At 44.0% G+C, this 137,347-nt stretch overlaps 3 protein-coding genes across 6 annotated transcripts in view; all 3 read left to right on the top strand.

The window, feature by feature from the left end:
• The window catches only part of LOC147035498 (uncharacterized), an 11,280-nt gene extending 7,798 nt beyond the window's left edge, over positions 1-3,482 (top strand). Inside the window, exons 2-4 of one of the 2 annotated variants that reach the window (XM_085899337.1) lie at positions 156-302; positions 994-1,082; positions 2,245-3,482. In XM_085899337.1, coding sequence (XP_085755463.1) covers positions 156-302; positions 994-1,082; positions 2,245-2,905 — 897 coding nt within the window. In that variant the 3' untranslated portion in view covers positions 2,906-3,482. Of the gene's footprint in view, positions 1-155; positions 303-987; positions 1,083-2,244 lie in introns of both variants that reach the window. The other variant, XM_085899326.1, reaches the window with a different exon arrangement.
• Positions 3,483-23,965: 20,483 nt separating this feature from the next.
• On the top strand, positions 23,966-107,878 carry GRIN1 (glutamate ionotropic receptor NMDA type subunit 1). 2 transcript variants are annotated; one of them, XM_085899305.1, is made up of 20 exons: positions 23,966-24,418; positions 31,548-31,682; positions 31,810-31,986; positions 45,181-45,246; positions 46,004-46,104; positions 52,803-52,924; positions 58,832-59,006; positions 59,093-59,237; positions 63,196-63,279; positions 65,919-66,054; positions 72,846-72,973; positions 80,550-80,714; positions 82,163-82,281; positions 84,136-84,248; positions 89,382-89,530; positions 103,265-103,422; positions 103,889-104,050; positions 104,512-104,621; positions 105,266-105,411; positions 106,799-107,878. In XM_085899305.1, exons 1-20 carry the CDS (start codon positions 24,158-24,160, stop codon positions 106,826-106,828), a joined length of 2,682 nt encoding a protein of 893 aa, XP_085755431.1. In that variant the 5' UTR covers positions 23,966-24,157; the 3' UTR covers positions 106,829-107,878. The 2 variants fall into 2 exon arrangements, with proteins under 2 accessions (XP_085755431.1, XP_085755440.1); XM_085899314.1 differs by lacking the exon at positions 45,181-45,246 and having other exon boundaries at positions 23,968-24,418.
• Positions 107,879-132,282: 24,404 nt separating this feature from the next.
• LOC147035496 (uncharacterized) overlaps positions 132,283-137,347 on the top strand; it is a 61,294-nt gene continuing 56,229 nt past the window's right edge. Inside the window, exons 1-2 of one of the 2 annotated variants that reach the window (XM_085899281.1) lie at positions 132,283-135,511; positions 135,590-137,057. In XM_085899281.1, the coding sequence (XP_085755407.1) occupies positions 133,284-135,511; positions 135,590-137,057 (3,696 nt within the window). In that variant the 5' untranslated portion in view covers positions 132,283-133,283. The remainder of the gene's footprint in view (positions 135,512-135,589; positions 137,058-137,347) is intronic. The other variant, XM_085899292.1, reaches the window with a different exon arrangement.

Raw genomic sequence — 137,347 nt, 5'->3', positions numbered from 1 at the left:
ATTCTCGCAAAGTGAAACATTGAACTGAACCATATTTGCTGCACAGTAATAATTGGATTTAAAAAAAGTTTGTTATGTGAGATTGCTTTATGAAAATGAGATTTGCTGACATCTTCCCGGTTTGATGTTCGAATTTTCTTTCCACCTCCCTGTAGGTTGGTGACGTGTACATCCCCCGGGACCGCTACACTCGAGAAAGTCGTGGCTTCGCCTTTGTGAGGTTCTTCGCACGCCGGGATGCAGAGGACGCCATGGAAGCAATGGACGGCCGACTTCTCGATGGCAGAGAACTTCGTGTGCAGGTGGGAGCTGCCGACCAGCTGGAGGTTCGAGGTTCGTGGTTCGTGATTGGTGGCACGAGGCTGGAGGGAGGAGACGGCAAAAATCAAAGAAGTGTTTCGAGGCTGGTGTTTTGGAGGCTCGAGAAAGGGAGGAGACTTCTGGCTCGAGGTCGGAGACAGCAGGGGGAGAAGGAGTGATTCGAGACTTGATGCTGAGGCCAGCTAACAAAGGGGTTTCTCAGCCAGAGGCTGGAGACGGCAGAGGGCAGAACGAGTGGTTTGTGATTCCACCCGAGAAGGGAGGGGGCGACTGGATGGATGTTGCGGACAGCGAGGACGCGTTTGTGGAGGACGTGGCGAAAATGCTGGGATGGCATAATTATTAATTCGCTCTTACGTTTAGACTTCCAAGTTTGCTTTGACCGTTGACTGACATTCCGTAGGGATGTAGTAACTTTGAGGGTTGCCTGGTGAAATTCCACAGTGGGGATAGTTTACTCGGCAAAACCCTCGTATCCTGCGCTGCTGAGTTTGGCGAGCCGTGTGTCCTTCATGTTAAATTTGGTAGCCAGCCACCAAATGGGACAGGCATGTAGAGACTGCTTTGTTGTTGTTTTTTCCCATTGAGCTATTCTGTAATTTTGTTTTTCTTCTCAATTTCGCAGACATCACTAACTTGCATTCCGGTACGATTTGTCAATCTGAGATGCAGGTAGCCCGTCATGCTCGCCCACCTGATAACTGGCGCCGCCTGCCTCCTGCCGCACAAGCCCCTCGGCGGTATGGCAGCTACAGAAGCAGGTAAATGTGATTTGTCACTACTTAACATTGCTACCCAGAAATAAAACGTAGAAAAGGCCCTCAGAAATAAATTGGAACTTGACTGATATTGTCAACCATTTTTCTTCTTTGCCACTAATGGTAGTTCTGCATTGAAGTCTTCAACACAGGGAATTGTCCAACTGTAGTCCAAACAAGCAGTTAATATTTTTGATCTCATAGAAAATGCATTAGGTATGTGATCTTTAGTTGTACTTGATTTAGGTTGGCACAACCTACCTGTCACTGTCCATCTGCATTCCAACGTGATACTGTCCAATGGCTTGTAAATAGTCAAAGGCAGCATCTGTTGCCTTGGGGACAGGTATCTACTCCAAAACTATCAAAAGGACCACGTCCAGAAGATTTGCCTTTTTGACTATTGGAAAGTTTCAGGTTGTAGTGCAGATGAACAGAATGGTTTTTGTTTGCCTCTTCCATGTACTTCCACGCACCCGTGGAATTTTACGTACGTAAGTATTTCTTTCAAAGGTATTCCCACGTTTTTGTACTGGGTTTGCCTGCACACTTCAGTGCACGGATTAGCATCCCAGTGTGCATCGTAGTGTGTTCGCTTGCAGGTGCGCAGGGCGTTCGGGTTGATGAGCGAGCATGTAGGTGTGTTCGCGTTGGCGTTCTTGCCGGAGTTTGCGTGTCTGTCTGCGTTGGCGTTCATGATGAAGTTTTCGGTTGGTCGTGCCAGTTTGCCTGGCTTTTTAATTCAAATTAGCGACATACCTACCCCGCTTCCCTTCCTCCCATTTAATATGCAAGTCAGAAGTCATTTTGTACACAAAAAGTGCATAAAATGCAATCAAATTGTCGGAAATCGTGTTATTAGCATTTTAAAGTTACTTGGTCAGTTTGAAATTGTTCTATGATTCAAAGCATTGTTCTTTTCTTAAAATTTTCTTCTTTTGACATTAAATTGATATTGTGTTAAAAACAATTTTCTTAAAGGGATGTTAAAGACAACAGTTTTCCATAGCGTAATATTTTGAGCAAGTTCTTATGTTTGGGGCCTGTCCTGTTTTGGTCAGTTGTACTCACTCTATTATTGGTTAACCTTTGTTACATGTTTGGCGAATTCTAACATTCTCCATTTTACTCATTTTGTTTTCAATCCCTGCCCTTCATATTACAGCAGTTCTCGGCGGAGGCGCCGCAGTTACACACGGAGCAGCAGTCGTTCACGCTCAAGGTCCCGCTCAGACCATCGCCGACGACACCACTCCAAATCTCGGTCTCGTTCGCACTCGCGTGGCGATTCTCAATCTAAATCGCGCTCAAAGTCACGCTCAAAGTCACGAGAGCCCTCCAAGTCTGATGCAAAGAGCCGTGATCACTCAAAATCCCACTCGAAATCTCGCTCTAAATCGTACGAGCCATCTAAGCCAATGGAAAAAGATAGATATGGCTCAAAATCGCGCTCGAGATCCCGTGAGCATTCCAAGTCTCCAAAGTACCACGGGAAAGGAAAGTCATCTGATCGTGATTCTAATCCCAAGACGGAGGGCCGGACCAGGTCGAGTTCTCGCTCTGGTTCAAGATCACGCTCAAAGTCCAATGAAGACTTTGACCTGCCATCCCAGAACCTCCGAGATTCGGCTTCGCCCAAGTCGCCCTCTTATCCCAACTCTTGTGACAAGATGGAAGACATGTATATTATATCGCAGTCAAAGTCGCCTTCCAAATCGAAATCTCGTTCCAAGTCTCATTCTAAATCTCACTCCAAGTCTCGTTCCAAGTCTCGTTCCAAGTCTCGTTCCAAGTCTCATTCTAAATCTCGTTCCAAATCACCTTAACGTTTCGATCATCTGCACATTTTTCAGTTTCCTTAACTGACGCGTCATCAGAATAACTAACGGGAATTTCTGTGCATCTCTAGTTCTTCACATCTGTGTGCGATCTTTCCATTTCTGTGTTGTCTTACCTGTGCTTACTCAAAAGCTTCCGCATCCTTTCCAGAAACATCTCGCGCTTTCTTCCCTAATTGTGGGATTGTTCCTCGGCCTCATACATTTTCTATCAATGTGGGTTTTAGTTTTCTTTTTCGTATTTCTTTTACATTCAACATCGTTGAGCATTTGTGAAAGTAGTTATGATTGTGTCTAATACTACCAAGAACGTTTTTCTTGCTTACACAAAAAAATTTGGAGTAGCAACTTGTTAAAAATACATTTGATTTGTGCTTTATTTTTGTCAACAAAACTACTTTTAATCTTTTGATTATTGTAATGGCTGATAAAATCTACATGTCGAGTTACAAGTTTATAGCCTCGTTTAGTCTTTTTTTTTTTGGAATCCGACATTTGAAGTTATTGGGTTGGAAAGTTCCACTGTAGATTTTTTTTTTGAAGGAAATAAAGCATCTTCATCTGATTTTTATTTTTCTGTTCTTTTTCGGTTGTTGTGTTTGTTTTTTTTTTTGTTTTTTCTTTATAGGACAGTCGCTTCATCTGTAGGTACACCAATAGACTTTCAGCAACACCAGCTGAAATGTTCAGGTAATGGGCTTGCGGGATAGCTTTGAGTTGTCTTGCCTCGGTTCGAATCTCGACCCAACTATAAATGACCACCCTGGTGTTTCATACGCCATGCAAGCTGTCCATCAGAAGAAAGTTCAGGCAGAAGATCCCGCTGCCAGCACTGGTCGGTGGATGTTTAAAAGAATCACTCTTAACAGGTGTAGGCCAATTATCACTGGCATCTTGAACAGATTTCATACTCCTGCCCAAATCACCTTCAAACTAATGGCAGGTTTTGCCAGCCAGTTCTAGAAATGGAAGCCATAGGCATACTGTCCCTCTCTCGCCTGCCCATTGGGGCCTCAAACAAAGAAAGGAATGTTCAATGTCCTTTGAAGCATCTTTAACCCCTCTGAGGTTTTCCTTTATTTTAAGGCTTTTTAGGGTTGAAGATTAATGTTGCTGTCGACAACCATACTTTTGCTCGCAATCATAAGATCACAGGGTAAGTGATTGCATTGCATTTATTTGGTTTCTCATATCCTGATTTTGTTTTGAAAAGTCAGCTGACCAATCATTTTGAAGCCTTTTTTTGGTGAAAGTTTCTGAACGTGTTCAATGTGAAATCTGCCTAACCGTTTTAAATTCTAATTTGCAGGTAAAATCGTAAAAGCAAGAAATGCACATCACCATCATCATGGAACCTTGGAATCCTCGTTCAAATTATTAAACACCATTATGGGTTGTAACAAGCAGGGACCTGCAGAATATTTGTGTAATGTAAAATATGACTTCCAAGTCAACGATCCATCATCCTCTCTCAACCCTCTCAGGCCATAATTCATCATCCCCTCCTCCTGAATTAGTCAAGATTCTCATCCCAACCGTAATGCTTGAATCTCCTACCACAACTCCAGAACCCCCTCCCAATTTTGTCCCAACCCCACCTCTATCCTTCCCTCCTCTCCCACTCATGTTCCCAAAAGTAAATCGGTGTTCCCACAGCGATAATTGAATATTTGAGGCCCCGTGAGGAGGTGTGATGTAAGCGACGTTTTTTAGTGATATTATGATAGGCTCGGATGATAGGGTAAGGGTTAAAATGGTGCTATATGGCGTTAACTCCAAAATGGCCGATGTGTCCCTTACATCACGCCTCACGGCGCCTCATTTCTTACCTTATCCTCGAATATTAAACTTTCTCCTTCCCTATCATGCTATCACCGCCTTCATAGAAAACTCGATTTAAACAGCATGTCTCCGACATATCATGGCCCATCGTGATCACCTCTCCAACTTGGAAACTCCAAGGAATTGCAACTCAAGTAACCATGAATGGCATCATTTTGGCAACAAAGGACCCTCAACCAGTTGTCTTCCTCATGCACATATATATAGTATATACACACACCGTTAAAGGTAAATGACTGATGTTCTCTTTCACAATCTCGTGAGATTCTTGGAACTCCTTGAACAAAGACCTCTGCAATGACTGGAGCCATTTTATGATCCCCAATGAAGCCATTTTTAAAGAGAAGGGAGTTGGAAATAATAGCATGTACCTGTGGAACATCTGTGGTTAAAGCCTTTCTTGAGAATGCCACAAAGTTATTTAGGCAGTGTATAGACAACAGACTACTCTCGATTTGTCCCATAACAAAAATACGGTTTGAAGCAAAAACATTACCGCTGCCTGTGTGCATCTTCATGTATACTAACAAGTGTGTGTGTGTGTGTGTGTGTGTGTGTGTGTGTGTGTGTGTGTGTGTGTGTGTGTGTGTGTGTGTGTGTGTGTGTGTGTGTGTGTGTGTGTGTGTGTGTGTGTGTGTGTGTGTGTGTGTGTGTGTGTGTGTGTGTGTCCCTCCAAAGCCATAAAACTTAGCAGCCTGAAATTTTGCATGCACATGAAGAAAACTCCAAGGAAGTGCATGAGTGAAAATTGTATTTGGGTTAATTGAAACACTCCTTTGAAGATAATTAACTGCCATATTTAATTATATCCATTATGAGGCGCATCCTCGGCCACCTTTGCTCTTGGGGTCTTCAGGCATTTCTTGGGTAACCTTGCTGGAGTCTGATGCCACCATCTTTTTTGGCCTGCTCAACAATGCCTTACCTTGGAACAGGCCGCAACAATTTCTTCACGATTTTTTTTCACTTTCCCGGCTCATTATCAAATGCCTGTTCATCATAGCTATGAATCGCTGGGTACATCGCTTTTGTAAGTGCTATAGTTTTTAAATTAGGAGCGTGGAGCGATTTTATGATACAATTTTCCACGATCTACTCTCATGGACTAATTAAAATACATCATCGAAATATTTCAGTTTTGAGGATCGGATATCGTCCGGATTAAATAAGTGTCGAAATCTGGAGTGAAATCTGATAATTTAAAGAAATAACGAGTCTTGTAACTCAGCCTGCATACTTATTTACTTTAAGCACGGCCATGGTCCCTCCTCCATATATACACACAAGAAAATGTGAAATTTCCAAAGCATTAAACTTGTCTTTTTCTACTGTACGGAGAATTATATTGAGTGAACGAAAAATTTCGGAATGTGCCAAAATTAACCAGCTTCATTGAGTTGTATGATTTAATGCATTCACTGCTTGATATCGCGAACTGTCCCCCAGAGGGACTGCTTATCTATAGCGTCTGCCAAATCTGTGTCTATTTTCGGTTTCGCGAGGTGCTCTACAAGGAATCAAAGTAAATCTGGTGAAAAACTGACGTTTTAAAATAAAGTTATGCTTGCGCGAACCGTGAACAGATGTACCACGTGACGCGTGCACAGATGAGCAGGCAACATGGCGGATTATCTGCAATGTTTATTTCACAGGCGATTAAACTTTGCGGTGTCTCCATGATTGTTCTCCATTAAACAGTAACTTATCAACCATTTAATTGGAGTGCTTGCTTGAGTGCTTAAGCCACTTTCCGAGCGCCTTATAGTGGATAGCGGTACCGTGCTATGTCATTCTGAGCGAATCACTCGCTGCAGACGCTTTTGTTGTGGCACATCATTCAGAGCGAGTGTTTCGTGCTCTTTATCCTGAGTGAGTGGTTCGTGCTCCGTCATCCTGAGCGAGTGGTTCATGCTCCGTCATTCTGAGTGAGTAGTTTGTGCTCCCTCATGCTGAGCGAGTGGTTCGTGCTCCATCATTCTGAGCGAGTCGTTCGTGCTCTGACATCCTGAGCGAGTGGTTCGCGCTCCATCATGCTGAGTTCTTATTCGTGCCTGTTGTTTGTGGCTTTTATGATGTCCTTAAAAACAGTCCCTTGAAATGATTTTTAATTTTGTTTGATTGCCAGCCAGGCAGAGTAAAAATATTATTTCACTCCTCTCTGTGCATGCGAGATTGGGACAAATTCCGAGCCAAAGTACTGCTAAACGAGAAAGTTGTCTTCCTATTCGTGTTCAAAATATAACATTGAATTGAAATAAGTTGTTCCTCGAGCACAAACTGTTGATTATAAACTGATTAGATGGATGGATGGACATGAACCAATTGCTTAAGCCCACTTACACTTCACATGTGTGGGGTAACTGGAGCAGCACTCAATAGAGCCCGTACCTCTGCCAGGTTGAACAGTTTATGTTTTGTATCCCATCGATCGGATCTGGATCTGGACCTGAACCAAAATCTAATTGACTTGTTCTTGTGACCTCCCCAACTCATCCACCAAGTTTTGTCACAACTTGTCCATAACTTTTTGAATTATCCTGCTATATATCGTTTTTGGCCCAATTGCTCAATGGTGAGGAATCACTCAAGAAATTCTGGAATCCAGATCTGGGTCTTCACCAAAATCTAAACAATTTGTCCTTGTCACACCCCTAAACTGTTCACCAAGTTTCGGCTGAATCCATCGACAACTTTCTGAGACATCTTTCTCACAAACAGACAGGTGTGAAGACATAACCTCTGTCCACCTTCGTTCCTGGGAGGTAATGATTGCAGACTTGGTGTAAACTACACGTTCTTCACCCACGTACATTGAGTCTCATTTCGTCTGTGCCTCAGAAGCGTTGAGAACAAGCGTGTATTTTTCCGTGCAAGAAGCCAGACAAGTGCCAAATAAATCTTACAATTGTAGTCACTGTGTACACCTGGTTGATCATGTACAGTGGCAGTTGGTGATGAAGAAAATGAAGTTTGGGGAAATATCAACTCACATGCAGAAAATAACAGGAGAGGAACGGGGAGGGAGGGATTGGGTGGGATGGAGTGAGAGTTGCCTTCTTTGCATTTAAATGTGATGAGACCTTGATGCTTAATTTCAGTAACATCCACAATACGTAACTTTTGAAATGACTTGAAATGACGTATGAATGTGAAACAAGGCTTTTCGCACATGCGGTGTGTGTGTGTGTGTGTTTGCACTGATTCGCTTCTGCTCGACGGGAACTTTTAACCTGCCATTACTTGTGTGAAATCTGTGATTCAAATTGTCTTTTAAACATAATTTTCAGCATTTTGACGAAAGAGGGGCAATTTCAGAATGGTTCACCATCACTGTCCTGTTCTCGAATGCAAATCAGACTCACGGAAATATAGGGATACGAGAAATACCGTGGATGAGAGGTGCCGGATTCGTACAATTTACTGTTGGTACAAGCGAGCAAAAGCAGTGGCTATAACGCACACACACACACCGCTTCTTCTTTTATGATAAATGGAAAAGTCGTTTCATTTCTCTTGTGGCCCTTGAATCAAACAATAAACATTGTTACGGCTCTGGAAACCATATGCATTCAAACATACAGACGTTCCTTTTCAACGTTGGATCTTCCCCTTGATAAGTCCACATATGGGGAGGGGCGACGGGCCTCCCGGTTTGGCCGAGGCCCCGCCCAGAAAGGGCGGATCCCATGAAGACCCTGTCCAATCGGGGCGGACGGTGACGTCTGTTTCACAAAGCCCCCGCCCCGTTCGGGGAGGTCCATAAAAATACGACGTGATCCTCAGAGTGGAAGTTTTTTGGAGGAGTTGAGTTGGTTGGTGTGCGTCGTGCGGTTTGAGCTGGAGTCTGGGGCGTTCGAGTGGAGTTCTGCATTTTGCTGGCGTTCGTTGGAGTTTTCCTGGGTCCCTTCCACGACCCTGATCTCCGCCCTGGGACTCCAACTGCTCCGCTCGGGTTCCTCCACGGGCACGAGCCCCACGCGTGTGACTGTGGGCCGAGCCACACGGCCATTAGCAGGTGCCGCACCGTAGAGCACCCCCTCCCTTAAACGTGCAAGTACCCAAGCGAACTGTGACCCCCAGCTGGTCTCTCTCTCTCTGACTGCAGGAGTCTTTTAATTGGGTGGTCGCTAGACTACCCTTATTCTCAGGTTTTCCTTCTGTCTGTTTGTATGTAATGGACAGCTCTGGAGGCCAGAGGAGTCCACCGATTTTGATGCAACCTGACTGGTAGGTTAATACCAGGATCGAGTTGTATGCTTTTGAGCACCGTTGCTATGGACGCCACCATTGCCTAGCAACGGGACTTTGAAATTTTTGAAAAAATCCGAAAAATATGTTTTTTTCGAAAATCAAAAATCAGCTTCCGCGCTTTTATGCGCACTATAATCAACCTCTGTCAAAAAATTTCAGCCCGATCCATCAAAAACTATGACTAGTATGCAATTATATTACCATATGCTTTCACCCCAACGTTCGCGTTGGGATTCCCTAACGAAGGGTTAGGGAATCGAACACAATTATGAATGGACAGTTGCTCGTCATGTTCCTCTATGGAACAACGAACTGCAAAAATGCCATCTGATGTGTTCTCTTATCTACATATTTCAAATTCGCCTTAGTCTCGCGACCACCCATGTCGCTTACCGGCTTGTAAATCCTTTGAGTGCGTCTTGTAAGTGGAAACTACGAGTATTTTTGAACATTGTAAATTCTTGCTTGTATATTCCACGATAAGTCTTGCTCTGGGTCTTCTTTATTGTAAAGAAATTACTGTAGAAATGTTCTCAGTTTGTTTCCGTCCTTTCTTTCATTGGTCCAGCATGGTTCGAATCTGAGTTTTAGCCGGGTTTTTGTTCCCGTTAATCTGTTCATCCGAGCCGGCACGGCTTTGGCAGTTCCGCTCAACTCCACCCAAACCAGAGTTGGTCGTCGGTAGTTGGAACTCTACTGCAGTCGGTAGAGTGACCCGGTTCGAGCACGACGTGCCGAGAGCATGGTTCCCCGGTAAACGACACCGCGTGGTTAATTAGGTAAATTGGTTCAAGACAAAAAAGACCCTACGCTGGGCGGTTGAGATATTGGCGTTCCACGGTCGGTTAAGCGACCCGCCGCCTCGTCGAATTATCCGAGAGGGACGGCCTACAATTCCGGAGAGTCTGGTGGAAGGCGACGTAACCTTCCCCACCTAGTGATCGTTCTCACCACCGGACCTCTGGCCCACAACAGTTTGGTATTTAGGAGTGAGATTCGAACCCCACGCCTCCACAAAGAAATTTACGGGGCACCAAACTGGCAACATTTCGGTGTCAGGAGATGGGATACTCATTAAAAAAAAAAAAAAAAAATTTTTACGGGATGCGGACCAGGGGTGTGCTTGACAACCCTCCCCCCCCCTTCCCTCCAAATTAAGAGCAAGGTTTAAATTTTATTTAATTCTCAACATGGACCATAGCGGACCAAGACGGACTGGTACAGGTGGGTTCTCATATAATCGTAAAGAAATCCGTGGCTCAGGACAACACCTGTGAGGAAGATCTTTCCCTGCAGCCAAACCCAGAGGTAGCATTGGGGGCAATGGCGACAATGCCGGAGTTCCCCCTGCATCAAATTTCCCCCATGGAAGACCGAACGATCCCTGTCGGATCCGCGCCCGATCTGGCGGATCGGCTTCGCCGGGGTCATTTGACATGAGACAGATGTTGGAGATACTAATGCAAAGAATGGATGTGAATGAGCAAAGAATGGATGCGAATACGCAAGCACTGAGAGATGAGATGCAAAGTCTGGAAATGAGTTTACAAAACCAACAGAGGAGTGACATGCAAACACTGAAGGCAGGTCAGGAAGAAATGAAGGCGGAGCTGGTAAAGGTGAAAGACGAAATGCAGAACATGAATTGGAAAATGGTGGATGGGATCAGAACTGCACGTGGGGAAATGACCGAGTCGAGGGGAAGTGTCGAGGCTGTTTGGACCGTGATGACGATGGGCAAGGTCGGGGTGACGAGTGACGCCACGATAATGAAGGGAGAAACCTGTAAGCTCGGACAGGTAGAGACAAAAAAACAGGAATTAGAAGTAAAGGTTGAATTGTACGAAATTAAAGAGGAGCAAACACACAGTGTTGTGGTTTCGGTGGCGAGCACGACTGCTCGGGGGAGCAGTAGAGTCGGCTCCACCGAACACCCAGAATTTAGGTCGTACCTTTCAGATAAATCCGAAAGGTCACGGGTCCCTTATCGGTCCGAAGATCGCCAATAGGTTGACCGTGTGTGGTAGGGTCAATTGCCAATTTAAATATACGTAATTACCCACGTCGTCAAACTACTGGGGAAATTCACCCTCGGCAGGATCTGCGTGATCCGGGCCGTTACCGAGTCATAACCCGAGCGGAGAGTACCAGAAACCTGCCGGCCAATTTCATGACTACGGCAACAATGAGGCCTCCTAATTCCGTTCGCAGCACGGTAAACCAATGATAGAAAGGACAAGGACGAGCTGGGACATTCAACAAGAGGGGATTTATTTACAATAATGGGCAAAAACCGGGAAGGCCCAGTAGGCACACACAACGTTGTTGCAACGTCGTTTGCCGGTTCTATCCTGACGTCAGAATTGGGTCAGTGGGAAGTTGTTTTTGCAACTCCCATGACGTCAGATTTCAACGATGTGACAACGTTGAAGCATGACGTTATTTTTCAACTTTATCACAACGTTCATAAAATGGAGTTTTTGTTTTTACCCTTTTCTTTGCACGCCAAAGAAACGAACATTGCAGTGCATGACACCCTTCAGCTTCCAGCTTGATGGAGCCCTCGACCCATAGGTCTGGGGCCAGCGGAGCACCGCTGTTCCACAGGTGCCATTATCAAAACATTGAAGTTTTGTATTGCAACATCATTACATTGCACAGTAACACATAATGAGCACAACTTGAAAACAACTGTAATTCATAACCATTTATTATCACGTATCACGCAGAGCATGATTGCGGCAAAATATACAAGCAGTATTAACAATAATAATATCTTTATTCGTACAAAAAAAGCACACTCAAATACAAACGTACAATAAATAAAAGTAGATACCATTACAATTGAGAAACATATACTAAAAATGGGGAATAAAAAGAAATACCACATGGGTAAAAGTCGTAAATACTGTTGTGGTTGAGGAAATTCGCAAACCACCATTCAGGTCCCATAGGTGAGATATCTCTGTAAGTATATGTGTAGTTAGCCCAAACCCGTTGTTTAGAGGGAATAAATGTCATTCATTCGGGCTGCGACCCTTCAAGATAGCCGTTTTTCTGTTCTATCTTTATTTTGAGCCAACCACGTCTCAACAGCCATCACACAACAACCACCAACCGCAACGCCGCTTCACAACAACAACAACAACGCCAACAGCCACGACCTTTACCGTCACATCTCGCTCTCGCAACCATCGCATCACCGCCATTCCCGCGCCGCTTGTGGGCACCGATCCTGGACTCGTACAGGGCGCGCACCGAGCAGCAGGTGCAAAAAGCGGCCTTTCCGAGAAATCGGATCAAGAATGATTCACGCCCACTTCTGTTCCGTCCTATCAGCGAGCGTGGGGCGATTTGGCCCCGCCTCCAGGCGCGTCGGAGTATAATCGATATATGCAGATTCGAGGATCAAGAATGATTCACGCCCACTTTTCCTCTGTCCAATGGGCGAGCGTGGCTCCGCCCCCGAGCCTATCCTGATCCAAAAATCTGCATATGGTTTCTCCTGTCGCACTATAAAGCGCTGAGCGCGGGGCGAATCGAGGGAAGAGTTGGAGAGTTGTGGCGGCGGCGAAATCAGTCGAGAGAGTGTCTGTCGGGGTCCGGAGAGTGGAGAAGCCAAGGAGCTTTGTGGAGGTCTGCGCTCGTGTCAGAGTCGGGGAGCTGCGGAGAGGGGAGGCCGGGAACGCGGTCGAGGTCGCAGTGGCGTCGCTCGTCGCGGGACCCAAGCCAGCCAGATATCCTCTTTCCCCCGAGCATCAACAACCCCCCCCTGTTTCCCCCCCGCGCTGAGATAGTGTGAGAAGGGGGCCCTGTTCCCACCCCACTCCAAGCAGTGCCAACGAAACCCGTGAAGGAGCGCGGAGTCGGGGCGCCGCCGCCATTTTGCGGCTCATCACCAGACGGGTAGGCTCGACGCGGTCTCGGCCCCAGGCCCGTCTGCCCCCTTATCGTTGAGGGTGGCCCCTTTTTCTTTTGCTTTGGAGTATATGTGTTGTCGGCGCCGTCTGTGAAGTAAAACTGTGTAAGTGTTGCCGTGTGCTCGCGTAGTCGGTAGTAGATCTGCATTGTGTCTCTTTTGTTGCATTTGCTTTTTGTGCAGAATTGTCGTGTTACTTTTACATTTGCTTTTGGTGCATAATTGTATATGTGTGCTTTCCGTTTGCCGCGGAATAAATGTGCTTTATGTTGAACTGTTTTTCCCGTTTCGCTTCGTCTTTTCTTTAATTGAATCTCCATCTTACTTCACGTAAAGGGTTGGTCGTGGGCTAAATACGCCCGATAAATAATCGGAACCGTCGAGGTTGACGATAACACCGCTCGGTTATCCCGATAGTACGGAACGGGTCGCTTAAAGTGGCCCGTGTCCGAAGTCGACCTGCGGCGAGGTGCGATCGCCCGGTCTACCCTCCGTGTGGGTACATAGGTAGGTCGAATTTGGCGAACAACCCTATCCCACGCGGGGGGCCGATTGGCACGATCGTGGTGAGGCCGAAAGGCCCACCCGTGACTAATTCCCGGCGTTAGTCCGAGAGGGTCACGACGGGATTGTCCGTCCAGTGGGCGACGTGCCGCGATTCGAGTTACGTGGCCGCTCGCACGCCGGCGGGCGTGAATCCGCAACAATACCTTTTTGACAAATTCACCTTTGTGCAAAGCAGTTAACAATTCAAATTCAGAAAGTTCTGCTCCAGAGAGGAACTGTGGAGCTTCTCTCTCAAATATAATTGACTGCACAAAGGCACCTTTAAGTACAATAACATCATCATCATGCAGTGTTAGTAAAACTGCTGATAATTCTATGCTTGCATACATTATGGGCATTCGGAGCATAAAAGGTATTGACCAATAACTTGCATTTATATAAAATGTAATTAAAAGTTTTAACGACTGATGACATACTACCCATTGTTGCAAGATTCATAATTAAGCAACCTCAGGTAAGAATTATGAGAAGACGAAGAACCACATATAAATTTTACTATACGACATAATAAATAGTTCACATTCAATAGGTAGAAATTCAGCAATGACTGGTAAAAGAGTACAATATGGGTCCTACTTGGGAAGTCAAACACCTTTCTGATAGAATTTCTCCATGATATATATATATATATATATAATTTAGAAATATTTTTACTTGTTATGTCCCACAGTGGGCATCAATAGAATGAGGTGCGAAAAGACTTAAACAGATGATACTTGACATGATATGAACAGTGAATAAAATTATATAAAACTGAATTACAATCAGGCAAATCAATGAAACCAAATATATATATATATATATATATATATATATATATATATATATATATATATATATATATATCGATGTGTGTGTATTCATACAAAGAAAATATATAAATCTAACATCATTAAGTATGAAAACACAATTTTGAATGCATCTCACATAAATAATTCCAAAGCACAAAAAATTAATTTGTTGGGTGTTTTCAATCTTAATTTCACAAGAAAAGAAAATAACTTCATTTTGCATAAAAGTACATGTAAATATTTTCACAATGTAAACTTGGGCTGGGTTTCCAACATACAACATTACAATTAACTATGCTGCAAATTCTTAATAATCAAGGACGTGGACGGCTGGCACAGCGTGTTGCTGTTACTCATTATTACATGAGGGCTTGTTCCTGCCTCACCTCCACGCTGATTAGGGGCATATTTCAAATGTTGTGATATGGCAGTGTCCACAGCCGCCTCCTTTGTTGTTGGCTCACTGGCCATGGTACTGCCTGAAAAATAATAAGAATTTCCACTTTGTATATATTGGGCTTTATGATCATCAAACAAGACTTGCAATGTGAATTATGCTCAAGTCATGCACATTATAAACTGTCATTTAGCAGAATTAATTACCTCTGTCAACTTTATAAAAATTCAGGTTCTGGAAAGGTCTCTTCTCATTCTTTCCACTCAAATTGTATGTGGACATCACAGCATTGGACATCACCCTTATTTTAGAAAATAAAAACAATTTAGTACACCAGTGTTGGAAGCAGCTTGTAACAAATTTTAAGTTCCACTGCCCTTAAAAAGCCTCAATTAATATTATTGTTAAGAATATAAAGTTATTTTCATGTCTTTTGATGACCATTTTACCAAAGGAAAACAATTGTGCACCGAAAAACTTGAACAATTCCCCGATAGTGACAAACTACCACAATGAAGGCTTCATTGTTGCAAGCGGCAGTTTGTCAGTTGCCAAAGGGTTAATATTTTTTATGACAAAACTTCACATTTTTCGGCTCACGATAACTGACAATTGTTTTCCTTTTGCCTTTGGTTAGGCCTAACTCGTTAAAAGAGGACATAAAAATAATGTATTATAAAAAATAATATTAATTGAGGCTTTTTAAGGGCAGTGGACCTTTAAATTTGTTACATTGCGGAACAATGCGGTAATTCGTCGGACCCGAACGGCCGAAGCATTATCCACACCAGTAATATGGAGTAATATGAATGATGATAATATGGAACATTGATTTGTGCAGATTATGCAGTCTTGATTAATGATGATAATATGGAGCATTGATTTGTGATGATTATGGAGCCTTGATTAATGATGATAATATGGAGCATTGATTTGTGATGATTATGGAGCCTTGATTAATGATGATAATATGGAGCATTGATTTGTGATGATTATGGAGCCTTCATTAATGATGATAATATGGAGCATTGATTTGTGATGATTATGGAGCCTTGATTAATGATGATAACATGGAGCATTGATTTGTGATGATTATGGAGCCTTGATTAATGATGATAATATGGAGCATTGATTTGTGATGATTATGGAGCCTTGATTAATGATGATAATATGGAGCATTGATTCATGTTGATTATGGAGCCTTGATCAATGATGATAATATGGAGCATTGATTTGTGATGATTATGGAGCCTTGATCAATGATGATAATATGGAGCATTGATTCGTGATGATTATGGACCCTTGATCAATGATGATAATATGGAGCATTTATTTGTGTTGATTATGGAGCCTTCATCAATGATGATAATATGGAGTATTGATTCGTGATGATTATGGAGCCTTGATTAATGATGATAATTTGGAGCATTGATTTGTGATGATTATGGAGCCTGGATTAATGATGATAACATGGAGCATTGATTTGTGATGATTATGGAGCCTTGATTAATGATGATAATATGGAGCATTGATTTGTGATGATTATGGAGCCTTGATTAATGATGATAATATGGAGCATTGATTCATGTTGATTATGGAGCCTTGATCAATGATGATAATATGGAGCATTGATTTGTGTTGATTATGGAGCCTTGATCAATGATGATAATATGGAGTATTGATTCGTGATGATTATGGAGCCTTGATTAATGATGATAATATGGAGCATTGATTCATGTTGATTATGGAGCCTTGATCAATGATGATAATATGGAGCATTGATTTGTGATGATTATGGAGCCTGGATTAATGATGATAATATGGAGCATTGATTTGTGATGATAATATGGAGCATTGATTTGTGATGATAACATGGAGCATTGATTTGTGATGGTTAGGGAGCCTTGATTAATGATGATAATATGGAGCATTGATTAATGTTGATTATGGAGCCTTGATTAATGATGATAATATGGAGCATTGATTTGTGATGATTATGGAGCCTTGATTAATGATGATAATATGGAGCATTGATTTGTGATGATTATGGAGCCTTGATTAATGATAATATGGAGCATTGATTTGTGATGATTATGGAGCCTTGATTAATGATGATAATATGGAGCATTGATTTGTGATGATTATGGATCCTTGATTAATGATGATAATATGGAGCATTGATTTGTGATGATTATGGAGCCTTGATTAATGATAATATGGAGCATTGATTTGTGATGATTATGGAGCCTGGATTAATGATGATAATATGGAGCATTGATTTGTGATGATAATATGGAGCATTGATTTGCGATGATCATATGGAGCATTGATTTGTGATGATTATGGAGCCTTGATTAATGATGATAATATGGAGCATTGATTCATGTTGATTATGGAGCATTGATTTGTGATGATTATGGAGCCTTGATTAATGATGATAATATGGAGCATTGATTTGTGATGATTATGGAGCCTGGATTAATGATGATAATATGGAGCATTGATTTGTGATGATAACATGGAGCATTGATTTGTGATGGTTAGGGAGCCTTGATTAATGATGATAATATGGAGCATTGATTCATGTTGATTATGGAGCCTTGATTAATGATGATAATATGGAGCATTGATTTGTGATGATTATGGAGCCTTGATTAATGATGATAACATGGAGCATTGATTTGTGATGATTATGGAGCCTTGATTAATGATGATAATATGGAGCATTGATTTATGATGATTATAGAGTCTTGATTAATGATGATAATATGGAGCATTGATTTGTGATGATTATGGAGCCTTGATTAATGATAATATGGAGCATTGATTTGTGATGATTATGGAGCCTTGATTAATGATGATAATATGGAGCATTGATTTGTGATGATTATGGATCCTTGATTAATGATGATAATATGGAGCATTGATTTGTGATGATTGTGGAGCCTTGATTAATGATAATATGGAGCATTGATTTGTGATGATTATGGAGCCTGGATTAATGATGATAATATGGAGCATTGATTTGTGATGATAATATGGAGCATTGATTTGCGATGATCATATGGAGCATTGATTTGTGATGATTATGGAGCCTTGATTAATGATGATAATATGGAGCATTGATTCATATTGATTATGGAGCATTGATTTGTGATGATTATGGAGCCTTGATTAATGATGATAATATGGAGCATTGATTTGTGATGATTATGGAGCCTTGATTAATGATAATATGGAGCATTGATTTGTGATGATTAGGGAGCCTTGATTAATGATGATAATATGGAGTATTGATTCATGTTGATTATGGAGCCTTGATTAATGATGATAATATGGAGTATTGATTCATGTTGATTATGGAGCCTTGATTAATGATGATAATATGGAGTATTGATTCATGTTGATTATGGAGCCTTGATTAATGATGATAATATGGAGCATTGATTTGTGATGATTATTGAGCCTTGATTAATGATGATAACATGGAGCATTGATTTGTGATGATTATGGAGCCTTGATTAATGATGATAATATGGAGCATTGATTTGTGATGATTATGGAGCCTTGATCAATGATGATAATATGGAGCATTGATTTGTGTTGATTATGGAGCCTTGATCAATGATGATAATATGGAGTATTGATTCGTGATGATTATGGAGCCTTGATTAATGATGATAATATGGAGCATTGATTCATGTTGATTATGGAGCCTTGATCAATGATGATAATATGGAGCATTGATTTGTGATGATTATGGAGCCTGGATTAATGATGATAATATGGAGCATTGATTTGTGATGATAATATGGAGCATTGATTTGTGATGATAACATGGAGCATTGATTTGTGATGGTTAGGGAGCCTTGATTAATGATGATAATATGGAGCATTGATTAATGTTGATTATGGAGCCTTGATTAATGATGATAATATGGAGCATTGATTTGTGATGATTATGGAGCCTTGATTTATGATGATAACATGGAGCATTGATTTGTGATGATTATGGAGCCTTGATTAATGATGATAATATGGAGCATTGATTTGTGATGATTATGGAGCCTTGATTAATGATGATAATATGGAGCATTGATTTGTGATGATTATGGAGCCTTGATTAATGATAATATGGAGCATTGATTTGTGATGATTCTGGAGCCTTGATTAATGATGATAATATGGAGCATTGATTTGTGATGATTATGGATCCTTGATTAATGATGATAATATGGAGCATTGATTTGTGATGATTATGGAGCCTTGATTAATGATAATATGGAGCATTGATTTGTGATGATTATGGAGCCTGGATTAATGATGATAATATGGAGCATTGATTTGTGATGATAATATGGAGCATTGATTTGCGATGATCAAATGGAGCATTGATTTGTGATGATTATGGAGCCTTGATTAATGATGATAATATGGAGCATTGATTCATGTTGATTATGGAGCATTGATTTGTGATGATTATGGAGCCTTGATTAATGATGATAATATGGAGCATTGATTTGTGATGATTATGGAGCCTGGATTAATGATGATAATATGGAGCATTGATTTGTGATGATAACATGGAGCATTGATTTGTGATGGTTAGGGAGCCTTGATTAATGATGATAATATGGAGCATTGATTCATGTTGATTATGGAGCCTTGATTAATGATGATAATATGGAGCATTGATTTGTGATGATTATGGAGCCTTGATTAATGATGATAACATGGAGCATTGATTTGTGATGATTATGGAGCCTTGATTAATGATGATAATATGGAGCATTGATTTATGATGATTATAGAGCCTTGATTAATGATGATAATATGGAGCATTGATTTGTGATGATTATGGAGCCTTGATTAATGATAATATGGAGCATTGATTTGTGATGATTATGGAGCCTTGATTAATGATGATAATATGGAGCATTGATTTGTGATGATTATGGATCCTTGATTAATGATGATAATATGGAGCATTGATTTGTGATGATTGTGGAGCCTTGATTAATGATAATATGGAGCATTGATTTGTGATGATTATGGAGCCTGGATTAATGATGATAATATGGAGCATTGATTTGTGATGATAATATGGAGCATTGATTTGCGATGATCATATGGAGCATTGATTTGTGATGATTATGGAGCCTTGATTAATGATGATAATATGGAGCATTGATTCATATTGATTATGGAGCATTGATTTGTGATGATTATGGAGCCTTGATTAATGATGATAATATGGAGCATTGATTTGTGATGATTATGGAGCCTTGATTAATGATAATATGGAGCATTGATTTGTGATGATTAGGGAGCCTTGATTAATGATGATAATATGGAGTATTGATTCATGTTGATTATGGAGCCTTGATTAATGATGATAATATGGAGTATTGATTCATGTTGATTATGGAGCCTTGATTAATGATGATAATATGGAGTATTGATTCATGTTGATTATGGAGCCTTGATTAATGATGATAATATGGAGCATTGATTTGTGATGATTATTGAGCCTTGATTAATGATGATAACATGGAGCATTGATTTGTGATGATTATGGAGCCTTGATTAATGATGATAATATGGAGCATTGATTTGTGATGATTATGGAGCCTTGATTAATGATGATAACATGGAGCATTGATTTGTGATGATTATGGAGCCTTGATTAATGATGATAATATGGAGCATTGATTTGTGATGATTATGGAGCCTTGATTAATGATGATAATATGGAGCATTGATTTGTGCAGATTATGCAGTCTTGATTAATGATGATAATATGGAGCATTGATTCATGTTGATTATGGAACCTTGATTAATGATGATAATATGGAGCATTGATTTGTGATGATTATGGAGCCTTGATTAATGATGATAATATGGAGCATTCATTCATGTTGATTATGGAGCCTTGATCAATGATGATAATATGGAGCATTGATTTGTGTTGATTATGGAGCCTTGATCAATGATGATAATATGGAGTATTGATTCGTGATGATTATGGAGCCTTGATTAATGATGATATTATGGAGCATTGATTTGTGTTGATTATGGAGCCTTGATTAATGATGATAATATGTAGCATTGATTTGTGTTGATTATGGAGCCTTGATTAATGATGATAATATGGAGCATTGATTCATGTTGATTATGGAGCCTTGATCAATGATGATAATATGGAGCATTGATTTGTGATGATTATGGAGCCTTGATTAATGATGATAATATGGAGCATTGATTCATGTTGATTATGGAGCCTTGATTAATGATGATAATATGGAGTATTGATTCGTGATGATTATGGAGCCTTGATTAATGATGATAATATGGAGCATTGATTCATGTTGATTATGGAGCCTTGATCAATGATGATAATATGGAGCATTGATTTGTGTTGATTATGGAGCCTTGATTAATGATAATATGGAGCATTGATTTGTGAAGATTATGGAGCCTTGATTAATGATGATAATATGGAGCATTGATTTGTGATGATTATGGAGCCTTGATTAATGATGATAATATGGAGCATTGATTTGCGTTGATTATGGAGCCTTGATCAATGATGATAATATGGAGCATTGATTTGTGATGATTATGGAGCCTTGATTAATGATGATAATATGGAGCATTGATTCATGTTGATTATGGAGCCTTGATTAATGATGATAATATGGAGTATTGATTCGTGATGATTATGGAGCCTTGATTAATGATGATAATATGGAGCATTGATTCATGTTGATTATGGAGCCTTGATCAATGATGATAATATGGAGCATTGATTTGTGTTGATTATGGAGCCTTGATTAATGATAATATGGAGCATTGATTTGTGAAGATTATGGAGCCTTGATTAATGATGATAATATGGAGCATTGATTTGTGATGATTATGGAGCCTTGATTAATGATGATAATATGGAGCATTGATTTGCGTTGATTATGGAGCCTTGATCAATGATGATAATATGGAGCATTGATTTGTGATGATTATGGAGCCTTGATTAATGATGATAATATGGAGCATTGATTCATGTTGATTATGGAGCCTTGATTAATGATGATAATATGGAGTATTGATTCGTGATGATTATGGAGCCTTGATTAATGATGATAATATGGAGCATTGATTCATGTTGATTATGGAGCCTTGATCAATGATGATAATATGGAGCATTGATTTGTGTTGATTATGGAGCCTTGATTAATGATAATATGGAGCATTGATTTGTGAAGATTATGGAGCCTTGATTAATGATGATAATATGGAGCATTGATTTGTGATGATTATGGAGCCTTGATTAATGATGATAATATGGAGCATTGATTTGCGTTGATTATGGAGCCTTGATCAATGATGATAATATGGAGCATTGATTTGTGTTGATTATGGAGCCTTGATTAATGATAATATGGAGCATTGATTTGTGATGATTATGGAGCCTTGATTAATGATGATAATATGGAGCACTGATTTGTGTTGATTATGGAGCCTGATTAATAATGATAATATGGAGTATTGATGTGTGATGATTATGGAGCCTTGATTAATTATGATAATATGGAGCATTGGTTTGTGTTGATTCTGGAGCCTTTATTAATTATGATAATATGGAGCATTGATTTGTGTTGATTATGGAGCCTTGATTAATGATGATAACATGGAGCATTGATTTGTGATGATTATGGAGCCTTGATTAATGATGATAATATGGAGCATTGATTCATGTTGATTATGGAGCCTTGATGAATGATGATAATATGGAGCATTGATTTGTGATGATTATGGAGCCTTGATTCATGATGATAATATGGAGCATTGATTTGTGATGATTATGGAGCCTTGATCAATGATAATATGGAGCATTGATTCATTTTGATTCTGGAGCCTTGATTAATGATGATAATATGGAGCATTGATTTGTGATGATTATGGAGCCTTGATTAATGATAATATGGAGCATTGATTTGTGATGATTATGGAGCCTGGATTAATGATGATAATATGGAGCATTGATTTGTGATAATATGGAGCATTGATTTGTGATGATAACATGGAGCATTGATTTGTGATGGTTATGGAGCCTTGATTAATGATGATAACATGGAGCATTGATTTGTGATGATTATGGAGCCTTGATTAATGATGATAATATGGAGCATTGGTTTGTGATGATTATGGAGCCTTGATTAATGATGATAATATGGAGCATTGATTTGTGATGATTATGGAGCCTTGATTAATGATAATATGGAGCATTGATTTGTGATGATTATGGAGCCTTGATTAATGATGATAATATGGAGCATTGATTTGTGATGATTATGGAACCTTGATTAATGATGATAATATGGAGCATTGATTTGTGATGATTATGGAGCCTTGATTAATGATGATAATATGGACCATTGATTTATGATCATTATGGAGCCTTGATTAATGATAATATGGAGCATTGATTTGTGATGATTATGGAGCCTGGATTAATGATGATAATATGGAGCATTGATTTGTGATGATAATATGGAGCATTGATTTGTGATGATCATATGGAGCATTGATTTGTGATGATTATGGAGCCTTGATTAATGATGATAATATGGAGCATTGATTCATGTTGATTATGGAGCATTGATTTGTGATGATAATATGGAGCATTGATTTGTGCAGATTATGGAGCCTTGATTAATGATGATAATATGGAGCATTGATTTGTGCAGATTATGGAGCCTTGATTAATGATGATAATATGGAGCATTGATTTGTGATGATTATGGAGCCTTGATTAATGATGATAATATGGAGCATTGATTTGTGCAGATTATGGAGCCTTGATTAATGATAATATGGAGCATTGATTTGTGCAGATTATGGAGCCTTGATTAATGATGTTAATATGGAGCATTGATTTGTGATGATTATGGAGCCTTGATTAATGATAATATGGAGCATTGATTTGTGCAGATTATGGAGCCTTGATTAATGATGTTAATATGGAGCATTGATTAGTGCTGATTATTAGTATTCGTGCTGATGATTGAGAGGGTTGTTCACGATGGAGCATTGATTGGTGGACATTGTGGTTCCGTTTCAAGGAATGCTGCCAATGGCGAAGAACCAATCCGTCAGCATGGATTCACATCGATCAGGAGCAAGGATCAAAATCTAATTAGAACGCTCCTCGGAAGCGATTATGCGCACGGAGTGGTATCGATAATAATGAGCATGGACCTGTGTTGGTTGTGGAACATACATCGGAATCGATAACGAGCACGGCTCGGTATCGATTATGAGGATGAGCGTGGGTATGCATCGTGCTTCCGAGCACGGATTCGATTCCACCCCCTGGTGGATCCATCCAGTCAGTACAGGAGCCCAAATCTTCAGCACCGGCTGCGCGTCCCGCCCGTTCTGCAGGCTCGCCGGACACCCGACGCCGCGGCACCATGAATTGGCGATCCACGGGTCTGCTGTCGGTGGCGATGCTCGTGGTGTCGGGTTCGCGGATGGTGAGCGCGCGAGAATCCACTCACGTGATCCGCATCGGTGCCGTGCTCAGCTCGTCTGAACACGCGACCCTGTTCGAGGACGCGGTCGCCGTCGCCAGCCCACTGCGCAAGCGACGGCTGAACGGCACCGCCGTCATCCAGACGGAGAACGCCATTCAAATGGCCTTGGCCGTGTGCGAGCGTCTCATCATCCAGCAGGTGCCGCATGTGGGAGTCTCCATGGCGTGGGGTCGCGAGCCTCGGAGATTCCACGGTCATCGTGGTGATCATGTCTTTATCTTGGTTATAAACATGGCGTGATCATGTTACATCGTTGGGGATGCGAGTCGCGTCTCACAGGAACAGGAAGAGAGAGAGAGTGTGTGTGTGTGTGTGTGTGTGTGTGTGTGTGTGTGTGTGTGTGTGTGTGTGTGTGTGTGTGTGTGTCGGTGTGTGTGTGTGTGTGTGTGTGTGTGTGTGTGTGTGTGTGGGTGTGTGTGTGTGTGTGTGTGTGTGTGTGTGTGTGTGTGTGTGTGTGTGTGTGTGTGTGTCGGTGTGTGTGTGTGTGTGTGTCGGTGTGTGTGTGTGTGTCGGTGTGTGTGTGTGTGTGTGTGTGTGTGTGTCGGTGTGTGTGTGTGTGTGTGTGTGTGTGTGTGTGTGTGTGTGTGTGTGTGTGTGTGTGTGTGTGTGTCCGTCCACATGCTGAATGTGACGTAATCTGCGCCACGCTATGCGATCTCAATGCACAAGTGGTCTTCAATGTTTTTTTCTGTATGCAATGTCGAGGCTCGTGTAAGGGCGAACACACATAACGTATAACAAGGGGAGCAGGAAACAAGAGTAGGGGTGGGAGAGGGAAACACAACAACAGCAGAGAACAGAGACATGAGGAGATCTGTGGAAGGGAGAGGGATGGGGCAGGGAATTTGAAGTAGGTGGGTTTGGGGTGGATTAACGGGGGAAGAAAAGATCATGGGTTTGGATGGGGGAGGATAAGAGGTGGTGGTGAACAGCTGTTTTGAAGGTCTGATGGAAACAGTGGGATTGAAGAGAGTGAGGGAGTTTATTCCAAAGGTGGAAAAAAAAGAGGAATGAAAGAGTGAAGGTGAGCAGTGATTCGTGATTTTGGTAGTTTTACCAGAAGGGGGTTGTTGGCGGACCTTGAGCGCCCTGTGGAAATATGGTGGGGACAAATCACAGAGAGAGCAGGGGGGGGGCGAGACCGGAGAGGAGACTGTAGAAGACAGAATGACCACCAACCTGCCTGCGGTGAGAGAGTGAGACCCAAATTATAATCAGCCTCATCACGGGAGATGCCAATGATCCAAATTGCCTTGGTTTCCACAACGTGAAGCCAAGAATGGTGGGAGGCAGGAGCACCAGCCCAGATGGGAGAGCAGTACTCCATCAGGCTGCATACAAAATATTTGTACGTGGTCAGGAGCTCGGGTGTGACAAGGAAGGATTTTGGACAATAGAGGATTCCCAGTCGACGACTGGCTTTGGAGGCTAGGCTGGAAATGTGGCTTTACCCAGGAAAGATCATGGCAGATAGTGAGACCCAGAAAGGACTTCTTCAAGAGGATTGTTGAGAAAGTAGATGGGGGAGGGGGGGGGGGGTCCAAATGGTCCTTTCAGAGAGACATAGTGAGAGTGTGAGATTCGTCAGGATTGAAATACATGTTCCACGTGTTGGACCAGTTTGTGATTTTACCCAGATCTGCAGTGAGTGAAGAAGCTGCTGCTTGCCGGTCTGAGGGATGACAGGTGGCACGACAGAGGGTGGAGTCATCAGCAAAGAGATATAGAGGATTTTCTAGAGAGTTTAAGAGATCATTGATGAAAACTAGAAAAGAACAGGGCCCAGAACACTACCTTGAGGAACTCCAGCCTGGACAGGAAGGGGGGATGAGAGAACTCCATTTAGGGCCACACATTGACCGCGACAGGAGAGGAAGTCTGCGAACCATGAGTGGATATGGCTTAGGATACCATAGGAAGAGAGTTTGGTGAGCAGGGCAGGGTGCCAAACCATGTCAAAAGCACGTGATATGTCGAGGGATATGGCTCTGATTTCATGTCCTGCATTGAGTACCTCCATCCATTGATGGGAGAGCAGAAGCAGCATATCCAGGGTAGAGTGACCTGGTCTGAAACCAAATCGATGATTGGAAATCAAGCCATTGGAGAAGAGGAAGGATTTAATGTCTGAAGTGATGATGGATTCCATAACCTTGTTGATGATTGGGAGAAGGCTGATTGGTCTGTAGTTGCAGGGATCTGTTTTTGCACCTTTTTGTGCAGGGCAGTGATGTTTGCTGATTTCCAAGCAGATGGCAGATGACCTTGAGCAAATGAGAGGGTGAATAGAACAGAGAGAGGGTGAGCAAGAGTGTGTTCTTCCAAATCAGGTCAATTTGTCATGATTTGACGTCATTACATTACGTTTATTATTCGGCAGAGTGAATGTTTGAAAGACTGTATTTAGAATGAGTGATATGTTAAATGAAAACTTGCATTTTGAACACTACAAACACCCGCTCCCATCAAGAGCATTGGCAAGTCGTTGTCCCCTCCAACTCTCATCACAGGGGAGGGGGGGGGTGATATTTTTATATCTCCACTAATCGATGTCTGTCTGTCTGTCTGTCTGTGTGTCTGTCTCCTCCATAGCTCCAAAACCACAAAACATAGCAGCCTGAAACTTTGCATGCAAAATAAGAAAACTCCAAGGAAGTGCAAGAGTGAAAATTGGGTGTTTGGGTTAATTAAAACACCCCTTTTGAAGATAATTAACGGCTTTATTTAATTATATCCTTCATCAGGCGATCCTCGGCCACCTCGCTGTCTGGGGTCTTAAAACGTTTCCGGGGTAACCTCGCTGGGGTCTGAAGCTGCCATGTGTTTTTTGGCCTGCTCAACCATGCCTCGACTTGGAATAGGCCGCAATGATTTCTCAACGATAAAGTTTTTTTTCTCTCACTTTCCTCACTCATATTATCGAATCGCGTTCATCATAGCTACGAATCGCTGGGTACATTGCAATTACTTATAAACACCCGGAGACGTCAGCGTTCATTGCTTCATTTCATTTCCGCACATGCGATCACCACGAGTATCTCTGAAATTAAGCATAATTACAAAGTTTAAGTTCCAGAATCGAACTAACAAGTTCCTGACTACGAAAGAAGTGTTCATTTGTCCAATTGGGACATATTTGACATTTCGGGCATCTCTGGGAGGTGTATGTTTAAGATGACGGTTCGGTGATTGTTAATCGTGTGCTAAAGCCCGGCGTCGCTTCGTTGGAGTGCTTGCTTTAGTGCAGTATTTGGTCACTGCATTACCATAATGGAAGTGTGTGTGTGTGTGTGTGTGTGTGTGTGTGTGTGTGTGTGTGTGTGTGTGTGTGTGTGTGTGTGTGTGTGTGTGTGTGTGTGTGTGTGTGTGTGTGTGTGTGTGTGTGTGTGTGTGTGTGTGTGTGTGTGTGTGTGTGTGTGATTGATTGGTATCTACATATGCAGGTTTCAGAATGTGGAATGGAGTCCTCCAAAGGTGGGTTCAAAGTATCCACCTTCTTGTCAGTTATGGGTCACGATTTACGGACCAGGCGGTGAAGTTTTGTGTTTTCAAAGTTTTGTGACGAGGGCTCTCTTCAGGATCGTCACTGAGCCCAGGATGGCTTCCAACTGTAGTTCGTTTGTCGTAATATTCCCAGGGATGGTTTTCAATATCTCTGTGAGTTTCTTCATCATCATTTCTGCATCTCCAACTACCACTAGTTCAACTTTGGCATTCTTCAGCTTCCAGGATCCTTTCACTTCATTTTTGAGGTCTTGGGATTTGGTCATTTTCTTGATTTCTGCATCGTTTAGTCCAAAATCTCTCATTTTTTTTGCACCTAAGTATGATAACTGGTCGCAATGCTTTGTTTTCGAAGGTCACGCCCGATAGGATCATAGCAGGATATAGAGCATGGCGTTGCGCTCATTGAAGTTTCACTTTCTGCACATTCCTTGATGTTTTCTTCACTCGATATAATCGTCTGAACAGGAGAAGAAAAAAAATTTGCTTTATGCTTTGCTTAAATAAATCCACTTAGTTATAAAAATCACTAATTTGTTAAAATTTTCAGATTTCACTCGAGATTTCGACATTTATTTAGTCCACAAGATCCGATTCTCAAATCAGATATAATATTTTGATTAGCGACTTTAATTATCCTGCGAAAGTAGATGGTGTTCCCAATAAAGTGTATCATTCATGTAAAATAAAAAACGTCTCCTGTATCATTCATGTGATGGTGTTTCCAAATCAAGGCATGTTTGAATTGGCCGAACAAAATGATGAACAAAGACACCAGCAAAGTGACGGCTGACCAAGGATGATGCCTTGATCAAGGATAATTAAATAAGGCTGTTAATTATCTTCAAAAGGGGAGTTCATATTAACCCAAACACAAAATTTTCATTCATGCACTTCCTTGGAGTTCCCTTGGTATGCGTGCAAAGTTTCAGTCTCCTTGGTTCATTGGTTTTGGATTGTAGAGGACACACACACTGACATATGATAGTACAGAAGAGGTGGTTTTAACATTGTGCAGGAATTTAGTGAGGCCACGTCTAGAACACTGGTCACCACACTCAGGAAGGATGTAGCTACCACGAGGTGGGTTCAGTACAGGGCTACTAGTAACTAGATTGATTCAGAGCCAAGCTTGACTCAGCTGTGAGAAGCAACTGAAGGAGACGGGGCTTTATACAAAAGAAAGGAGGTGGTTTCAAGAGGATATGATAGAGATGTTTAAGATAATGAAAGGTACAGACAAAATAAGTGTAGAAGAGTGTTTGGTGCTGTGTGGTTGATGATGTGTATTGTTCACCCTAAAAATGCTGTCACAGATCGACTCCCACCCTGCCACCAAATCATCTTCTTCTTCTTCTTCTTCTTCTTCTTCTTCTTCTTCTTCTTCTTCTTCTTCTTCTTCTTCTTCTTCTTCTTCTTCTTCTTCTTCTTCTTCTTCTTCTTCTTCTTCTTCTTCTTCTTCTTCTTCTTCTTCTTCTTCTTCTTCTTCTTCTTCTTCTTCTTCTTCTTCTTCTTCTTCTTCTTCTTCTTCTTCTTCTTCTTCTTCTTCTTCTTCTTCTTCTTCTTCTTCTTCTTCTTCTTCTTCTTCTTCTTCTTCTTCTTCTTCTTCTTCTTCTTCTTCTTCTTCTTCTTCTTCTTCTTCTTCTTCTTCTTCTTCTTCTTCTTCTTCTTCTTCTTCTTCTTCTTCTTCTTCTTCTTCTTCTTCTTCTTCTTCTTCTTCTTCTTCTTCTTCTTCTTCTTCTTCTTCTTCTTCTTCTTCTTCTTCTTCTTCTTCTTCTTCTTCTTCTTCTTCTTCTTCTTCTTCTTCTTCTTCTTCTTCTTCTTCTTCTTCTTCTTCTTCTTCTTCTTCTTCTTCTTCTTCTTCTTCTTCTTCTTCTTCTTCTTCTTCTTCTTCTTCTTCTTCTTCTTCTTCTTCTTCTTCTTCTTCTTCTTCTTCTTCTTCTTCTTCTTCTTCTTCTTCTTCTTCTTCTTCTTCTTCTTCTTCTTCTTCTTCTTCTTCTTCTTCTTCTTCTTCTTCTTCTTCTTCTTCTTCTTCTTCTTCTTCTTCTTCTTCTTCTTCTTCTTCTTCTTCTTCTTCTTCTTCTTCTTCTTCTTCTTCTTCTTCTTCTTCTTCTTCTTCTTCTTCTTCTTCTTCTTCTTCTTCTTCTTCTTCTTCTTCTTCTTCTTCTTCTTCTTCTTCTTCTTCTTCTTCTTCTTCTTCTTCTTCTTCTTCTTCTTCTTCTTCTTCTTCTTCTTCTTCTTCTTCTTCTTCTTCTTCTTCTTCTTCTTCTTCTTCTTCTTCTTCTTCTTCTTCTTCTTCTTCTTCTTCTTCTTCTTCTTCTTCTTCTTCTTCTTCTTCTTCTTCTTCTTCTTCTTCTTCTTCTTCTTCTTCTTCTTCTTCTTCTTCTTCTTCTTCTTCTTCTTCTTCTTCTTCTTCTTCTTCTTCTTCTTCTTCTTCTTCTTCTTCTTCTTCTTCTTCTTCTTCTTCTTCTTCTTCTTCTTCTTCTTCTTCTTCTTCTTCTTCTTCTTCTTCTTCTTCTTCTTCTTCTTCTTCTTCTTCTTCTTCTTCTTCTTCTTCTTCTTCTTCTTCTTCTTCTTCTTCTTCTTCTTCTTCTTCTTCTTCTTCTTCTTCTTCTTCTTCTTCTTCTTCTTCTTCTTCTTCTTCTTCTTCTTCTTCTTCTTCTTCTTCTTCTTCTTCTTCTTCTTCTTCTTCTTCTTCTTCTTCTTCTTCTTCCACAGCGGATCATCCGTATGATCCGCATAGTGATTTGGCACATGTTTTACGCCGGATGCCCTTCCTGACGCAACCCTGGTCGCCTTTTACGACACAGGGATATGGTACACCTATTTTAACCGGGGTATACACCGGCCCAGTATACTGGTACTCATTTCGCCGACCTCGGAAGGATGACAGGCTGAGTCAACCCCCTGGTGTATTAATTCAGTGGCCCAACGGGACTTGAACTCAGGACCTTTTGGATCCCAAGCCGTTGCCCTAACCACTGCGCCAACACCAGGCTCGAATATTTTTATCGAATATCCCACCCTGCCACCAAATATATATTTTTAATGTTTTAAAATAAAATAAATGTATATATATGTTTTTCCACTTTTATTTTATCACACTTGTGATACCCCTGAGCATGCCACACTGTTCTCATCCCCACTCTTCCCCTCATCCCCCGATGAAATTGTCGTTTTTACGGATTTATTTAATCTGGTGTTGGTGTGACACAGGCATGATGGGCTGAATGGCCTTCTCCTGCGCCTAATATTTCCTTGTTGTTTATTTTTCCATGTTATTTATCTGGAGTCATGTGAGAAACGTTGCCAGTGCTTAGTTTCAACAGTCTGGAGCAACTATACATACAGTTCGCTCGTCCATGCAGTGGTTCATTAATCACTTTCATGGCAGATTTCATAATTTCCCACCGATCTGGATTTCCTTGGCCTCCAGGATCTCCTGACCTCTCACGTTTGGATTTTTTTTCATCTTCTGTGGGGATTTGTTCAAGAAAAGTTATTTCCAGAGTCTCACGTGAACTCGTCTGTCGTCAGAAACTTTTCCATACGTGTCCGTAAATGTGCAGAATCTATAGTCAAACAAAACTTTATGAGTTCCTTTTTGTATCATACAATTTTTTTCTGGTCTTGCATTAAAAATAGCAGGTTTATTAATCAACTAAAATTGGAGACATTTTTCTGATCAACCCTGTATCATTCACATGATTGGTCAGATCTGCCCGGTGATTCTTGTTGTGTTCATACACACCGTTCTGTGCAGGTACACGCCATCTTGGTAAGCCACCCTCCACCACCCTTTGAGCATATGAACCCAACTCCTGTGTCCTATACAGCTGGCTTCTACCGCATTCCTGTCATCGGCCTCAGCAACCGCCTCTCTATCTACTCCGACAAGGTTCTTTGGTGCAGTCTGATGTCGTATGTTGCTATACTGAATTATGTCCTAATGTCGATCCTGGATTCCGTTAGTCCGTTAAAGGCCACGTATGACTGTGTCTACCTTACTGCATGTGTCTTTCCAGAGTATTCACCTGTCATACCTGCGCACAGTGCCTCCGTACTCGCACCAGGCGCTGGTCTGGTTCGACATTATCGAGCAGTGCAATTGGGGACACATCGTCATGATAATCAACGATGACCACGAGGGCCGTGCTGTGCAAAAACGGCTCGAGAAGCTTATTGAGGAAGAGGAAATTAAGGTGCGGAACTTTCTTTCATCAGTTTTGGTCTTAAGTTTGTTCAACATTCAGCCTGTTTAATTCCCTCGCTGCAACACGGGTCATGAACATATCTTGGTCTTCCTGAACTCTTTGAATTAAATTGTGATGGTGCGGATAGCAATAGCCTCCTGTTCGCAGATTTTATGCTTGTCAGATTGAATGCACTTGGCTCATAGCTTGAGCAGCTGTCACTCTGGTATGGTTGATAGGAATAGCATGAATGCAGAATCGATTTTTTTATTTTTTTCTTAACAGAAGTGAGGCAAGAGCAAGGCAGAGCTGATAGTGAGACAAAACATCAAGGGAATGAACAAATTGGGAAAGAAGAGAGGAAGGAGGGCAGGAAACTCTGAAACTAGCAAGAAAGATGGTTCGGTTAAAAAAAAGGTTAATGGGGTTAATAAAGACAATGGAACAGAATTGGGGATGACGAGAGATGGTGGTGTACTGATTGCTTGAAGTCCGAGAGGGAGGAGTGAGACAGAACAGCCTCTGGAAGGTGGTTCCTAGATGGGAGAATTGAGGAATAAAAGCTGATGTGTGTCGACAGCTTGGATTTTGAGAGTTTAACCAGGAAGGAGTTACTGGAAGAATGCGTGCATCCTCGAGTCGATAGGGAGGTTCAGAGGACTGAGAGAGTGGAGGGTGCAGTAGAAAACAGAGAGACCACCGACCTGCCTGTGATGTGAGAGCAACAGACCTTGTTCTTTGGTATCATCATGGGAGTTTCCAAGAATTCTGAGAGCTTTTGGTTCCAAAGAATCCAGAAGAGATGCTGGGGCACAAGCCCATAGTGGAGAACATACTCCATTGAACGACAGACAAAGGCCTTGTAGACTGTTAGTCGCTCTCATTTTCTGAGGAAAGACTTTGGATGATGGAGGATGCCCAGTCTTTGGCTGGCTTTGGAGGCCAGCTTTGCTGTGTGGCTGGCCCAGGAAAGGTCATGGCTGATGGTGAGGCCAAGAAGTTCAAAAGACTGAACCTCATGTAGTGGACGACCAAGGAAATATATACCGTAGGTGGGTTTGTTTGACGATACTTCCGGAGTGATAGTATAGGCGAGACTGAGAGATTTACCAGGATTGAAGGACATGTTCCATTTATCAGACCAGAGTCAAATCATTTCTACATCGCCAGATCGAGAGACACAGCTGCTGTGTCTGTCCAGCAGAAGGATGGGGGATACTGCACCACACAATGTAGAGGCTTCAGTAAAAAGGAAGGAATTGTTTTCCAAAGCATAGGAGAAGTCATTAGTATAGATGAGGAACAAGACTGGGCCCAAAACACTGCCTTGGGGGAAATGCAGCCACCACTGGGAAATAGGAGGAGAGGGTTCCATTGGTGGCCACGCGACTATGTGAGTGGAAGAATCAAGAAATTCAGGAATAGAGGCAGCCTTCTATGCCACAAGCAGAACGTTTGACAAGCAAAGTGGAAGTCTTGTGAAAATTTTTGATAAACTTGTCTCTGTACATACAGCCACCACTTGTCATTCAGTCACTTTGAAAGTCAAGCGCAGTATCTCTTACAATGTGGAGTAATAAATAGTCGGTTGTGTGCACCTGCACCTTGATCACATTGCAGGGGAATGGTTTTTTTTTTTGGAAAAGAAAGTCAAGGCTCATTGAAGAGCTAGAACAATGAATGGATCAGGATGCAACAGAACAAATGGAACAGTAGGGAGAGGAGGGAAACACCAACAGCAGGGTTGAAGGATTAAAAACGAGGGAGACTTGGACAAACAATGGGTGTGGGGCAGAATGAGGGGAAGAGGAGGATGTACAGGGTGGACACGATGGACTTTGGAGGAAAAGTTGAAATTTGAAAACTTGAAATTTGGAAGGAGGTGGGCTTGGCAGGTGAGGAGCTAGCGAGGGTCGAAAAAGTTATGGTTTTGGATGGGAAAGACTTTTATATTGTAAAGATCCATCACATTAGCATTCCACTCAGTTAGTGGATCCTCAAGAACATGATCTACTCTCCTTTGCAATCATCCATTTGAATCGGATCAGCACATACAAACATTATACCACAATATTCTGTACGTTTTACCAGGTTTGGTGGCGTAGTGGTTGGAGTTCTGCTGGGAGAGTCTGGGATGTTGGCGGTTCAAATCCTGACTGAGTCATACCAAAGACTTTAAAATTGGCACGTGCTGCTAAAAGTGGCACAGAAGGGAAAGTTATAGCAAAATAGCAGTGGGAGGGAATACGACCTGAGCAGGAAAGGTGTCTGGGGGGTGGGGGTCAAAGGGGCTTCGGCAGGATGCAAACATTTATAAGTTTGGCCCATTTTTGGAGTCCACTTTCCAGCAAGGGATTATAAACATCATTGGCAGAGTGCATAAGTGGACTGATAATGCCCCAGAAGAAAACGGTACTGTAATTTCTAAACTATGCACAATTGGATTTTTGTGCTGGCAAGGAATGGCAGGAGCACATAGGCAGCTGGGATGGGAGAGAGGGACAGAGGGAAGGGGAACAGGAGGTTGAGATGGGAATGGGAAAAGCAGTTGTGGAGGGTGAGGATTGAACAATCCTTATTACGAATCACATCCTAATTACCAAGAGAAGCACATAGTTAGAGAGACGTACACGAGGAATGAAAGAGGGAATGAATAAACTTATGGATGAGGGAGCGGACAGAAAGGTGGTAATGTTTTTTTTTTTTTACTTTTTATAAAAACAGCTGTGTATTTTAGAATTAATTTATTCGTTGGTGGTAGGGTAGAAATTGGAGGGAGGAAGTGAGCAGAGCATGGTGATGTAGATAGAGAAGAAGGATCCAGTTGTTTTGGAACACAAATTATTACCACAATAGTGTACATGAAGATATAAGGGAGAGGAAGACGACACAAAGGGAATCCATAAGGTTAATTTAAAGAACAATTTTGTGGTGATGAATGGAAGATGGAAGGCAGAGAAATGGGACAGAAGACAAAGACGTAGACTTGTCTCATCTGAGATCTGATGATTGGAGAACACGAACAAGTAAATGTAAACAAGGATGTACAGGAGACAAAAATACGTTTACAAGGTAAAAAAAAAGAAACGAAGACACGACGGGGGACTCCAGATAGACCGGACGACGGACTCATCTCTTACATGACATGAACCGGTATTAGAAGTGAGGACGGAAGTTTGGATAAACTTTATTGGATAGAATAGTTTGCTAATTGATGAACAGACGATGCGTAAAGTCTAACATGATGGAGACAGGAAGAATTATACCCAACAATACATTGTTAGATTGCAAAAATACATTGAGAAGGCATGATTTTGTTATCCATAATGATGAAAAGATTCATATATATATATATATATATATATATATATATATATATATATATATATATATATATATATATATATTGTTATGTTTGTGGGGTAGATGGAGGAATTTCAGAGAAAAGATAGGAGTGCATAGAGTATCTTGGTCCTTAGATGTGTAGGAGACATCTCAATGTAAATTAAGTATCGGGAAGCTGTGAGCTTAAGTGTTACATGTCACCACACGTGGGTGGTGCTGTGTTAAATTAGGTAGCGTTTAAGGATAATTTTTCCCAGTGTATGATTGCCCCTTGTGACCTTTTCCGATGTTTTTGCATTTCAACACCAGTGATAAAAAGGGATCACGTCCTTAAAACAACAACAATCGAGCTGCACATCCAAGCAGGCAAGAAACCCCGCCTTCCGGGGGGAAAGCAAGCAAACCATGCCCCTGGAGTGGATGATTAATGTGCGTGATGTCAGAAAGAGAGTGGAGGGGAGTTAGGTTCGGAGCGGGACACGAAGGAGGATGGGACAGAAGCGAGTGAGGAGATGGCGGGTGGAAGAGAAGGGCATTACGGGTGGCTTTTCCTCGATATGGTGAAGAAGGCTGCATGATTCTCATGTTCGTGCTGAGGCAAATTTGCTCGCGTGATGGAGCAAGACACTAGCCATTGACTGTTGGCTGGGTCGTATGAGACCAGCCTCGAAGCCTCGTGTTGTGCCATCGGGGAAAGAGACGACGCCATTTTGCAGAGCAGTGGCGTCGACAAGCGCGATCGACGAAAGAAGTTGCACGGCGGTTTTTGAACCTTGGTGTTGAGTATTGCTGCCCAAATTTCCTCCTGCATGTTTTCCCGCCCAAAGAGCAGCTGGGCGCCATTTTGGGCGCATTTTCCCGTGCAGTGATGAAGAGGTTTGGTGATGTTCAAGCTACCGAAACTCATCCCTAGGCACACAGCTAAGTGCAGATTTTATTTGTCCCCTTGTCTGGATTAAAGTCTGTTTGGAGGCGCCTCGGAATTTGATTTAGTTTTACATCACGTTCCGTTTCATTATTATCCTGTTTTGAATTATTACCATTGTATATATATATATGATTTATTTTCGTTAAACCCCAGTATTTATTTAAGTTGCTTGTGTTGTCTATTTGTTGTGGGTTCGAGAGTAAAACCCCTGTGCTGTGCTTCCGTCTGCTCCGTCCATGATGTGCATTTGCCGCCCTCCCATCCCGCGCGCGCCATAATCTCCGAGAATCTCGGCTGTAAGCCTCCAAGGGAAATCGTTTCACTCTCTGTTCAGTCTAGTGTTAACCAGTGTGGACACAAGTATATATATATATATATATATATATATATATATATGTATACAGTGCCTATAGAAAGTTGACACCCCCTTTCAAAACTTTCACCTTTTGTTGCCTTTTCGCCTGAAATTAAATTGCATTAAATCAGACTTTTCCCACCTTTAGTTACACATTGTAACCCACGACTTCCAAGTGAAAAACAAATTCTACAAATTTCAGAAAATAAATTAAAACGACAAGACTAGAATAACTTGTTTGGATAAGTATCCACCCCCCTGAGTTAATACTTGGTTTAATCACCTTTGAGGTCTCTACCAACTTTGCACACCTTGATTGGGAAATATTTGCCCATTGTTCTGGAGAAAACTGTTCAAACTCGGTCAAGTTGCGTGGTGAGCATTGAAGGACAGCAATCTTCAAGTCCTGCCATGGATTTTCATTGGAGTTAGGTTGGGGCTCTGTTTGGGACACTGAAGGACGTTTATCTTTTTGTTCCTTAGCCATTCCTATGTAGCTTTGGCTGCGTGCTTCAGGTCATTGTCATGCTGAAAGTTGAACTTCCATCCCAATTTCAGCTTTCTTGCAGAAGGCAGCAGCTTTTCCTCAAGGATTTTTCTGTGTTTTGCTCCAACCATTTTCACTTCTATCCTGACAAGTCCCTGCTGATGAGAAACATCGCCATAACATGATTCTTTCAACACCATGCTTCATGGTAGGGATGATGTTCTTTGGGTGATGTGCTGTGTTGGGTTTGTACTCAACATAACATTTTGCATTTCAGCCAAAAAAGTTCCATCCTGGTTTCATCAGGCCAGAAAACGTTTTGCCACATGACATCAGAATTTTCAGTATTTTTTTGTATACCTCAAACGGGACGAAATGTGGGTATTTTTGAGTAATGGCTTCCTTCTTGCCACCCTACCGTATAGGCCAGACTTGTGGAGAGCTTGGGATATTGTTGTCACATGAATTACCGTCACCAGTCTTTACCATAAAGACCTGTCGCTCTTTCAAAGTTGCCATTGGACTCTTGGTGGCCTCTTTGATCAGTCTCCACACGAGGAGGTGGTGTCATGTTGATTAGTTATGGTTTAAGAATAAGCTTCCCCAGTATGTAATTGCCCCTTTGAGATTTTTCCCTATGTTTTTATATTTCAAGATCGGCCATAAAGGTGGGAACACGTCCTTAAAGCCAGGCGTGCGGAGCGGGCGGAGGCCCTGCCTTCCCAGGTTTCGTGTGAGCAGGCCACGCCCCGGAGGCGGAGGATTGTTAAACAGGAGATGTGGGAGGAATAAGAAGAGAGCATGGGAGGCTTCTTACTGTATAGGATGAGAGATCGGTAGAACACACACATGAGGTCAGTGTGAGGAACGCACGAAGCAGAGTCGATTCGAAAGAGAATCAGAAGCGGGAGTTCAGGGCTTGCGCAGGTTTGGAGAGACGTGATCAGAGCGGAGGCATGAGGTGCATTGTTTGGAGAGGTGAGTGCGGAGGGTTAGCGCATGGCAAGGACGACACAACCATTAAATTCGTGTTGAGGCGATTTGGCTCGTGTGGTGAAGCAAGACGCTGGCGTTTGGCTCTTGGTTGAGTCGTGAGAAACGGACGCCGAGCCTCGTGTATGTCACAAGCAGCTGCACTGGGGCTCTGAGCCTTAGTGTTGAGTGCTGCTCGTGGATTGCCTGGTGTACGTTTGTCCTGCTCTGAGAGAAGCACAAATTTGCGTGCTGGTGCTGGTGGAAACACTTCGATTCCAAGTCCAAAAAAGACCAGCTCTAAGCCAAGCTAAGTACAAGAATAGTTGAAAGGAAGAGTTTTATCTTTATTTTGTTTCCCCTTTGTCTGTATTGAGTGTGTGTGAGAGGTGCCCCGACTGCAGGATTTATTTATTTCACATTATTATCATTACGTTTTGAGTTATTGTCCTTTGCAAAGATTTGTTTTATTTTCATTAAAATGTATTCCTTGTAAGAAACTGTATCTGTGTATTTTCAGTGGAGTTTGAGGATAAACCCCCTGTGCATCCATTTCATTCCCTGTGCTCCTCCGCCTGTTCGCCATTGCGCCCCATGCCCTTCGAGCACATGTTAAAATCTCAGAGGATCAACATGTCCACCTCCTGTTAATAAGAACCACTTGGCCGTCCTGGGGGCCGGCGGTGTTGACCGCCCGTCACCACAATTTGGGTCGGGGGGGAGGGGGGTTAACCTGGGCCGGCCACCCCCACGGCAATATATATATATATATATATATATATATATATATATATATATATATATATATATATATATATATATATATATGAAAATGAGGGTTTAATTTTTGGGTAGTTATATCCTAATGGGTGCCAGCGTAAGCATTTGTAAACCCCAATTTGCATCAACCAGAATGGTATGTATCATCAGATTCCCTGTCACTCCTTATCCTCATGTCTGTCTCTTTCTTCCATTCATGTTTAATCTTCAAATCACCCACATTGTAGTTTCATCCATTAATCACACTCCACAAATGAGTCGGCCACATGTTTACCATGGAGCCTTGAACGCGGGGTTGTACAACAATGGCAGGTCCACGTGTGCCAACTCGCTCAACTGGGATATCGACAGCACATGCATGGGGAGGGGTGAGAAGGCTGGCTATATAAGGCCGGACGATCGTGGCTCGTGCAGAGGGAGACACACAGCCGGGACACCCATCCAGTGACACAGAACTCTTGTTTTCACAGAGCCAGGACCATCATCCCTCTCCCTGAGAGCCGGGACCATCAAAGCTTTCCTCTTCTCTCAGATTCACAGTCCAGAACTCGCACAGCCCAAAGCGCCCGGCCATCAGTCACTCACCTCCCCCCATCCTCCCCCCCCCCCCTGCTCCAGAGAGCAAGCGCATAGCCGTCGGTGCACTAATGGACAGATAAGGGCGAGACCAGATCAGGAGAGGTGCCCTCTACTCAGTGCTTCAGGAAAAAATGCACACGCGCACGTGCACACACTGCCATTCTATCTCGTCTTGTGTTTCGTGAATATGTCTGGCTCGTGTTAAGTAGGTGTTAAGATAACAGAGATACTGTTACCATCCATTCAAGTGAACCGTCCGGTTATGTCTGTTGTTTTTGCTTTTTACTTCCCATGTCCTCATCCCAGTATTTATTCATTACCCCTATATGCTGTTAAATGAGTTCCTGTGTATTCTGAGCTGCGGTTCCATCCTCCTGCAAAAGTAAATTGTCCCCATGAAGCCAACTACTCATGGTGAAATTAATTTCACGAAGAAGAAGAAGAAGAAGCAGCGACAGAGTCTGGAAACCCTCTCAAGCTCTGAATTTCCAAGTCTGCGTGTCTCCGAACCTCTCAGTCTTTGTCGCCGTCTCTCTAAGATGCTCTCCACTGTGCCTTTTTGTAGAGCTTCTACCCCCTCTTCGCTAGAACCTTGCCTTGCCCCTTAACCCCAATCCCCCCCCCCCAAATGTGGCAAATGGCTTGTAGAAAAGTAAAATGACACGTATAGGATTTCCAACGACACAATCGCAACGCAGACCTATCAACAAGGATTTTAGACAGTTAAACGAAACAGTATGCAATGAAACCGAGCTTTAACTATGTGAGGATGTCTTTGGGACTCCTCAAAACGGTAACAATATACATATACATAGGTAGGAGGTTAATTATAAAAAATACTCACCACCTGGGGATAATTGATAAGGTAAGATCTGATTGTGTCCTCCAATTACGGGTGAGAGATGGTATTTGGTCTTGAGATATACTGAACTGTGTGTGTGTGTATATATATATATATATATATATATATATATATATATATATATATATATATATATATATATATATATATATATATATATATATATATATATATATATATATATATATTGTTACGGTTGTGGAAATTCGCATTACACCATAAAGAGTCCTCAGGTGAATATCTCGATAAGTCCATGTGTAGTTAGCCCACACCCATTGTATTGAGGGAATTTATGTGATCCATTCGGGCTGCGATCCTTCAGTTAGTCGTTTTTCTTTCTCTATTAATTTGAAAAAGAACAAAACAAACCAACAACGACACTTGTGGGTTTTTCCCACCATTTTCCCCGCGCTTGGTGTGAAGGAAGGGGGAGGGCAGCTCATCGCCGATTGGTGGATGAACAGCGTGAGGCGGTCGGGGTGAGGGAACGCCCCTTTTCGGGAACCTTCTCGAAGGAAGGTGGAGCCGAAAACGGGGCAGGGCGAAGGGCCAGCCCCTACAAAAGCGACGAACGAGTTGGTCTTCAGCTGGGTTGGCTCGGAGTTGGTTTGAGTTCGGAGTGAGCCTTCTGTTTCTTCGCGAGCTCGTTGTTCCTGCCCTTTTCTGCGATCCTCGCGTGAGCCCTGGGACCCCATGCGCGAGCACGGGAAGTAGCGCCGAACGAGCCCCGTCCATTCCCCCAAAAACCTCGTCCGAGCTGGCGGGCGGACGACGCGAGCTACGCGTGGGACGAGCTCGGTGCGCCACGCCAGGAGGAGACAAAGGAGGGACTCAAGGCTGCGGTCCCCCAAGGCTGGACGACGTGCCCAGGGAAGTCGCGACTTCCTTTTCTTTTGGGGTTTTGTGTAAATGTCTGTGGGTGGCGCCAGTCCATGAAGTAGAAACTGTGTAAGTGTTGCCGTGTGTAAATAATTCCCTTTTATTCGGTTTTAACTCTTTCCTTGCTTTTGTTGCATTTTGACTGTATGGCTGTATATACGTGCTTGCTTTGTGTCTGTGTGTGTGAATAAAGTGCTTCTTGTTGAACTGTTTTCCCACTTCGCTTCGTCTTTTCCTTTTTATTGAATCTCCATCTTGCATCACGTAAGGGATTGATGGTGGGTTTAAAACGCCCGGTAATTAATCGGAACCGTCAAGGCCGACGATAACTCTGCTCGGTTATCCCTGTAATACGGAACGAACCGCTGAAGTGGTTCGTCTCCGGAGTCTGCCTGTGGCGTGATACGATCGCCCGGTCGACCACTCGCGTGGGTAATTAGGTAGGTCGAATTTGGCGAGCAACCTTATCCTGCGCGGGTGGGCAATTGGCACGATCGTGGTGAGGTTAAACCCCCACCCGTGACTGGCTCCGGGCGGTAGTTCCCGGAGGGTCACGACTGAATTGTCCGTTCCGGTGGGCGAGGCGGCCGTCATTCGAGCCAAGCGGCCGATCGCACACCGGCGGGCGCAAATTCACAACTATATATATATATATATATATATATATATATATATATATATATATATATGTATATACATATATACATATATATACATATATATATATATATGTATATATATATATATATATATTATTGCGAATTCGCGCCCGCCGGCGTGCTAGCGGCCACGTAACTCGAATCGCGGCATGTCGCCCACCGGACGGACAATTCTGTCGTGACCCTCTCGGACTAACGCCGGGAACTAGTCATGGGTGGGCCTTTCAGCCTCACCACGATCGTGCCAATCGGTCCCCCGCGTGGGATAGGGTTGTTCGCCAAATTCGACCTACCTAAGTACCCACACGGAGGGTAGACCGGGCGATCGCACCTCGCCGCAGGTCGACTTCGGACACGGGCCACTTAAGCGACCCGTTCCGTACTATCGGGATAACTGAGCGGTGTTAACGTCGGCCTCGACGGTTCCGATTAATTATCGGGTGTATTAAGCCCACTACCAACCCTTAACGTGAAGCAAGATGGGGATTCAATTAAAGAAAAGACGAAGCGAAACGGGAAAAACAGTTCAACATGAGGCACATTTATTCCACGGCACAAGGAAAGCACACATATACAATTACAACAATTATGCACCAAAAGCAATTGCAACAAAAGAAACACAACAATGCAGATCTACTACCGACTACACGAGCACACGGCAACACTTACACAGTTTTACTTTACAGACGGTGCCGACAACACATATACTCAAAAGCAAAAGAAAAGGGCCACCCTCAACGACAAGGGGACAGACGGGCCTGTGGCCCGCGAGACCGGGTGGAGCCTACCCGTCTTGTGATGAGCCGCAAATGTGGCGGCGGTGCCCCGACTCCGCGCTCCTTCACGGGTTTCGTTGGCACTGCTTGGAGTGGGGTGGGAACAGGGCCCCCTTTTCGCACTATCTCAGCGCGGGGGGGAAAAAGGGGGGGATTGTTGATGCTCTGGGGAAAGAGGATAGCTGGCTTGCTTGGGTCCCACGACGAGCGACTCCACTGCGACCTCGACCGCGCTCCCGGCTTCCCCTCTCTGCAGCTCCCCGACAGACTCCGAACCCCGACAGACTCCGACCTCCGACAGACTGACTCTCCTCCAAACCCGTCTTGACTGCTGCTGCCACACTCTGCCGCTGCCACACTTCTCCAACTCGCCTTGACTCTTCTGCAACTCCCTTGACCAAAAAAACTCTCCCGCTGCCACACTTCTCCAACTCGCCCGAGTCCAAAACTGACCAAATTCGCCCCGCGCTCGGCGCTTTATAGTGGTGTAGGAGATCCCATATGCAAATTTCTGGATCAGAACGAGCTCGGGGGTGGAGCCACGCTCGCCCATTGGACGGAGAAAAAGGGGCGTGAATCTCCCCTGATCCTCAAATTTGCATATATCGATTCTACTCCGACGCGCCTGCAGGCGGGGCCAAACCGCCCCGCGCTTGCTGATTGCACGGATAAGAAGTGGGCGTGTATCATTCCTGATCCGACTTCTCCTCGGAAAGCCCGCACTTTGTACCCGCGGCTCGGCGCGCGTCTTGCACGAGTCCAGGACAGCCCGACGCCCGGCCATGGTGCCGTTTGGAATGGCGGTGATGCGATGTTTGCGGGAGTGAGCTATGAAGGTTAAGGTCGTGGCTGTTGGCGTTGTTGTTGTTGTGAAGCGGCGTTGCGGTTGGTGGTTGTTGTGTGATGGCGGTTGAGACGTGGTTGGTTCAAAATAAAGATAGAACAGAAAAACGGCTATCTTAAAGGGTCGCAGCCCGAATGAATCGCATTTATTCCCTCTAAACAACGGGTTTGGGGCTAACTACCCATGTACTTACAGAGATATCTCACCTACAGGACCTGATTGGTGGTTTGCGAATTTCCTCAACCACAACAATACATATATATATATATATATATATATATATATATATATATATATATATATATATATATATATATATATATATATATATATATACTCTATTTGTGTGTGAAGATGATTGAGATTTTTTTTTCCCCTGTTTTATTTAGATATAATTTATTATTATTATTATTGACAAGATAGATCTTTTCAAACCTTTCTCCACAAATACCAAACATTCCATCTTGTCTCTTGCTAGCTTGAATGTTCATCCTTTTCCCTTACCTTCAGTGGAAAAGACAAGTGTACTGTGAGCAGGAAAACCTCCCTGGACACAATGGGGTACACAGGAAAACAGATGGAATGACAGAGAAGGCATATCTTTTTTTAACTGCACCGGTTGTTAGTTTTGATACCCATGAAAGACTCATTCATGTTAACCTTTACAGAAACATGAGAGAGTTGATCAGAAGCGATTCTCTCCCACCCCCCCCCCCCTTCCCCACCATGCAAAAGGTAAGTAGATGATGAACTGCAGAAATAAAAATTTGGATATCACCATTTCAGGTGAAACACTGAAATGTCTTTCAGAGAAATCCTGGATTCGTCAGAATTTCTCTTTGTGGATACTCTGATCCGATGCTAATTACGGAAGGCATCTACGATTGCACGACAGCGAGCAGGGTGCTAGCTGCGCTACCATCTGCTGCAGTAGTTTGTGAGCTTGACAGATTTGCTCTCAGAAATTAAAACTTGTTTTCTAGTTGTTGAAGATGCTGTACCATATTACATCCCATTCTGTGACCTCCTCGTAACCAGGCGTCAACCAACTGTCATGTTGTGTGCTCTTTATTAGAGGCCTTGTTGTGATTTCAATATTGTGCTATTGCCCTTAACATGAAGCTATAATGTCCCGTGTGGAGGTTACCAGGATTATTGATAAAATATGTGCAACTATTTTGTCTTGGGTCAGTTTTAATTTATCATCAAGGGCCTGTCGCCTGAGTCGACTCATTTTGCTTGAGACGGCTTCTCCTGGTACAGTATCATGTATCGTTGCTCTATTACCACTTACATTTCTAATCGTGAACTTTTTCGTATGTGGGTGTTTGAAGTTTGATTTGCAAAAACGATATTTAAAAACCACTTTGGGACAATGTACACCGGGTCCTGCTGATGGAGTATTTTTTTAAGATTGGTGCAAGAAGAGTTTAGCCAGATGCTGACCTGTTTGGTAAGCTTCACCTTTGGCAGGATTTGGTGATGTAGCCAAGCTGCATGATTCATTGCATAAACTCAGATGTTTAAATGTTTAAGCAGATTCATTCTTCAGGACTTTTGTAGTCCCAGCTGTCATCCCGTACATTTGGGTCGTCCTCTGTCTGTCCGTCTGTCCGCATCCCGCATCATCTCTGTACATCTGCCTTTCAGTGACGCATTCATCAAGATGGGGAGAGCAGTTCTTCACCTTGTGTAATGTGCTGTGTCTGCTTGTTCCCTGTGTGCCTAATACGTCAGAGTAAATATCTCAGGAACTATGAGAACTACGACCACCTGGCCTATGACAAGAAACCGAGGCCGAAGGTAGCTCTGCATGTGTGCACGAACGGGCCTCTCCGTTGGGGGCATCCACTCAGGCTGGCGAGAAAGGCGGCCCAGCAAGCCAATTCTGCCTGCAAGCTGACCCTTCTAATTTTGCAGCTTTTGTGCCTTGTCATTGCCATTAGAGTGCAGACAAGGCCTGATCCACACACCCCTTTCCTCTTTGTTTATGTTCACCATTGACAAGACAACAGAAAGTGCGCATGCTGTGAGCTGTGTCTGTCCAGCTCCATACTATTCCACCTTTTCCCTCACACTTGGTGCTTTTTACAATTCGGCCTTTTCATGACGGGGAAATTGCTGGAAGGCATATTTATCCTGTGCGCTTAAATATGTTGTCAGTCATGCCGCAGCCACGCCGCGTCCTTGGGAAGCTCTTTGCTGGCCGTTACAGGGTCCCTGCACGCAAGCTACTCTTCCCCGCACTGTGACGCATGCTGGTGCCACGTCAGCCACAGGCTCACAACTCTGTAATCAATGCATGTCGGAAGCGTGGCACCTTTCCTTCTTGCTTGAAAACCTCACGGGACCGTCGCTTGAATGAACCTCTTAGCCACAGGCCCTGCTCGAGAGGTCTCTCAAGTCCCAGCCTCTCCCTGACCTCCATCTTTGATTTGATCCCTCGTCCTCACACATCTCCTCACAGCAAACCCTTAGCTTGTCTCCTTGCCTTGCTGCCTTGCCTTTCTAAAATGCAACGTGCTGTTTTGAACCTGACTTGTCAACATGATGTCTGCAGACGGAGAAAACGATCCTTATTCCACCTGGAATGACAAATGTAACACCGCGGCTTCTCGAGGCCCGGGAAGTCGAGGCAAGGGTGTTTCTTCTGGTGGCAGAGTAAGACATGCTTCTGTTGCTAGCATTCTCACGACTTACCATCTCAACCCCATAAGCCTATCATTATCATACTGCTTGCTCCTTCTATGTCTCTAACCACCTTCCAAGCCATGACTTGTGCAAACTTCCCACATCATTCCCATGGGATGTCCATGGGTGCAAATGGACATCCCATGGGTGTGCATGAAATTAATTATATCCCACGATGAAAGCCATTTGGGGTGACAAGCTTCCTTTTCAATTCAATGTCATTATAGATAAGATTCCCAACCCTAACAAGGGGGAGGATATCCCAAAACGTCATCAAATTCCCATGGAAATTTCTCCTGGGAATGTAATGGGAGATTTCTGTAAGAGTTAACGCACAAAGGGTGGGAATCTAATCTATAATGACATGCTTTCATGAGTGCGAAACGTCTTCGACCAAAATCTTGGCCTTGCTCTTCTGTGGGCTTAAAATTTGGACGCAAAAACTAAATCCTCATCATCACGAGTACTTCACACTGCACATTTTAAATCCTCACTAAAATCTCTTCTATTTCCATTCTCAAACACATTTTTTTGTGTGTTTATTTTACTAGAAGCACCCTCTCCCTTCGGGAGCAGCCTTTAGAAGGGGGTGAGGTGTAAGGTGCAGCAAATATATTTTGTGTTGTGGCTAATGATCACTTCACTGCAGCAGGGGTCAGTAAACCACTTGCACTGTGGCACATGCACAGGCGAAAATTCAGACATCTGCACACACATACAAAACAGAGGATCGCTTCATTTAATATAGTTGGATGAAATACGTTTTATCGACTGAAATTTGACAAACGTTTGCAAATTGTCATGGGAAACAAAATAAAGCAGATGTTTCGGGCACTAGACCTTCGATGGAGCAAGAGGGCTCTTCATTTACTCGTGCTTCGATGAAGGGCTAACACCCAAAGCGTCCGCTTTGCTTTACTTCCCTTTGTTTATTCTCACTGCGATGCAGCATAAGGCCGGAAGCACAGCTCTCCCACTATTTCCTACATCTCAGTCCAGATGGTGTGCATCTTCCTTAATAACTCCAGTTTCCATCAGATCCTTCTCCACTGTTTTGTTCCATCTGGCTCTTAGTCTACCCACTGGCTTATGCTGTTCATCCTTCCTTGGTATTTTATTTTTGGAAAGGTTCTTGTCAATGAGCCATATATCAAAAATGGTTTTACTATTTCATTGCAGAATTAGCATTCTGCATGGGTCTCAGGAGAAGTCAAAACAAATTGGATATAAAATATCTTGGATGGTGATTGATGCATCGCAGAAAGAAGAGAAGATGATGTTTCAGGTCTTACCCCTCGTCTATGCAAAAAAAAGAGCTTTTTTTTTTTTGCTCCGACGAAGGGTAAGGCCAGAAATGTCAGCTTCTCTTCTATCCACGGTGGATCAATCACCACTTAAGGTGCAGTATTTTTTAATTAAGGCTCTCCCTCTATCAATTTGATAGGGGAAGGCTTATTGCTGGTGTAGGGTTTGTGTCTACAATCAGCACCCCCGATTTTTAATGATACCCTGGTTTCTTAGACCCCGAGGAGTACTAAGTCACTACTTCGAAATATTTTTTTCTTACTGCACTCCCAAAACTCCCAATTTCCGAGCTATATCACTTTCCGAACGGTATCAATTTCCGAGCCGTATCAGTTTCCGAGCCGTATCAGTTTCCGAGCCGTATCAGTTTCCGAGCCGTATCAGTTTCCGAGCCGTATCAGTTTCCGAGCCGTATCAATTTCCGAGCCGTATCACTTTCCGAGCCGTATCACTTTCCGAGCCGTATCACTTTCCGAGCCGTATCACTTTCCGAGCCGTATCACTTTCCGAGCCGTATCACTTTCCGAGCCGTATCACTTTCCGAGCCGTATCACTTTCCGAGCCGTATCACTTTCCGAGCCGTATCACTTTCCGAGCCGTATCACTTTCCGAGCCGTATCACTTTCCGAGCCGTATCACTTTCCGAGCCGTATCACTTTCCGAGCCGTATCACTTTCCGAGCCGTATCACTTTCCGAAAGGTATCAATTTCTGAACAGTATCATTTTCCATGTCGTATCATTTTCCAAGCTGTATCACTTAACGAGCTGTATTAACTTCCGAACGGTATCACTTTCTGAACAGTAACACTTTCCGAGCTGTATCCTTTTCCGAGCCATATCAATTTCCAAATGGTATCAATTTCCAAACTGCATCACTTTCTGAGCTGTATCGTTTTTCGGGCCGTATCAATTTCCAAGCCGTATGAATTTCCAAGCCGTATGAATTTCCGAGCCATATCAATTTCCGAGCTCAATCAACTTCCAAGCCGTATCACTTTCCGAACTGTATCACTTTCCGAACTGTATCACTTTCCGAGCTGTATCACTTTCCGAGCTGTATCACTTTCTGAGCTGTCAATTTCTGAACAGCATCACTTTCCGAGCCGTATCAATTTCTGAGCCGTATCACTTTCTGAGCCGTATCAATTTCCAAAGAGTATCACTTTCCGAGCTGTATCACTTTCCAAGCCACATCAATTTACGAACCATATCACTTTCCGAACTGTATCACTTTTTGAGCCGTATTAATTTCCGAACCGTATCACTTTCTGAGCCGTATCAATTTCCGAACCGTATCACTTTCCGAGCCGTATCACTTTCCGAGCCGTATCACTTTCCGAGCCGTATCAGTTTCCGAGCCGTATCAGTTTCCGAGCCGTATCACTTTCCGAGCCGTATCACTTTCCGAGCCGTATCACTTTCCGAGCCGTATCACTTTCCGAGCCGTATCACTTTCCGAGCCGTATCACTTTCCGAGCCGTATCACTTTCCGAGCCGTATCACTTTCCGAAAGGTATCATTTTCCATGTTGTATCATTTTCCAAGCTGTATCACTTAATGAGCTGTATTAACTTCCGAACGGTATCACTTTCTGAACAGTAACACTTTCTGAGCCATATCACTTTCCGAGCTGTATCCTTTTCCGAGCCATATCAATTTCCAAACGGTATCAATTTCCGAGCTGTATCAATTTCCAAACTGCATCACTTTCTGAGCTGTATCGTTTTTCGAGCCGTATGAATTTCCGAGCCGTATCAATTTCCAAGCCGTATCACTTTCCGAACTGTATCACTTTCCTAGCTGTATCACTTTCCGAGCTGTATCACTTTCCGAGCTGTCAATTTCTGAACAGCATCACTTTTCGAGCCATATCATTTTCCGAGCTGTATCACTTTCCGAGCTGTAGCACTTTCTGAGCTGTCAATTTCTGAACAGCATCACTTTCCGAGCCGTATCAATTTCTGAGCCGTATCACTTTCTGAGCTGTATCACTTTCCAAGCCACATCAATTTCCAAACCGTATCACTTTCCGAGCTGTATCACTTTCCAAGCCATATCAATTTACGAACCATATCAATTTCCGAACTGTATCACTTTCCGAGCCGTATCACTTTCCGAGCCGTATCACTTTCCGAAAGGTATCAATTTCTGAACAGTATCATTTTCCATGTCGTATCATTTTCCAAGCTGTATCACTTAATGAGCTGTATTAACTTCCGAACGGTATCACTTTCTGAACAGTAACACTTTCCGAGCCATATCACTTTCCGAGCTGTATCCTTTTCCGAGCCATATCAATTTCCAAACGGTATCAATTTCCGAGCTGTATCAATTTCCAAACTGCATCACTTTCTGAGCTGTATCGTTTTTCGGGCCGTATCAATTTGCGAGCCGTATGAATTTCCGAGCCGTATCAATTTCCGAGCTCAATCAATTTCCAAGCCGTATCACTTTCCGAACTGTATCACTTTCCGAGCTGTATCACTTTCCGAGCTGTATCACTTTCCGAGCTGTATCACTTTCCGAGCTGTCAATTTCTGAACAGCATCACTTTCCGAGCCATATCACTTTCCGAGCTGTATCACTTTCCGAGCTGTATCACTTTCTGAGCTGTCAATTTCTGAACAGCATCACTTTCCGAGCCGTATCAATTTCTGAGCCGTATCACTTTCTGAGCCGTATCAATTTCCAAACCGTATCACTTTCCGAGCTGTATCACTTTCCAAGCCGTATCACTTTCCAAGCCATATCAATTTACGAATCATATCACTTTCCGACCCGCATCAATTTCCGAACTGTATCACTTTCCGAGCTGTATCACTTTCTGAGCTGTCAATTTCTGAACAGCATCACTTTCCGAGCCGTATCAATTTCTGAGCCGTATCACTTTCTGAGCCGTATCAATTTCCAAACCGTATCACTTTCCGAGCTGTATCACTTTCCGAGCTGTATCACTTTCCAAGCCATATCAATTTACGAATCATATCACTTTCCGACCCGCATCAATTTCCGAACTGTATCACTTTTTGAGCCGTATTAATTTCCGAACCGTTTCACTTTCCGAACAGTATCAATTTCCGAACCGTATCACTTTCCGAGCCGTATCACTTTCCGAGCCGTATCAATTTCCGAACCGTATCACTTTCCGAGCCGTATCAATTTCCGAACCGTATCAATTTCCGAACCGTATCACTTTCCGAGCCGTATCACTTTCCGAGCCGTATCACTTTCCGAGCCGTATCAATTTCCGAGCCGTATCACTTTTCCAAGCCGTATCAATTTCCGAACCGTATCACTTTCGGAGCCGTATCACTTTCCGAACCGTATCACTTTCCGATCTGTATCAATTTCTGAGCCGTATCAATTTCCGAGCCGTATCAATTTCCGAGCCGTATCAATTTCTGAACCATATCACTTTCCGAGCCGTATCAATTTCTGAACCGTATCACTTTCCGACCCGTATCAATTTCCGAGCCGTATCACTTTCCGAGCCGTATCAATTTCCGAACCGTATCAATTTCCGAACCGTATCAATTTCCGAGCCGTATCACTTTCGGAGCCGTATCACTTTCGGAGCCGTATCACTTTCCGAACCGTATTAATTTCCGAACCGTATCAATTTCCGAGCCGTATCACTTTCGGAGCCGTATCACTTTCGGAGCCGTATCACTTTCCGAACCGTATCAATTTCCGAGCCGTATCAATTTCCGAGCCGTATCAATTTCCGAGCCGTATCAATTTCCGAGCCGTATCAATTTCCGAGCCGTATCAATTTCCGAGCCGTATCAATTTCCGAGCCGTATCAATTTCCGAGCCGTATCAATTTCCGAGCCGTATCAATTTCCGAGCCGTATCAATTTCCGAACCGTATCAATTTCCGAACCGTATCAATTTCTGAGCCGTATCACTTTCCGAGCTGAAAGAATTTCCGAACTGTATCCTAGAGCCGGCTGGGACTTGCGGAATGAAATTTTGCATTAATAATGTGAATCCAAAGTATGTGCGATTGACATCGTTTTTGAGCTTGACCTAATTTTAAAGTCATGACCCAATGATATATATTTCAGCATTTTTTTCACCATAACTCGACTTAAGTCTATCCGATCAGAATGAAAATCGCCCTCTCTTGATAGCCTAGACCTTGGAACATGGCGGATTTATGCTTAATTTACACCATACCCATCGGAGTTAAAGTTTAAGGCCAAATGGCGGTCTGAAAAAAGAAAACGCGTTTTTTTTGTCATCGCTCAATTTTGCCAATGCAGAATCTCAGATCGCTTGGCCTTCCAAGATGTTCTTGCATCCCAATAGTATACCTGCACTTAAGCTGTGCACCTGATATTTGATTTGTGTCCTTGGCCTACTTTTTTTGGATTGTGACCGAATTAAGAAAAAATAACACCTTTTAGTTCATAACTTGAACAATTTTTCACCAATCTTCATGTTGTTGAGTTTTATGGATAGAATTCAGAAGTGAACAATGGTCATCATTGGATCGCAGGACAAAGGTAAGTCGCGGGCGACGCCAAGGGTAAGCCTCCCCCGGTCAGACCACCGTATCGCCAAGGGTAAGCCACCCCTGATCAAAGGAGGCTTACTCTTGGCAATCGCTTTGTGATCGCAGATATCAAGCTTCCGATTTGTTTTAATTATTTCATTGAATATCTTTATTTTACCATTTCTGATATGCCCTTCCTTTTCTGCAAAAGTGACTTTAGGGTGACCGGCCATCACAGCTTCTGCCTTCCTTCTTCTTCCTGATTCTTTTGTTACTTTTCCATCGGTTGTTACAATGGACCCAAGACATTTAAACTCATTCATTTATTTTATTTAATTCTCATCTTGTTTGTATGTGGGGCATTTGTTCTTGTTTATTATTTTTTTTTCTTTCTCTGTTCACTAACTTCCTTTTATTTGCTAATTATGAAACCAAATCAATGAGTTATTTCTTTTTCATTTTCAATGCTAATGCACTGATGATTTCTATCGTATCTACAAATAGTGCGATATCATCAACAAAACCCTGATCTTGCACCTTCATTTACATCCTCCATTACCTTATGCATTATCTGATCCATAAATATGGTAAAACAATTCCGGTGAGAAAACGCATCCTTGTCTTACTCCTGTCCTTGTTTCAAAGCACTCCCCAAGCTTTCCGTCATGCATAATTCTGCAACATAGCCCATTGCATAACTCTCATTCTGTACTCTATTTTCAGTTACCTTTAATTACTATATTTACCTTGTATAATTTTCAAAATTTAATAATACACATCTGTTCCTCTGTAGCTGAATTTATTGCACAATTCCTCATCAGGGTTATATTTTTATATTGAGAGAAATGTGTACTGTGTTCTAAGGGAGCAGGATGCGGCAGTAATATACAGAGATGCCACACGTCTCAACATGACAGGTGCTGGTTACGTGTGGCTCGTGGGTGAACGAGAAATATCTGGAACAGCTTTAGAATATGCACCTGAAGGTTTGCACTCACTCTTGTCCTTCCATGCCATTTTATTCCTTGGTACTTTAATTCTACGTCGCTTATAATATAGCTGACGAGTCAAGTTGATCTTCAAATTTTCAGGGAAGTTCAGTCTGTGGCTTTTTTTTATTATTATTAATTTGCTACTCTGCCTCTCCTTCTTAAGCTAAAGGTTTGTTGGTTCATTCATTCATTCATTTATTTATGGACTAGAAAATACCACCCGTCGCTTCGCTGACGGGAATAATAAAGACTGCAATTTATGGACTTCGTTGATGCTGACGGGGGGGAGGGGGGAGAAAAAGAGGGGGGAAGAGTGAAGAGGTGGAGGGGAAAAGAGAGAGGAGGGAAGGGAAGCAAGGAGGGGGGTGTGAGTGATGGGTGGGGGAAGGGAAGACGGTATGAGGTGAGAGGAAGGGGAAGCAGATGTGTGGTAGGGTGTTAATTACAATTCATACCGTTTCATCAAAATGATTCTGCATACAATAACAGTGAAGAAGGAAACATAATAATGTCTGAAATCCATTTTCTACCGGTCATACTATAAAGACAGCCCAGAGAAAAACACCGCTCAGAGACGTCCGGAAACAAAACCCGTCAAACGCATCCGGAGCCAAACAACGCCCTGACGCGTCCAGAGACGAACAGCGCCCCGACGCATCCGGAGCCAAACACCGCCCCGACACGTCCAGAGACGAACACCGCCCCGACGCATCCGGAGACGAACACCGCCCCGACGCGTCCAGAGATAAACACCGCCCCGACGCGTCCGGAGACGAACACCTCCCTGACGTGCCTGGAGACGAACACCGCCCTGACGCGTCCAAGACGAACACCGCCCTGACGCATCCGGCGATGAACACCACCCTGACGCGTCCGGGACGAACACTGCTCTGACGCGTCCGGAGACGAATACTGCCCTGACGCTTCCGAAGACTAATACCGCCCCGACGCGTCCGGAGAAGAACACCGCCCTGACACTTCCGGAGAAGAACACAGCCCTGACGCTTCCGGAGAAGAACACAGCCCTGGCGCTTCCGGAGACGAACACCGCCCTGACGCGTCCGGAGACGAACACCGCCCTGACGCGTCCGGAGACGAACACCGCCCTGACGCGTCCGGAGACGAACACCGCCCTGACGCGTCCGGAGACGAACACCGCCCTGACGCGTCCGGAGACGAACACCGCCCTGACGCGTCCGGAGACGAACACCGCCCTGACGCGTCCGGAGACGAACACCGCCCTGACGCGTCCGGAGACGAACACCGCCCTGACGCGTCCGGAGACGAACACCGCCCTGACGCGTCCGGAGACGAACACCGCCCTGACGCGTCCGGAGACGAACACCGCCCTGACGCGTCCGGAGACGAACACCGCCCTGACGCGTCCGGAGACGAACACCGCCCTGACGCGTCCGGAGACGAACACCGCCCTGACGCGTCCGGAGACGAACACCGCCCTGACGCGTCCGGAGACGAACACCGCCCTGACGCGTCCGGAGACGAACACCGCCCTGACGCGTCCGGAGACGAACACCGCCCTGACGCGTCCGGAGACGAACACCGCCCTGACGCGTCCGGAGACGAACACCGCCCTGACGCGTCCGGAGACGAACACCGCCCTGACGCGTCCGGAGACGAACACCGCCCTGACGCGTCCGGAGACGAACACCGCCCTGACGCGTCCGGAGACGAACACCGCCCTGACGCGTCCGGAGACGAACACCGCCCTGACGCGTCCGGAGACGAACACCGCCCTGACGCGTCCGGAGACGAACACCGCCCTGACGCGTCCGGAGACGAACACCGCCCTGACGCGTCCGGAGACGAACACCGCCCTGACGCGTCCGGAGATGGGATGTCCGGGGAGAGTGAGAGAAGTAGGTGTGGGAGGAAGGTGCTGCACTGTATGGGGAGGGGGTAGAGCAGGGATGGGACAAAGAGAGAGAAAGATAGAGAGGTGGGGGAGGGGATTTAGCAGAGAGAATATGTTATGCTTTATGAACAACACACACACACACACACACACACACACACACACACACACACACACACACACACACACACACACACACACACACACACACACACACACACACACACACACACACACACACACACACACACACACACACACATTAGTGCTTAGTCGATATCGACATTTGTTTGAGAATCGGCAGGTTGGAATCGGTGTGATTAACGACTGCAGTATATACTGTATAAAACCCAAAAACCTTGAGTACCTTTCACCCAAAAAACAATGTTGCATGTATATAGATGTTTCAGGGAGATGTTCACAAAGATTAATCTTTATAAACAGCTGCATATGACGAGTAGAAAAAAAAATTGCCTTGGTAATTTAGAAAACACGTTAATCCGGCAAAAGGCTCGGAAATTGGGTGTTACTTCACAACAACTCGCGAAGGATGACGGAGCACGAACCACTTGATCAAGATAACGGAGAACAAACAACTCGCTCAGGATGACAGCACGAACCACTTGAGCACGAAGCAAGGATGACGGAGCAATTTTTTTTTTTATGAGTACATGGGATGGGCACATGTGGTGAAACTGTAAACGCCAATTTGCGACGCTGGTTATCCCCGCTCTCCGAGGAATCCTCACTCTTCTTGCCCTGTTGATTAGCCATCACTGCAAAGATTGGTATTTCTGTCAGCGAAGCGACTGGTCTTATTTTCTAGTGGAGCTCAATGAAGCTGGTTCATTTTGGCACATTCTTAAATTTTTTGTTCACTCAATATAATTCTCAAAACAGTAGAAAAAGATAAGTTTAATGCTTTGTAAATTTCACATGTTCGTGTGTATATATGGAGGAGGGACCATGACCTTGCTTAAAGCAAATAGGTATCCAGGCTTAGTTATAAGACTTGTTCTTTCTTTAAATTATCAGATTTCTACACTCATTAAGTCCGGACAATATCCGATTCTCAAAACCAAAATAGTATTTCAATGCTATACTTTAATTAGTCCATGAGAGTAGATCGTGGAAAATTGCATCATATAATGGATGAAATCGCTCCAAGCTCCTAATTTGAAAACTATAGCGTTGACAAAATCGATGTACCCAGCGATTCGTAGCTATGATGAACAGGCATTCAATAATATGAGCCGGGAAAGTGAAAAAAACTTTATCGTTCAGAAATCGTTGCGGCCTGTTCCAAGTCAAGGCATGGTTGAGCAGGCCAGAAAACATGGCGGCTTCAGACCTCAGTGAGGTTATCCAGGAGACGCCTTGAGACCCCAAAGGGCGAGGTGGCCGAGGATGCGCTTGATAAAAGATAGAATTAAATAAGGCTGTTAATTATCTTCAAAAGGGGGTGTTTTAATTAACCCAAACACCCAATTTTCATTCGTGCACTAACTTAGAGTTCCCTTAGTATGCATGCAAAGTTTCAGGCTGTGAGGTTTTTGGGTTTTGGAGTTATTAAGGAGACAGACAGACAGACAGACAGACACACACACACTGCCATTTATTAGTATAGATTTGTCTATTTGAACCTGGGTGGGGGGGGGGGGAGGTGGGGAGGGATGGGTGGAGGGTGAGGAGGGACAGCAGCAGCATTTGGCCAAAGCAGGCCATCCATTGTCCTTGTCTAGTTTTTGGTGAACCAGGGAAAGCACATGGTCATTTTCACCTGACCAAGATCCTCTATTTCATAGTAAGACCTCACATTCTTCCTGACAAAATGCCACTGTTCTGAAAAAAAGCCTGATGGGGGGTAAAAAGGCGTTGTAGCCAAAGGAAGACTGGTATAAATAACTCTCTGGATGCCATCGCTGTGTGAGTTTGCGTCAATGTAGAAAGCATCGGATGTATTCAAATAAGCACGTAACTAGTACTCTCGACATGTTTCGAAAGTGCAGGGTATAAAAGAGCGCATGAGGGTCATCTGGCAAGGATTATAACCCCCTCCCCACCGTGATTCATACATCCCCATTATCTTCCCTCCTCGTGACTCCTTTTTCCTCCCAAACTTCTTTCCCTTCTCCCCAATCTTCTCACACACCCTTAACCCCCATAATTTATCTCATCATATTCCCCTTCTCTTCATTTTCTCTATTTCATCACTTGAGAAACCCCCCTGTTGCACGTGTAACAAACAGGTGGTCCCTAAATTGTAAAACTGCATTTTTTTTTTCAGTCGGAACAGTTTACCTTTTGTATCTGATCTGCATCCGGACATGAACCAAAATCTACTCGGCTTGTTCTTGTCACTGACCCAACTCATCCACTAAGTTTATTTTTTTTTTGTCATAATCCAACCAGAACTTTTTGAAATACCACGTCGTATCTCGTTTTTGGTCTTATTTTTCAATGGTGAATAATCATTTTTTTTAATTTAAAAATTTCAACATGCATATCTAGATCTTCACCAAAATCGAATCAATTCATCCTTGTCACACACCCCAACTTGCCCACCAAGTTTCGTCCAAATCTGTCCATAACTTTGAGATATCATGCTCACAGACAGACAAACAGAGATGAAAACATAACCCCCGTCCACCTTCAGTGGTGGAGATAATAATGAGATTTTAGTGTAACAGGTGGGTATGAAGGTGCAGAGTAGTGGAAGGAGTGAAAGGCAGAGTCTGAAAGTGCTTCTGGGTTTCTATGGCGAGACGTGGCGAATGTTCATTGCTTGTGTAATTGTGCAGCTCATTATGTAACTACTTTCAACCCAGGGAGCTACTTAATGGTGTATAGTGCTAAATAAAATTTTGGGGAGATAATTTAATTTTGAAAGTGGAAGAATGTCCATAACAATGGATTGTTGGTGCCCTTTATTCCGCAATCGTGAGTGCGCCAATAAAACACTCTGAGACGAATCGTCCTCGAGATCAATTTGGATTACAACAAGGTGCTGATACTCTAGGTCTCCCACTTTTTGGGTGGTTGTCACACACGCACGCACGCGCGCGCACACACACACACACACACACACACACACACACACTATTTAACAAGAAACAAGGCAAGAAGAACCTCAACAAATATCTTGGACAACCCAAGTTACCGAGATCGTTGCCATGGCAACATAATTCAGCCAATCACAGCCGCGATCTAATCACGTTGAGATATTGTCATGAGGAATAGATATCTACGATATGAAAGATAAATATTCAACGGTTTTTGAAATATCACCACAAGCACAAAATTACATAGACGGATGATCGGTGGGTTGATCAGTCGTTTGGTCGGAGCTCATTTCAATGTCCCCCATCTCCGACCTTGTCGGAGGATGTGGGACAAAAAAAAAAATCAAGATATATGGTGTATAACATTGTCACGTGGGTGGCAGCCTCTGGATAAGTCGTATGCTGAAGCAGTTACCATCACACACTGAAGCTGAGACATCAAAGATGGCCAAACAAAACTTTTCTTTCCAGGCCACGTCGAGTGGTTGCCACAGGTCTGTAAATCAGCAAGGCTATTCCCCTACTGTTTATCAAATAAAATCAGGGCATTGGGTCGATTTAAAGTCGAACTTTTAATTACAGTGTCATCACTTATCTGAAAAAAAAAAAACCCAATTCAACTGATTCAGAGTGCTTTTTTTTTTTTGTTAAACCACCTGTTTTCAAACTACCTGTTTGACTGTTCAATGACATCACCTGACTTTTCATTGAGATCTTGAAATCGTTGATTTGCATCGTTTCTGAGCACCAAAAATATTGCGCAAGAAAATAAGGGGTGCACCAGCACCACTGTGGTACATAACTGGGGACCAACATTTTGACAGTGTGCAAGTCTTGGGATGATGTATCCAATGCTGATTTGATCAAAAGGTTGATGGTTGTCTTTTACATCTGAACATGAGAGTCATTGGTCATTGAACCAGGAGTATTCGTAAATCTCAGATTTGTACGTTTCATCCCATGCAGGTATCATTGGGCTGCAGCTTGTACATGGAAAAGATGAGAAAGCCCACATCAAAGATGCCGTGTCCCTACTCACCATGTCTCTGAAAGAGATGTACGATAAGGAGAATGTGACGGAGCCTCCGCGTGGTTGTGCTGGCAACACAGCGGTCTGGAAGGGTGGTCTCACCCTCAACAGGTAACTGTGCGTGTCAGCTCACAGTGCTTGCAGTACTCTGCGGCGAGCGTGGGTGGGACGAATTGTTTTTGGCTGTGCCAATGCAGGTATTTGCTATCAACGAGTCTGAGCAAAGGGCAGACTGGGCGTGTGGAATTTGACGAGGAAGGTGACCGGAAGTACCCTGAATACAGCATTGTCAACTTGCAGAAGAGAAACCTCGTGCGTGTTGGCAAGTGGTCTGAGCCCAAGGTTTGGCACAGCACCGTACACTCACAATAACCTCGTGTAATCGGTGGGAATTTACGTTCTTTAGAAAGTCTTTTGGATTCACTTCATGTCTCTTATATTGGGAGGATGAGAACTTGAAAAGGGGAAAGAGATTGGGAAGAATGGGTTGGTGGGGAAAGAGGAAGTGGTGGCCATTTCTGCACACATAATATGAGTAGTTAGGCCCTTAAAATCTCCTAAATCAAAGTTCACTCGTTGTCTGACGTCAAAAATAAACTGCAGAACCAAAATGTCAACTGCGTCCCAGTCTCTCTCAATAACATTCCTGACAGCTTGGGCTGCATCCTTAATAAAGTGCAGAAGCTTCAAAAGTTATAATTGCCTGGGAAGCCGATCTGAATGGACAGCCACAGCATCTTCTCCCTTTATGAGTTTGTTGTTCAGTAAAACTTGGGGCTTTGAGCCGAATGGTCACGACAGTCAGAATGTAGCTCACTTGATGAGTTTGATGGAATTGCTGATCAAATGCGAACAACTATTATTTGTTTGCCTTTGATTAGTCCTGAACTGATCAAAAGCAAACAAATAATAGTTTCTTTGCATAATTTGCTAGCAAGTACAGAGTTTGGACCTGGAACGATTGCCGCACTGGCTAATGCCATGTTTCTTTCTTTCGAGTGCAGCATTATGGCTGCTGGTTGCGTCATTGGTTTGGGACGCGGCTATGCCGCTGATGCAGTGCCCCTATTACCATTACACTGGTACTCATTTTGCCGACTTCGGAAGGATGACAGGCTGAGTCAACCCCACCTGGTATTAATTAAGTGGCCAAAGGGGCTCAAACTCAGGACCCTAGGATCCCGTCAGCCACCCTAACCACTAAGCTAACACCAGGCATAATGCCATGTTGATCCTTATCAACAGGATGCGCCTGCCGCACACCATCCTGTCTGTGGTCCACAAACAAATCTGGAGTGCGAGCTGAGAAAATTACAATGAAATGCATAAACCCTCCGGTTAAGCTCAGACTGCGCAAAGCAGATCCTGCAGGAATTCAATCTATGAGAGGCAATTATGTATAACATGCCTTTCTTTCAAACTATGCTTAATGCTGTCTCAGCTTTAAAAGCAGTCTTCATAAATATTTGGAACAATCGATTGATGGTTCGCCAAATAGGCAAAGTCCGCAACAAGTATGTGTTCACTCTCAGGAGAGCAAGAAAACAACATCTCTCCAATCTCAAGAATGAACTTTGAAATCCTCTTCTAAAACCTGGTGGTACCTTGTCAAGTTGGACTCCAGTCATCTAGTGTATGCTCCCCTTCCATCCCTTCCCTCACTTCAAATGGCATCACAGCCGACTCAGCTCGTGAGAAGGCCGAATGCCTCAATTCTGTGTTTGATTCAAATTATTATATCCCTAACCCCTCTCTCTGTGTCTACCCTTCCTCGTCATACCAAACTGCTCCTGAATTCTGTGTCCTTTGCACCTGAGAAGGAGAAAAAGTTTCTGGCAAATCTCGACTCTGACTCTGCAACTGGACCAAACGGCATCAGTTCACGTGTCCTGCTGCTCTTGCACTTCCTCTCTCTGCCCTTTTCACCCTGTCATTTACCATAGGTCATCCTCCATCTGGTTGGAAATCAGACAACATCATGGCATTACATAAAAAGGTACAAAAACAGATCCATTCAGCTCCAGACCAATTAGCTTAGCTCCAATCATCAGCAAGGTCATGGAATCCATCATCATAGTTGACACATAAAATAATTCCTTTTCTGCAACAGCCTCATCTCATATCATCAATTCGGATTCAGACCAGGTCACTCTACCTTGAACATGCTGCTTCTCCTCTCCCAACAGTCGATGGAGGCCTTCAATATCAGACATGGGATCAGGGACGTCTCTCTGGACATATCTCGAGCTTTCGATGCAGTCTGGCATCCCACCTTGCTCTTCAAACTGTCTGCCAGTGGAATCCAAGGCTAACTCCACTCTTGGATTACTGACTTCCTCCACTCTCGTAGCCAATATGTGCCTCTCGACGGAAGCCTTTCTTCTTCTCTCCCTGTCAAGGCTGGAGTACTCCAATGCAGTGTTCTGGGCCCAGTCCTATTCCTGATCTGATCTGATGATGATCTCTCTGACTCCAGAAAATCCGCTTTATCTATCTGCCATGACATCACTCATCCTTCTGATGGGATGGCAGCAGCCTCTTCCCTCTGTTCATACCTTGATAAAATCACAAGCTAGTCAAACACTTCAAATATGCCTTTCAATCCTGAAAAATCTCACACTCTCACTTTCTCTCTCCGAAATGACCGTCTGGAAAAGCCATCCCATCTACTTTCTTAAAAATCATTCAAACTCCTGGGTCTCACTATCAGCCATGACCTTTCTGGGGCAAACCACATTTCAAAATTGGTCTCCAAAGCTAGTCACCGACTGGTTATCCTGCATCGTACAAAGTCAGGACTTCATTTGCACACCTAAACTCTTACCACCTTCAAGGCTTTCATTCGCAGCTTTATGGACTACTGTACTGAATTACCCCTCTGACCTGGCACCTCTGCCTCACACCTGCTCAGCTTGAGGCTGTGCAAACCAAGGACTTCAAGATTACTGGAATATCCTGTGATGAAGCTGATTCTATGGGCTTATCACTTTCCCATCGCAGACAGGTCGGTGGTCTCTTTGTCTTCTACGCCTCCACTCTGGACTTGCACCCTCGACTCCTTCCATGCTCTGTCTCCCCCAGGTATCTGCAGGGTACACATGGTCCACCTTCAACCCCTTTCTGGTGAAACTACCGAAATACAGAATCACCACTCACCTCCACTCATTTGTTTCTCTTTTTTTTTTTCCCCAACTGTGGAACCAACTTCCGCATTCTTTTCAATCTCATTCTTCCCTCCAGATCTTCAAGAGAGCTGTTCACCACCATCTCAGATCATCCCCCCCATCCAAAACAATTATTTTTTTTCTACCACAAATTAACCTCCCCACCCTTAAACTCACCCCTTTCTAAATTTCCAGCTTTTCCTTCCTGAGAGTTTGCTCCATATTGTCCACCCTGTGCATCTTCCCTCACCTCCCATTTCTCCTCACACCCATCATTTGTCCAAGTCTCCCTCAATTTGATCCTTCAACTCTGCTGTTAGTCCCCCCCCCCCTTCTCTCTCTCTCCCTGCTGTTCCTTTTGTTCTATTGCATCCTGATCCTTTCAATGTTCTAGCTCTTCCACCAGCCTTAATTATATATCCAAAAATCACAATAAAAAAGGAACTGTATGGAACAACTCTTCCTGGAGGGGCACAGTCTCCAAACTTTTGGTGACTTTGCAAAGCATCAGGATGGAGCACGTGCCCCGACCTCCAAATGAGCTCATCACGTCTACCTCTTTATAGACCCCTTCAGTCGCGTTCCACACTGGCTGTTGCTTCATAGTTCATGACCAACATGATATGTCTGCCACAACGAAATTCTGTCTGTGCTTCACAAACAGATCTGGAGAGGTGTGCCTTTAATTGCAATTTTACCAGCTCCCTCTCCAGATCTGTTTGTGGACCATAGAAATAATAGTGTGTGGCATCCAGGTGGCAATAGCCTTCAGGTCTCACGATCTACTTCGTAAAATCAAGCGATGCCCCTTCCCTCTTGGGAGGAGACTTAACACCTGGCATATAATGCCCGCAGTCTCTGCTTGAAATGGTAGACCTGAGCATTACCTACGATGGATGCGTCTATGCTACTTGGTGGTGCCTTAGTTGTAGAATATGGAACTTCACAACGATAATCGGTTTTTCTTTTTGCATTTGCTGAAAGAGCTTGTTTGATTCCACGTGATAACCTGATGGACCCTCCTGTACATAATCAGTTAGAAATGTTAGCTTGAAGCTCTCATCTGTCTTGACCATGTTGACACTTGCCCATTGAAATGGTTAGGGTTTTCTTTATATCCTACCATGAACCACCAGGCTCAGTTGAATAAGGACAAAATCGTGTGGCCTGGGGGTCTTCGAGAAATACCGGTGGGATTCAAAATGTCCACCAATCTGAAGGTAAGTGCTTTTTGCTGAGATTTCCTGATTTTGCCGATTTTATGCCGTGCAGACAAGATTGCGGCCTTTATGTTGTGTGGAGGGTGACGGAGGAATGCAGAAGAGGTAAATGGAGTTAAAAAGAAGGCAGGAGGTGAGCGGCAGGGGTAATGTGTCGAAGATTTTGGAGAAAAGTGAACGGTCATCCACAAATTGTTCTACAGGGCGGCGTACACGTAGCGCACTCATCTATTGAGCCATCGAGTCCGAGTTTGATTTAGTACCCAAAGTGAAATCGTTGGATTGGTGCTTCGCATGGAGCACGTCGCACCACAACGGACGACGTTAAGCTGGGGACTCGTCTGTTAGCATTGGTTTAGCGTGGACATTAAATAACCAAATTTTTTTTTTCCCAACGAACAGTAAGTTATTAATTGCTGGTTCCATGGCCAAGTTCAAAATTCCTGCCCTCCAGTCAAATGCCAAACCTGCAAAGCCACTTTGTGAAAGACATGGGCCAATGTATGCCATACTATCCGAGATGCAGATCCCGTTCTAAATAACATCGCAGTTTCCTTCATGTCAGAACCTCATGAAGGAAGTGGATACAGAGTGAATCAATGGGAGTAGACGAGGAGAGAGAGAGCGAACGGCCAGAGAGAAGGATGATAAATGTTGATGGGAATTTCAGTCTAATATAGTGTGTTGAAGCCTTGATGGTATGGCACAATGCAATGTGTTCAGGAGATACGATGCTTCCTTAGTATTCTGCACTCGGTGTCTCCTTTGTGTGCAATTCCTTAATGCTTGAGTGCATTTCCTTAATTGCCATAATCTGACTGATTTGCCTGAAAGCGGCAGTTAAATGGGAGGACACGGTCCCAAAGCTTTGTGTTTCTGGGAGGCATGACCGAGACATTTTGGTTAATTAGATGCGTATGATGCTCGAGAGGAAACGTATTGTATTCCATCCATTGGGACCATACTCTGTGTAGAGTATCGGTGCTACCTAAGCAGTCTCCTTGGCTGTTGGGCACAATCCTGGACGGGTCGCCACTACGACATAGGATACCAGAAAGCTGGCACTCATTTTGCCAACATCGGAAGGATGACAGGCTGAGTCAACGCCACCTGGTATTAATTCAACAGCCGAATGGGATTTGAACTCAGGATTATGGGATCCCAAGCCCACCACCCTCACCATTAAGCCAACAACAGGTATATATTGTGTTGTTCGAGGTAAATTTAGATGGTGTTGTGGGTTTTGAAGCTGCGGTAGCCATTTGCAGCATTGTTATTCGCCTGCTTCCATTGTGGTCTATGAGCACTCACAGGTTTTAAGGGTTTGGTTCATAAACAATTGGTTAGTGTTTTATTAATTTCGCCACTGGAGGTGATGTTTTCACCCGTGTTTGTCTGTCTATCTGTCTGTGAGAAAGATATCTCAAAAAGTCATGGACGGATTTGGACGAAACTTGGTGAACGGGTTGGGTGTGTGACAAAAACGAATTGATTCGATTTTGGAGAAGATCCGGATCCAGATATGAGAATTTATTTAATTCTTAAGTGCTTCTTCACCATTGGGAGATAGGGCCAAAAATGATATATACCATGATATCTCAAAAAGTTTGGACAAGTTATGACAAAACTAGGTGGATGAGTTGGTTAGGTGACAATAACGAGCCGATTCGATTTTGGTTCAGGTCCGAATCCAGATCTGGCCTATCAGTGGGATGCAAAAAATAAACTTCACCTTGGCGGAGGTATGTTCTCGACCGAATGCCGCTCTAGTTTGATTGTTTAAATATGAGTCAGCTGAAGGTATCAGGCCACCATGCGAGGCTAACCTGAGATAAATCAATTTAATGTGAGTTCCGGATGAGTGGGGCAGTTCTGGCCAAGCAGGGTCGATTGGAGCGAGGTTAAATCTGGGGGTCAGGTGGAACGGGTTTGACGCTCGAAGGGCCATTCTGCAAATTCCCTTTTTATCCAGAAAAAGTTGGTCTCTGTTGACATTGGATGTTGAAGGAATTTATCTGTTGCACCATAAATTGTATTGTAATGATTGATGCAAGTGCTGTAGTGGCACTGAAGGATTTAAATGTCAAAACCGTAAGTTATTATACACGTTGTGTGGTTCTATGTAATCATATATCTCAATTATATATTTTGTGTTTGCAGGCTGGTCCAGAGGTAGCGCACGTTTTAGATGTTTGCTCTGCATTTGATTTCCGACTCGACTATAGATTGTCGGATTGGTGCTTTGCAGGCAGGGCATGTGGCATCGCAAAGTGCGTCGTCCCATCTGTGGGCCTTAAGCCAGTTTCCCCATATGCTAGCAATACTTTGTAGACGTCGAAGATCCCACGGTGTCTTTCGCGAAGAGTAGGCAAGCTATCACTGGCACCCTGAGCAAATTCCTTATCGGCTCCAGTTGAATGTTAGGCCTGGCCAGCTGGTTCATGAAAGACATGTGCCAAAAAGTTTCCCAGGTGAACACCACAAGGTGGGATTCATTGTGGACAATGAAAGAAGGAGTGGAAGTGGAGAGATACAGTCAGTGGATTTTTATTTTGCTGTTTTCCCATTAAAGGATTGCTTGGTAGTCTTTGACACAATTTGCAAAGCTAATTATTTTCTCTCTTATTCTCTATTCACAGATTGTAACCATTCATCAGGAACCTTTTGTCTACGTGAAACCTACACTGCCCGATGGAACCTGTGTAAAGCAGCTGACCACTTTTAATGATATTATGCAGAAAGTCATCTGCATCGGTCCAAATAACACCCAACCAGGTACAATGCAGAGACAGAGACAGAGACAGAGACAGAGACAGATAAACTTGGTGAGGGCAAGTGGTCTTAAGTTCTTGAACAGTTCTGCACTTCTAAGCAATATTTGCAAACTTATGTCACGATGTAAATCTTCACAAGATGTGTTCTGCAGTTATTATGATGTCATATTATGTGAATTTGCAGAAGACTTGTCTTAAAATAAAAATTCTAAATTATATTGAACAACTTGTTTTAAATGGTGTTCCCAATTAATCACTATTCTGGTGGTGCGGAGACCTATTTCAAAAACCCCCATCCTGTATTAGTTTGTCCTTTATCTTCTATTGTGCCCCCTGTTTATTCCTGTTAAAGTACTGTACATCAATGTCTCCATTTCCTTTTCTTTGTTATTACATGGTTTAAAAAAAAAAATCATATTCAGGGCCTATAGAAAGTCTACATTCCCTTTCAAAATTTTCACCTTTTGTTGCCTTATAGCCTGGAATTGAATAACATTAAATCAGACTTTTTCCACCTTTATTTACACATCGTAACCCAAAACTTCCAAGTGTAAAACAAATTCTAAAAATTTCAGAAAATTAATTAAAAATATAAAACTAGAATATCTTGGTTGGATAAGTGTCTACCCCACTTATAATAGTAATTGTAAATTCGCTCAGGTGTAACCAATCACCTTCAAAATCACACTCCCAGTTAATTGGACTCCTCCTGTATTAAATTGGAGTGATTGTGATTATTTCAGAATAAAATCAGCTCTTCCTGGAGGTTTCCTCTGCTGGGTAGTGCATTTCACAGCAAAGACTCAACCATGAGTACCAAGGAGCTTTCAAAAGACCTCCGGGATAAAGTTGTGGAAAGGCACAGATCAGGGGATGGGAATAAAAATATTTCAAAGGCCTTGAATATCCCTTGGAGCACAGTCAAGACAATCATGAAGAACTGGAAGACGTATTGTAGCACCAAGACCCTGCCTAGATCAGGCCGTCCCTCCAAACTGGATGACCAAGCAAGGAGGAGACTGATGAGAGAGGCCACCAAGAGGCCGGTGGCAACTTTGAAAGAGCTGCATGTCTTTATCGCAAAGACTGGTCACTGTGTGCATGTGACAACAATATCCCAAGCACTCCACAAGTCTGGCCTGTATGGTAGGGTAGCAAGAAGGAAGCCATTACTCAAAAAAGCCCACCTTGAGTTGCATTTGAGGTATGCACAAAAACACTCCAGAGATTCTGAAGCCATGAAGCAAAATGTTTCGTGGTCTGACGAAACCAAGTTGGAACTTTTTGGCCTAAATTCAAAACGTTACGTTTGGCGCAAACCCAACACGGCACATCACCCAAAGAACACCATCCCTACCATCATGTTATGGGGATGTTTCTCATCAGCAGGGACTGGGGCACTTGGCAGGATGGAAGGGAAAATGTATGGAGCAAAATACAGAAAAATCCTATAGGAAAACCCACTGCCCTCCGCAAGAAAGCTGAAATTGAGACGGAAGTTCACCTTTCAGCACGCTAACGACCCGAAGCACACAGCCAAAGCTACACCAGAGTGGCTAAGGAACAAAAAGATGAATGTCCTTGAGTGGCCCAGTGAGAGCCCTGTCCTAAATCCAATCGAAAATCTGTGGTATGACTTGAAGATTGCTGTCCATCAACACTCCCCACGTAACTTGACTGAGCTTGAACAGTTTTGTACAGAAGAATGGGCAAACATTGCCCAATCAATGTGCAAAGTTGGTGGAGACCTATCCCAACAGATTCACAGCTGTAATTGCTGTCAAAGATGCTTAAACCAAGTATTAACTCAGGGGGTGGACACTTATCCAACCAAGACATTCTAGTTTTGTGTTTTTGATTAATTTTCTAAAATTTTTGGAATGTTTTCACTTTGGAGTTGTGGGTTACAATGTGTAAATAAAGGTGGAAAAAGTCTGATTTCATGTAATTTAATTTCAGGCTATAAGGCAACAAAAGGTGAAAAATTTGAAAGGGGGTGTCGACTCTCCAGGTACTGTATACTAGCAGAAGCCCATGGTAAAAAATGCCAAGACATAAGAAAAAGTAAAAAAGGAATCCATTTATTCTTGCGCTGGTGGAACCATTTAACCAGGTGATGCACCGAGCACGGCCAGGTCCAGTTTGAGCTGGCTAGTTGAACGACGATTAAATCACCCGAAATCACCAAATTGTTGTCCATCAACAAGCAGAATCAATCCCCAAGACCAGGTATATTTATTTAAAAGTAAATGGCATGGGAGAAGATTACATGAAGCAACTCGAGGGGGAGCACTCGGTAGAGTGCAAAACCTCCGCCGCCAATACTGCTGGGTCACTTAAGTGAACCTGATATCCTATTCATTGTAGGTCAAAATGGATCAGACTCTACTGAACCACGATTGAATAAACTAAACTAGATCGACGCGCATGTAGAAATGCCCAAAAAAAAAATCGGAATTTTTTTGAAAAAAAGGTGCAAATTTTTTTTTTCTCTAACAATTTTTTTTTTTTGGAGGGGGGGTGGAAATCACTTAAAACATGTAGAAATGCAAAAAAAAAATTCAAATTTTTTTCAAATCAAATTTTTTTTTTTAAATGTTGCAAAATTTTGTTTTTTTTCTCTCTAACAAATTTATTTATTTTTGGTTGGAAATCACTTAAAACATGTAGAAATGCAAAAACAAAAATTCAAATATTTTTTTCAAAATGGCCGCCATAGCGGCCATATTGGAGTTTGGACCAAGTCCAAAATCTAATGGCATGATCCATGGACCATACCTAACTCCCCCACCAAGTTTCGTCGAAATCCGTCCCGGAGTTTTTCCGTAATACTGTTCACAAACAAACAAACAGACAAACAAGCAGTCATAGACTGGTACTTACGAAATCGTCAACTTGACCTCTGACCTTGTCTAATAAAAGCTGTCTCTCGAGAAGGTAGCGACGCAAACTAGAAGTTTCTACGATGAATCTGTATCAAACCATCAAAAATCAAATGTTTTGGATGTTTGACGTCACCGTGACCTTGACCTTTGACCGATTTTGACCAATATCTAATCAGTGCTAGCCGCCACCACCCTCCTGAATCACGTGGTGTAATTTGACATTGGTAGCTTCTTCCGTTCTCGAGTTATCTGTACCAAACCATCAAAAATCGGATATTTGACCTCACTGTGACCTTGACCTTTGACCGATTTCGACCAAAATCTAATCAGCACTAGCCATCACCCTTCTGAATCACGTGGTGTAATTTGACATTGGTTGCTTCTTCCGTTCTCGAGTTATCGTGCCTACAAACAAACAAACAAACAAACAAACAAACATACAAACAAACAGAAACGGAAGTCATCAATATACTTACGAAATCTTTAGATTTCATCAGTAACAAACAGACGGTGAAAACAGTAACCTCCGTCCATCTTCGATGGCAGAGGTTAACTAGAGAGTTCACAGAACGTGATACCCTGTGCAGTGTTCAGTTTATATACTTAATTTTGATAAAATGATTTTAAAGATCATTTTCAAAAATGCGGAAGTTTAACGCTATTGAAGCAGTGTTTATGCGTTATACACCACCCTGTAGAACATGTCCAATTACTGCAAAACTGGGGGTTCTTAGAAGTATTATGAAGGTGATTTGTGTTCTGGTGTTCAAGTGTATAATTGAATTTAAATAAAAGAAAGATTGGAAAAGTCATATAAATAACTTAATTTTGGGTTTTACCGCCATTTTACGCAGTGTCAATTACACCACCCTCTCCAACACGTTACTTTAGTTTTTCATACTTGTTGTTTGTGTCCTTTATAACATCCTTAAAAACAGTAAGTTTCCTGTTTGGAATGATTTTCAATTTTGTTTGACTGTCAGAGCAGGCAGACAGAGTAAAAATATTATCTCACTTCTCTCCGTGCATCTGCCATTGGAATGAATTCAGACAAAGTACTGTGAAATGGCAAACTTGTTTTCCAATTAATGTGTTCATTCATGTTCAAAATATAACATTCAATTTAAGTAAGTTGTTCCTCGATCATAAACTGATGACAGACAGACAGATGGATGGACATGACCCAATTGCATAACCCTGCCTTTTGCTTCACATGTGGGGGGTGGGGGGGACAAGAACCAGTATGTAATAAATATATATATATATTGATTCTTATCTTTGGGCCTGTTCAGTCAAACGACAAGAATACAGTACAGGGATTACAAGCAAGAATGCCGATAGGTCGCTTTCAAACCTGGAGGCAAGCCGTGCAGGAGTCCTGGAGCAGAGTTCTGCACGTCAGCAGCTCTCTGGCATAATCCGGTGTAAAAGCTCCTCAATGCTCACTTTCTGCCGATCTCCTCAAAGGCCTCTTTTCTCTGGGGTTTAAATGTTCACAGCTCCAGCACACTCAGCTCTGCAAACTCAGAGACTCTCTGTGCCGATCTCAGGTATTCTCTTCCTTTTTGCATGACAGCTATTCTTCCGAAAAGTTCCCTCTCATCGGGCGTAACTGTCGCTCTCTCGCATGAACATCTCTCCGCGTGAACAGCTATTAACTGTCAATCCACTGAACAGCCGACAAGCCCCGTGCCGTGCCGTTGTGGGCACTTGTGGTGAAGCTAATTGCTCCCTTTTTCAATGCAGATTCACCATATGCCTGGTGTTGGCTTAATGGTTTGGGTGGTGGGCTTGGGATCCAAGGATCCTAAGTTCACATCCCACTCAGCTGTTGAATTAATACCAGGTGGGGTTGACTCTGCCTGTTATCCTTCCGAGGTCGGCAAAACGAGTGCCAGCTTGCTGGGATCCTGTGTTGGAGTGATGACCCGTCCAGGATTGTGCCCAATAGCCAAGGAGACTGCTGAGTCAGCACCAATGCTCTGCACAGAGTATGGTCCCCATGGATGGATTGGTTCACCACACATTCTCCCATGGCTTGAGCTTCAAGGCTCATGGGTGTGTGTTTTGTTAGGAGAACATTTAAACAGAGCAAAATTACATAAAAACAAACAGCCAGAGGTTCGTTGTGGGGATAAAACAGTTGAGCAGGCAAAACAAACATCTCACTACACATAGATATGCATATCTAACCTCACAATTAATTACATTATGCTTATTCTAAACAAATATTAAGGAGATAACTCTCCGAAGCAGTTTTATTAACCCCAATGAATCATTCCTACAACAATATAGATACCCATTTTTTTATATTTTTCTGATGAACAACCAATTTTGAATTGAACATAATAGTCTAGGAGCTAGGTGACTTTTATTCAACATGGAAGGTGCAGATGTTTAAGGGTGCCAGTGGTGTAGAGCAGGGTTGGCAGATCCCAGAAACCCAATTCGTAAGTTGCGCCGGTGGTGGGTGTGGTAGGTGGCGCCACCCAAATCCAAGATGGCTGCCATCGATATAGGCTAAAACCAATATTGTCATACATCAAATAATACTAGGCCGATTCTAATGATCTTGGTATGTATCTTGATAGTTTTGGGTATGCCCAATCTAATAGAGAGGGTGTCATTATCATCCAAGGTCAATATCATAGGTTTTTGGCCAATTTTATGCCTGTTTGATCTTGACCCCTTGATTCATGGTCAAATCTGATGGCATGAATGATTCCCCTCAAGCAGTCGAGACGTTCTCAAGCAGTCTGACTCATTTTAACACGAAAATGAAACATCTTGCTTTGAATGATTTTTATAAAACATACGTTTAAAAACTGTTTTTAGATAAACTTTGTTCTGTTAGTGTTCTGATGATTTAAAATATAACCACGAGAGACATGGACATAGAATACTTCTTCATTTTCACAGCACGAACTGAAAACACTTAAAACAAAACTTCCCCATTTTACAAAACCGAATGAGGGATAAAGGTGATGAATGTAAGAGAAAAATTAATTTATTCCCTAAAGTAGAACATGGACAAATATTCATTGGTTCGCTCTTTGAGTGGAATGAAAATATGAAAGGAAAGAAGTGCTTTAATCAGTAAGTCTCAATTTAACGTTTGCTTGTATGGGAGGGGGAGGAAATCGGTCTCCTATTTTGGGCTTTTGGGGCTTGAGTCAGAGAGTTTTTTTCCATTTTCCCCCATTCATTTGAATGGCTGCCTCAGAAGCCCCATTAATCCTCCACTCGTGTGTGACAAGGACGTACTGAATATATTTTGGTGAAGATCCGAATCCGGATCTGGATAAGAGAATTATTTAATTTTTAAAGTGATTCTTCACCATTGAGAGACAGGGCCAACAATGATATAGTACTGTATAGCATGATATTTCAAAAATGTATTGGGCCAGATGTGTTCTCGTGGATCAGGTGTTATGTTGCGAAGGTATGTGCTCTACCCTTTGCCCTAGTTTATACAGTTTTATGCTATGTAATGAACTTCTGCTTATTTGAGGGCTTTTTTTTTTAATGTTTGAGGCAAGCAAACTCGCTATAATTATAGAATAAAGTAAAATGTGACCATTGTTAACCAGGAAGAATGCCTGAGTATAACGTCACGAGGTTAATTGATGAGCCTGGAAATGTGATTATATATAATAATTTTATGTGGCTTACCAGCCAGGATGAATGCATCTCTACATCCACGTTGAAAGTGTGGTTTGGGTGCAGGTGGTGGGGCTTACGAGTAAAGGTGATCAATTGGAATGGTTCTAAGTGCAGTGTGAATGAGGGTATTAAGCTCTCTAACTCAGCACATCTTGTTCCTGGATGCAGATAATGTCTCGTGCTTCGTGATGGTTATATTTTACAATTTGGCTGTTGAACCCTACGTGTTTTATCTCACTTGCAGGTGAACCGATCGTGCCCCAGTGTTGTTATGGCTTTTGTATCGACCTCTTGATAAAGCTGTCCAAAACTCTGAACTTTACCTACTCCGTACACCTGGTTCGGGATGGAAAATTTGGCACTCAGGAGAGGGTATGGAATAATTATCTTGTATTTAAATAAAAAGATAGTTACAGCCATATGTATGAACAATATTTCACTTTTACGCAGTTGTTAAAGTTGTATGTCTTCTTCAAAACTACGACCAATCACCCTGTAATGAGTATGAGGGGTTCTCAAAGACTTTTACGAACAAGATAATTACACTCATCCAACACTCATCAGAATAGTACAGTACAATGAGGCATATATTAAAATATAAACATTAAATTATATTTCTCGTGATTATATACAAGTTATGTGGAGGGCAACCACCTTATAACTGCATTAGAAGTGGTTGACAACCACACTGAAGGCCAGCCCCAAAGATAAAACCACTTTTACTCACAAATTGAAGGTGAGCGATGAACGTTGGTCCGCGCTTCAGTCCCGGCTGGCACCACGCTGGTTATATATCAGAATTTCCTCACTTTTAATCCTCCAGATACGTCCATCAAACCCAAATGTCGGCACAGCAGCAAAAATGGTGAGATCATGAGGCATACACCATTTCTTAGAAATAAATAATTTATTCCATGTGACAGAATAAAATCCTGATAAACAAACACAACAACAACATAATCTCTATTCCCTTCTTGCTGCCAAATTAATACACTCAAGGTGAGTGCACACAGTAACTGGGCTGCCACAATTAGAGTTCTGAATCGTAATCACAACACCACGAGAAATGAAGAATCTCCAGGCAGTTAGTGGAACTTGGATGTGCTGGCACAACAAGTTGGGCCAGACGGCAGACCAAAGAGTCACAACAAGGCCACAAGGAGTAGTGTCATATTTTCCCGACAACAAGAGCTGTTAGAGTGCAAGAGCTTGCTGAATGCCAGAGAGAAGACGAAGGGTGAGCATGTGCTTTTAGCGCAAGCCCTCCCTTTCCTGCCGACAGATAGTTCTGGACCAATCACCGCATCCTTGTCAGAACCAGCCATGTCTCCAGTCCCCTTCCCACCCCCCCCCCCAAACCACCTCTCTCTCCCCTAACCTCACCAATTTCTTGCCACAGGAGTCTCTCCACCCAGGCTCAGCAGACCAATCACTAACCCAGGAGTTTAGCGAATCATGGACCAGGAACAGTCCAATGCCCACCTCCTTCACACTGATGGAGACAGCGAGGCGGTGCATTTCCCCTCCCCCCTCCCCCATCTCACCCTCTCTCCAGTATGTGGGAGGGATACGTCTGTACAGCCCTCTACACTTGCCTGGCCTTACCCAGTTCACAGAAGAACAGATGGACTAGACATCTTATCCTATCTACCATCTAAATTAGATCATTCTGAGTCCTCGCTGCAATATGCAGGCACCTTATACTAAACACATATACTTATTACAGGGTTCAAATTGTTCAAAGTATATATACATAAGTGGTGTTGAAGGCCTTAAATTAATGACTGCTTACTACCTCACAAATGTTCACAGTATAAACAGTATGAGCAGGGGTACCTGCTGTTGCCCAGTGTTGTCCGAATCCTGTTGAAATTTTGAAGAAATTTTTTGTGGGGGCCTAAAAAGCTTCGCTATATCCATGAAAGAATGGGGTTGGGGATCTTTTAATATTTCTTTTTCACGTCGCTACAAAGGCTAAGGTACGACAGAGTGATAAAATAAAAAAAACAACAGAAAAATCCAACTTTTTCAAAAAATTTTTTTGCCTAAAACACTCCTTGGCATTCACTGATGAACCTCTGAAAGTTTGAAGAACCATTCAGCCATCTCTGAGAAAAATGGTGACACAGATAAACAGACAAAAACGGCTCTCTTAGCGTATAGATACGAGCTGATAACCCAGTTCCACTGGGCTGTTATAAGGGAATTCATTCCCAATAGACTAATAGAGTGTGGAATATTCCAGGAGTTTGGCAGAAATGTCCCTTGACAGGATAATGGCAGAGACCCATGGAAATTCCACGTATTGTAAAATGTGACTTCAAGTCCTCAACCCACCCCCTCTCTCCCACCCCAGCCCAAAGCTCTCAACCCAAAGTCTTCAAATTCTCCTCCCAAATCCAAAGTCCTCAACTTCCCCCTCCAAAAATGAAGACAACAATCCCTCCTTCCCTCAACACTCCAGGCCTTCAAACCCCCTCCCCATCTCAAAGCATGCGGAACCCCCCCCCTTCCCAACACTGTCCCTTCTCTACCCTCTGCCTCCCCCCTCCCACTCCAACTCTCTGTTTACCACGCCCCTTTATCTTCAAGCCCACATCTCGCCCCCTTCCCAACTCCAAATCCCTGTACCCCTCCCACCTCCAAATCCCTGCACCCATCCCAACTCCAAGTACACATCCCTATGACCCTCCCAATTCCACATCCCTCTCCCCTCCCAACTCCGCATCCCTCCCTCCCCCTCCAAACTCCAAGTGCACATCCCTCACCCCTCTCCTTACTCCAAGTCGACATCTCTTCACCCACCTCCCACCTCCATGTCTGCATCCCGCATCTCGGATCCCTCCCCTCTCCCAACTCCACGTCGACATAATATGCAATAACTGTTAAGATTGCGAAGGTTTCTCAGTTAAGTCAAATGATGAAAAGTAAATTATTCGTTGGACGGAATAATTTGTGGTTATATTAATTTTTATGTCTGGTCAGTGTGCAAACCAGCCACACTGAAATTATACACCACCCATGAAACTTCATGCTTCCACTCGCACAAGGCATTGTCAGAGCATTCTTTTGTACACCTCACATGTGCATTGAAAAGAAAGTGGAAGCAATCGTAAGGAATCCAGGTTCCGTTTGTAAGGGAATTCAAATTTGTATATTTTTGCTATGATTTTCCTTTGATCAGCATAATGTACTGTTTGTGAATGTCTTTACAACTGTGGAGGAAGTCTGGGAAGGGTTTGAAACAGCAAAGAGCTTACCTTGGTAGCCTTTCTTGGTTGCTTTATGCAGCTTCTTTGGCTGGAAGAGCATGGGAGGAGTCGATTTATTTATATAATCCGAGCCACCTGTGTTTAATTGACCTGGTGAAAGCTGATTGGTGATTCCCTCCCTTCACAGGTGAGAGATGTGGGTGTGTCTTTCTTTATATATATATATATATATATATATATATATATATATATATATATATATATATATATATATATATATATATATATATATATATACAGTCAAAGCTCGTTACTATGCCACCTCGCTTCTATGCCACTCTCGCTATTATACCACTTTTGCTCGGTCCCGACAAAATTCAATACAAAATAAATTTACTATGCCACCCCCTACTCTCGCTACCATGCCACTACTGTGTGACTGTTAAAAGGCACGAGTCGTGAAAAAGTCTGTATTGCGCAGTGCTCGATTATCACACTCACATCCAAAGGCGAAGCGACGAACTACAGTCCAGCTGCGCACAACATAACTCAATATGTACGCGCATAGTCATACTGTGTCAAAACACGCGATTCTTCTCCCCGATGCCAGCCACAACAAGCCAATCACAACACGCACAACGAGACACAAAAAAGCGCGAGCACACACACAGACACGCAGGCACACGTACAACAGTGACATCATTATTTTTCAAATTCAGCCCATAATGTCAGCTCAGAAACGCAAGCGAACCGACTTTACGCTGAAGGAGAAGAAGGAGATCATCGATGCCGCGAAGAAGGAGCCGAATCAGTCCAAGTTGGCCAGGGAGATTAGCAAGAAATGGGGCGTCGAAGTTAAGAGAACCACCGTGAAGGGCATTCTCAGCAAGAAGGATGCAATCGAGGCTGCAATCAAAGCTGGATTTCCATCGAAGCGCATGAAGTTGAAGCAGGCTCACGACCCGAAGCTTGATGAGGGAGTGCTCATGTGGCTGAAGCAATCAAGAGGACAGAATGTGCCTGTCAGCGGCGATCTGATCAAGGAGAAGGCGATGAAACTGGCCGAGCTGATGCACATCCCAGACTTCATGGCGAGCGACGGTTGGTTGGGCAATTTCAAGAAGCGCCACGGCATCACGTTCAAGACAGTGCAGGGCGAAGCTGGAGCGGTGGATTCGCAATCCTTTCTTGAGTGGCAACAACAGGTTCTCCGGCCCTTACTCGGGCAGTTCTCCGCAGACGACGTCTTCAACCTGGACGAGACTGGACTCTTCTGGCAGCTGCTTCCGAACAAGACCATGGCTTTCAGGGGAGAGCGATGTACTGGAGGAAAGAAAAGCAAGCAAAGGATCACTCTTCTGGTTGGGGCAAACATGAGCGGCAGCGAGAAGTTCCCTCTTCTGGTGATTGGCAATTCCAAGAAACCCCATGCCTTCAAGAACAAAGAGATCCCGGTCAAGTACAAGGAAAACTCGAAGGCGTGGATGACGGCGGAGCTTTTCGAGGAGATGTTGCGTGCATGGGACGGACGACTCGGCCAGCAGGGACGCAGAGTGCTGGTCTGTCTCGATAACTTCTCTGGCCACCCTCCCGAGCTCGAGCTGAACAACATCCAACTGGTCTTCTTCCCACCCAACACGACAGCCAATTCACAACCAATGGATCAGGGAATCATAGAGAACCTCAAGCGCCACTACAAGAAGCTCCTGCTATGCCGCCGGCTTGAGGCCATAGACGAGGGAAAGGAGTTCAAGTTCACGTTGCTCGACGCTCTACACGTCGCCCGGCGTGCTTGGGAGCAGGTCGGCAAGTCGACGATCAGGAACTGTTTCGCGAAGGCCAAGTTCATCGAAGAGGAGATCCAAACTGAGCCACAGGATGCGGAGCTGCCTGACATCTGGGAAGCTCTGCCTGCCGAGGAAAAGATGCACGAGAACGAGGAGATCGAGCTGTCTGACTTTCTCGAAGCCGACGAGCGCCTCGCGACTGGCGGGTATTTCACGCTGGAGGAGATTGCGGAGGAGATTCTGTGCAGTGAGGAGCCGGTGGAAAGCGAAGATGACGAGGTAACTGTCGAGGAGGAAATCGTTCCGTTCGAGGAAGCCCAGCGCGCTTGTAGCACCGTCCGGAAGTTCATGCAGCAGAGAAGCGGGAAGCCCGGTGTGATGCAAGTGTGCGATCGGCTAGACAACGAGATGCACGAGATCCGCCGAAAGAAGATGCGCCAGCCGACGATTCTTGAAAGCTTTGTGTGTCGTGAATTTCTCGCCATGCCATATGTTAGTGTGTGAACTCTGTTAGTGTGTGTATGTTCTCCGTTCGCTTAGCTTATACAACAGTCGTGGCTTTTACTTGCTGGAATAAATTTTGTCTAAAGATTAACTATAGATGGGTAACTTGAGAAAATAAGGCCGTTTTTACAAAATCTCGTTACTATGCCACTCTCGCTACTATGCCACTTTTGCTCGGTCCCGACGGGTGGCATAGTAACGAGCTTTGACTATATATATATATATATATATATATATATATATATATATATATATATATATATATATATATATATATATATATATATATATATATATATATATATATATATATATATATATATATATAGTTGCGAATTCGCGCCCGCCGGCGTGCGAGCAGCCACGTAACTCGAATCGCGGCACGTCGCCCACCGGACGGACAATTCTGTCGTGACCCTCTCGGACTAACGCCGGGAACTAGTCACGGGTGGGCCTTTCGGCCTCACCACGATCGTGCCAATCGGCCCCCCCGTGCGGGATAGGGTTGTTCGCCAAATTCGACCTACCTAAGTACCCACACGGAGGGTAGACCGGGCGATCGCACCTCGCCGCAGGTCGACTCCGGACACGGGCCACTTAAACAACCCGTTCCGTACTATCGGGATAACCGAGCGGTGTTATCGTCGACTTCGATGGTTCCGATTAATTATCGGGCATATTAAGCCCACTACCAACCCTTTACGTGAAGCAAGATGGAGATTCAATTAAAGAAAAGACGAAGCGAAACGGGAAAACAGTTCAAACATAAGGCACATTTATTCCGCGGCACACGGAAAGCACACATATACAATTACAACAATTATGCACCAAAAGCAATTGCAACAAAAGAAACACAACAATGCAGATCTACTACCGACTACGCGAGCACACGGCAACACTTACACAGTTTTACTTTACAGACGGCGCCGACAACACATTTACTCAAAAGCAAAAGAAAAGGGCCACCCTCAAAGACAAGGGGACAGACGGGGCCTGTGGGCCGCGAGACCGGGTGGATCCTACCCGTGTCTTGTGATGAGCCGCAAATGTCGCGGCGGTGCCCCGACTCCGCGCTCCTCCGCGGGTTTCGTTGGCACTGCTTGGAGTTGGGTGGGAACGGGGCCCCCTTTTCGCACTCTCAGCGCGGGGGGGGGGGGAAGGGGGGAATTGTTGATGCTCTGGGGAAAGAGGATAGCTGGCTTGTTTGGGTCCCGCGACGAGCGACTCCACTGCGACCTTGTCGCCGACCGCCGTCTTCCTTGCCTCGGACCCAAGGTATCCGGTCCCCTCCGCAATTCTCCTCAGCCGACTGCAGCAACCCTTCTCCAACTCAAACTCTCAACTCTTCTCCAACTCGCCTTGACCGAAAAACTCACTGAATTCGCCCCGCGCTTGGCGCTTTATAGTGGTGTAGGAGAACCCATATGCAAATTTCTGGATCAGAACGAGCTCGGGGGTGGAGCCACGCTCGCCCATTGGACGGAGAAAAAGGGGCGTGAATCTCCCCTGATCCTCGAATTTGCATATATCGATTCTACTCCGACGCGCCTGCAGGCGGGGCCAAACCGCCCCGCGCTTGCTGATTGCACGGATCAGAAGTGGGCGTGTATCATTCCTGATCCGACTTCTCCTCGGAAAGGCCGCACTTTGTACCCGCGGCTCGGCGCGCGCCCTGTACGAGTCCAGGACAGCCTGATACTCGGTGCCCATAAGCGGTGCGGGAATGGCCGCAGAAGGAGAGGCGAAGGTGGTGGAGGGTCTAAAGTGGTGGTCCATGGCCATGGCGACGTTTGGAATGGCGGTGATGCGATGTTTGCGGGAGCGAGTTGTGAAGGTAAAGCTCGTGGCTGTTGGCGTTGTTGTTGTTGTTGTGAAGCGGCGTTGTGGTTGGTGGTTGTTGTGTGATGGCGGTTGAGACGTGGTTGGTTCAAAATAAAGATAGAACAGAAAAATGGCTATCTTAAAGGGTCGCAGCCCGAATGAATCACATTTACTCCCTCTAAACAACGGGTTTGGGGCTAACTACACATGTACTTACAGAGATATATCACCTACGGGACCTGAATGGTGGTTTGTGAATTTCCTCAACCGCAACAATATATATATATATATATATATATATATATATATATATATATATATATATATATATATATATATATATATATATATGTAGATTCTGTTTTTTTTTTAATGTTTGCATGTCTTCAACGATTATGATTAACTCACCTGGAGAACTGTTTGAACATCACATGTACTTATGTCGTTGCATTCACCTTCTTACTCACATTTTGTTACTTCATTTTTTGCCCCTCGTTTTATTCTGGACTCACCGGTCCAATTGATCTTTATAGTGACCTGCACACTTTGAATGGAATATCCTGCCAATGCCAAAGATGTGCTGTACCAAAGTGAGGATTTCATATTTTCTGTCCGTGTGTACAGGTCAACAACAGCAATAAGAAAGAGTGGAATGGCATGATGGGGGAGCTGTTGACCGGCCTGGCAGATATGGTGGTTGCACCTCTTACAATAAACAACGAGCGTGCTCAGTACATCGAGTTTTCTAAACCATTTAAATACCAAGGCATCACCATCCTCATCAAGAAGGTACCCATTTTAAATTGCTTTCAGAACTCTAGGCTTACTGAACTGAACATGCGAGCATATGTTTACTGAGTATGTTTACTTTTTCAGTGAATATTTGGTTTTGCTTGAGTTCCAAATTCAAAGAAAATTGGTTCCACGTCATTTTGAACGGAGGTAGCTATGACACCACATATGGCATTTAATTCCATCTATTGCCCCCACATGGGACTGGTAGTGGGGGGGGGGGCGGACATAGGAGGTGGGGGGGGGGGAGGGTGCTAATTTATGAAAATGCAAACTTACAAAAGGGAGAATGGTACACGAGAGGAAAGGGGAGTGTGGGAGAAAAGTGTGAAGAGTGGGTAAAGAAGTTTGGGAGGGGGTGATGTCAAAATTTCTGATATATTGGCATACATAGTAAATGGATATCTCCTTCAAGTATTTTGCTGCATACAAGCAAAGTTGATATGGAGGGGGAGAGATAGACAGATAGATTGAGAGATGAGATATATTCAGCGTTAAAACTTGTTCGGTTGTCAGAAGCTTATCATGTGTCACTTTCTTTTAAACATGTAAAAACGCGATCTGTGATGGTGCTCTATTACTGTTTACCTGTTCGGTATTGATTCTCGTGGTGGCCAATGATGTAACGATCACATACAAATTATAAATAGACTTCTTTTTTTTTTTTCTAATCTTGACCCACATTTTTTTTTAAAAAACTTTGTGCAGAAGGTATCGCATGGTAAAATGAGAAAGCATCGCAAAATGCAAAGCCCATCCGTGTCCACTTTGTTCTCAAACTAAAAAATGCAAACAAGATAAATTTTTAATTAGTGTAACTTTTTTGTAATAATTAAGGTAATTTTTTTAATCGAATTAAAAAAAATAAAAATAATTATTTTAATCTCAAAAGGAAAGTGGACAAAATAAAAAACAAACACTGAAGCGATTACAAATAAATAAAAACCAAGGCTGTCTGCGCAGCGGACGGGCTAATAAGGGCGACTTGTACTTTCTGTGACTGCCCTTTGACATTTTGACCCAATTATTAATTATTATTCTCATAATGAAGGTCTGTTGAAAATTTGATGACAAAAGCTATAAAAAAAAAAAAATGTTATGGCCTGGATGCACGCACGCACACACATACACAATTGCAAACTTAGTCTCCCGCTGCCGCAGGTGGATGGGCTGATTGGATCACATTTTCTCCGAGGACAAAAAGTATTGTTTTCCATTGAGTCAGCATGACCATGTTTACACATGCCTCAATGGACGCAAGCTTCCTTTACATTGTGATAACCTGTGCGATGAATAAGGAACGAGGTGTTATGGATCAAAATTGTGTGTGTGTGTGTGTGTGTGTGTGTGTGTGTGTGTGTGTGTGTGTGTGTGTGTGTGTGTGTGTGTGTGTGTGTGTGTGTGTGTGTGTGTGTGTGTGTGTGTGTGTGTGTGTGTGTGTGCAGGAAATTCCACGCAGCACCCTGGACTCATTCATGCAGCCATTTCAGAGCACGCTGTGGCTCCTCGTTGGACTGTCTGTACACGTGGTAGCTGTCATGTTATACCTTCTTGACCGATTCAGGTGAGTTTTACACGTCTTCAGTCTCCACTCTTTACTTTTGAGCTTCGTTCACACAAATAATCCATGATAACTAGTCCAGTACTAAATCCCAAGATCTGGACTAAATGTTTCAACTTCAGGGCTGGCAGAATGCATGCAGTGCGATACGTCAATGTGTGTGTGTGTGTGTGTGTGTGTGTGTGTGTTATCCATCAGAATTACGTTAAGCCGGAAGATCCATCTGCCAACGCAAGTAATTGGTGGGCGTTGTATATCCCACGACGTCTTTCATGAAGAGTAGGCGAGTTAACACCGGCACCCTGAACAAAATCCTCCCACCTTTGGTCGACCACCAGGCCTGGCCAGCCAATTTGTGCAAGGCCAGAATCTTTACCCAGTCAATCCCATTAAAATGTGGGAATAACTGGGGCTGTTAAAAGAAGGAAAGAGAGACTCACAACTATTGTTTTGGCCTTGATGTGAAACATTTAATATGGGCCAAATAGCAAGGAGTGGTTACTTTTGTCACAAGAATTGCCACACATAGCAACCTCGATAGTGAGTACTTGTGCTGTGTTCATAGCGATTTGCTCCATATGACGAATCCATGCTCATGGATGGATTAACTCCAAATATTTCACATCCAAACTTCTGTTCACACATACCCAGGGATGCCAGAGCGGCAGAAGGGCAAGGGTGGAGAATTTATTTGAGAGCAGAAAATAAATAAATAAATAAATAAATAAATAAATATTACAAACATATCCTTCTCTTTATTGATTCAGGGTGGAAAATAAATATCTGGAGATAAACAGCCAGTTGCAAATTGAAGAAGAAATCGACGCTGTAAATCAAACGAAAGCACGTAACGCGTATTAAACAAGGATCATGATGCTTTCGATCGAACCAGAAGTGCTCCAGTCGTTGTTGTGCATCAATAGGTCCAACAAAAAAGTGATCATGCCCACGTGCAGTCAGACTATTTAAATTAATCGTAATACTGAGAATCATCAATAATATAAATTAGTGGTAGGTATGGAAGCTGTAGGCTTGTCAGGCGGCGTCACTCGCTGCCAGGATACATGCGCTGTATTATCGCAGTGAAAATTGACTAAATACGGGAAAAATTGACTAAATACGGAAAAAATTGGAATCGGCCAATCCTTTTTGAGGGAACTTCGAGGTCTGCCACATAAAGGCTCCGAAAGACTTGCGAGGACAAATTTATTGGCAGTCCAAAGATATGATACGCTTTAGAAATGTCTTACACTCTCGGTTAGGCATCCCCGTGCCCCCTCCACCCCCCTCCCCCCCCCCTCCCCACTCATTCTGGCATCTCTGCACATATCCCAGCTCTTTCATTAACTTTGTGTGAACACCCTTTTAAATCTTCCATCTTTAAACCAGACTGTTGGCTGATCCAAATGTAAGCACTTGTTGTCATATTGCCATAATCACAGTGAACGTGTAGTCTCTTTGGTGTTACCTCCTGACCATTTGGCTCATATGACTGCAATTTGAGGTTAAAATCCCATACCCTACATTGTTTTGGCTTTTGTAAATTATCTCTTGTTCTAATTCTTGGAAAAAGTTCAAATGATGTCTCCTGATGTCCTTGTCTCGTATTGCAGACCTGTTCAAGCCTCATTATGCCTTTGTGTGTCGGTACCCGACCAAATTCTCCAATTCATAGCCTCACCCCTAGGTGGCACTGTATCCAGTAGCACAGCCATGTCCCCAATAAATGAAGCAAGCACACAACTCGGTGCTGCATTCGTATGAATGCCTTGCACACTGTTCTCGCCCAGCCGCACATGCTGCTTCTTGATGTTTCCTTCTTGCTGTTCTATACAGAGATGTATGCCTGCCTCACAGCCCCTTTGGTCGATTCAAGATGAACAATGAGGAGGAAGAGGAGGAACACCTTACGCTTTCTTCAGCAATGTGGTTCTCCTGGGGGACCTTGCTCAACTCTGGCATCGGGGAGGGTAAGATTACCAACACAGTAAGTCATACTTTGACAAAACCTCTTGTTCGAGTTCTCTGCAATGAGTAAGCCTTCAGAAGAGTAAAAGGCAAACTTACTCAAGAAGTGGAAAGCAAGCGCGTTGCACGACCACATTCCTTTGCCTGTATACTCTCTCTGATCTTTTGAGTCCAAGGATGGGCTGACAGGATTGCCTGGAGGTACGCACACCCGCCTCTAAACTGCCTCGCCTAGGTTCGAATCCTGACCCAGCTATAAACTGTCATGACTTTTAGACTTGTCAGGCCTGGCCAATGTTTCGCAGGCAGGGTGATTCATCAGTGTGCTGTCCACAGGACGAACGTTAAACGGGTGTCCCATCTGCCAGCATTCGTTGGTGGACATTAACGATCCCATGATGGCCTCCGCAAAGTGTCGGCGACCTATCCCCAGCACCATGAACAAATTACACATTCCTGCCAAAACCAGGAGAGGGCATTGCATCAGCGGCACAGCCTTGCTCTCAGCCAATGACGTTACCCTGCAGCATTGTGCTGCATACAAACGAAGAAGAAGAAAAAGTCAGAGGATGATGCAGAGGTCGTGCAACCATCTGCTAGCATTAGTCGTGCACCTATCGAGCTGAAGGACGTTAAAGATTCTTCAGTGTCTTTTGCAAAGAGTAGGTGAGGTATCGCCACTACCCTGAACAAATCAGAAGTCCAGTCGAATGGCAGGCCTCGCCAGTCAGTTTCACAAAGGATCACAAGGGAATTTGATGCAGGAGAAGGCCATTCGGCCCATCACGCCGCGCTACACGAAGACCAGATTGGGTGTTTTTTGGATACAAGGTGGTGGACACAAGGACAAATTGATTCGATTATGGTGAAGATCCGGATCCGGATGCAAGAGTTTTTTTTTGTTTTTGTTTTTTTTGCATCACCATTGAGAGATGGGGCCAAACATGATATATATCATGATATTTCATAAAGTTATGACCGATTTATGATAAAACTTGGTGGATAAGTTGGGTCGGTGACAAGAACAAACCGATTCGAATTTGGATAATTTCCGGATGCAGATCCGGCCTATCATTAAGATACAAAACGTAAACTGTTCAGCCTGGTGGAGGTATGCGCTCTACCTCGTGCTCTTCTAGTTTTCACCTTTTTTTTATTTATTTATTTTGTTTTCTGTGCTTTGTTTTTATTCCCATGACAGCAACAGCCTGATCATATCCATGTTTGAACCTGGTTGTTTGTTTCTCTTACTCATCAAATGATAGCTGACATGATTAGTAGGTGAGGTGTGGAATAGGTTCTGGTGAAATTCTCAGCAGTTTTCCTCCATTGTGATTTTCATTATGTTCTGTGTTGCTTCGTTGCTCTCTCAGTAAAGAATGTTGAATCACCTGAATATTCTGATTTAGTCTGAGTGACTTCATTGTTATAAGGGACTCATCGTTTTGTTTCTTCGCTCGCTTGCTTTCTAATTTGAAGGACATGCTGTATGTATAAAGTGAAAATAAACTTAGTGATGGTGCGTAAATTTCACTTTGAAAGTGGGAGAATGGATTCTGTGACGCTCTCGAGGGCACAGAATGAACTTGGAACATTTTACCATGGCTGATGAAACATGCCACCACCAAGACTTTGTGTTATTAATTATCCAGAGGTCAATAAAGAATGAAGGACTAGTTTTGGTGGTGAAGGCTCGTGTCGATCTGCGTTGGCAGGCAGGTAAGACGATGGAGGAAACCGACAGAACGCTGATCGAAGGATCATAACCGCCATGGGAAGCATGAGGTGAACGTTTCAGGCGTTAGCCTGTCATCGGCTCAAAAGCGGCTATGTGAAGGGTTAACTCCCAAAACGTCAGCTTCTTCTTGCTTCCCACGGCGGTTAGCATACCTCAATAAACGTCCTGTCAATTCCATCCATTATCCAGAGTTCATACTCTCGCTCACACATTTGGACTACCTGTTGTGTTTTTGGTTTTTTTAGTGTTCTGGCATGTTTGTTTGTTTGTTTGTTTGTTTATTTATTTATTTTTAAGTTCTCCAATTAATATTTCTGACAATCACATGTACTCTGTACTGGTAAAAAGGTTCCATTGAACCCTCTGTGAACTCTCATCATTTCAATATCGATGAAAGTCGTTTTTGCTTCTTTCATCACAACAGGATGATTGTTTTTTTTTTCTTTTTTGTTTAACATTACTGTTAACTTTGTTTTGGGAGTAAAAGTTTTTATTTTTTTAACGTTGATCTAAGATTCATAGTGGAGTTTGTCCATAGATGACATTCAAATTGTACTTTAATGTGAACTACAGGATATCGCCGTCAAGGACGGGTGATCAGATGGAGTACCATGGAATAACGGCAACATTGCTGTGACAAACAAAAAAAAAAATGGAGTAACAAAACCAAGCAGCCAAGCAGCCAAAACCAAGGGTGTTTGCGAGCAGCAAATTTGATTGGTCGAGAAGATATAAAACGCTGTAATATTTTGTCTAAGTACTGCTAAATGGAAGGTTTTTGAAAGTGCCAGGAAGGCGATTTGTGTTACACAGTGTTCAAGTAAATAATTAATTTGAAATAAAGATTTTTAAAGGTTGTAGAAAAAAAATTAATTCTGGAAGTTTATTGCCGTTGATGCAGCGTCTTGCGCACCGCCTTATTTAACACGTCACATTAGTTCTTCGTGCCTGTTGTTTGCGTCCTTTATGACGTCCTTAAAAAAACAATAGATTTCCTGTTTGGAAATGATTTTCAATTTTGTTTAACTGCTCAGCAAGCAGACGGAGTAAAAAATATTATCTCACTCCTCTCTGCGCATGTACGATCGGGTCGAATTCAGAGCCAAATTGCTGCTGAACTGCACATTCGTTTTCTGATTCATGTTCGAATTTGCATTGAAAATGTAATATTCAATTCAAATTAAGTAGTTACTCGATCATAAACTGACGTTTGCAGACAGACAGACAAACAAAGTGAACCGACTGCTTAACCCCGCTTTTCGCTTCGCATGCACGGGGTAACAAAACCCATTCCCATGACACTTAGGCTTGAAGCACAAGCAACTGTCATCCTCCAATTTGGTACAGCAAATGTTTTGACAACAGTTTATTTTTGACGAGGCCAAACGGATAGAAAAGTTTGTAAGCATATTTAAATGCCATAAGTAGAATTGTGAGTTATTTTGGTGAAGTTTACTGAAGAACGACGCCCAAAGAGGTGAGAGAGGGGATACGAAAGCGGACAGACAGCAACCGCCATGTTATTTATATAGATTACAAGGACATTAGTGGACAAAGGACAAATATATATATATATATATATATATATATATATATATATATATATCACATCTGGGATTTGAATTTTGGTTTTGAGTGTCGTAATCCATTGGTTCAGATGGGAATGCGAAGAGGGCTAACTTGTATGTGGACTTGTAGCATATCCACCATGTTGAGATTTCGTGAATGACCAAACCATATCTCAATGGTATATTTTAAAAGCATGGGGCCTAGATATTGCGACATCATTTGGCATTGTTTTAACTCTTACTTGAAATATTTAAACCTGCGTTCCAACATTAGCATTTTGTGTTCTTTGAAGGGAACATTGCCATCTTTCATTGTTTGGTATTTCATGCCAATGTGACTTTCTCTCGTGACTCTGTTGTTTTGTCCAAACACTTCAACCGTTTCGCCGAATGGCCTTGTATTAAGTGACAACGATTGTGCAGTGCAATCATTTTGCTACCCATTTCTTTGATAAATAACAATAATAGGGGAATTGGTGGGAAAGTGTAATTTACAGAGACCTGGTAGCAAACACATGCGGCCTCCTGCTGCGTGGTGTCGCTGAAGGGATAACAGGAGGGCTGGTGGGTGTTGTCGCCACCATTTCAACACCATTGTTCCACAGTGTTAGACACCTGCTTGTGTTGACTGTGAGCAAGTATTATATTCTCAGAAAACTGACTTACAAGGAAATCTGTAAGTTATTGTGATGTACCCTGCTTCCTTTCTTTTTATCGCCAGAGTCGTTTCATGTGACTGCTCTGTTTTTAAATTCTGTGTTTGTGTTAACATTGTTCCCACTCCAACAACTTCTCTCAGTATGAGCAAAAATAATTCCTTTAGTTGTTCATGAATTCCTATTGACTTTGTGCATAATTCTGGCAAGATTCATGCAGACCATAAAGCATGTGCAGAGTCTGAGGCTTGCCAGCTTTCTCCTGGTGGGTGGAGTGGGGACACCTTATCCACCAGGATGTGCGCAAAGACCTCTGTGCACCTGTAACGGGTCTCCAATGAGATCTGTTTTCACTTTCCTTATGCCGTCTCGTCGCATTGACTCTTCCATCACTTGTCCCACCGTGTTGTGCCCGACAGGTTCTCCATCGAACATCTTTCCTCCTCACCTCATCCATCTCACCATGCCTTGACGTCCAAGCAAGTGTGATTGTATCAAATGGACGAGTCCGCCTGTATGTCTGAGTGTGCCCACCCATTATCCTCACACATTCACTACCGGTAGTAGGATGAAGTGAGAAAGGTGAATCCAAGCTAGTTTTGATAACCATGTCAGATTGCAAATCATCTTTACATCTTCATTTGGTAAACTGAATGTTGTTAAACCTTAGCAGTGATTACATGAAACCAAGCTTACTGTTAAACTCAAAATATGTTTCCAATTTTAGTCTCACATAATGCTGTTGCCAAAAAAACAACATACATTTTGAGGAGCATTTGTTATTAATTGAAGGTCACATTAAACTTGGATAGTTTCCAAATTTATTTTCTTTGCCCAGAATGAACAGATGAGACATTTTTCAAAATCAGGTCACGATGCCACTTGTATAAAGCCAGCTCATGATTCTTTTATTTACCAGATCCGGCAATACATGACTTCATAAATGGCAACATATTGAACTCGAAAAAGCATTTAATCGATGTGTTTGAAGATGAAATATTTGGAGATTCAAGAATTGTCTTCATGTTGAATATCTCTTGAAATACAGCTTTTTTTTTTACATTGGCCTTGATTGATGTCGCTTAAGAGTCACTGTGCCTCGCATTGCTGGCAGCAAGGTGTACTTGGCATGAGTCTCTTTACAGATTTGTTTTTTGTGTATATGGCCCACAGGCAGCCCACGCTCTTTCTCGGCCCGCATCCTCGGCATGGTTTGGGCTGGTTTTGCCATGATCATTGTGGCATCATACACCGCAAATCTTGCAGCCTTCCTCGTGCTTGACAGGCCTGAGGCACTCATCACTGGCATCAATGACCCACGGGTATGACCATCCCTAACATGTAACATGTTAATAGATACCAAATTATAGGTATGTTCTCGGGTTTAAAAAAAATAGATCTGATGTGATCTCCTTTGGAGCTCTTGAAGCCACTAGATGCAGTGATGGACCTGTAAGGCTTTCAAATGGTAAGCTGCTTACCTTTGCATTAAATCCATCCAGGGATTTGACGTTCCTTGATGGGGATGCAATATGGCCAACGGACTCTCCCTGTCTGATTTTCCTTGTTTCTTCTCCTAGTTTTGACGATATACTTGGTTCTTTAACTATTTGAACACACAAGTTTAATAAATTCCTTCAAAAGAAATGTGTCTGAAGACAACACGAGGCAGAAACACCATAAAGTATTGTGGAACGGTGCCAACAAGGAGTGGTACATCTCAAAACATGGCATTGTCTGACAGGGATGTAAGCCAGTTGTCCCATGCGTACTTAGTTTGTGAATGTTAAAGTTATAATTTGAAAAGAAGAGGCCATTTTGTGCTGGTATTTCACCAAAATGGGATGGCCCACTTGGTGTTCACATCTGAGCACATATTCCATGATTCTGAGATCCCAGGTTCAGTTCTCAGATGCTACTTTTATTTCTTCATTGTCTTGCAATGTTCTCAAAATTGAAGTAAAAATTATGCTCATGTCTCTTAAAGTATTTATCCTGCATGTGTACAAGCTCCCCAATCAGCGTTGGATCACTAACAATTTAAAATATCTTAATAGGGTTGGGGAGGCAGTTTGTTTAATTACAATGCCTGTAGGATTTGAGAGTACACCTGGCACCTCTTGCTTAACACCCAATAGATCGTCAAAAGGTCATGCTTTAAAAAAAACAAGACACAAGGTAACACCCAAGTAAACAAGTTTTTTTAAAAAGGCCACTACACCATGCTTTTGCCATCTTTATTAACCTCCGCCATCGAAGATCGGAGGTTACTGTTTTCACCCCTTTCTGTTTGTTTGTTTGTTTGTTTGTTTGTGGACAATATTATGGAAAAACTCCTCGACGGATTTCGACGAAACTTGGTGGGGGGGGGGTAGGTCTGGTCCAAGGATCATGCCATTAGATTTTGGACTTGGTCCAAAATTCAATATGGCCGCTATGGCGGGCAATTTGAAAAAAAATTGAATTTTTTTTTTTGTATTTCTACATGTTTTAAGTGATTTCCAACCCCCTCCCCCCCAAAAAAAAAATTGTTAGAGAAAAAAATTTTGCAAATAAAATTTCAACAAAATTTCGATTTTTTTTTTGCATTTCTATATGTTATAAGTGATTTCCAACAAAAAAAAACATGCCAAAATTATAATTGCAGCTGATTTTCGAACTTCAAGTGGATATACCCACGTAAAATCAATTTCTGTCTCAAGGAATCTAGTTATGACGAATGAATTGAGTATGTAAAAGGGAAAGTTGCAAACTATAACTCTATGAGCACTGTTGACATCAAATTGAATGAATAGGATATCAGGTTCACTTGAGTGACCTCGCAGAATTGGCGGCGGAGGTTTTGCACTCTACCGAGTGCTCCCCCTCTAGTTGAGACTGAAAATCAAGATATTCACGCTGTGGCTTCATGCTGTAGAAACAAGGCATTTCGGATCATTGGCATCTCCCGCGATGGGGCTGAGTCTTTGGGCCTCTCATTCTCTCATCACAGGCAGGTCAGTGGTCTTTCTGTCTTCCACTGTCTCCTCTCCGGTCTCGCTCGCCCTGCTCTGTCTGCGATATGTCCTCCCCATATTTCTGCAGGGCGCTCAAGGTCCGCCAGCAACCCCCTTCTGGTAAAACTATCAAAATCACAAATCACTGCTCACCTTCACTCTTTCATTCCTCTTTTTTCCCGCCTTCGGAATAAACTCCCTCACTCTATTCTTTCCCATTCTTCCCTCCAGGCCTTCAAAACAGCCGTTCACCACCACCTCTTATCTTCCCCCATCCAAAACCTCGATCTTTTCTACCCCCGTTAATCCACCCAAAACCCACCTCCTTCAAATTCCCTGCTTTCCTTCCTGAAAGTCCCTGTAATATCCATCTTGTGTACCCCTTGTTCCCTGCCCCATCCCTCTCTCTTCCACAGATCTCCTAATGTCTCTGTTTCCCACTGTTTTGTCCGTCCCTCTCCCACCCCTCTTGTCTTATGCCCCCCTTGCTGTGCGTTGTGTGTTAGCTCTCATGTGAGCCTTGATGATGCATACAAAAAAAAATAAAAAAAGATCAAGAGAGCTTTTGCTCTTGCGTTCCACAGGTCATTTATGTACACCTTGAGCTCACCTTTGGATGTCTGCAGTGTATTTTGATGGGCAGACAGGCCCAGCCAAACTGCCCATCCAGCTTTGTTCCTATGGAGATATATATATATATATATATATATATATATATATATATATATATATATATTCATATATTGTTACGAATCTACGCCCGCCCGGCATGCGAGTGACCGCGTTAACTAATAACGGCCACGTGCCCACCGAACGGACAATTCAGTCGTGACTTTCTGGAACAACGTCAGAAACCAGTCACGGGTGGGTTCTTAATCCCACCACGGCCCCTTCCCTGGGTGCCCAATGCACTGCCCACGCAGCCAATGGCGCCCCGGGCCCCGCATCATGCGGGCCCACCCGTGCCCACTACACTGTTCCGGCCCCCCATGGACCCTTGGCCTACCGCGGCCGACTAGCCCGGTGCCTGGGGTACCCACTAAGCGATACTCACCGTTCACAGCCACACTCCCAGCCCGTCAACAGGGCTCCTGCACCCCTCCAAACGGGTTTCGAGCCTACTTTCCCACCAACAGCAAAACGACCTCCATTTTGTCAATTTAACTAACCCCCGAACTCACTTTACACTGACCCCGGGGTCCCTTGGGTGGGAGTCACTCCTCCCCCCAATCACTCATCGCACCATGCATTCCACATTCACGCCATACACTCAGGCCCACTGGCCTCACTCACTCATCATGTTTCCATTCATTTCACCACTCACATCGCTGAATACTGCCATTCTACTTGCTGCATTCCCAAACTACCTCGTGCTCCCTCGTCATCCCTTAAAATATAGCACGTTCCTTTTAACACTACGTAGCTAAGCTACATCCCCTCTAGACATTCACAGTCTGTCCATGTCCACAAAATCCCTTTCACATTTCTCATCCTAAATATACACTGCAATCCCTCTAACTAATCCATTCCACGGGCCTCATGAGGACTTATCCCTGCCCCATGGAGCCGGTCTAGCTAAGCTAACCCTTGCCCCTAACTAATTGCGTCCTGTGCCCTGGACAGGGGGGTCTTCCACCCCTTGCCTGGGAATCCTGTTCACCCGAAGCAAGGCTTGCTTTTTTTTTTTATGCGCACACCAGCGCGGCAACTCGCAACCTGCGCTCTTTTCCCGTGACGTCATGGCAGCTGTTCGCGCTTCGCGCACCTCGTCCCTCTTGGACGGTACCATCCGGCAGGAATTTTCCTTCTGCCGGATTCCACCCATACAGCCACGACGTCACCCTGCACATTCAAAACAAGCCTCACGTTTCAAGGGGTTCCCCACGCGAACACATGTGCTCTGCTCGTCAGAGCTTCACACACACGCCCGCCTGAAGAACCCACCCGGTCCAAATCCAAATCCCAGCCTACCTTCTGTCCGTCCGCGGGATCAGCTAATCCACCGCGTGCGTTTACGGACCGGGCTTCACTCCCGCAGGCGCGCACGTGGCGGCCTCGTGCGTAGCACAGCACGGACCCCGCGCGCGCTGCCGTGCAAACCCAGCATGGTTCCCAATGCAGCTACGGCCGCTACTCGGCCTCTGTCCACTGTCAGGCACCGTCGTCTTCGCACTCTCGCGCACAAACTCCCACGTGCCACGACACTCACACACCTCGAGATGACATTCACACATGCGGTTGCGTGTTCCCGCATGCCGACTGCCATCTCCCTCGCATACAGCGACCTCACACACATGGTCTCTCTCACACACGGCCGTTCACTCATGCATGCCCTTTCACTCACACACACCTTTTTACTCACACACGGCCTTTCACTTGCACAGGGGGTTTCACTCACACACGCCACACACGGGTTTTTCACACGGGTTTTTCACTCACACACGGGTTTCACTTCCACACATGGTGCTTCATCCACAAACGGTGTTTCATCCACACACGGTGTTTCCTTTACACGCGGTGTGCTGGGAATCACGCATTTCGGCTCACTCGCACACCATTTTACTCACACGCGGTCTCTTTCACACACAACCTTTCACCCACGCAATGCGCGTGTTTCAGCACACATTTCGCCACGCTCGTGAACACACACACCGGGACATTCACAATGGGGAATCGCGTCACCAGAAGGGTTCCCAGGGCCTTCATACCCCCCAAGCTCCGTGTGTACCCATCTACAGCACTCGCCCCCTCTACCTCACAAAGCTCGACCGGACCCACCTGGTCAAGATCCGCTTCAAGGGCGAATATTCCCTCCCCTCGTTCCTGAAGGAGGCTATCCGGCTGCTTGCACCGGGTCATGATACATTCTCCGAGCTCCCCCTCATCGTCCTCCACTACCTCCATGTGTGTGCTCATCTTTCACCCCGTCTTTTTCGTGTAGTTTCTCCTCTACCGTTTCCACCTCCCGCGTCTCTGTTATTTCTGTCACCTCGTTCATTATCTCCCTTGTCTCTGCGTGTTTCGTACATGTCTCGGTCACCCCATTTACTTTTTCCTTCTCTGTCACCGTCACTCTCTCTGCCGTTGCGAGTCTCGTCTTATGCGTCTCCCGAATTATTTTGTCCTCCACCGCGGGGCCGACACAGTCCACACTCCCCCTCAGCTCACTCGCTCCAACACGTGGCGCTGCCATTTTGCCCGCCTGCAGGCATCGCCCCACGCGCTGCATTTTCTCCCGCAGCGTTTGCATATTATTTGTATCCATGTTGATATTCATGCGATTTATTTCGCTTTTCATTTCTTTCATTTCGTTGCTCGCCTTGTGTGCATTCCCATCCATTTTGTTTTCCATTCTGCACGCATTTGCATCCATTTTTTTTCTCCATCGCTTGCGTGATCATCTGTATCAATTGGTTAATGTCCGATGACTCGAGCCGGACTGATCCGCCATTACCGGTCGCGGTTTCGCTGGGGGCTGGGGAAGGATTTTGGCGGAGGCGGGGAGGGGGGTGTCAAAACCCGCGGCCGCCGCCGCTGCGCCAATTTCGGACTCTGGGTCCGTTTGGGGAAATTCACCCTGCATAATGAGCATTTCCTGCTCGGGGATCTCATCCTGGGCCATGGATTCTACTATTTCTACATCCATTACCCCCTGCTTCCGTTCGCCTTGAACCGCCATCTTGTTTATCGGAATAATTTTTACCACTCGCAATTTGATGGGAATCGAGGGTCGCTCTACACACCCCTGATCCGATTCCCGTTAATTTGATTGGAGGCGGGATGGATTTGAATCCCACACTCCTGAATACCAGTGTTACGATAGCTACACCCGCCCGGCGTGCGAGTGACCGTGTTAACTAATAGCGGCCGCCTGCCCACCGAACGGACAAGTCAGTCGTGACTTTCTGGAACAACGCCAGAAACCAGTCACGGGTGGGTTCTTAATCCCACCATGGCCCAGTCCGCATTCTACCCGCGCGCGACAGGGTCAATCGCCGAATATCGATATACCTAAGTATTCGCGTGGGTAACCTACCGAGGGACCATACCTCGGCGAAGGCCTGTTTGGACACGAACCGCTTTAAGCAGTTCATTCCGTTCTGGGATAACCGAGCGGGTATTGTCGCCAGACCTCGCCGGACCCGATTCTATTATCGGTATTCAAAACCCAACTAGTATTCCGAGAGCGAGATAGCGGTTCAATGGGGGGGAAAAAGGACATGGCGAACGGGTTAACATTCACACAAGCACATTTATTATTTACACAGCATGTATGCAGGTATACACGTATGCAATCAATAAAAGCAAAAGCAATAGGTGCTACGACCGTCTATAAGCAATTATGTACAGTCACTTATACGGTTCTACTTGAAAGACACGGCACCACAACATGCATTCAAAGAAAAACGCCAGGAAAAAGACCACCCTTATAGACAAGGGAGTCAGACTGGACCCGTGGGCCTTTATAACGTGGGGCCTTGGTGACCCAAATGGCCCCACGAGACCGTTGCAGGTTACCTGCAACCTCCCGGTGTCTTGATGGGGCGAGTCACGACGTCCCATCCCCACGGCAGCTAGCGTAGCCTAGGTTGCGCCCACACCTTGCCAAGCGGCAGGCGAGCTCTTTCCAGCTCTCCACACACGCACGCGCAGGTTCGCGCGACACAGCAGGGCTGCGCTCCAGCCCGCGTCTCCCTCGCGGCGCCCGGACCTCCACCGACCGACCGCTCCAAGCTCCTGACTCGGACACGAGCCCAAAACTTCACGCAGATCCGGCAGAAGCAGCCCAGGTCCTTCCGCGGCGTCCAGCGGCAGCGACAACACCAGCGACGACAGAGAGAGATTCAACAACGACCGAGAAAGAGTGAACGCCCGAGATAGAGAGCGAACGCTCCGTACGTCCTTTTTATTACCCACGCTCCGCCCCCTTCGCTCTCGCCCTGCCCTCCTTCCAGAACCTGTGGGAAACTTCCAGAACATGCGGGAACCTTCTCGGAGGAAGCGTTTTCCCGCCAAAATGGGGACGCTCCCTCGCCGCTGTATTTGTCTTCTTCCACAGCCAGGGTTGAATTCACCGTGGAGACGCCATTCGTCCGGGGGAGGGGGGAGGGGGGCCACCTGCTTTCTCTCGACGAAGGCCAGGCCTCTGGCAACCGTGTGCTGAGGTGGAAACGTGGTGGAGTGGTTATGTACTTGTGGTTAAGGTGGTTGTGTGAAGCGGTTGGTCCAAAACAACAACAGCAAAGAAAAACGGCTACCTGAAGATCACAGCCCGGGTGACATGAATAATTCCCATTAAACAACGGTGGGGAAATCTAACTGAACACAGACTTATCGATCTAACTGAACTAAGGACCTTGATGGTGTTCTGTGAATTTCCACAGCCGTAACTATATATATATATATATATATATATATATATATATATATATATATATATATATATATATATATATATATACACACACGCACAAGGTAAGCCCTTTGTTTTTTCAAACCCTTCCCAGAGTTCCTTGAGTTGGGATTCTCATATGTGTACTATTTGTGAATATCTTTACAGCTGTGCAGGAACTCTTGGGAAGGGTTTGAAACAGCAAAGGGCTTACCTTGGTAGCCTTTTTTGGTTGCTTTATGCAGCTTCTTTGGCTGGAAGAGCATGGGAGGAGTTGATTTATTTGTATAATCCTAGCCACCTGGGTTTAATTGATTGGGTGAGAGCTGATTAATTACTCCCTCCATTCACAGGTGAGAGATGTAGATTGATCTTTCTTTATCATACATATTATTATGGCCCGGTGTTCGAGGTTCGCCATGAGGGGAAGCACTCAAGCTCTTCCCCAACACCTGGTGTTGAGGCCACCAGTATGTGGCCCAGTGGGTTGTTAATCAACCACGAACGCCGATTGGTACTACCAATCCTGGCAGGGTGTCACTACTTCGTGGAGGTACCTTACCTTTTGACGACCGTACCAAGCAAGTTCCGTGCACTCAGCGCACACCCGGATTGTTGCCGAGTGATACAGTGAGTGTGTGATGGCTAACGAGCAAATTACGTGGGGTATAAGTTCCTGGCTAACACTATGTGCAGACTATGCTAGACCAATGGAGGAAAAGATGCGTCAAATTGGGTCCCTTTATATTGCAAGAAATTTATCATTAAAATGGCGAGGAAACGTATGTGTACAAGCAAGCAAAGGTTTTAATGCAGAAAATATGTACAGCATGGGAAAGCAAGGATGGGTGATGTGCGGCAAAATAAATACACAGGGCAAAGCGATGCTGTTATAAAGCTTACACAATCTTATTTACACGAACACGACAGGCACCATCAGGAACACTCTCGAGGAAAATTAGAAACCAAGAAAGATAAGCCAAGTACAAGGTGGTTTCAACCTCTTGGTTACCAGGCAAGGTCGACCGACTTGCGCAAGCCCAGTCACTGAAGAGGGGGAAAGAGGAGGAAAACTGAGGGTATCTAAAGTGCGTGGTCGAGGGGGATGGGGGGGGGTTGGGGGAGGTGTTGTGAGGGGTGTGGTGATTGGCAGGTGATTATGCAGAGAAGAAGATGCAAAATATGTGGATCAGTAGCCCCAGACAATCGTTGATGTCCTGCTCAATGGTATAGCAGGTTGAGGTCCTGCTCAAAGGTACGGTATGGCAGGCCGCGCACCTTGGCTCCGCTCTCTCCAGTCCCCTACCGCGGCTCCACACACTGCCCACAACTCCAACACGACACTCTTTCCTCTCCTCCACACACCTCTACAACCTCCAGCAGCCGACTCCTCCCTGACTTGCGTTCAGCGTGCCTTTTTAGCTCCACGGCGCCTCGCCCCTCCCTTTTATTGTATCCACAGCAGACGAGAAAGTGTGAGGAGATAGGCTAATAGTGAAGTGTAAGTTGGTCTGCAAGTGTATTACGATACTGTCTAATACTGCGCTCGGTCTGGCACATGGTTCTTCTGCTCGTTCCACACTCCACTCAGTGGGCTCCATTCCGCTCATTCCGCTTACTCCACTTACTCCGCCAACCAGGTATGCACTGTGACCGCAAACAAGGAACCGCAGCTAAAGAATGACCCAATGCACAGCCAATAATGAGAGAATGGAGCTTCCCGTGCTCAGGAAGTGCAGAACGCACATCGATTGTTTTTTATTCCATAGTGGGGGGGCAGAGTTTCAGAAGCAGATCAGGATGAGCTGTTGGTGTTTTCCAGCGCCCTCAGTGGTGTGTGGACAATTACCACGTTGTTAGCTCCACCCATGTGATGGCCCCATTCGTCTCTAACCTTCCTCATGCAATGAAGCTCTTTGCTCAACATGGGCTGAGCACCTACCTAGTCACAGGCATCATCTGCGAACGCATGCCAAACATGTAATGGGGAGCCATAATTGAGAGGAGCTTCAGAGCTACTGACATGACATCAAACTGAGTCTAGCGCACACTTGCGCCCCAAGTTTGAGATCCGTCCGTCCAGACCCGAGTGTCGGCAATGGTACCCTCCTGCACTCCCCCATTCCCTGTCGGTCCTAAAAGGTGGTGGTGGTCGCTGGTGGTGACCATGTTTGAGTGATGGCAACGTTAGCATAGCGGTGAGCATAGTGTTGGTTTGTGGTGGTTGTGGTTGTGGTTGTTGTTTGTTGTGGTTGAGGCAGTGAATATATATATATATATATATATATATATATATATATATATATTGTTGTGGAATTCCCGCCCGCCGGCGTGCGAGCAACCGCGTTTAACCAATAGCGGCCGCTTCGCCCACCGAATGTGCAATCCAGTCGTGGCTTTCCGGATCAACGCCGAAAACCAGCCACGGGTGTGGTTTAAAGCACACCACAGCCTAGTCAATATTCTACCCGCGCTACAGGGTCAATCGCCGAATTATCGATATACCTAATTAGTCGCGCGGGCAGACTACCGAGAGACTGTACCTCAACGGGGCCGCTTGGAAACGAGCCGCTTAAGCAACTCGCTTCATTTTGGGATAATCAAGCAGGGTATTATCGCGCAGCCTCGTTGGACCTGATCACTTTATCGGCTATTTAAAAACCAACTATATTCCGAACGCAGAATGGCAGTTCAATTAGGGAAAAAGGACACAACGAACGGGTTAACATTTGAACAAGCACATTTATTGAATAAGCGGCACATATGCAGTCATGCAGTCATTTGATCAAGCAAGGCAAGACACGCATGCAGTTTGCAATCAACAAAGGCAAAACAAAAGCACGCATGCAATTATACAGCCAACAAAAGCAATGCAAAAGAGCTACTACCATCTATCTATTATGTATACACTTAACAGTCCTACTTAAAGACATGGCGCCACAACGTTCATGCAAAGAAATGCAAGGAAAAACCCCAGGACAGATGAGGGGTAAACTGGACCCCTTGGGGTCTTTATAAACACGGAGCCATGTAGACCGCAAAGGCTCCGAGAGACCGAGCTGGCTACCTTGTCCCTCGTGGTGACTCGCTAGGGCGACCCTCGATGTCACCTTTCCAGTGACCCACGATATGGCAGGCCGCGCGCCTTGGCTCTGTTGCGCTCTGCTCTCTCCAGTCCCCTACCGCGGCTGCACACACTGCCCACAACTCCAACACGACACTCTTTCCTCTCCTCCACACACCTCTACAACCTCCAGCAGCCGACTCCTCCCTGACTTGCATTCAGCGCGCCTTTTTATCTCCACGGCGCCTCGCCCCTCCCTTTTGCCCCCCCCTCTCTTCCAGCACGCGCGGGAAGCTTCCAGAAGCAGGGTGTTTTCCTCGCCAAATCGGGGCCTTTCTCATTCTTTTCCTTTCTTCATAACTAGTGTCGCTTTATAATCCTTGGTGTTGGGTTATTCTCCTGCTGCGTTGGCTGGCGCAGATGTTATTCGTTGGGGGGGGGGTGGGGCCGTCGTCTGCTTTCCCCCGATGAATGCCAGTCTTCTCGCAACCATGTGCCGAGGTGGAAATGCGGTTGTGGTGAAGGTAGTTATGGTGGTTGTCGTAATGGTGGCGTGGCTGGCGTTTTGTGGTGGTCGTGAGAGTGGTGTGGTTGTGTGGTGGTGGTTAACATGGTTGTTGTGAAGGCGGCTGTTCGTTGTCTGTGAGGATGTTGGCGGTTGACGAGAAGGTGGTTGTGGTGATCGTGGTTGTTGGGGTTGGTGGCGCTTTGTGGTGGTCTTGATGGTGGTGGTCCAAAATAAAGATAGTAAAAGAAAAACGGCTAACTCAAAGATCACAGCCCTGTTACACGAATAAAGTCCATTTAACATCGGTGGGGAAATCTATCTGTACACACACTTATCGATATAACTTTTTCTTGGGGAAATCCTTTATGGTGTCCTGCGAATTTCCACAGCCATAACAATATAATATAATGGTGAATATAAGCGAGCTTGAGTTGTTGTTCGATGGTGTGACGGTTATTATAAAGGCATTTTGATGATGTACGAAATGTTGTAGCATTAGGGTTCGAGTATGGTGAGGACTAAAGTGTAATGTCCATTGCATTATGGCGCATGATTTAAATGGATTTTGATGCGCATATGTTAATGACTGCCTGTCGCTATGGTCTGCATACTGCATGAAGAAAGGCTCGTGTGTGCAGCAAACAAAATTAGTAAAAAGGAGGCATAAAACCTACCTAAATCCCATGTGACACATATTGACCCACATACCCATTACACATTAGGGAAGGGCTATCTAAAATGAATGCCAATAAAAATAACTATATTGGGAACTGCTACAGTATATTATTGTTATGGTCGCTCGGTTCGTCCGGTTGCCCGGTTTGAATCCGACAAGTTACCTCAATGTGGCTGTAACGGTCAGCTGAGTCAGCGATCCCAGAACAGATTAGGGCCTGTTCACTAACGATGCCATGCCCATGGGACCGTCGAACAAGCCAAACGTTACGCCTGTTGGTACTGTATGCCTTGTTAACAATTAAGGCCGAGTGATTCATAGAGGTGCACGGTATGGTCTGGATATGCGATGTTATATGCCAAGGCCAGATAACCCCTTAACAGGTTTTTCTTCGTCACCAACGAAGAACCACAACAGCCAGCACTCACCCTGAGACCAATCCAGTTTAATAAACAAATTAAACATGGGGAAGGGAATATACAAGAAGAAATCACAATAAATGACAAGTATGTAATAAATAAATCAACCCCTTACCCTCTAACTGATCATACGCGTCCATCAAATTATCTACTTGATAATCTACCTTGTCTGGGCCCTCAGACATACCATGCGAGATAGACAAAAGATAAGAGGCAGACAAGACAGGAAATACCTGAGCTGTGGCACAGCTGGTATAGTGAAGGGAGGCAGACTGGTTGCGTCCCTCCACAACCTTGGTCAGCATGCAATCCCGGCACTTGAGAGCACACAGAAAAGAGGAGAGGCATGACTGGCGAGGTGGAGACATGCCACAGCAGGACAACCTGGCAAAATCATGCAGCCTTCTGTTGCATTTGGCTCAGGAAGCTCCTCAAATCCCTTCTGCTGCACAGGCTTGGCCCCCACCTCGAGCTCTGACATGCTTCGCCCTCCCCTCTCACTCATTATTGGGCTGGAACCCACGCGATGGAGATCTTCGCTCAACTTGGGGCTCAGCTCCTACCAAGTCGCACGCTTCAGCTGCGAACGCGCACCAAACATGCAATGGAGCGCCACAATTGAGAGGACTTTCAGAGCTACCGACATGACATCGAACTGAGTCTCATGCACACTTGCACCCCAAGTTAGAGATCTGTAAGTCCACGACCCTTCATTCCAATATTCTGTGGTGATGGGCCTTGGGTGACAGGGCCTATCCCATTCTACCAATAATACTCGCTCCGCAAGACCTAGCGAGCGCTTTCAAGCACATTTAGACAGATTTCACAAAGGAGAGAACATAAAATACAGGCTCAAAGACTCGAGGATTCATGCACACGAACAACAGAGTAGGTAGATGGCATCCATCTCTGACATAAGTGACACACATCTAATATCACAATTAATTACTTTATGCATTTGCTAAACCATCACTTTAAGGAAATAACTTCACTACATTAATCATCTATAACCCACTAGGAGTCATTTCCACTACGATATGTATATACACATCATTGCGTAGCAATTCCTTGCAAACAATTTCAAGCTACAGTCTTGGGTATCTGCCATCCCTCTTCTCGAACATCATCGAGTTCGTTATGTTATTGTTTTAAAAAGAAAGTCCATTTGCAGGGCAGGTGACTAATTGTGATGCCTGGTGTTGTCTTGATGGTTAAAGTGATGGGCTTGGGATCCTAGGATCCTGAGTTCAAATCCTGTTCAGCTGTTGAATTAATACCAGGTGGGGTTGACTCTGCCTGTCATCCTTCCGAGGTCGGCAAAGTGAGTGCCAGCTTGCTGGTATCCTGTATCGGAGTGGCGACCCGTCCAGAATTGTACCCAATAGCCAAGGAGACTGCTTAGGCAGCACCAACGCTCTGCACAGTGTATGATCCCAATGGATGGTGGACGGACTAATTATGAATGCCGTTAAGGAGGCAAACTACTGAAACAGACACCTTGCAAGATGGGCTAGAGGTATGCATGCTCGCCTCTAAGCTGTCTCGCCTGGGTTCGAATCCCGACCAGGATATAAACTGTCGTCCTGGTGCTTCACAGGCAGAGCAATTCATCAACGTGTGTGCTGTCCCACGGATGGATGTTAAACGGGACCCCATCTGCCAGCATTCCTTGGTGGACGTTAAAGATCTCAGTGTCCTTCACGAAAAATAGGCGAACACCTTGACTAAAATTCCTGCCATATCTTGGCAAGCATCAGGCCTGACCAGCCGGTTCATGAAAGAGTTGGGCCAAAAACTGGGGTATAGTGTAGCCAACCCCACAAGAATGTGGCAGTAATTGTGGCCAGTAAAGAAGAACAAGATGAGTTAATAAAAAAATTTAACAATTAAACAACCCGACTTCTATTTTCTATTTCCATTCCTATCGGATATGTGCTGGCCGATTTCATCCTGATGATGTCAATCCTCCCTCCCTACTTTACCCTACCCTTCCCCAAACAGCTACGCAACCCTTCGGACAAGTTCATCTACGCAACGGTGAAGCAAAGCTCCGTGGACATTTACTTCCGTCGGCAGGTCGAATTTAGCACCATGTATCGGCACATGGAGAAATACAACTACGACAGCGCAGCCGAGGCTATCCAGTCAGTCAAGGATGGGTATGCATGACTTGTTACTTCATTCTTGTACAGCACCTGGCTGATTATTGCATTGTTTCTGCATAAGTATGGCTGTGCTGTTGAAGCAGTGCTCCCTGTAGGTTAGTGCAGGAATGTGGAATTAACAAATTGGCAGCTTGACGTCCATCTGAGGGACGGCACACTCATTGATGCAGCGCCCTACCTACAAAGCACCAGGGTAATAGTTTAGACTTGACAACTCAAAGGCAAGTATGTTACTTCTGAGCTCTCCTGTCAGCCCACTACAAATGAGTGGGATGTTAATAACAGACTTCATCACATACTTCAATAAAGCACCAAAAACCATTGATTACACTATCCGATTTAAGATTATTTTGAGATATTCGTTCAGGAACTCGTTTTCAAAATGTCATGCTCGGAAGAAACTTTAACAATGATATTACAATGTAATGCTGTGTAACTGATGGGATGATGTTATCGGCAGCACGCTGCACGCGTTCGTTTGGGATTCGGCTGTGCTAGAGTTTGAGGCCTCACAGAAGTGTGACCTCGTCACGGCCGGGGAGCTGTTCTTTCGCTCCGGCTTCGGCATCGGCATGCGCAAGGAGAGTCCCTGGAAGCAGCAAGTTTCTCTGGCCATTCTCAAGTGAGAGTCGTCTATGCGATAATGTTGCCCGATAACTCTTCTATATATATTAAAAAAAAAAAAAAGAGAGTCATAAGTGAGCTCATGATGACAAGGAACATGTACTGATTGGGCTTTAATGCTCCCCAATTCTCCTGTTGAAAAGTTCCTTTTGTATAATCCAGCACCCAGATTTTATAGCTTTGATTTAAAGACTGCCTCTTGTTTAACGGTCCATTTTAAAAGCCATTACTCTCGGTAGCCAGTTATGCAGGTGACCGCCAAGAAGCAAGGAATTGGAACATTCGCATTTTGTACCTTGTGTGTCCAGCGATTGATGCCACACCAACTCGGTCATGCTGGAGTTATTACATCAATCAATTTTTTTGTTAATCACGACTTTCGACGTGCTTAGCTGGTGTTTTATCGTGACCGATTAATACGCAGTGCGATTGTGCGTTTTGCGCTGTGGTGTGGTTCAGTTTCCATGAGAGTGGCTTCATGGAGGACCTGGACCGCATGTGGGTGCGCTACCAAGAGTGCGACGGCCGCAGTAACTCTCCTGCCACGCTCACCTTCGAAAACATGGCGGGTAAGCAACACGTGATCAAAAGATTGTTTACGGGAATTGCAGCCACAGCATCAAATCTGACCTCTGTGGGCCTGAAAAGCAAAAAGCACTGCCTTCCTCCTGTGACATATGATTTATGGTCTCGCTGAGGAAAATGTAAACAAATGGTTTGGGCACAGGCAGCTGCAATAGATTGGCATAAGGCCCTTGCCAACAGCAGGAAAGGAAACTGGAGCAACTGAGTTGCTTAACAGGTGTTTCCTGTGATGGTAGAGACTGCTTACGCGATAGGTCTTAAGCGAATCGCAACATCTTTACACACGGTCAGCAATGGCCAGTCTTGTGGCGTAGTGTTGTTTAAATGAGCTCGATGTACAAACATGGATGCTGCTGTTGCGATTGGATTTATTTTGTCAGATATGCCCATTGGAAATGAAACGATTTTCATTGCTCAATATCTTTGAAACATTGTCACATAGCACACGTTTTGGTTCGTCATATGCCCTCTAATGTCGGGGAAGGACAAAATGATCGACTGTGTTTTCAGGTGTTCTTTTGTTTTCATCATTGCAACTTTAGGGCACCGGCGGAAATCCAGTGGGAAAATGGTGACGGAACAATTTTATCTTAATCCAGTTATCGGTATGATTCATGCATGTTCACAGGTGTGTTCATGCTGGTGGCTGGCGGAATCGTGGCAGGAATGTTTCTCATATTCATCGAGATCGCGTACAAGCGACATAAAGATGCGAGAAGGAAGCAGATGCAGCTGGCGTTTGCAGCTGTCAATGTGTGGCGCAAGAACCTGCAGGTTTGTTCCGGTCTTGCCATCCGTGTGCTCTTCTGTGCCGCACGTCGATCACTCGGCACTCTTCAAAATGTACCTTTTCCCATAAAAGTCTTTGAAGTCATAAATCCATGCACCATGCGAGGAAACTGGGTGCACGAAAAGGCCCCTCAGCCCATTGACAGTTTAATTTGAATGTATAAATTCAGCTAATTCTGGCGGTCAAAATGTTATCGGAACGGGATACTCAGAATAGCCAAATAGATTCCAACTGGCAGTCAAAACCACTGCTGTGCATGCCTCAATTTCCATGGTGGTTGATGTACTGTACTCTTATTGGCTTTCAGTTTATAAAATACATTGTTATAAAGACAAATACTCCCTTGGAAAAATTCTCACCAGATTTCTATCAGATCTAAATGAGATAAAGCAGGAAGTATTTACAAGGGTATTCATTAAAACAAGTTGCCCGTGGCCGCTTAGGGTTCTAAACGGGGTAGGGATGGAGGCGGTAAAAATGCAAATGACACCTTCTGTCATCGAGCCGGTAAGCTGGGAGCATCAATTCACATCTGATGGAAGTTAAATGCTCTAATGGTAGTGAGGTTCTCCTTTTGAAACGGTTTGTTTGATAATTATTTGTCACTTTTTGATGTCTAGAGTGCGTAGTAAATTGTATCGGTGTCAAAGCCAGCGACCAATTGCAAATTAATAGTAAGATGGTGAGTAAAAAGAAAAGAATAGAGCCTACCTTTTGTTGTACAAAAATGAACTGCACCAGAATATCGTGTACACTGGAATCGGTTACGATCTAACCAATTAAACAGTTCCACTCTAGTATGAGCACAGGCAGGTGTACTACGTCCAGTAGCAGTACAAACTCCACATCTCATCTGTGTGCAGCACACGGTTGCAGGTTTTCGTCGTGGTTAGGCCAATGTGTGCTATAAGTTAAAGCAGGAATTTGGAATTTGGTCAGAGTGATGGCAATAACTCGTCTCTTCTTGGCTAATGACACCGAGGGATCTTTAACGTCCATCAACGAACAGTCCTGGGAGATGGGTCCTCGACTTAAAGTGCCTGCAAGTGACGTTGCACACATTGATGCCTGATAGCCCTGCATGCAAAACACCTGGGCGACCATTTATAGCTGGGTTGGGATTCGAACCCAGGCTAAACAGCTCAAAAGTGAGTGCACATACCTCTGAGCTATCCTACCAGCCCTACATAGATATACGATCTGCAAAGTTTGAGCATATTTGGAAATCCAGGAACTTAATCGCACTTCACCACCACATAATCCAACAGTTAGTCCTGCTTCATACTTAAACCTCTTTTATAAAGATCCTGATGTGTTGCCCTGGAGCTAACATGATATATATATATATATTTTTTCTTCTTCTTTTTATAGGAGGAACCTGCAACACCATGTCGACAGTGAAGAAACGAGGTTGTCATCGTCCAACCCGTTACCTGGCATTATCAAGAATAATGACGACAAAACGTAGTACGACTGTTCACAAAACAAAATCGATGTTCATGCCTAGATAAAGCAATTGAGGATCGTTGACCCCTACATATATTAAAATACAGTGTGGATTGTTGAAATGTGTTAAAATGACAACAGAAGTGACAACTCTCAAAAAAAGAGAAGCCACATTTGAGTCATAATTGTCTGCAATGTATCGTAAAGCACATTGGGTACTCGGTACTTGGGGGTAGCTGACGTGCATGTTAAAAAAATAAATGATTGAATGTGCATTACGATTATGACATGATTATGACGTCACATGGGTTAAACTGGCATCTGGCAAATTGATTCCTTTGAGTGATGCCAGTTTAACTCCTGTGACGTCATGCTGACAAATCGCGTTGCTTGGATAGACCGAGTGTTGCTGTCATCATAGCCGGATACTCGGAGAGCAGATTTTTTTTGGAAGTTTGCCGCCGGTGATACGGCAACTTTTACAGCACCTTATTTAACACGTTACATTAATTATTCATGCCTGTTCTTTATGTCCTTTATAACATCCTTAAATACAGTAAGCAGTGAGATGGATTGAAGCTCAGTTGGTACATCTGGATTCCAGGTTCCAATTAGTGACTTCCGAATCGGACTTTACGCAGACATTTATCAAGAATTAACTTTTAACTTTCAAAAAGAATATAATTTGTACATAATATACGTGTGTTGGTGCACTGTGCCAAATAAAACAGTTATATAATTATTCTATAAAACTTTGGTTCGTGAAAGAAGGATTATGGAAACCTTTATGAATGTGCCACCGCATTACAAATCCTGAATTATTGGACTGTGTTTTTACATGGTGCAAAAAGAAGTTGAATGTAAGTTTTTAATGGTTATATTTACCTGATATCGTGTGCTTATGGCTGTATTTTTTTTTATCTTATTTTTATTTTGGTCTGGTGTTTATGATGATATACTTTGTGCTGCTAAACAATAAAAATTAATGTGCAATGCTGAAAACAAGTTTACTTACCCTTTTTAGAAGTGAGATTTATCTGAAATGTTTGAACTTTAACGGTACTTCCACGTCGATCGAAAATGGGTGACGATGTGCTTGTGCAGTTAGACAGAGTTAAACGTACATTCATCTCTTAAGGGGCTGTCACACCTTGACGTTTCAGCCAGCGTATGCCGACGTATGAAAAATTTGACGAATACGCTGGCACACATCGAATACGTTATGGGTAAGTTTTGTATACGTTAAGAGCACGCTGAAACACGCTGGCATACGTCGTAGTACGCCGAGCTCGTCGACAAATTTTAAGCATGCTCATAAATTTTCGATGTATGCCAGCGTATGACTCACACATTCCGCATACGCTGGCCATAAGTTGTAGGCACGTTATGCGATCGTTGACACACGTCGACACACGTTACTTGTAAGTTACTCGTAAGTCGAAATACATCAAGGTAATGTTTAGCATACCCGAAACTTATTTCTAACCTATGAGTAACGTGCTTTGAACCTATGTGTAACATATCTCCAACGCATATTGACATATGTAGACGTCTTCCGAACGAACACAGAACTTACTGAACGTGTTTCTAACTTACAGCTACCGTATAATGGCGTATTGGCAGCGTTTAGGGGAATTGGTATATAAAAATGGGCTTCACAGGAGTAACCCGTCAGTGTTCCAGACTCCATGGTTTATTATTATTATTTTTTTCTTTGGCATGACAGTGATGTTGACACTTCGATGTCTAGTACGGTTATGATTTGAATCGTCGAGCGGCAGCCTTTTAATAGGCTACGCCACGTGATCTTCGGCGATACTCTGCCGCGCTATGCATAAGTTAGACTATCGTTGGGCATAAGTTGTGAACGCCGACAACACGATAAGCATTCGTTGGTATAAATTATCTATAAGTTATCAAAACGTTCTGTGTACGTAACTAATACGTTATGCATACATCCAACTCGTTAATATATGCCCAAAACTGAAAAAAAACATCAATAGTTCAGCGTACGCCAGCGTTTTAGATCAATTTTGATACGTTGCTATACGCTGGCTAAATCGTCAAGGTGTGACAGGGGCTTTAGCAATGTTTTGTACGAGAAAGGCAAATGACAGAGGTGGGATTTGCAAATGCACGGACAATAGAGCAGAGAAGAACAGGTGGATAAGGGCACATAGACAAATGGGCATGACAACTAGAGAGTTCAGAAAACACCTCACCCCATGCAGTCTTGAGAAAAACAAGGCAAGGGTGGGGTCTGCGAGCAGTAAATTTGATTGGTCGAGATGATGTTTTTCATAAAATAAAGATTTTAAAGGTTGTAGAAAAAAACTTTTTTTGGAAGTTTACCGCCGTTAATACGGCAACTTTTACAGCACCTTATTTAACACGTTACATTAGTTATTCATGCCTGTAGTTTGTGTCCTTTATAACATCCTTAAAAACAGTAAGTTTCCTATTTGGAATGAATTTTCAATTTTGTTTGACTGCCAGACAGACGGTAAAACAATTATCTCACTCCTCTCTATGCATGTGCAATCGAGACAAATTCAGAGCCAAAGTACGGCCATGAAACCTGCGACAGACAGGTTTGTTTTCCAGTTCATGTTCCGATTCATGTTCAAACGATAACACGTTGAATTGAAATTAAATAGCTCCTCAATCATAAACTGACGTTTGTGGACAGACAGAGACATTGAACCAATTGCTTAACCCTGCTTTTCTCTTCATGCACACGGGGTCACAACTAGGGACAAACAAAGAGGAAGCACGTTGAGAGAAGTGGACAAGTGAGTGAGAGTTACAAACAGATGGGAAAGCCAATAGACCGGGTAATCGCAGCCAGATAACGTGACAGGTGGATGGAGGATAAAGGGCAGTGACAATAGAAAAGGTTACGAGTCAGAATGCGAGGCATCACAAGATGGCAGTCAGTCACCACTGTGTGAAAGCCTGGAGGGAGGAGAAAGATTGGATGCATTCAAACGCATGGTTCTACAGACGATGGAAGATGACAAAGCATTGAAAACAAGCAGTGAGAATGGACTTGTCAAGAGTAACAAGGTACGTGCTGCTTCACGAGCACATGTGACCCAGAATCGTATGTGAAGTGGTATATAAGATTCTTCCAATATGTCACTGATGTTTCCCAGAAATTTGAGTCGACCCAGAACACTGCCCTGGGAGATAACAGCTTCCAAGAGAAGAGCAAGAGAAAGAATATCTTTCAGAGCATGTACTACTTGCAAGTGTGGAGGTAATCCCCCAGCCAGACAAAGAGAAGACCCTCCAGCTTGGTGAGCAAAGCTCGTAGGAAGTAGCTTGGTAAATCTCCCCACCATGATAATAAAGCGAAACAAAAGAATAAGGTTTTGCCAGTTTTTCCTCTTCTTCCTTTTCACTGTAGCCCAAAACATTTAGTGGCTCTCAGTCTTTTTTTAAGGTAGATTTCAATTAAAATTAAAGCAGAAAACTATCTAGAATACTTGCTTGTGGGTACCATATACGACACAGTTGAAAACTGCTGATGTTTCAGATAATTGTGAAAATATCACTTCGTTGCATGTGGACCCTTTAAAGATGGCTCTTGGCCTTGCGAGACAAATGACTGCATCAAGCAGGTGATGAGTACATAGTCATATAATCATAAAGCAAGTTCATTTATTTCCACAAGTAATAACAAGAGGCTTGGTACATTAATTACAATGAACATACACTGCCTTCAGAAAGTATTCACACCCCTTGACTTTTTCACATTTTCTTGTGTTACATCCCGAATTAAAAATGGATAAAACTTAAAAATATATAAAAAAAAAAACAATTGTCACTGATCTACACAAAACACTCCATCATGTCAAAGTGGGATTTTTATTTTAGAAATTTTTACAAATTAATTAAAAATGAAAAACTGAAATGTCTTGCATCAATTATAATTATTCAACCCCTTTGCTACGACACTCCAAATTGAGCTCAGGTGCGTCCAATTTCCTTTCATCATTGAGATGTCTCTACAACTTGATTGGAGTCCACCTGTGGCCAATTCAATTGAATGGACGTGATTTAGAAAGGAACACACCTTTCTATTCTATATAAGGTCCCACAGTTGACAGTGCATGTCAGAGCAGAAACTCTACCATGAAGTCCAAGGAACTGTCCATAAAACTCTGAGATAGCATTGTAAGGAGGCAGAGATCTGGGTAAGGGTATAATACAATTTCAACATTGTTGAAAGTTCCCAAGAGCACAATGAGCTCCATCATTAGGAAATAGAAATAATATGGAACGACCCAGGCTCTTCCTAGAGCTGGCTGTTCAACCAAACTGAGCAACTGGACAAGGACCTTGGTCAGGAAGGTGACCAAGAACCCAATGACCACTCTCACAGAACTACAGTGTTCCTTGGCTGAGATTGGAGAACCTGCCAGACGGACAACTGTCTCTGTAGCATGTCACAAATCTAGGCTTTATGGGAGAGTAGTCAGATGGAAACCACTCCTGAGAAAAAGGCACATGACAGCACACCTGGAGTTTGCGAAAAGGCACGAGAAAGACTCTGAGAACATGAGGCAAAATATTCTGTGGTCTGATGAGAAGAAAATTGAACTCTTTGGCCTGAATGGAAAGTGATACGTCTGGCGGAAACCGAGCACTGCTCATCACCCATCTAAAACCATCCACACTATGAAGCATGGTGGAGGCAGCATCATGCTATGGGGATGCTTTTCAGTGGTAGGGACTGGGAGACTTGTAAGGATAGAGGGAACAATGAATGGAACCAAATACAGACAAATCCTCGAGGAGAACCTGCTTCAGAGTGCAAAAGACCTTCGACTGCGGTGAAGATTTACGTTCCAACAGGACAATGACCCAAAGCATACAGCTAAATCAACACTGGAACGGCTTCAGAACAAGAGCGTGAAAGTCCTGAGTGGCCCATCCAAAGCCCAGACTTGAAGATTGTTGTTCACCGACGCTCCCCATCCAACTTGACAGAGCTTGAGCAAATCTGTAAGGTAGAATTGGAAAAAATCCCCAAATACAGATGTGGAAAGCTGATACAGACATACCCAAGAAGATTCGAAGCTGTAATCGCTGCCAAAGGCAGTTCAACAAAGTGTTGACTCAAAGGGTTGAATACTTACTGTATGTAAATTAGACATTTCTGTGTTTCATTTGCAATGAATTTGTAAAAAATCTCGAAAAACATGTTTCCACTCTGTCATGATGGGGGTATTTTGTGTAGATCAGTGACAAAAATTATATATTCAATCCATTTTAAGTTCAGGCTGAAACACAACAAAATGTAACAGTGTCAGGCAGTGTCTGAAGGCCCTGTATCTCTGCAATGTACGATTACTGAACCAACTGGTCTTTCACCCATCGCTCTTTTGCTGTTGGTCCAACCTGTCGTCAGTTTGGGTTCGGCGGACAAGTTCCTTCATGCTTCCGAAAATTAACTTGCGTTGTATTTACGTTGTACATTGTGATTACATCATGGGAAGCGCTCGGGTTAATTTTCATTGAATCCACTGTACGGGGACACGAATGAACTCGCAAACCCGACGACTGAAAGATCTGCAAACTGTTCAGTGCAACCCATCCAGGTCTTGGGCTTACCTGACCGGCACCTGAAAAGTCTTCCCATGACATAATGTCAACGTGAAAAATGTAGTGCATCGGGTACATCCCGAGGCACAGAAACCAGAAAGATGGCTCTTTGCATTGTATGAAATATCAGCGTCACCGCGAACAAAACGAGATATTCAAGATCACACTACTGGTATGATATGTAACAGAACTCACCTGACATTTTGGGAGAAAAGCAGCACATTTATCACGTACCAACAACAGGCTGCATAATCAGAATTCTAGAAGCATTTGTCAACAGCGCGTTCAACCTTTTGCTGTTCTATTGTTACCATATGAATGTTTGAAAATCCTAAGATTGCTTGCGTAGAAGCTAATTGCCCAACCTATCGATGGTCTATTGGACCACTCCCTTTGTCCTTGTCTTTTTGTTTTTTTGAAAAGTTAATTGCATTTGTTGACTTTCAAAATAATGCAACAGCAAGCCAAATTTTTTTTGTTGTTGTTAACCTAACCCTATTTGACATCTTTCAGCATGACCTGTTTATTTATTTTATTTCCTTAGTATTATTATTATTATTTTTTTTTGATAGGAGCGAGGCTCATGGAAGAGCAAGGTATAACTGGCAGTGCGACAAACATCAAGGAAAAGAGGAGAGGGAGGAGGGGAGGAAACACTGAAAATAGAAAGTAAGATGGTTGGGTTAAGAAAGGTTAACGGGGGGTAAAAAAAACAAACAAAAAAAAAAAACATCAAAAGATCATGAGATGCAAATGGGGGTGACAAGAGATGGTGGTGCACTGGTTGAAGTCCTGGAGGGAGGAGTGGGACGGAACAACTCCATAAACAGGAGAAGCGAGGAAAAAAAGGGTTGAGGGTGGGCAGTCAGCCTGGATTTTGGAAATTTAAACAGGAGGGGGTTATTGGAAGAACGTGTGCATCCTGGAATTGCTGGGGAGTGTCGGGAGACTGACAGAGCAAAGAGAGCAATGTTGGAGAGTAGATGGTGGAAAACGGTGACATCACCGACCCCCCCCCCCTACAATGCAAGAGCAACAGACCCTGTGCTATGGACAAAGGCCTTGTAGACTCTGAGTAGCTCTGATTTTCCAAGGGAAGACTTGGACCAACGGAGGATACCTAGTTTGTGGCTCGCTTTGGAGGCCATCTTTGCTATGTGGTCGGCCCAGGAAAGGTCATGGCTGATGCTGAGGCCTATAAGTTCAAGTGACTGAACTTCTTCCAGGGGATGACCAAGGAAATCGATAGGTGGATTTGTTTGACAATCATTCCGGAGCGAGAGGGTGAGACTGTGAGAACCTGTCGTCGACTATCTGTCGTTTGGAGATTTTGAGATTGGTAAACCTGTTGTCTTTCATTTCCCTAACGATATAACTGACAGCTCAGTTGAGATGTGATGGAAACATGCCAAATCTCTGACACCAAATGAGCAATCTACATCAAAGGTTGGTCAGCTCTTTACCTGATAGCACTTTGAGTACAGGTGAGTTTCAATACCCTCTGCACATTCTGCTTCGTGTGGAATCATGTGCATATGTTCAATAAATAAAATGGCCTGCGGTTAAGTGTCTTTAGCCTTATCGTAGACTTTTACTCAAGCTTCCACAGGATCAACATCCAAGCTACAGATTCCTCGAGATCAATATTCAGCGCTTTGAAGTCAACCGACTCTGTGACAGATGAACAGCAGGAGTTAAAGCCGAGAGAGAAAGCCTTTTTGCTATTGCATCGGAAATGAATGCTTTGCAATTGATCACAGCCGATGAGTTCATCTGATGAAGAAAAATGTCGACCTGCTTTCAAGGCCTGTGTCTCCATCCGCTCTCGCTACATCTCTGTCCTATCTTAATGTACCATTGATAATTATCTGTCTTATGTATCATTCTTTCCCTCTATTATTGAGAACCTCTCTGGTTTTTGATATCTCTTCCAGCAATGGACCCCGACAACCTTCCATGCTCGGGTCCTCAATACATGCATGGATGAGCCGGCTCTCCCAGTGTCTGCGCTTAATGTGGATGAAAGATTGCCACCATCACCCCAATTCACAAAAAGGGAGCAAAATCTGACCCATTGAACTATAAATCCATGGGCCTCATTCTCATAAGTCAGCAATGTTACGGAAACTATGATCACAAAATAAATCTTAACATTCTTCTTTTCCTTTGAGCACCAGTTTTACTTCCACCATGTACGTATATAGCCTATCTATTTTGTTCATCCAGAAATGGACAGACACCTTGAATGACAAGCAAGAGGTCAGAGCAATCTATTTAGATTTTTCATTGGTTTTTTTTTTTTATGCATCTCACACCCAGCCATTGTTGTCAAGCTCGAAGCCAATTGCGTCTTCCATGACTCGTAAATAAACGGCCTCTCACCTATCCTTAACAACCCTCCCTAGCATTTTGTTGATTACTCAACACTGGGCCATTCTGAAGCCTTGCAACAGACAATATACAGTTTCTGTCAATTGTTTCTAATCTGGAAAACCATGACCTTTAAGCCGAGCAAGTTGCATGTACTCACCCTGTCTCTTCACAAGGATTGCTGCACTGATGTTTCCATTTCATTCTGATGTCTACTTTTGGCAAAGGCCCAGTGTATGCAACTTTAAAGCATCACTATCTACCATGACTTATTCTGTCCATGACTGGCCTTCAAAATGCAGGCATCGATTGTGCGTTCTCTCTTGTACTGAGCTGCTGTCCATTGCTTACAAGATGTTTGTCTGCACCATCATCCGATTATGTTTCATCATTGTGGGTAAGGTCCCCCATAGACTTACCCGGCACTTTTTAATGCCGTGGAGTCCAAGGCCTTGCAAATCATTCACATTGCTGCCATGAAGTGGATGTGCGTGACTTGACACCGGCTCATCATCGAGAAAATGGCAGTTTCTCAACCTTCATGTCAACCTCTCCCCATCCGGTTTTTTTTTCTAATCTTTTGTCCTTCATCAACCCCCTTGCTAAATGGAACATATTCACCTGACAAGCTTCTCTCAATCTTCCTCTCTCGTCCATACTGTCTTTCTGTCTCTATTATTTATTCGCTCTCTTTTCCTCAATTCTTGAACACCTTTCCTAACACTTATCCAGTTATCCTCTTCCCTGGAGTCTTGCAAGCTGTTCTTTCATCAGCACCAACAGTCGAACCATACACCCATCAATGCCATATTTTATTCCTTGTGAATTCTAACGCGTTCATGATTTGTCGGTTGTTTCTACAGCTTGCTGTCTCTGAAACGTAACAATTTTCGCTCAACCATGAACTTCAATTTATGCAGAACAAGGTAGTTTTGAAAAGTGAACATCCCCCAAAAAAGCAAATGGTGAGACCAAGTAGTTTGATAGTGTGCCAGTCAATATCTAACCACATGATCGGAGTAGTCATCTTAAAGGGATGCTTGTGATTATATTGTTTATTATCTCAAAGCAATTCCATCGTGGAACTTGAAGGACACTCAGTAGAGCGTATACCTCTCCCACGTAACGCCTGATCCACGAGAACATATCGGGCCCAATACATTTTTGAAATATCATGGTATACAGTACTATATCGTTTTTGGCCTGATCTCTCAATGGTGAAGAATCACTTTAGAAATTAAATAATTCTCGTATCCAGATTCGGATTCAGATCTTCACCAAAATCGAATCGATTTGTCAGGGTCACGCACCCAACCTGTGCACCAAGTTTCGGCCCAAGTCACCAAAATTGATTCGATTTTGGTGAAGATCTGCATCTGGATCCAGATACGAGGATGAAAGAGATATATTTTTAAGTGATTCTTCATAATTAATAGATGGCGCCAAAAACGATACATAACATGATATTTCAAAAGGTTGTGGGCAGATTATGACCAAATTTGGTGGATGAGTTGGGGAGGTGAAATGACGAAGACGATTGAGATTTTGGTTCAGGTCCAGCCTATCGGTGAGACACAAAAAGCAAACTGTTCAGCTTGGCGGAGGTATGCACTCCACCGAGTGCCATTGTACTTCTTATTAAATACACGTACATTAGAAATCACTTTATTACCTCTGCCACCGAAGGTGAAGGAGGTAATGTTTTCACCCCTCTCTGTCTGTTTGTTAATTGCCGGAATCCTTCGGATTTCGGAAATTATGTTGGTCGGCTGTGTGTGTCATTCTGTGTGTCTGTCTGTCTGTCTGTCTGTCTGTCTGTCTGTCTGTCTGTTTGTGTGTTTGTTTACCCTGTAGCTGCCACACCGTTTCAGCGATCATGACCAAACTTGGTATGGGATCATGATCATGACCGAATGTCAGGGGGGTCGGGTCAAAACTTGGCACACAGATGAAGAATGAGGGCTGAAATTAGCACGATATATATATATATGTATATATATATATGTATATATATATATATATATATATATATATATATATTTCTGAGATCAGATACAAAATGGCCGATTGATGGCCATTTCATTACTTAAATATGTCCTCAACTATTTTTTAGACATACATGGTCCGATTTTGTTCAAACTTGGCGCAAACACAGTACATGATGGCATACATGTGCTTCTCGCTTCATTTTGCGATCTGATCAAAGATGGCCGACTGGTAGACTGGCGGCCATTTTAGTTGTTAAAAAAATAACTCTGTATCGAACACGTCCTCAACCATTTCTCAGACATGCATTTACCGATCTGTTCAAACTTGGAACACACATAAGGAATGATGGTTTACAAATGCACGTCATTGTTTTTCGACTTCAGAATCCAAGATGGCCGACTGGTGGCCATTTTAGTTGTAAAAAACCCAATATTGAACTCGTCCTCAACCATTTCTCGGACATGCATTTACTGATGTTGTTCAAACTTGGCACACAGATATAAGGAATGATGGCTTCCATAAGCATGTCATTTCTTTTCAAGATGGCTGACTGGCGGCCATTGTGTTATTTGAATGTGTCCCCAACTATTGCTCAGACATGCATGGTCCGATTTTGTTTAACCTTGGCACAAGCACAGTACATGATGGCCTGCACATGCGCCTCACATTTTTTGCAGTCTGATCAAAGATGGCCGACTGGTGGACTGGTGGCCATTTTAGTTGTATGTAAATATGAGCTATAACTCTTTAACTCTGTACAGTAAAATTACTAAAACAACAGCTTATGTGACATTTTTTTGTCTTTTTTACTTGTTTATCTTGTCTGTAGAAATTACTTTTCGAGTAATTAAATCATACTCTTTTCTCTCCTCCAGCCAATTGGCTTTGTCATACTCCATAACTGCTCATGACCTTTTATATTCTCACAATTCTACTTGCAGGCTTTTTTTTTGTATACCTTGTCGAGGCTCGTATGAGAGCTAACACACAACACACAGGAAGGGGGGCATGAGACAAGAGGGGCGGGAGTGGAAAGGACAAAACAGTGGGGAACAGAGACATTAGGAGATCTGTGGAAGGGAGAGGGATGGAGTGGGAAACATGGGGAATAGAAGATGGACATTACAGGGACTTTCAGGAAGGAAAGCAGGAAATATGAAGGAGGTGGGCTTGGGTGGCTTATTGGAGGTAGAAAAGATCGAGGATTTGGATGGGGGATGATATGAGGTGGTGGTGAACAGCCGTTTTGAAGACCTGGAGGGAAGAATGGGATTGAATAGAGTGAGGGAGCTTATTCCAAAGGTGGGATAAAAGAGGAATGAAAGAGTGAAAGTGAGCAGTGATTCGTGATTTTGGTAGTTTTACCAGAAGGGGGTTGTTGGCAGACCTTGTGCGCCCTGCGGGAATGTGGTGGGGACAAATCACAGAGAGAGCAGGGGGGGCGAGGGTGGAGGGGGGACGGTAGAAGACAGAAAGACCACCGACAAGCCTACGGTGAGAGAGTGAGAGGCCCAAAGACTCAGCCTCATTATGGGAGATGCCAATGATCCAAAATGCCTTTGTTTCTACAGCATGAAGCCGAGAAAGGTGGGAGGCAGGAGCACCAGCCCAGAGGGGAGAGCAGTACTCCATCAGGCTGCAGACGAAAGCTTTGTAAGTGGTCAGGAGCTCAGGTGGGCTGAAGAAGGACTTTGCACGAGGGAGGATACCCAGTCGGCAACTGGCTTTGGAGGCGAGGTTTGAAATGTGAATTTCCCAGGAAAGATCATGGTAGATAGTGAGACCCAGAAGCTTGAAAGAAAGGACTTCTTGCAGAGGATTGTTGAGAAAGTGGATGGGGGGGGGGGGTTCTAAACAGTCCTTTTGAAGAGACATAGTGAGAGTGTGAGATTTGTCTGGATTGATAGACATGTTCCACGTGCTGGACCAATTTGTGATTTTACCCAGATCTGCATTGAGCAAAGAAGCTGCTGCTTGCCGGTGTGAGGGATGACCGATGGTATGACAGAGGGTGGAGTCATCAGCAAAGAGATATAGAGGATTTTCCAGAGTCGGAGAGATCATTGATGAAAACCAGAAAAAGAACAGGACCCAGAACGCTACCTTGAGGAACTCCAGCCTGGACAGGAAGAGGGGATGAAAGAACTCCATTTAGGGTTACATTGTCCCGCCACAAGAACTGTATGTCAATTTGTCTTTTCTTTCAATAGAAAATGTCTTTCACAGCCTTTTCTACTCACCCCAATACTATATGTCTCTAATGTCCATTGTCTGCCTGTTTCCATGGAGCACATTGTCGATTTGTTCACCTTCCATCTTCTATTGCCTGGTGTTGGCTTAATGGTTCGGATGGTGGGCTTGGGATCCTAGGATCCTGAGTTCAAGTCTCCCTCGGATGTTGAATTAATACAAGGTGGGGTCGACTGTGCCTGTCATCCTTCTGAGGTTGGCAAAATGAGTGCCAGCTTGCTGGTACCCTCTGCTGGAGTGGCGACCCATCCAGGATTGTATCCAATAGGCAAAGAGACTGCATAGGCAGCACCAACACTCTGCACAGAGTGTGGTCCCAATGGATGGGTGGATCTTCTATTGTTCAGCTCTTCCAAAAGCCTTGACCTCTGTTCACAGAGTGTCTTGCTTTATCAAAAATATATCTCTTGTGATACAATATACTATACATCCTGCAATTTCCTAGTTTTAACTATCCGAGAGTAATTTTTAATGTTGTCTTCATGACCAAGATCCGCTTTAGAAGAAAAGGTTACTTAAGTTTGCCATGAAAGGATTTATTATTTCCACCCACAAAGGCTCTCACCGGCATCCAAGAGCAGGTTTCACTGCACACCTGTCCAACATGGTTTTGATAATGTGAACTTACCAGACATTATTAAAAAATAAAACGAATTATTATTAAATCACATACATATCTAACTGAGTTACATCTCCAGTTTTTACCATTACAAGCTGCATTTCCTTTACCACTCATTTTTTCGGATGGCTTATGCATTGGGTCATGAATTATTCATGTACGGTATATTTCCATCGGCCCCTCCAGACTGCAGCACAGATGTCCTGTTGAGGCCCCATAAAAACCACAAAGATGGTCGCAAATCATGGCGTACAGCTGGTAAGGGGCCTTGTTCGTGCAGTTCCATCAGCCACCTGGGAGATGTGATGTTGAATAAAAGTGGTGAGGCACCCGTGAATGCAGAATTCCATGGTGACTGTAAAGCCTCAAATAAGAGCTCTCAGACATGTAGCAAATGGGAAATCTCAAGATATTATCTGATTCAAACGTGTGGATAGTGCATCGCCCTCGGATTGCGAAGCCACTCTGGCTGCAAAAAGGACATCAAATTGAAGTGGTATGTATATGTTCTGCACTAATGCAGCCTGTTACATACTTGCTGATAATATTGGATATAGACATGGAAACAATGACGATGAAAAAAAGAAAAGAAAAAGGTACATTCCTGCCAAATTGCAATAAACCGAGCTGAATTTGCTGATCCACAACCACAACAAAGGTTTTCTGGCAGTTACGCATCCACTGAGACCACTTTACACGAATGTGTATCTTATGCATCTTAGCTTGTTGAAGGATCATGAACACTCATACTTTAAGCTATGTCATAAGCAAGATCTCTACTGAATCGTCGTCTATCACGTCGAGAACAGACGCTGAAGTGTGGATATCACTTTTAGAGAGTTTGGGCTTTCTTCCTTAACTGCTTCTATTGTCAACAGTACCAGTTTCATCCTCCGCATATTCTTATATACACCTCCTGCTGAAACATGAAATCGGGCAACAACCTTCCACGCAGCTAGGAGTTTGATTTTGAAATGCATGTCCTCTGATACTTCCTTTCCAGGAGCCATAGTATTCACCAATACACATGCAATGCACTACACTACAATGATATCATCACCTATACTTCTATAGTCCTGCAGGTGTGCCACCTTTATGCTTACATTGCTCCGACATCGCTTGCTCCTACCTACAACCAATCACAGTGCACCATATCAATACATGACTGAGCTCAGGAGCATTTCATTTTCACAGGTGAGATACTGTATATATAGCGAGGTGTGTGTGTGTGTGTGTGTGTGTGTGTGTGTGTGTGTGTGTGTGTGTGTGTGTGTGTGTGTGTGTGTGTGTGTGTGTGTGTGTGTGTGTGTGTATGTGTCGAGCCTTTTCTATATTTTCTATGCAATGCCATACCCATGTGCCAATCTCCACCAAATTTTGCACACAGTATATGCAAATTTTGGTGGAGATTGTCACATGAAAGGGTAGGTCATGGGTGTAACGAAAAAATCTGCAAAATCTCCCCCCCCCCCCCACAACCACCAATCACCGGCAAGGCAATTGTCTGTGAGTGTGTGTGTATTTCTGAAATTCATAGAAATACAAGAATGACCACACTGTAGTCACAACCAACCACACAGGATATATATATATATATATATATATATATATATATATATATATATATATATATATATATATATATATATATATGTTGTCCTCCTCTGTCCACTCAACTTCGCTTACATTCTCCAAACTGTCTCATTCACCTTGTATCATGTCTGTCCCATGTTCCCATATTAATGAATAATATTAGATAGAGCGGTGTCTGTCCCATGTTCTCATGTGAATGAATAATATTAGATAGAGCCGTGTCTGTCCCGTGTTCCCATGTGAATGAATAATATTAGACAGAGTCAAAGTCTGTCCCGTGTTCTCATGTGAATGAATAAAATGAGATAGAGCCGTGACTGTCCCATGTTCCCAGGTGAATGAATAATATTAGATAGAGCCAAAGTCTGTCCCGTGTTCTCATGTGAATGAATAATATTAGATAGAGCCAAAGTCTGTCCCGTGTTCTCATGTGAATGAATAATATTAGACAGAGCCGTGACTGTCCCATGTTCCCATGTGAATGAATAATATTAGATAGAGCGGTGTCTGTCCCATGTTCTCATGTGAATGAATAATAGATAGAGCCGTGTCTGTCCCGTGTTCCCATGTGAATGAATAATATTAGATATAGCCGTGACTGTCCCATGTTCCCATGTGAATGAATAATATTAGATAGAGCCGTGACTGTCCCATGTTCCCATGTGAATGAATAATATTAGACAGAGCCGTGTCTGTCCCGTGTTCCCATGTGAATGAAGAATATTAGACAGAGCCGTGTCTGTCCCGTGTTCCCATGTGAATGAATAATATTAGATAGAGCCGTGACTGTCCCATGTTCCCATGTGAATGAATAATATTAGACAGAGCCATGTCTGTCCTGTGTTCTCATGTGAATGAATAATATTAGATAGAGCCGTGTCTGTCCCATGTTCCCATGTGAATGAATAATATTAGACAGAGCCGTGACTGTCCCGTGTTCTCATGTGAATGAATAATATTAGACAGAGCCGTGACTGTCCCATGTTCCCATGTGAATGAATAATATTAGACAGAGCCGTGTCTGTCCCGTGTTCCCATGTGAATGAATAATATTACATTGAGCCAAAGACTGTCCCGTGTTCCCATGTGAATGAATAATATTAGACAGAGCCGTGTCTGTCCCATGTTCACATGTGAATGAATAATATTAAACAGAGCCGTGTCTGTCCCGTGTTCCCATGTGAATGAATAATATTAGATAGAGCCGTGACTGTCCCATGTTCCCATGTGAATGAATAATATTAGACAGAGCCGTGTCTGTCCCGTGTTCCCATGTGAATGAATAATATTAGATAGAGCCGTGACTGTCCCATGTTCCCATGTGAATGAATAATATTAGATAGAGCCGTGACTGTCCCATGTTCCCATGTGAATGAATAATATTAGACAGAGCCGTGTCTGTCCCGTGTTCCCATGTGAATGAATAATATTAGATCGAGCCGTGACTGTCCCATGTTCCCATGTGAATGAACAATATTAGACAGAGCCGTGTCTGTCCCATGTTCTCATGTGAATGAATAATATTAGACAGAGCCGTGACTGTCCCATGTTCCCATGTGAATGAATAATATTAGATAGAGCGGTGTCTGTCCCATGTTCTCATGTGAATGAATAATATTAGATAGAGCCGTGTCTGTCCCATGTTCCCATGTGAATGAATAATATTAGACAGAGCCAAAGTCTGTCCCGTGTTCCCATGTGAATGAATAATATTCGATAGAGCCATGACTGTCCCATGTTCCCATGTGAATGAATAATATTAGATAGAGCCGTGACTGTCCCATGTTCCCATGTGAATGAATAATATTAGACAGAGCCATGTCTGTCCTGTGTTCCCATGTGAATGAATTATATTAGATAGAGCCGTGACTGTCCCATGTTCCCATGTGAATGAACAATATTAGACAGAGCCGTGTCTGTCCCGTGTTCCCATGTGAATGAATAATATTAGATAGAGCCGTGACTGTCCCATGTTCCCATGTGAATGAATAATATTAGACAGAGCCGTGTCTGTCCCGTGTTCCCATGTGAATGAATAATATTAGATAGAGCCGTGACTGTCCCATGTTCCCATGTGAATGAATAATATTAGATAGAGCCGTGACTGTCCCATGTTCCCATGTGAATGAATAATATTAGACAGAGCCGTGTCTGTCCCGTGTTCCCATGTGAATGAATAATATTAGATAGAGCCGTGACTGTCCCATGTTCCCATGTGAATGAACAATATTAGACAGAGCCGTGTCTGTCCCGTGTTCCCATGTGAATGAATAATATTAGATAGAGCCGTGACTGTCCCATGTGAATGAATAATATTAGACAGAGCCGTATCTGTCCCGTGTTCCCATGTGAATGAATAATATTAGATAGAGCCGTGACTGTCCCATGTTCTCATGTGAATGAATAAAATGAGATAGATTAGATTCAAAGTGATTCAGAACAGGGGATTTACCTTTATGTCTGTTACATCAGCTTTGGTGTGAGTGTGGTGTGTGTGTGTGTGTGTGTGTGTGTGTGTGTGTGTGTGTGTGTGTGTATGTGTATGTGTATGTGTATGTGTATGTGTATGTGTATGTGTATGTGTATGTGTATGTGTATGTGTGTGTGTGTATGTGTGTGTGTGTGTGTGTGTGTGTGTGTGTGTGTGTGTGTGTGTGTGTGTGTGTGTGTGTGTGTGTGTGTGTGTGTGTGTGTGTGTGTGTATGTGTGTCACTAACAACATTCAGAATAATAATCTGGGCAGTGTGAAAATTGCACTTGAAATCAGCCTCTAAGTTCCACCAGGCCTCACGATCAGGAGCCAGTGTTGAAACGCACATGACCTTGAGCACCAGCATCCAACACAACATTAAGGTCGCTCGTGTTTGCTGTGCTGCGCTGAAGCTGTGTGATAAATACAGAGTCGTTTAAAAAGCCTTTGTCTCGCCACTTAATAGGCAACAGTGTGCCTGATTCGGACCAAAAAAATAAAAATTGCCGTTTTAACAACTGCAATGTAAACTGCTGCTCTGTCTTTTGCATATAATATTGAAAAGGGTTTTCTGCACATGTTCTGCTGCCAACGTGAATTGCATTACTTCATCCACTCTGCCTTTTGATACCTGGGATGCTACCTTGCTATGTTGGGCAGGATCACCCTGCAAACCTCACAATACTGGACTAGGATATAATTTGGACACTTTCAGGTGTGTTTGTATCGTGCTCAAACGGTGCACGGTTCCTTTTGGCTCAGTGTCTCGTGAAGGGTGTGTTAAACCCTTATAAGTGGCCAATATGCTCGGAGCCTGTGACCCTTTCCCTTTGGGTATAGTCCAATGGAGAGGCTGAATGAACCCTGGGAAGGGTGGGGAGGTTGATGTCACGTTTTGGTGCTTGTCATCCCACTTATATTTGGACAAGAAAGGCAAGAAAAAGTTGGGAAGATATTGAGGACAGCGTCCCAGTCTTTGGGGCCACTTTTTCAACTTCAATGGATGTGCGCTGTTGGGAACAATGGTTGCGAAAATTTAACAAATTTGATACATCCAATAATGAGGCAAAGTAGATGTAATACACTCTTCCTATATCTACATCCAACTTCCCCTATTCCCCTGCTATGTCAATTCTGGGAGTGATCTACTCCCTCTACGTGACCATGCCACGAGTTCTCAATGGACCTTCTTATCAGGTGGCCAAAACCCATCCTCCTGTTACATCCCCTGCTACTCACTTCCATCTTCCTCCGTTTATCGTCCTTATTCCTTGTGTTGCCCCTACCTGCGTCATCACCCCTTTAGGCCTAACTATCTCACTGCATCTGCTGCAAAGGCATTTGCCAGACTTTTACATTTTCTGTACTTGAAATCTGGTGTTAATATTTTATTTATACAATGATACTGTCAAGTCTTTACTTGCATGATAAGATATAACCATTATGACAATGTATAAAGTATAACAGCCATATGCCCTCCCTCCTATATCTGGTCTTTTCCCCTCTGTCAACCTCTCTGACAACTGCTACTACTCCGACCACTACAACTATTATTTCTTTAACTGTAGAGTTGAGAGAATACCCTACCCCAAGCATATTTGAGAAAAAGCACATGGGAATGGTCGTTTCCACTGTTGCTTTGTATTTCCGAGCACAAGCTATATTTCCTACGAGCTGCGATTTTGTCTGAATCTTGATATTTCCCAATGCTGAGTGCTCGAGCGGCAAATTTGATTGGCCGAAATGGCATAATAGTTTGTCCAAGTACTGCTAAACTAGAGGTATTTGGAAGTCAATTTTTGGTTCTCCTGTGTCAAGTATTTAATTCAATTGTAATAAAGTTAAGGGCTTAAAGGCTGGAGAAAATAAAAAAACAACCAAAAACACTTTTTTCCCCCAAAATTTACCGGCATTGATGCACAGTCTTTTACACCACCTTATTTAACACGTTAAATTAATTATTCGTGCCTGTTTGTGTCCTTTATGACGTCCTTAACAAAATAAGTTTCATGGTTGGATTGAGTTTAAATTTTGTTTTGATACCAGACTGACCGAGAGATTCAAACAATTACCGCATTCCTCTCTCTGTGTGTGCTTGGAATAATATATCCATACGATTTGCCAAATTCAGAGCCAAAGTACTGCTGAACTGCGGGTTCGTGTCCGATTTGTGTTCTTCAGTGTTCAAAATATAACATTCAATTGAAATTAAGTAGTTCCTCGATCATAGACTGATGTCTGCAGAGTGTATACAGACAGATGAACCAATTGCTTAACCCCACTTTGTGTTTCGTGTGCTGGGCAATGACCCCACTCATTCCCACCTTCTTGAGCGGTGACTGGGGAAGTAATTTGACTCAGATCTGTATGAACGTCTACCCTGTACTATAATTTCTTGCAGTCCACACCCATACTGTATTTCGTTTCCCTAATCCCCATTCATTCTCCTCCAACTGAATACGACCGGTAAACGGACCAGGACACGACACAGTCCCTCTACCCCCTGCAATAATTGCCCCATTCCCTGGCTTTGTGCCATAGACATGTGGGGTTCGTGCCTCTCCCAATTGTCTTCCCATGTGTGTGTAGTCTGATGGGTACCCTATCATGTTATCCGGTCGTAAGGAATAGATAAAGTCTGCGACTTGTGCATTTTCTTTCCTTTTTGTAAATACACACCTTGATTGCTTTTTATTGCATTTCCCCTTTTACTGCACAGGTTGCCCTTTGACTCCATTAAAGCCCTTAAGCTCCCTTCCCTCCTTCCCCGTACCCCACATTGCTTACTGTAAATAAATTGCCTTGTTCACATTTTCCTTTAAATCTGCCTGTGTCTGTCCTTTCCCCTTATTGGTCAAGCAATGTCCATACATAGATTATCCAGGAGATTATAATTCCCCAACTAATTGGCTCTCACATCACTCCAGTATTGTGCTCGCAGTAAGCTCGGCCGCCTTAGTCAAGATCCAATAAAGGTAAAAGTAGCACAACGACCGAGGGCGTGATTCCCCGATAAGGAGACTGCATGTCCCCCAGTTAAATGGTAGTCAGACGGAGGACACTGGGTCACGTGGTTACATTATTGGTGTCCGTGGTTGATTAACGACCCGCCACGACATACTTATTTGTGTGTGATGGCCTCAATTCCCAGTGAGTCCGGGGAGAACCAGGGATACCCCCACACTCGTACACCCGCAAACAACACACATACATATATATATATATATATATATATATATATATATATATATATATATATATATATATATATATATATATATATATATATATATATATATATATATATATATAGTAGCAGGGTGTGCTTACACAATGTGTATAAGCATACGAACCGTGCTTTCCCAGCTTGCCCATTGTCTTGAGTCACAAACCTGCATTTCATTTTTTATTTATTTATTTTCATTTTATTTTTTAATTTCTTTTTATTTTTATTTACAGATGCTTTCCAATGGTTCTGTGATTTTTCCTGGTGTATCGGATTCAATGTCCATCGGCACACAAATTACCGTACTGTCCTATTGTCTCGGGTCACTCACCTGCATTTTTACCCTGCGCTTGCGAAGCGAAAACCAGGGTTAGGCATTCGGTTGCGTACGTGCGTACATGTGGCATACGTGCATGTGTGCGTCTGCATTTTCAAAATTCATTTTCTTGGCAACTTTAGTCCAATTGACACGATATTTTACCATGGGAGTGCCTCCACCTGTAAAAAAATTTTATTCATAATTATGACGTCACATGGTCTGGACACCATCTTGGACACCTCTATATCTCCCAAACCATCCAATGGAAAAAATTGAAACATGGCTCATTGTCAAGTACTCCTAATGGGGAATAATATATGGTGATGCTGATGTCATCAGTCCCTTCATTATGACGTCATAATTCAACAAGTACAATGCTTGATGTGATCAGTATGAAAAAAGAAATTTCCTCTGCAACTGTTAGTCCGATGGACATGAAATTTTCAGAATATGAGTGGCTCCTCTTATAGATTTTTTTTAATGACAATTATGATGTCATAGGTCACATGGTACAGGCACCAACTTGGAAAAAATCGAAAAAAGTTGCACCTCTATATCTCCGAAACTGCTCCATGGAAAAAATTGAAACATGGCTTATTGTGAAGTACTCTCCTTGGGGAATAAGATATGTTGATGATGATGTCATTGGTACCTTCCTTATGACATCATAATTCGACAAGTACAACACTTATCCAATCATTATGATTTTTTTTTCTCAGCCACCGTTGGTCTGATGGACACGAAGTTTTCACCAAAGGAGCACATCCTCCTCCTGTGGAATATTTTAATGATAATCATGATGTCATAGGTCATGTGGTACAAGCACCAAATTGGTAAAACCGAAAGACGTTGCACTTCAATATCTCCAAAACCGTTGACTGTGCAGGATAAGTATTCTATGAATACCATCTAGTTTTTTCATTTTTTTTTTTCATTTATTTTTCATTTATTCATATTTTCATTAATGGGTGTTGTACAATGATTCTGTGATTTTTCTCGGTGTATCGGCTTTGAGGTCCATCTGCACACAAAATCACCGTGCTTCCCCTTCGTCTCGGGTCGCTAACCGGAATTTGATTTTTCATTTATTTATTTTCATTTATTTTTTCAATGATTTATATTTTCATTTATGAACGTTGTTCGAGGATTCTGTGATTTCTTCCAGTATTCCGACTTTGATGTCCATCAGTACAAAAAAAATTCAGCTTTCTACTTCACCCGGAAGGTCCCGATCTTTCATATCAGTCAGTGGGTGAGTAAGTCATTCAATAGTTAGAAAGAGCTTTATATATTAGATGTAAAATTTATTCCTGCTTATGAAATTAAAAAAAACACACATATATATTCATATATATGTGATATATCAAAATTGTGGTGGTTTGGGATCATACATTTTTAAAAAAAGAAGGGCACATCCATCTGAAAAGATCTACTCTTCTAATTGAAGTAATAAGCAAAAGCAGACCCAGTCTCAGGCGACGTTTCACCCACTTCCCAGTGAGATTCCTCAGGCCAATAATAGATTCGGTTATATAAATATATATATATATATATATATATATATATATATATATATATATATATATATATATATTATATATATATATATATATATATATATATAAATATATACTGTTAGACCCTGGTTTACGTCAGGGATTCACTCCTGAAAAGTGCGACTAGTATCAAAATGACAGAAATCAAAGCAGTTTTTCTCATAAGAATTAATGAAATAATAGAATGATCAGATATTAAGTAAAAATAAACCTTTTCATTCAGTGGTCAAAATTGGTGGTACCTCTTCTTCCTCCTCCTTCTTCAATGAACAGTGTCATTTTTATGTTTCCTGGAAGGAGGCATTTAGCATTTAGTCTTGGTGTCTGTGATGTCCCTCTTTTTGAAAAATAAATAATGTTTGTTTTCATTCTGGGACATAATTTCAAATGCTATCAATTGGCGAATATTACGAGTTGGCTATACCAGGAACCATGAGCGATCCCCGATCGCAGCCCTTCAGTAATAGATGGTACGCATCACAGCCGGAGGAAAACTTAATAACCAGGCAACTTCGACGGCGTGTTCAACAGTATCCATTTGATGAATAACATCTAATTTCACTTCGAAGGTAACACTTTTACAATGCCTCTTCGCCAATCTACAGCACAGTACATTTCTTTATGTGCGAAGCAACGTACAGTCGTCCTTGCAGCGATTTTGCGATCTCCAGATTTGGAACTTTAGCGACACATTCTGGCGTCTTTATCAGTCTTCTAAGTTCTGAAAACGTTTGAGAAGAAAAGGTCTGGCTTTTAAGGCAAGTTGAAGCGATGCAAATCAGGTCATGGTATTAATAACGTGACAACAACGTAAAAGGGGGAAATATAACACAAATTGGGGTATTACTGTAGGATGTTCCAAAAAAAACCTGGACAACTTTGGTTGTTGATATATTTAGGATCACAAATGATACAACGATACCCTTTGTTTTATATGATACAGAAACTGATAAAGTTTTCTTCATTTCCAGGTCTGGTGGTTTAATGTAAAATAAAATGGCGACTCCACAGGAGAAAGCTCAGTGCGTTGAATGGTTCAGAGACGAGATCCGACACGCATGTTCAGCGTAATTTCCGTACAAGGTATGGAAGGAATTCGCCATCGCGGACTGGTATCGGAGAGTGGTAAAAGAGGATTAAGGAGACTGGAAGTTGTCAGAAACAGAAAAGTACCGATCAACCAAGCACAAGTGCAGCAGATGTTGAACAAGAATCATTTCAACAAAGTCCCAGAAAATCAATTTGACGTGTATCCACAGAACTGGGATGAACAACCACCACTGTACACAGGATTTTTCCCGCCTTTAGAATAAACTCCCACACTCTCTTCAATCCCATTCTTCCCTCCAGGCCTTCAAAGCATCCGTTCACCACCACCTCTTATCGTCCCCCATCCAATTCCTCGATCTTTTCTACCCCCGTCAATCCACCCCAAACCCACCTCCTTCAAATTCCCTGCAAGTCCCTGTAATATCCATCTTGTATACCCCGTGTTCCCCACCCCATCCCTCTCCCTTCCACAGATCTCCAAATGTCTCTGTTCCCCACTGTTTTGTTCTCCCCCCTCCCCCCCTCTTGTCTCATGCCCCCCTTGCTGTGCGTTGTGTGATAGCTCTCATATGAGCCTCGACAATGTATACAAAGAAAAAAAAACAAAATTACAGGTAAACTCTACTCTACCAATTTGGGGACACTCTCAGACAAGGTTTCATTTGTATCCATGATGGGGAACGGGTTGTTGCAGGGAAGGATTAGCGAGAATGTAAGGAGTGTTGGAGTTATCCATTGACGATGATGATTAATATATAACTGAAGATAGTAAATGTACAGTGTGAAGAACCGTTTGATTGTACAATCACATAGTACATATTGATTTGTTTGCTGTGATTTAATGATTAGCCCCACAGTGAAATCCCTTCGAAGGTAAATAATTCCTGGTTTCAGCTGGTTTCTTTGCTGTTTGTTTCACAGGTGTGTCACAAACCTTGAGGTCATGCAAATATCTAATCTGAGGTGGCACACTGATCGCCTTTGAACTGTGCAGTCTCAGGTCAGGTCAGGTATGGGAGCATGTGCCAGAACAGCGCGTCGCTGCGTCCACTTTCCACCGGTACTCCAGGGGCCTCCGTCTGGCCATCCTCCAGGCAGATGCCAGGCCCATCCCCATCTCCTTGAGATGCCGATCAACCTGCTGCAACCAGCAGGAACGTGGTCGACCCACTGGCCTCCTCCACTCACGAGACTCCCTCGCTGAGAGAATCTGGTGAGCAGGATCAGCGTCAGGAAAACGAGCCACATGTCCATACAGCCGCAACTGATGCTCACGGACTATGCAGGTAACAAATCTCATCCGAGTCTCTCTCAGCAACCGCTCGTTGGATACAAAATCCGACCAGCAGGAGCCAAGGATTCTCCGAAGAGACCCGGTACCAAAGGAATTAAGTCTCCGTCTCAGATTCCTGGTCAGAGTCCAAGTCTCGAATCTATAGAGCAAGACCAGAAGCACCAAGGACCTGAAGACTCGGACTTTCGTCCTCCCGCACAGGTACCGGCAGCGCCACACCCCATGATCCAGTGAATCCATGACTCCCCAGGCCCGACCCAGACGTCTATTGACCTCTGACTCACAGCCAGCAGAGACATGAATATCACTGCCAAGGTAAGTGAATCTCTCCACGACCTCAACATCCTCACCACAAACAGACACAGACAGGACAGCAGCATCCAAGATGTCACCGAAAGCCTGGATCTTAGTTTTGACCCAAGAAACTCGTAATCCCAGCGGTCTCGACCCGACAAAAACCGCGTGATTGGTATTTCACAGGCAGGACGTTGCACGTACGAGGACGCTACCTGTTGGAGGCATGTTCACCTGTGATCTCGAGCGCTAGCGTTTGCCGATGATGGACGTTAAAGATCCCAGGCTCCAAACCGAAGGCACCACCAACGATAGACATTAGATGATGACGAAAACCTGGAGTTCATGACTTTACATCCTCCCACTCTTTGGGAGAAAACCATTAACACCAAGCACACGAGACCTGGGCCTTGCCTGCTACTTGGTGGTGTCTACAGTTTCGAATATGCATTTCCCAACAACGACAATGACAACCTGTTGAAGATTCCAAGACCTGCCGTGTTTACCCAATGTGAAGGCAATGTCGCACCACCTATTGCAGTCATGGAGCCATGAGAGACGTGCAGCAGCAGCAGCAGCAGCAGCAGCAGCAGCAGCAGCAGCAGCAGCAGCAGCAGCAGCAGCAGCAGCAGCAGCAGCAGCAGCAGCAGCAGCAGCAGCAGCAGCAGCAGCAGCAGCAGCAGCAGCAGCAGCAGCAGCAGCAGCAGCAGCAGCAGCAGCAGCAGCAGCAGCAGCAGCAGCAGCACTTCATTCCCTTGTCCACATTTCAACGGAATGTAATCATTGACTCCCTTTAAAACTGTCGTCGCCCATGGCAACGGAAGGAATGTACGAGCCACGAGGAGAGGGCCACAAATTAACTGTTCCGGACATTCTCGATGAATATCCTTATTCGGGACCTTCTTGACCAACTGGCGGCCGGATATTTATTACATACGCAACGAAGACGCCATGCACGGGGCAAGAAAGAATAGCTGGGGGGAGATGAACGGCGGGTGTGATCCTTGTGGTTCACCTGGGTTTTTTTTGTCGGTTATTTGTTCCCTCCATGTTCATGCGTTTTATTTTATTTTTTTCCCCTCCTTATTATTGGCTGATCGTCAGTCATTCGTTGTAATTATAATTTTGGGACGGTGTATAAGCAGAGCGCTGTTCTCCCGAACACGTTTCTTTAAAGATGCGATTTTGGCAGCTTGCAGAACGATCGTTTAATTGCGAATGCGAGTGACGGAATGTTATTGTACAACGAATTCGACAACAGGATCGTCGCTGCGATGGTCGCTGAGGAAGGGATACGAAGTGGGCGGTTCTTCCGCTTACCACGCCCCCTATTCCGCTTACCACGCCCCCTATTCCACTTACCACGCCCCCTGTTCCTTACTCCTCCTCCTCCTCCTACTACTACTCCTCCTCATTTCGTCCTGCCAAACCGGGTGTGTCGCCGAGCGTCAGTCACACTCTCCGATTTCCTCTCACTTGTCTTTCCTCTCTTTCTCTTCGCTTTATCTTTTGGAAATATTAATTCAAAAGGCGACATCGGTGTCAAGTTAGTCTAATCCTTCTTCGTCCTATTTCCTTTTAATTGTGATTCCATTCATACATGTTTCGATTGTTCCGAAACACCTTCCATCTCCATTACTTCACAACTCGGTGGTCAACTCTCCTCTTCATTTCATTCACATCCCGTCCTCCTTTCTCTTAGCCCCCCCCCCCATCGAGCGAAGCACCTGCCGGGTCTTGCCCCCGTTCTCCTCACATATCGCCCCCACCATGGCGCATCCTTCGTGGAAGCGCCAGACGTCGTCCGGGGAGCAAGATCAGGACGAGCCCCGACGGTCTGGGATTCCTGCCTGGAAGCTGGAGGTGTTGGAACGACGTCGCCGGAAGGCTTCAAACACCGACGAGCCCGATGCTTCCGAAGTCGCGTCCCGCCAAGACTCGGTGGTCACCGAGGAGGTCGTCCTCATGGAGAACATCGCTCTGGTGAAGGATAACCCGTTCGTGATCCGAGAAAGGCTTCAGTCCCGCTCAAATTCCGCCTCGAGACCTTTGGTGTCACGAAGTGGCTCGCGCACCACGCAGGACATCCTCTCGGTGTACAGCGGAATGCCCGGGGTCCGCACCATCTGCACCGATAACATCATCATTATCGAGTCGGAACCTGTTGTCCTCGATTCCTGGTTCGCCGATAAACGCGAGAGCCGTGGTGGAAGTGGCGGTGATGGTGGTTACCGCCGTGGTGGCCGTGGACTGGGTGTTCGGTCTCCGTTGAGCAAGAGCGTCGAGGAGCTTAACGATCCCATTGTCAGTGGCTTTCACTCCTCGGTGTTTGAGGAGGTCGATGGAATCCGTGGTGTGGACGGTCGTTGGGTTGACGATGTTGCTCGAGTGAATTTACATGGTAGGGTGAGCCGTTTGCTCTGCAAGTTTGACAACAAGCGGCTGACGAGTTCAAGGAGCCGCAAAGCCCCCCTGCGCTCGGCCAGCATGGAGGACATCCTCTCGCAGTCTGCCGTCCGGGCGTACAACGGTCGTGGCTGCAACGACGTGACCGTTCTGTGTGATCATGCCGTGCCCGAGCGTCCCTCATTGACGAGGCAAAGGCACAGCTGTGAAAGGCATGACGATGTGCGTGAGGGCAGGAAAAGCGATTGCGATGATTCTGAGCTTCTGCAGGGTGCTGCCTTAAATGGTCATGCCATTTCTGAGTCGTGCCACGACCGTAAGGAGCAACACCGTGCGTACTGTGAAAAAACTCAAACGGTGCATACTTCTCGGAGCAGGTTCGAGGCTCTTGGATCGCAAAAGGAGACCGATGGAACTCTTGGATTAGGACGACAACTGGCTGTGCCCTTCAAACGTTTGGGCATCAATTCATTCACTGTGAATCCAAACAATAAAGAACCAATTGTAATGCATGAAATTGATGACAAGGATCAAGAGCAGATGCAAGCGAAGGAGTGGGAGAGGAGCCAAAGGCAAGAGAAGCCAGAAAGGCAAAATGAGGTTGAAAGAAAGTGGGAGAGATTTGAAGAGCTGGAGAGTGGAAATGATGGCCAGGGCGAACAAGTGAGAGAGAAGGAGGAGCCTGAGAGGAGGCAGGGGGACATGCAGAAGGGGCTGGAGGTGGAACGGGAGAGGCAGAAGGGGCTGGAGGTGGAACGGGAGAGGCAGAAGGGGCTGGAGGTGGAACGGGAGAGGCAGAAGGGGCTGGAGGTGGAACGGGAGAGGCAGAAGGGGCTGGAGGTGGAACGGGAGAGGCAGAAGGGGCTGGAGGTGGAACGGGAGAGGCAGAAGGGGCTGGAGGTGGAACGGGAGAGGCAGAAGGGGCTGGAGGTGGAACGGGAGAGGCAGAAGGGGCTGGAGGTGGAACGGGAGAGGCAGAAGGGGCTGGAGGTGGAACGGGAGAGGCAGAAGGGGCTGGAGGTGGAACGGGAGAGGCAGAAGGGGCTGGAGGTGGAACGGGAGAGGCAGAAGGGGCTGGAGGTGGAACGGGAGAGGCAGAAGGGGCTGGAGGTGGAACGGGAGAGGCAGAAGGGGCTGGAGGTGGAACGGGAGAGGCAGAAGGGGCTGGAGGTGGAACGGGAGAGGCAGAAGGGGCTGGAGGTGGAACGGGAGAGGCAGAAGGGGCTGGAGGTGGAACGGGAGAGGCAGAAGGGGCTGGAGGTGGAACGGGAGAGGCAGAAGGGGCTGGAGGTGGAACGGGAGAGGCAGAAGGGGCTGGAGGTGGAACGGGAGAGGCAGAAGGGGCTGGAGGTGGAACGGGAGAGGCAGAAGGGGCTGGAGGTGGAACGGGAGAGGCAGAAGGAGTTGGAGAGGCAGAAGGGGATGGAGGTGGAACGGGAGAGGCAGAAGGGGATGGAGGTGGAACGGGAGAGGCAGAAGGGGATGGAGGTGGAACTGGAGAGGCAGAAGGAGCTGGAGAGGCAGAAGGAGCTGGAGAGGCAGAAGGAGCTGGAGAGGCAGAAGGAGCTGGAGAGGCAGAAGGAGCTGGAGAGGCAGAAGGAGCTGGAGAGGGAACGGGAGAGGCAGAAGGAGATGGAGAGGGAACGGGAGAGGTAGAAGGAGCTGGAGAGGGAACGGGAGAGGCAGAAGGAGCTGGAGAGGGAACGGGAGAGGCAGAAGGAGCTGGAGAGGGAACGGGAGAGGCAGAAGGAGCTGGAGAGGGAACGGGAGAGGCAGAAGGAGCTGGAGAGGGAACGGGAGAGGAAGAAGGAGCTGGAGAGGGAACGGGAGAGGAAGAAGGAGCTGGAGCGGGAACGGGAGAGGCAGAAGGAGCTGGAGAGGGAACGGGAGAGGCAGAAGGAGCTGGAGAGGGAACGGGAGAGGCAGAAGGAGCTGGAGAGGGAACGGGAGAGGCAGAAGGAACTGGAGAGGGAACGGGAGAGGCAGAAGGAGCGAGAGAGGGAACGGGAGAGGAAGGAAGATCTGGAGAGGGAACGGGAGAGGAAGGAGGAGCTTGAGAGGGAACGGGAGAGGCAGAAGGAGCTCGAGAGGGAACAGGAGAGGCAGAAGGAGCTGGAGAGGCAGAAGGAGCTGGAGAGGCAGAAGGAGAAAAATAGGGAACAGAAGAGGTGCGAGGACCTGGAGAGAGACAGGTGTAAGAAGTTGGAAAGACAAGAGGAAAACAAAAAGGAGCAAGTGAGCAACAATTTGCAAGGCAACTTGTCAAGGGGCTCACACGTGGCTGTTCACAATGGTCAAGTTCTGAAGCCGAAGTATGGGGACACTACACACAAATTTATCGGCTTCGGAGCGAGATCTATGGTGCATAAAAGTGATACTTTTGAGATTCGTCCTGCTCCTGTTCCTGACCTGTCATCCATTGCAGAGGATGATCAGCAAGGTAGATCACTTGCAATTCTTCGTGTCGAATCAAAAAATTCATTTACCGTTATTCCAAAGAGGAAGAGGACACCACAGAGTGATGGAACCTATGGAAATGCTGAGCGATTGATTTTCAAGTCCTCTAAAGTGGATGCCTCTCATAGTCCAAAGCACCTGCTGCAAAACCAGGGATCTCTGAGTGATGTCACATGTGGTACTTTTGGTGGAAGCAGTGATCAGCTTGGAGCCTCTGATCAAGGTGTTGGTGTTCAGCAACCCAATACTCCAAACAAGAAAAGTGAGCAGGTGTCACCTGCTGGGATCCACACAGTTTGGAACAAATCAAGGGTTGAACAGGATGTTTCTGGCAGCAGAGAGGACAAAACCCTTGATACCAAGCAGATTCGGCCTGTAAACCTTTCTTCTCAACTTGTCCCTGTTGCATCTTCAAGTCCGGATCTTTCGGAAAGCAGAATAAGCAGCACCCTGGCCCGTGCCGCCGTTGAAAAAGTATCTGGAAAAACGATCACGGTCAAACCCCGCCGTGCAGCCGTACCTGAGGATCAGACATCCCCCCTGAATTCCCCGGTGGACGAGCCGTCACCGAAACCGAGGCCGACCAAACGTTTTCCTATGGCCGAGGAAATCCAGGTCATCGGGGGCTACCAGCAACTCGAGAGATCATGCTTATCTAAAGGTGGCAGCAAGATCAAAAACGTGAGTCTCATTGAGTCTGTTTTTAAAGTTGATGAATGTTTTGACATATTTGTTGCAATTGATATGAAAGAAAACTTGAAACATTTGGCGAAACCCATGTCGTTGCTTCCAATTGGATTGAACAGATTGCTGTGACATTATAGTTATGTTATTTATTTATTCTTACACTGAAATGGCAACTGATGGACATCACACGGTTGTTAAAATCTGTAATACAGACTTCAATTCCTGATTTTGAAGAAGAAAAAGTCCTCTTCTTATCCCCGCCACCGAACGTGAAGGAGGTTATG

This window comes from Eptatretus burgeri, chromosome 1, assembly GCF_056783735.1.
Source record: "Eptatretus burgeri isolate ZD-2024b chromosome 1, Ebu_testis_v1, whole genome shotgun sequence".
NCBI classification, from domain to species: domain Eukaryota; kingdom Metazoa; phylum Chordata; class Myxini; order Myxiniformes; family Myxinidae; genus Eptatretus; species Eptatretus burgeri.
Note: the sequence above shows the minus strand (reverse complement) of the source record. Positions and strands in the feature narration are given on the sequence as shown.

Coding starts and splice junctions, on each gene's coding strand:
- GRIN1 (XM_085899305.1), top strand. CDS start 24,158: ATGAATTGGCGATCCACGGGTCTGCTGTCGGTGGCGATGCTCGTGGTG. Junction 59,007..59,092: donor GGTGGTCTCACCCTCAACAG/GTAACTGTGCGT, acceptor GTGCCAATGCAG/GTATTTGCTATCAACGAGTC. Junction 84,249..89,381: donor CAACTCTGGCATCGGGGAGG/GTAAGATTACCA, acceptor TATGGCCCACAG/GCAGCCCACGCTCTTTCTCG.